General features: G+C 32.6%; 1 protein-coding gene across 1 annotated transcript; it reads right to left on the reverse strand.

Annotated features, from left to right (window-relative positions):
* Nucleotides 1–5,810: 5,810 nt before the first annotated feature.
* On the reverse strand, nt 5,811–59,869 carry LOC137924166 (calcium/calmodulin-dependent protein kinase kinase 2). Its single transcript, XM_068767516.1, has 11 exons — nt 59,626–59,869; nt 17,007–17,087; nt 15,674–15,854; nt 14,280–14,333; nt 13,549–13,719; nt 12,851–12,998; nt 12,591–12,781; nt 11,193–11,408; nt 9,664–9,831; nt 6,812–6,966; nt 5,811–6,179 (listed from the first exon to the last, which is right to left on the reverse strand). Exons 1-11 carry the CDS (start codon nt 59,679–59,681, stop codon nt 6,074–6,076), a joined length of 1,527 nt encoding a protein of 508 aa, XP_068623617.1. The 5' UTR covers nt 59,682–59,869; the 3' UTR covers nt 5,811–6,073.
* Nucleotides 59,870–144,179: the final 84,310 nt, after the last annotated feature.

The following is a 144,179-nucleotide window of genomic DNA, read 5'->3' on the forward strand; positions in this document are numbered from 1 at the left end:
AGGGCAGCAAATTTGCTAAACATGCATCCCTTTTAAGATTGTAATTCCCTGTGTATAAATATTTATATTATGAGTAAATGGCACATAAATGTTGACAAAAATTCATGTTAAAACGTTTAGAAGAATATTTCCACTATTCTAGGTCAGGGAGTTGACGTAAAAAATCTTATGTAATTTACGTTTCGTTGTAGAAGTCTTTTTAATCACACGGTTTGCCGATCAAAGGGAAGACAAGTTTGCTATTCATTATCCTACAGAAATACGTTTGTGAAGCTCTCGTCAAATGTATTTTAAGACGGACTACGTCTGAAATATCATAATTTTATTCCCAAGCGACTCTTGAGGAAATATTTTCTACCCTTATCTTTCAATTATAATCCTTAACGTATGTTAAAAAGGAAAGGTAAGTTCCCGGGAAATTACGAATATCTAAGTGTTTTATATGACGTGACATTTAAATTTTTTTTACGAACCTATTTCTCTCCAGGCGCATTCTTTAAAATCATTCAACTATAATATAACAAACGTAAGAATTATCTGAGCTTTTGTCGTTGTCTTGTTAAAGTCGTTGATAGACGCAATATGCAGGCGGCTTCTCCAGTCTCATTGGAAATCTACGTGGCCTGTGTCCAGCTGTGGATGACCCACGGCGAAAATAAGGAACAAAAAGTATCTTAACAAATGAAAATGACTATAACAAAGATTTTCCATCATTTTGTGGCAAATTTAAAAAATGAATCAAATAACCAAACGAATAAAAATTTTTAATATTCGAATTATGAAATACGATCAAATAAAAAAAAATTACAATGCTCATTCATTTGAAATTTTCACTGGATGCTGGCACCCCAAGATTGGTCATTGTGATGATCTTAGTGGGAGGCCCATGCCTCGCAGTGGGCTTCTTTCGGCTGACATGGTGATAATGAGGTATTGTCTAATTCTTTCTAACTGGAGATATGAAATGAAACTCTAAAACCCTTTTAAAGCGAATGAAATTTGAAACACTTTTATGTTGACATAAAAAAGATAAAAATTATTTTACTCGAGAGATGTTAGTATAAAACTATGTAAATCTGTAATGCTTTGTATGATTTGTCAATTTGTATGCTTCGGTTCAAAAGAATATTTACATGCCATGTCATATCGTTGTTAAAAATACTTTTAGTTACGTTTTTTTTGACTTAAAAAATGAAATGTAGCTGTCGCTTTTAAAACCACACATCGCTCCATCCAAAGAATATTATGAAAGCTGCTAAAGCCGAAATGTCCAGAAAAAAAAACTATTATATGTCTAATAGTTCCTTTGATGCCATTCCGAAGGACTCGGGAATATAAGTTAATTTTATTCGCAATTATATAAGTTATTTTCCGTGGAAAGCTAATCGACAAAAATCACACCTAAAATGTTTGACAATGATAAAATTATTTTTATACTATTCTAGTAAAATAACGTGAGACAGTGTATGCTTATTCTCGATTAGAATGTTATTAAGGGTATTCTTTTTTTAAAATATCCAGGGGCTCAGTAAAAGATTATTCCTTTACAGAACGTAGAACGAAAAGTTTTCTAAATTTTAAGAAATTTTATTATCGAGTTCAAATTAAAATTTTATTGGATCAATCATCAAAAAGCATCGTGAAATTTGTAGTAATCTAATTTATATATAAAATTGGAAAGATGAATGTTACCATTAATTTTTAAACCAACAAGTAATTGTAGAAATTTTCGACCGGAGCATTTCACCTTTATCATATCAGCTGATAGACACCCTTCGCAAGAAATAGGCTTTATCTAAAGATTGCCACAATGACCGACCTTGGGTTGCTTGCACCTAGTGACTTTCCCAATCCTAGATATGTCGTCGGCCTGTTTCGTGGGAGGCATACCCACGCTGCGTCTACTTCTCCCATTGGAGACTAGCAATTCTTCGAGTTATGTCGGTCACCTTCGTTCTTACACGGATCTCCTCTATCTGATTCGATCTATCTCTTATATCTCTCTTCATTGGTCTCTTGGTGACTTTGACAACACTTTTAAATTTTAAATATATGAAATCCTATCCGAAGGAATTAATTTTTTTACCAAATGTAAGTGAAGCAGTTACAAAAGAAATACGTGTCGTTATTTTTCTATTTTAAATCTAAATAATCTTTCTTTTAATAGGGAATATATCTTTTGAATCAGTTCTAAAAAACTCATTAAAGTAAATGTAATATAACATAAAATGAATTAAATGTTTTAATATATTCTTTGAGAGCAGTCGTGTCGAAAAATTTTAATATCAAAATTCTGGAACATGTTTCATAACGCTACGAAATTATTTGGTTTCTGTAGGAGAAAAATGTTCAAATTTACCCTGAAGTATTTTAATATAATGAGAACATACTTTTTACAATGACATAATTTTATATATTCTGTTACAGAATTTCTTTTAATTTACGTTTTGCGTCTGAAAAGTTTTTATGCTCTGTGGGATAAAGGAAAAGAAAACCAAAGTTTTTTATATTGTACATCTTTATTATTCTGTTTTGATTGAATTAATAAATAAATGTTATTTTACAATACCAATACCATTATTACTACATATTTTTTGTCGTTTTTCTTTAAAGTATAATGGCAAAATAATCCCTCCTTTGACACGGTAGACTATTTCCGCGTTATAGGAAAACTTAATAGTTTAAACAGTCTATACGAGTATTCTCGTATAACGCGTTGAAATGACCCCATGTATTTATCAATTGATTTTGGTTACAATTTGTATAATGGCAGTTCTACTAGTAAGCGCCACTCATATAACGCGGTAATTTTTCACGTTTTCTTGTTTAAAGGAGTTATAAGAACACAATTGATGCAGTCTGCAGATGTTCGTAATTATGCACTGAACAAATCATAATAAATTTACTCTACATAAATTTAGAGCGGGAAATCCCCTCGCAGATTGTAAACACTTGTTATAAAAGAAACAAGATATCGCACTATATGATTATACGTTTTAAAAGTACCGTGTTATAAGAGGGATTACTTTATACAAAAACAAATTTGGTCGAAAATAAAAGTTATAGAATTATTCAAGGTTCAAAATTGTGAACCTGAATTTAAGTGCCGATATAATCTACTTTGAAATGTAATTAATATAGTATGTCGTTCAACCTATGTATAACCATGGAAACATATACCTACAATATAAATTTATAAAAATAATCAACATATTTAACGAAATCTGTCACCGAGTGCTAAAAGGGGCAAAAGTGGTTAATGTGAACACTGCTTTCTTACTTAATTGGTCAAAGTGCGTGGCCAAGATACAACGATGATTTGTTATTTTTAACGCGAATGGACAAGAGGCTACTATTGCTATTAATCGATAATGATATATAAGTCACAAATCATATTTTACTTATTTTTGACTTATAGAAAAATTGATTTTTCGTCGTGCTGTCTTCCGCTCGCTTCGCGAAATTAGTTATGTATGTGTGTATATATATATATATATATATATACATATATATATAAGTCAGTTAGAACTAGCTGTAATTATTTATTATTCCCTTGTTGATAAACCAATACTATGTAAAGTATTAGCCCTTTTAGCACCGGGACTTCGAAGTAAGAAAAGACATTTTTCGATAATGTTACAACTAAAATATAAGTCATTATAAGCGTCCAAAACGTTTATCACTTATGACAAATATTACGTAAACCGTAAAATAAATGTAACTGAAGATTAATTAAATTTCATTTGTTCAAATATCGAAGTAAAAATAAACAACGTAAATTATAAGTACTGTGTTAATTTTGTTCATAATATATGATTTAAGTATCTTGAATCGTCTGTATTTCTATGAATTATTTAAGAGTGAATTGTTAAAAATATTCAATTCTATTTGATAAATGAAAATACATTTATTGTACATAGACTTAAAACGCGACTTCAAATCTATCTAAATTTAATTTTTTAATTTTATTTAAATTTTATTACGTAAATATAATAATAGATTTTTCAAATTTATAAGCATTTGTAACCTAATCTTCTATCACAACATTTAAAGGCAATAATATTTTTGGACCATTCGCTTGGCAAGGATGAAAGAATGCATAATTTAGAATACGGATTAAATAAATGATTTTAGAGAGAAATTTTAGCTTATGCTAGCGTTTCGTTAATTTGCGTAATATATATTTTTAATTACTTTAGAGAATTTTACAAATTGCTTAACTTGTATCTGATGGTAAATTAAAAAGCCCGCGAAAGATATCGCGGCGCCATTTTTTTAAAATAAAATGTAGCATTAAAAATTAAAACACATAGGTTATATGTCAAAAAATATTAGGATACTATTTTTAAAAATTGAATTATGTTCTAAGGTGTGGTATATATGAAGAGTGAAATTCTGTGCGTATATTAATATTAAGCTCCTTTAAAATCCGTTAATATTAATGTGGCAAGTGACAGATAAAATTGAATTGTACCTCTATATATTTATTATCTATTGTGTAGAAAAATTAATCTCAAGTGCGTTTCCATAATGTTTACATGTCAATAAGTATCTTCTAAAAATTAGTTTATGATCCTTCCTACAAAACTAATAAGTACTGGTCAAAAATATTCACAATTTGGGATTGGGCAGTGCCTTTTTTCGTTGTGGCTAGAATTACAATGATTATGCCAGTTTCATAAATATAGTTTATGAGGCAAAAAAATATTTATTTTTGTTTTTAATTTAATGCGAGATTCGATTTATAAAATTCCGATTCTTTTTCTCTTCTTTTCTTTTCATCAAATAGACACCTACTGCAAGGCCTTTCCCAAAAAAGATCTTGCGCAGCCTTTATCCCACTTTATTACGTCGCCGGTTTCCCTAGTGGGGGGCGTACCCACGCCGCATCTGCCGGCTCAATTCAAATCACTCAAACATAATTTCATAACATCTCTATTAAGTAGTTAATTACATAAAATTAAAATAATAAGTATTTAAAATCATTATTTTCTTAGATAGTATAACTTATTTATAATTATGCGTAAAAAGTACATATTCTTGGAATAGGAATCACCAAAGCTAATAAAAATTGTAGAAAATTACTCTACTATATAACATTACCTTTTAATTAAGTGAAAGATATAAAAAAGGTGCTTTTTCTTAATCTATAAAGTTGAAAAGGGCAGATATAATGCTATTTACATTTACGCTACATATTTGGACTAGTCGAATAATGAAGTTTTACGCCTAACAATTGAATCACATAACCTTCCTAAGATTAATTAAAAGTAATATAAAAATATCACTTCGATATATCTTCATCTAGTCAAAGTACATAACATTTAACATAAGAGGTGTTTTGGCTTAGAAAATATATATATAAAAAAATCAACGAAATCCAATTTCTTAAGGAATCATTTTTAAACACGTCATTTTTCACAGTACATAGTCTTTCATAAATAAAACTACGCTTAATCAGGATGACGGAATACGCTAGCCGCAGAAGATAAAAAAATGGAATGTCAAGTATTTTTAAATTATTGACATTTGAAATAGTGAATTAATTTTGTGTACTCTGTGTTCATTTTCACATTAACATGATTTCAAATGTTAATTTGCTTTATTTTTTTTACAATAAATATATTCAACTTAATGTTACAATAAATAATGCATGTAAATCATAGACAAAAAATGCATGCAAAATAGCATTTATCATTCTATGTTCTCAAAATTATAACTTTACGTAAATGTCAATAATTAAAAAAATACGCGGTTGAGTTTTTTTTTTGTTAAAATTCTTCGTGTAGAGACTTTATCATCGTTTTTGACATAGGATTTTGACGTTGATTTTTTTGACGTGCTTTATGTAAATATATAATAACAAAAATTTATATCAAAAAGTATTTCATTCTGGAAATGTCAATATATTTTTTCTTATAATCGTTTTTATTATAAAATATCGACATTTGTTAAGTCGCTCAAAGTATAGAGATTGTGTAGGTAAATAGATTAAGCTATGTGATATTATTATTATAGTAAAATCTATGAAAGTAATTGTCTTGAAAACCTAGCGCGTAGCGCACGCACAACATCACCGCCTTGGCTCTAATTTTCCATTCTCCTTGATCGGAGTTTCGACTGGACGTTCCTTGGTTTCCTGGACTGCCTCTAAGCCTATATCGAATGATGCTTGACGACTGAAATTGAAATTATTAGTTACTTATAGTGATTAGGCATATGTTGAAATTCTTTAAAGGGGTGAATTTATATCTTATTTCATCATAGAACCCCACTGCGTGGTATAAAGTCCACTGTCCGCATCTCGCGACCTTAACTGCATGTGCGTTGTCGATTCACGTAGTGGGAGGCTTACCCATGTCGCTTTCAGCCCCAATGCCTGTGGGTTCTATGAGCTCTTTACATAGAATATATATATCAATTATTGCATGGCACACGTCAAAAATCAATGGATACTAATTTAATAACATAGAGATAATATTGTAAGAAAAAGTGTTTTAAAAATTTCTATGACTACATATTAAAATTAAATATTGTATATCATCTGTTTCTGCAAACTTTGTTTTGCCAGAAATTGTTTGCCAGTTGCATTTTATAGATATTTTTTCAGAGTAATCATAGTGATACGTCGATTTGAAATAGATGTAAAAATTGTATTTTGTTACACATAATCTCATTATATCGTCAGGTTATTGATTTATGTAATCAATGTCTGTTAAAAGTTAAAATAAATTGATCTCTCAAAAGGCAGAAATTTATTACTGAAGTTTTAAGAGAAATCTTTCAGTCAATATTAATTTGTTAGCTTTACCTTTCGGCGAGGTAGTTCCCCGGTGCGGATAGCGAGCGTCCGGATTTCGAGAGAGCACTTCGTCGTACTGATTGCTTATGCGTCTCACTTTCGACGGATTCGCCGACGTTCGACTCCCTACGGGCGCTACCTTCCCGACTACGCAGAAACGGATTCTAAAAAGGATTTTTTTTAATTATTTACAAAGGAAATGATACCTTTCAGCCACTTATGTCACTAATCCAAAAACATTAAAAATTAACAATGAAAACCGTTTAACCATTTTAGGCACTTTTAGGTAGTTTAAAAAGATATTTCAAAATAATATTAAATGTTTTTTAATATCTGTGTCAAAATTCACCAAATTTACACAACGGTACCAGCTCTTTTGTGGAGTTTTGTACCTACCGCTTGGTTGAGTCGTAACCTTTATGTTTATTCCATGATAAGATTAATTTAATAATTAATTATTCACTATGATAATGTGCCTTTTTACTTGGATTGTTAAAAACTGGCCACTTACATAATGTCAGTTTTGTGTCAGATATTAAAAAAAATATGTTATCATCAAAAATAACATTTTTATATTTATATTAATTATAAATTACTTATTTATATATTAATTAAAATTAATCAATAGAGTATTTAATAAATTAATTACATCCTTTTTTAATTTATGCATGTTTTATGTACATAGCATTATGATTAAGATAGTCTATGTTTACCTTAGTAATACACTATAGTAATAAGGATTTGGGTGGTAATTTCTATTAAATACAAGTGGTATAAAAATAGAATTATTTCTCTATCTAAAGCAGGGATTTCCAAAGTAGTACCGATCCCAAAGAGTTGAAATCGATTTCCCAAGGTGGACATAAAGAAAAACTGATATTGGGCGTCCACAGTTTATCAAAAAATACCGATGTATTCTCAAGTTTCTTTTTTTCGAAAATTTCATTTTTAAAAGTAGACGTAAATTTCAAAATTTCGAAATTTTGATGAAATCGATATTAGTTATATTTCAATAAATATGATTTATTATTAGCATCCAATGGGTTTGTCGATATTATATCTATATTTGAACAAAAATCGCCTAAATTTGTTGCGTGGCTCAAAACTATGCGACACGTTGACCAGTTCCGCAAATTTGAGCAAGAAAATAAATTCATCACTAATACTTTTTATTAATTTAATACGACAGGCTAGTTATTTTAGATAGTACAAAGTATTTTGAGCAACTAACATAAAGGATGATTTGTTATAAGTGTAAAATTTTTTAAGAAGGGAATGTATTGCTCATTTGTTGGCAATTAATGTATGGCACACCCTATCTAAGATTAGAAACAATAAATATCGTTATGATAACATAAAAAGATAAAGCGTTTTCGAAATTCTAGTTAATATAATCTAAGTTAATATAATCTAAGTTAATATAATAAAATTAATATTTGTATATTTTTTGTGCCTGGAGACTTTGTACTGTAAATGTTTTGGCGTGTCGCATTTCAACAGAGAAAAGTAGTTAAAATAATATTTTTCAGAATGATGACTTTATACAGGATGATTGGAAATATGTGTAAACTTTTTAAAGCATTTTGGTGACATATTATCAATAATTTCACCCTTTTAATGCTTTTATATCTATAACCTATCACCCTGTACAGTAAAATAAATAAACAGAATTTACAAAACTACCTTACAATGCTCCCTTTGTTGTAAAACAACTCATACAGACAGAATTGAGTTTACAATTCCGATATATTCGGTTCAAACTGTCAATTTACTGTCGCAAAGAAACTGCTCACGTAGAACATTTTCACAAACATTCTTTTGTTCGATTTCGCGAGCGTTCAATAAAAAAGTTTTGAACGATTGTCACGTTTTTGGATGTCGGATTTACATTACCCTATTTATTCTTTTCATAACCATATTTACATATCAAATATTACAATCCAGACACGTCACTGACATTTATTATTTGCGATAATTTACATATAACTTGCATAAAGCATACAAATGCGTAGATATAATCCCTTGTTATTTTTAGTAAGTTTATTTATAACCTAACGATGATATTTCATTTATTTTATTTTAGTTCTCTTAGACTTCATCATCATCAACATTTAAACTGTAGTCCCTGAACATAGGCCTCGCTCATATATTTATAAAAGACCGGTTGGAAGCGGCTTGCATTATGTCTTCATTCTTGACCTTAAGGTCTCTGTCCACTGAGTTTTAATTTTAAATTAATTTCTAAAAATTAATTCTAATAATAATATTTATCCAATTAAAATCTTTTGTAACTTAATATTTCTCGTTTAATATTTTTTTCGCGGTTCTGTCTGCCAGTCGACAATGGCGTACTCCAACTGCTTTCATTCCATTTTGTTTTGAACCACTCTGTTTCAGGTCACAGATTAATTACAGATTATCTTTTCTGTGTTGTATTATTTTTATCACAAATTTGATTCAGAGCGGGAGTGAATTATAAATATTTACTACGTGAAATAATCTATTAATAAGTTTTTAAGCTGTTATATATTCAATGTGATTTATTTCGAATTGTGGAGTAAAAATCGTGTTGTTTCATTCATTGTTCCTCGCAGACGATCCATGATTAAATAAAAAAGAAATTTTTTTGATCATGTTATTTTTTTACGCTTTTTTTGTCCTCGTTTGGCCGCCAATTTGCTTGATGGAAAGCAACAATGTGATCTAAGATGAAGCATGCAGACTCAGAAGGCCAACTCACTCTAACTTTGCAGAGACACGGGTTATAAATCTCGGGAAATAAAGAAGCCCGCAGATTGTTCCTTACTTCTGCCTGTATTACCACAAATAAAATAATAAAATAAAATGTTTTGCACAATTACCTGAAAGCTGTGTTTTTTAAGCATCGTTTTAATAAGTATTAAGGTGGAAAGATTAGGAATAGATGTAACGACTTGTGCCATGTCCTCATCTGTCACTTCGACCAGTCGACAATTTTCCTGTTCGGATGGAAGTGGTTCTTTTCCTCCATTTGTTACCCATTCATGATCCTGTGAATTTATGTTAACAACGAAAAATATTTTAAAACTACGATCTTCAACTACGAAGATAGTTGAAATTTATTATTTTCTTTATTTACTCTATGATATCTTTTTTATTTGTTTTTGTTGAATACTTTAATTAAGTCTATCCTAGTTTAACAAGATTATTATTATTTTATAATGATAATATGTTACAACAACAACTACATAACATAAAAATATCATCAAGAACTGGGTAAAAAGATTAATGAGGATAGATAGTATCGACTCATTAATTAACGTTGATAAAGACAGGCCGAAATTCCTCAAATGCTGCTGGGAAATAATTGAGGAAATAATTAAAAGAAACAAAACCGATAAATGAAACTAACGTCGGGTAAGTAATTAAATAAATAAGAGGTAATCAAACCAAAAACTAATATAAATCACAAACCAAATTGATCCAACAAAACTGGTCACAAACAAAACCTGTATTAACACTAGAAAGACGGGAGTTTAGTATTTACCTATATTGCCTGAAAGCAGTCAAAATGACTGCATTGTGAAAAAAGAACTAATGCGCAAAGAAATTTCTTTAAAAGTACCTTTTAATATATTTTACAACCTACAGCAATATAACAATTTATTAAAAAGTATAAACAATAAAAAATGTATTTCAGTTCAAAAAAATAATTTATACATTATCTGGACATTTCGAGCAAGTGACAGTGAAAATCTTTATTCTTATCAATTTGAAGTAAGTATAAGAAATAAATATACAAAATAGTATAGCATAAAAATAAAGCTTATAGCGAAAAAATGTGATAATTGAGGAACGAGGTGAAAGGAAGATAGGTGATTCATGAAAGGAAATTAGTATGTAGAGGAATGCTAGAGAATTAAAGAATGAAAGAAGAGGAAAGTTAGATCAAATGACCAATAAAGAAGAATAAAGAAGTAAAAAAGTATGTGAAAAAATTTATTAGAAAAAAAACGTTAATGTCCTGTCCAAAAATCAGGTAGAGAAATACCATAGGTCCCCAATAACGAAGGCCACAAGAAAAAAAAAAACATTAAAAAAATTTACGTTGTTTTCTTTCAAATTACGTTGTCTATCTTGACAAATTATGATGAAAGAAGGGTTATAAATTGTTATAACAACTTGGCCATTTAATTAGCATTTTGACAAGGAATAATTGATAATTTATTACATAATCAAAAGCTTTTAACAAAGTACAGTATAACAGTAATAATGATGACGAAATCTGTTGTAGGAAGGTGCTGTATGCAGCTTTTTACGTGGCTTTATTGGAAATCTATGGGAGAGACATAGCAGAGGAGGCCTTACGGCTAAAATAACGATGAGATGCAATACAGTATGACTAACTTACTTTAATTTCCTGCATCGTAGCTCTTGTATTTGGATTTTTATCCAACATTCGTGCCAACAGTCGTCGAAGCTGTCGAGACAACATCGGTTTGGAGGGAAAAGAAAGAGGATCTGACAGTACACGTTTTTGCAGCTCAATCGTGTTATCACCACACCAAGGCACTTTGCCTGTTACCATAGCGTATAAGGTTACACCCAACGACCAGATATCTGCAGCCTGTCAACAAAAAAATAGATCAAGTTAAGTTAAAAGGAATACACAAGAATTAAAGTCCATTCCAAAACCTTAAGGCACAAGGATATCTATTCTGCACGCTATGTGATCTGCTAATCTTTTTGCTAAGTAAGAAAAGGACCAATATTTAGCCACTTCCGCATATGCAGTGGTAGTCATGCAACAAAGTGCACCGCCCGCCAGCCCGCTGATAAATGCGTATGCGGCAAACACAGAAACTCTGTGTTTGGCACTATTCGGTGTAAGATAACTCCTGAAGATGCCCCGTGGAGGGGTGAAACACGTGTTGAGTGATTTGGCGGTGGCGGTTGTGTGATTCGCATTGTTTGTTTATAAATACCACTGCATGTGCGGAAGTGGCTAAAAATTGGTCCTTTTCTGACTTAGGATGGACTTCCGCGAGGTAACGCCTGATTTTTTTAAATACTGCCTTTTGCTATTTCGACTTGCCTATTCCCTGTACTATGTTTGGTTACTTCCGTTGTATCTCCTCGTTCCTAAATAGATAACGTAGATAAATATAGCCCTCTCTGTGTCTTTATGAGCGACTAAGAGCTTGCGTTTGAAGCTGAGAGTGAGAAACGTTAATTAAGTGTAGACTTTAGTCTAGAGACTACGGACCGGCAAGAGCTACGTAGTAAGTACACCCACAAGAAGGGCAGACGAACTTGTTAAAGTCCTGTTGGAAATTTAAAATTACCTCCATCGACTAGTGGACGTTCTAGGATTGAAAAAATGACAAAAAAGCTTACTATTCGTTTTGCAAACCTGAAAGAATTTAGATTAATTGAACTTAATAATTTCCGGAAACCAAATGTTAATTAATGCACATGTGCTATTAGAGCATCACGATTGAATTCATTAAACAAAACAGCAGGACGATAATGTGTAGAAAATGTTTATAATAAGATAGCTATTTCACAATAAAACTCGCGGTTCACAGGCCAAGGTTGATTGGCAACCTGGGGCCGCCAGATATCAGGATGTCTTTCTCAACAACCGTTACTCAACATATATACGTCTAAGAATTATCACTTTCCTACAGAAGTTAAATAATCCTTCTTCTAACAAAATATAATATCTTACGAGATTAGAACACGATCGTAAGTAATGTTATCTCTGGATAAGTTAAGTGTAATAAAATTTAAATATTTCTCCTCTTACTTCTCCGATATATTTGTCTGCTGGTGCAAAAGCTTCAGGTGCACGAAATGCTGGTGTTCCAACACCACCAGACAGTTTCCCTGCACCAGCGAGTTCACCGCATGCTCCAAGATCTGCCACTTGAACTCGACCCTCGCCAAGAAGTAAATTCGCTGGTTTTATATCACGGTGTGCTATTCGTTGAAAATGTACTGAAAATTAAATCCTCATATATCTCTTGCAACAATAGACGAATTTTAAAATAAATGTCGGATACTTACAATATTCCACACCTAGTAATGAATCTCTAAAATATTTTCTTGCTACGTTTTCATCTAAAGGATTTTCAGTCGGAATATCTATCACAGGACCGCCTTCTAACAGTTGGAACACTAAGTACAATTGGTCTTCAGCTGGGTCGTCTAAGACCTTGAGAGAAAACATAACAATTTAATTTCCATATTACCATATTGGTACAAACATAAATTATTTATCTTAAACACAACATTAATTATTTTTATGTACATTGTTGATTAGGTGCAGGTGTTAAAGGCTTAAAGGGGTGAAATTTTTACTGATATGCTAACAAAACGCTTTAAGGCTTTAGTTAGCATATAAGTTATACACCTCTTTCCGATCACCATGTTATAAATGATCACTTTCAAATTTTTAGCAGTAAACGATAAACAATTTTAATAAGTTAGAATTTTAAATTCGCAATTTTAATTTAATTTTCATTATATTATATTTGAATAGGGTTTACTATACATTGATTGACAGCAAATGATCTTTACCATTACCTCTTCAAAGCTTTTGCATCTACACTGATCAATCTGTATATTATTTTATTTTGATAGTTTGCCTATGAATAATTGTATTTGTGGTCAAAAGCACAGTAGTGGTTTCAAATGTAAATATCAAAAAGTTATTTTAAAAATGTCTTAATGTTTTCCGAAATCAGAATATTAATATACTTTACCTCAACTAATTTAACTACATTAGGATGATCTAATTTTTTGAGCACTGCTATTTCCCTGTAGACCCTTTGAAGGGGATCGGGTGGGGGGCCAGGGCCTGGTCTTCTAGGAGGTGTTCTACCGAACAGTCCAGCTCTTCTCATAAGCTTCCGTTTTGAAAGAATTTTCATTGCCTGTGAAAATTATTGACTAAGTTTTCATTTTTGTATACTCTAGACGTATTAACTACAGTGTTAGAGTTTTAATGTATTTTAACATTCCTATCGTTTTACTGTTAGTAATAGTCAAGATTATAATACTGCCTTTATGTACTTCTAGATGACTATCAAAATTTGTTACTTGAACGCGAGAATAATATAATAATTCCTTATAATTTTTCATATTTCTAGTCGACAATGTCCTTGTGGTATCAATAACTTTCACGGTAATTGTTTTGTTAGATTAATCTTCAGTTTCTTCACGATTTTTTTTGGATTTGATTTCAACTTGACTGTAATTTATATTTCATTTTATAAATATACTTATATATATAGATTTTAACCTTAATTGACTTTTACGTTCAAGTGTTACGACTCTGTTGATACCGTGGGAAGGTACTGGATGCCAGTCGCTTTACACCGGTCTTATTGCCAATTTGTAGAGGAGGTCTATATCCAACAGTAGATGCCCCAAGGATAAGATGTTGATAAGGATATGCGAATTAGAGCTTTATAATTAACATAACTATACTTACATAATGCGTATCATCTTCTTCATTGTAAGCTAACTTGACAATGCCGTAGGAACCCTGTAAATGTAATGGTAATGTATCTATACCATTAAACAGAGGTAGATTTATAATAAAGTGTTCCTTTTAAAGATTTGAGATTATTACCAGAAGGATTAATGTTTTGTGCGGATTTGTCTGTGATTTCAGTAAGGCTTAGTACAGATTTTTATTTCGCTCCTTCAGAAAAGATTGGACATTTATCTAAGGGATTAGAGGAATACTAAGTAGCTTTTTATTACTGACAATTTGTCTCTACGTTTTCTACTGTTGTTCTGTCGCAGTTCAATAGAGACAATAAATTAATATAACATATTTCAGAGCGATCGTTTTATTTGTTGATCAACTGTGAAATAAATAATTAAATTTTGAAATTTGACCAATGCAACTGCTTTTAGTAAACTATTTAGTGCGCAGTTTCAATAATTATTACATTTTGAGATTTTTTAAGTTTTGCGCATTCTTTTACTTTTTTATAAAAATCTTCAATGCAGAGTTTAAAAATAATAAAAAGGTAAACTAAATCATTAAACACGTTTTAAATTTTTATGCTATCTATCCCATGTCCGCGTAGTGAACTTAAAATGGATATTTTTTTTAAGTATAGATTCGGAAAATTTAGAAAGGACTTACTGTATAGCGATTTTTAAAACTGCTAAATTAATAGTGTAATTATTTTCCTTAATCTGTACTTTGAATATAACTTAAAAATATAACATCACAACAGTGTACGTGTACCAGATTTATAAATAAAAAATATCAAAGAACAAATTTTTACAAGCAATAAAAAGTCAATGCATTTCTGTTTTATCGCAGTCATCGTTTCTAATTCAAGATTCACTTAAATTTAAATTATTATTTTGTTTTCTTTCTTATTATGATAATTTACTCGTATTTATATTCATTTGATATAGTCAAAGTCACGGGAAGTCGTGGCAATTTTTGCCACTGCAAGGAATGTGCCTCTCTGTATTCTTTGCAGTGGATGATATAAATGAATGAATATACATGAGCATAGGAACTTTATGAACGACTAAGTTGTCACAGCTCCTTTCTTCTTCTTCCTCCTTTTCTAATCGGTGGGAGGTAACTGTTTAAGGTTTAGCCCAACAAGTTAAATTCTTTTTGGTGTCTGTGTATTGTAAAAGAAATTTAACCGGCAATATTGTGTAAAAATCACTATTGCTAAAATTATATTTTGGACCGATTTTTATTACTTCTATCCGAGTGGCATTTGTACATTCCGCCGGTTCGAGGTGGCATGGCACAATAGGCACCTAGTTTAAGACATTTTTAGTTTAAGCGCTCCTGAGGTCAGCAGGTATTAAATTAAAACCAAAAAAATATATATTCAGGATTACCTGTCCGATTGGTTCAAGTAGCCGGTATTGGTTGAGTTGGACGTAGCCCGACGCTTGTGCGAGAGATACACGACGGGACTCCCTCGGGGCCCGGCGAGGTCTGGGGGAGCTCTGACCACTGCACTCCGCAGACTTCGTGGTGTGAGAACGGAAGAGAGTGGATCTCTCACATGTTGATAATCTAGACGTAGACAGTAGAATCAAGACTTTATGACGTAATACATATTTTAATTATAGGTTATATGCAAAGATTTTGACCTCTGTCTTGCCCGATGTTAGGCGGTGAGGAGGTCTAAGCTTGTACATGCTTGTCTAGATATCTATAAACTCTTGATATGACTTGAAGACTCCTAAGCAATTTTTATTATAGTGTAAGCACGCCACCAGGTGGACCTATGACATAATCGAGGTTTCTTTAGTCCCTTTTTGGTGGCACTTAATTTCCCTGTCTTAAATCTATGTCAGGGTCTTTCATTTCAAATAATTTTCAGTAAAACATAGTCAAGGTTGCGGGGAGTCGCTGGATACGGGCAGCCCATGATCGGTGATCACAGAGATCTTTAAAGGGGGCCGACGTCTTGCAGTGGGAGCTTATCGGCTGACATAATGATAACGATTGATGAAGTAATTGGAAATATAAAATAGGCCAAAGTATTACAAGTATTTTATACAATATAGGGTGATTGAATATAGCTGTGAAAGCTTTAAACATTAACAGTTTATTTATCAAAAAAACTTTAAAGCTTTTATATCTATTTTAAACAATCTGTATTATGTGATCATTCTGAAATATGTCACAATAAATTATTTTTTAAAATTCGAATGTGATAGGACCATAACGAATAGTAGTATAGCGATAGTTACCCAGCAGAGGATTGAGTACATTTGTAGTGAGCGGGCCACATGGTACATAGAAAAGATAACCGCTAGGCCCAATTCGTTATATTTATTATGGGTCTAGAATAGAAACCATGAACCAGCTAGCGCAGCATGGAACGTCCATCATCTAAGACGACAGAAATCTTTGTTGTCGTCATCGGAGGACGGGATACAAGCCTCGCACTGGTCCTATAGAGCCCTGTGCCTATCAGTGGACATGTTACGGTTGAAATATTGATAATGATTAAATAATTCACGTAAAGTTGACGCTTGTTGATTATAGTAAACTGTTGATCGCAAGTTGTAAGTATTTTCTCAACTGTTTTAAAATTAAATTCAGCTGTAGCATTTTTAAATTATATTGCTATATTAGCGGCTTCAGCAGAATTAGAAAAATTAGTTGTTATAAATGTTTTATGAAAATTTAATTGTAAATAAATGTAAAGGAGCTTACCTGTCCACTTCTGGCTGTTGCCACCTTTTGTCAAGGTCATGCTTCCTGTTCGTTTCAGCGCTGACGTCCACTGCAGAGTGCCTAAAACAAAACCATTACTATATCATTCAATTCGTATGATATGTTTACCATAATAACAGAGACATTTTAATATTATATTCAGCTAGTATGGCATCTAAGAAATCTCTTGATTTAACGGCGACGTAAGTAGACTAGGTAAACCGAAGACATAGCCAAGGTCGCAGAAAGTCGCTGGTTGCGGGTGCCACAAGACAGGTCATAGTGGCGATCCTTAGTGGAGGCCTATGCTATCCAGTGATGGTTAATACTTGTAACCGCAAATGGCTGTCAATAAATAAATAAATAGTAATAATTTTTGATAAATCAACCGAATACGAATAATAGATCTGTTATAATAAAATTGACTAGTCTATCATATGGTTTATGATTCCGCGGCGTCCAGATTTAAAGTACATGTCTAGGTTACATCCATACATCATTCCATACATGTGCAGTGCATGTGCATGTGCAGTGCATGTGCATGTGCAGTGCATGTGCATGTGCAGTGCATGTGCAGTGCATGTGCATGTGCAGTGCATTCAGTGCATGTCCATACTATAGGAATCTGTGGAATAAATCAGCAAAGTATCAGCTGGAAACTTTGGACTCCATAAAAACTTGAGCCAAATGACTGATTGGTAACGATGCTTTGGTAAGTGCTAATCTTCAAAGCTTGAGGCTTCGGCAATAAGTTGTCAGTTCATCGTAATTCTATAGACTGGATTTTGAGAGAGTGTACCTGAATTACACGAAATAATTCCTCCATCTCCTATCTTTCATCAGGCAACAAGAAGCACAGTTTCATGAAACCCGTACGAGGTTGAAATCCTTCCACCCGCGCTAAGCGTTCGCTACTACTTTGTAGTGCGAGTAGTCAAGGAACAACGTGCTGGCCTCATTGTTTCAGGCAACTATAAACAAGCAGTCTTCAAGACAAGAGCGAATTGGTTTCTTCTACGCAAGCATGTACCATTTTAGACCTCGTCATCGCTTAACATCAGGCGAAACAGAGGTCAAATATTTAGACATGAACGACTAAAAACATAAAATGATACACAATTAAAATTAACCATTTCATACTATATTTCTTAACAAATACTGCAAAATATAGTGTCGATGATTAAAGAACACTAAATATATCTGTAAATAATGCTGTCACGAATTTTAAATAACTTATTTAGCTAAGTAATCAGTTAAGTTAGTGGTAAGTCATGAATTACTTAGCGATGATCGTTTTCGTACCGCGTTGTTAATTGTAAAGTACATAGAATCAATTTGTCCTCTAACTATGAGCGTGTAATATGATCAGGCTTGTTATATTTTGTCACTGAGGTATCGAAGTTAAAGAACATTATAGAAACAATAAAATTTTATAATATATATTGTTACATCCTCTTTTACCCATTTTAAACACCGCTAAACATACAAGCTCATGTTGAACATGTGTGAACATGAACTTGTATGTTCCACATGAGCATGAACATGCGCGTGTGGGTTTGTTGTACGTATGTATATATATATATATATATATATATATATATATATATATATATATATATATATATATATAAATATGTTTAATCATGTAGGATAAATTAGGGACTCCTTTTGTGAAGGCGGTAAGAAAGGTAACCTGTACGTGACTGGCAGTCTGACTCGGTAACGCGTTCCGCGACCATTCTTCTTCTTCTGTTTATTTTCAGCTTAAAGACATCCTCTGCAAGTCATGTCCCTCCTGTAAAGATCGCCTCGAGAACCTTTTGACCCCAAAAGGTTAACGGTTGCGCCCGCCCACAGCCATCTTGGTTCTTTACCCCCAAGGTTACCAAGGTTTAATTGCACCATTATAAGTTTTGTTTATATTAGTAAAAATGGAATCACGAACCACGAAATATAGTGTCGTCTCTATTCTTTAAAGTCAACTGAGGAAATCTACAAAGTTTTATTTGGTATTACTTTGTTCTTAAAAAAAACTATTTTATGTCAAAAGAGATTACAGATGGCCAGTTATAATTATCTATAATAAGCTTGTCTTTCAATATTCCATATTTGAAATTAGGCATTATCATATTCGTTTTCGTAATTCGAAATGTTGGCCTTTGTATAATATAGATGACTTTGATTTTATAGTCCATCAAAATCAATTTAACTAGAGATTATTCTGTTTTGATTACTTCAGTCAACGGTTCAGAGAGAGGAATATTTTGTGATATAATGATCTAATTTACATTTGCTCTAAAAAACTTCTATATTTGAATATTCTTTGTCATTATTTTTGTCTTATTAACTTCATGTTGGAATAACTAACGTGTGTTATGTTTGTGGTTGTTATTTTTAAATTGAAAACACAATAACTTTGATAAATATACCTTTTCCCAGGCTTATAATTAATCAAAGCTTTTGTGGTTATCTGTGTATGGTATTACAAAACACTCCTTTGTAATATCTCTTAATTATCTTGTAACAAACTTAAGAAGATCATTAAAAATATCGTATTATTATTTAAAAAAAATCGTATTATATTATAACTTGAAGCATTTATTACGTAATATTAAATCTTGGAAATGTTGAAATGTTACTATTGTATATTGTAAGAGTGATCACATTTAAAACCTGTCTGAGTTTGGAACTAGGGTGCGTTTCGAACTTTCGTGCCTTTAATTTGTAGAATTCCATGATATGGGAGTTCAATCCTATTTTATCTTTTGTATGTAACAAATTCTGCTCTTCTGGAGTTCTCATCTCGTAAAAATAGGCTCTATAAATGAACCTATGAAGATATTAATATGAATAATCGTTACGTATGCCTTATAATACGAATAAAAAAAATCGTTTAGTCGTTTCAGCCTATAGATGCCTACTGCAAGTCAATATGCCTCCCCCAAAGATGTATATGGAGGGATATACCATAATCACTGCGCTTGTTAGATCTGTTGGCAATCACTGTGGTACGAGGGTCAAACTGAAAGTTCTTAGAAAATCAAAAACTAAGCATTCTAGCAAGTTATTAGTTTTATTATAACTTTTCAAAATAGCGTCCATTTACATCAATACATCGCTGCATTCGATTGAACCATTGAGAAAAGCACCTTGCCCACTCGGCCTTAGGGGTCTCTTCGACGGCGTTTTGAAACGCAGCCACTGCTTCTTCGGCGTCCATAAAATGTTTTCCTCGAAGTTTTTCTTTTATTTTCGGGAATAAATAAAAATCGCAGGGTGCGAGGTCGGGGCTATACGGCGGGTGACCCAGTAATTCCACGTCTGAGGTCGCCAAATAGTCGATCGTTTGCCTGGCGGTGTGCGACGAGGCATTGTCGTGATGAAGGAGGATCCTGCTGCGAGGTCGTTTCTCTCGAACTTTTTCCAAGACAAGTGGCAAACAGTTGTTAGTGTACCACTCTGCATTAACCGTTTTCTGATCCTCTAAGACAACTGTCGCGTAATGACCTGTCTTTCCGAAGAACGAGGCCACCATCTTTTTTCCAACACTTCGACCTCTTTTCACTTTAGTTGGCAACTCTTCGGAAGGAAACACCCACTGAGCAGACTGTCTTTTGGTTTCCGGATCATAACAGTAAATCCAGCTTTCGTCACCCGTTAGTATGTCGAACACAGCATTTGAGTCACCTCCGTTAAATTTTTGGATCATTTCTCGGCACCAATCAACACGGCGGAGTTTTTGAGCCTCGGTCAAATTATGCGGTATCCAGCGGGCACAAAGCTTCCTGACCGCTAAATGTTCATGGAGGATTTTGTGCACTTGACTCATACCTATGCCTAGACTTGTCCGAATCTGCTGATAGGTCACTCTTTTGTCAGTCTCTATCATACGCCGCACAACACTGATATTGTCTTCAGTCGTCTCTGTAGAAGGCCGTCCCCCACGCAAATCATCGGTGAGATTAGTTCGACCACGTTTGAATTCATTAAACCAGTTGTAAACTGTGGCACGAGATGGGGCTTCATCGTGAAAAGCCAATCGAAGTCTATCATAACGTTCTTGTTGACTTATATGACATCGAAAGTCATAAAAAATCATTGCACGAAAAATTTCTCGGCTTAAATTCATTCTGACGTGCACAGACAATTTTCAATTTGCCGCCAAATCGTAAAACAAATGACAAATGAATGAAATGTATACTCAATATTATTGGTAAAGAGTTCTATTTTCAAAATTTAAACTTATTTTTTTAATATAATGCTTTTAAGTTGCCAGTTCTAAAAACTTTCAGTTTGGCCCTCGTATTATGGTATTTTATAAAATTAGTTGTCACTAATAATTACAAAAAATACACTTTTTAAAGTCTTCATCGTTTTTGCCTACTGCACGTCATAGGTCATCTCCAAAGACATCTATCAGGGATACACCAAAATCGCCATGCTTAAAAGGCGGGTTGGCGATTGCAGTGTCATAGTATAGTACGCAGAAGACGCTGCTGCCATCCTCTGAGAACTTATTTGTGAACAGTGGCAATTCTTTATAATTATACATAAAGTGTGAATTATAACTTTGTATCCCGGATATCGAAACCGCGAAATACAATCGCAGTATTCGCATTAAAGTTTCAGTTCTATACCGCTGGACTATCACTACTCGTAAATATTATACATATACTACATAATCTGTATTTTTTGTAGTACATGTAAACCTCATGTATTTGTTATATCCTATTCAAGTTAGTATTTATTATTATTTGTACATAGATAACAATATATTTAACATCTCAATATAGCATATAATATAATGTAATTAAATATTTTTTTTAGAAATATTCACATACTCGTCTATTTATTATCTTTACCACATTGAGTTGATTGATAGAGATTACTTATACGGCATGAAATCCGCCATTACACATTCTGTCAATAAAGTGTTTATTCGCTAAATAAATAATAGTAAACATTCGCTTTGTCACTTTATTAAATTATTAATAATCTTAAATAAATAAAATATTAATGTCATGCAATAATGTTATATATATATGTGCCAATTCTATCCTAACTTTAAAAAATGCACTTTGACATTATAAGCTTTAAACACAAGCAATATTTACGATGGTTATTGGAATTTTACCTTGTGACAACCCTGACCGCTGAATAGAAGTTTAATTTAAATAATCCGCGTGGGAAGGCATTATTAAATTCTTTGGATACGATGTGACGTGTATCGGTAAGCAATAAATAGTATGCACCTGTTATATTCTAATGGCAGTGAATTTTTAAAATAATGGAATATGTTTGTACATTACAATACATTTCTTTATTAAACTTGGAAGAGTATTTTGTCCTTTTTTAGCTTCCTCAATATATTTCAAATAAGAAAGGAAGGGGTCAGTGTCAGGCATATTTAAACGACCTTAATGAAGAGGTTCCTTCTTGTGGGACTCCTCCTACTCCAGACCTCATGTCACATGCCTAGTAAAAGTATTAATGAAAAAGAAAACGAAAATAGAATGTTATGAATCTTTTAATATATATTGAAATATGGAAATACCTATGTTTACCAGTGTACGTCTTACGGTTGAAACAAATGAGCATTACATTTGTCAGTGATTTTCTCAAATTTGCGCCGACCAAAAATACACGTATTGGTCTTCTCAAGGCATACGAGTAAATTTTTAACCAAGACGAAAATGTAAATAAACTTATATATTGTTATATAACTATTTAAAAATAACACAAACTAAACAATGATAGGTGGCTGTTAAAATAACAATGTCCGCGGTACGTGGAAATCAGACAATTATTCGCGAGCACGTATGGGCCTTTCTATACGACGCCCACGTTTGACCCTTAAATAAAAGAGTCCCACATCTATTAAATTTAAAAACGTCACGCGTTTATATGAAAAATTTTGTTGCCAAAGAAGCGATATCTGTGTTTGAAAAATATGGAATCGATCCCTGAAGAGATTTTATTGAAAGTTGCGATGCATTGCTTTTTTATGACCCCGTTGTATGGACAAGGTCTTTATTTACATAATATCTTTTATTTTATTTTAATTTTCATAGTTATCTTCCATCCTTTTCGATCTTTCATTTTACATATACATCGACATATATACATCGACTGACTTCCTTTGTCTTCCCTCCAGAGTTGTACAATTTAATGTTTATTATTTTCATGACTTTTTTAACAATTTATTTCCTTCCTACGTTGCACTCAATTTACATATTTTTAAAAGCTTTTTTATCACTCTTATGATGCATAATATATATACTCTTAAGGAGAAAGGAAAAGAAAAGGAGAAAGAAGGATAGTATTTTGAGACTATTATTCATACACTTTTAAAATATAGATAACATAAGTGTCCTTAAATAACTAGTGTTATGCAGTAAGCAATATTGTGTCACGAGAGAACTGGGGCCTATGAAATAAGCCAGGCCTAGTTCAATTGCTGATGCTTTAACTAAAATAGTAATTTTTTTTAAGTTTGTTATTAACAGAAGTATGCTCAGACTATTGTATTGCGAATTAACAGTCTCTTTATAATGGAGTTAGGTAGATTTTTTTTATTGAAGTAATAATATTTTAAATTAATACCGGTCAAAAGATTGTCAAAATAAATCTATTTAATTTTCATTTTCGGTTTAATTTTAGGAATTTTTATAAATTTCATTGTCACATCTCGTTTGAACCGTGATCAATTATTTTAGCCGTAAAGCATCGTCAGCTGGGCATTGGTCTTACGCTACGTGGTTTCTACTCTACAACCTTAAGGCTGCAGCGGCCACCTGTTCTCCGCACGATGTGACCGTACTCCTACAACTTACCAATCCGTTAGACTGTGTTAGAGCTAGAGTATAGATAGGTAGAGTCTTATTAGTTACATACATTTAAAACATGAATACGATATTCATAACGAAGTTGAATCAAGAACGTGAATCAGTACTTTTGCAGAAACGTAAAAACAAGCTCACTGTTTACATAATATCTGCCAATGGCACGCCGATGACACGACCGTGTTGTTATAATGAAGAATGTTTTAAAATTTACTTACGCTTACGTGTCTTTTAATGATTAAGAAGATTTATTGTTTTTAAACATAGGTAAACTTTTGGCAATGGATTAAGGCTTTTAAAGTTAATGTTATTAATATGTTTGTTCCATTTCTAGAAGCCTCTCCTAAAGATTTCCAATAGAACCAGTTGGCCACTTTTTTGGCAAACAACCTTCGTTGCGCTAGCTGGTACGTGGTCTCAACTATAGAACCTTAAGGCCTATGTAGCCATCTGCTATTGCCACTTCAAATTGCCAATTAACTGAGCTATGTTGGTTGCTTTCGTTTATCTAAGCATCGTCCCATTTCTAATTCGAAATCTCTATTATAATCTTCTCCATGTAACTCCTGAAACTATATGTTAGATGAATGCTGAGTGACGCCTTTAGAAGAGGTTTACAGGCGTCTGGTCATTCCATGAAACTAAGAGACGCAACCTCACAATCTGGTGAAATAAATCAAGCTGCAACTTCAATCAAGAGTTTTAGATTAACCTGACCAGACCTAGACACTTTGACTTCTGCGTTTTAACATCCTAACCCCGGTGAAGTTATAAAAGCTAAGCATCTTATGTCTGTATGTATAACGATGATGGGAGAACTTCCACTTGTTAAGGCGAGTAGAAGAGTGCTATTGAAACTGTAGTACTACGTAGTACCGCGCCTAAGAAAAAGGCGGCGAGGTGGGGGCAGAGGAAAACGAGCTGATACTCTCTCGGTGTGAGTAGAACAATGCATGACATTTTCCACAAGTGAAAAAAAGAAGATATATTTAATTAAAAAAGAATATATGAGTTATTTAAATCTCTGATATAATTTCAGTGCAATAAATACACTGGCCATTTACTCCGTTACAATATCAGATATCTTTGTCACCGTGCATGACATAATCGTTTTATTGTTTTAATGAATCGATGACTTTTAAATGAAATTGTTTATTTTCGTTTGCGTTATAAATCATTTATAATGTTTCTGAGCTATAATTTTAGGTCTACGACAAGTTCCGATCGAATTATACAGGGTTATAGATGTTTAAACTTTAAAATAGTGTAGTGTAAAGTTCATCTGATTTTAATTACTTCGTTCTTATGTACCCTCTATAATACAAGTTATCAAAAAATCAACGATTCAAATTCAATAATAAATTACGTAATGATAATGTTATAAGAAAAGCGTTTTCAAAATTCTGCCCTTGCAAATTTTGTACTGTTTGAAGTTATTAACCTATCGTATTCTAATGTAAAAATAAATTGATGAGACTTATTTTAGAGTGATACTTTATAAATAATGATTGGAAATAGATATAAAGCTTTTTGCTGACTAATGCTATACATTAACCGCGTTTAAAACTTTAACATTCTATAACCAATGATACTGTATAAAATTAACATTATAGCATAATTGTACACGCGTAAGAACTTGTCTCCTGTCTTATATCTCCTCATGGTTTAAGAAATTGCCTCGAGTGATGAAACCGCCAAATATACTTTATTTATGCTGAATTAATTATACGTTTTTTGTTTGGTGTATGCATCTGTATAATAAAAATAATAAAATAAATTAAAAAACTTTAATAACGTACTGAAAACAATTAATGAGAATTATATGTTTAATTCAACGTTGGTTTATTACACAAGGTCAAAAGGTGCAGTGTTTAATATAATTACGTACGAGCTATAATAATACATACTCAGGTAGTTTTTGTTGAATTAAGATTTAAGTGATTATACAAGAAAATAAAAATTATTATCTTTTCTGCGTTGTATTATACATCATTTAATTTTTAGTTGGTTTAATAGATACAACAAGAAAAGGCACTATTTGACTATATTTAAATAGAAAATTTCGTTGCTATTTTAGCCCATATATGCTCACTGTATGGCATAGGCCTTCCCAAAATACATCTATGGGGGGATATACCATAATCACCACGCCATGTATAATACCATACTGCGATCGCCATGGCGATCAGCGAGCACGCAGCTGGATGCTGCTACCCATCCTCTGGAAACTTTTGAGCAGTGGCAATCCGATATACTTAACGCACAAATAAATTATATAGGATTGTATCCCGGGAATCGAACCCGTGAGCTACGATCAGAAGTCTCAGTCTTCAAGGCTGGGTTACCCCTGCTCTGTAATTATTTATGTATTTATTTATTCATTATTCATTATTTATTCATTATAATCAACATAGTATGATATACAGTGACCACTTTTATAAGTAATTAAATGAATGATAGAAGAAAATATACCAGACTGAGCACCCGTAAAATGGTATACTCCAACTTAAAGGTACGAGGGTTCCAAAAGCGCCCTGTTCATCTGAACTAACTTCAGATTTCAGTACGGTAGCAGAGGAATTAATTTCCAAGCTGTACTATCACTTAAAAATCCTTCATAGGTGGATCAGAAAGTTATGTCGTTTTCTTAAGTTAAATTCACACAACTACATTTTTAATAACTTTTTATTTCTAATCAACAATATATTCACCTTCGTTATCAACAACCTTTTTCCATCTAGTGTACAAATTTTCAATGCCGGAGCGGTAAAAATCTATCGGTTTTTTTTGTAAAATTTGACAACAGAAACGACATTACTTTCCGGTCCTTCTAATAAGTTTTTCCTAGGTGTTTAATGTATTTTTTAGATGATAATAATTTCATATTACATGATCATTCAGAGATATTATTTGGAAGTGTATAAATTTTAGTGAGTCGTACGTGATTTTGACAAATTCGTGACCCCGACGTGACTTCGCTAAATGTATTTTTATATATATATTAGCTGTATGTCGAGCGGCAGCTGAAAATCGTGTGTCGATTGCTTTTTATTTTTTTATATTTTGCTACGATTTTTTAGGTGATCTTTTATTTTTAAATTTACCGAAAGGATCCATAGGGGAATTGTGTAGACTGTGTGGCTGCATGTAAAATGGTTCACAGTTGCATACAAAAGAGATTATTAATTTATTTAGAACAAGGTGTAGATCATTTTTATTTATAGTACTAATCCTATGTAAATTTATTTAAAAAACTAAATTAAATAAAGAAAACATTTATATAAAAAACCTAATTATAGTTATTTTTTGATAAATGAAATTAATTTACTTTACTTATCTTTCAATAAATACATACATGTTCGTTGTTAGACTTCAAGGGTCTACTTTATAGAACCTCCTAGGTAAAAAACTTTATAGATTAATCTTAATTATGTATTAATATTTAATTAAATGAGTGTTAGACAAATGGATACTACGATGACAGTGATTAATTAATTTGAACGCTTAATTAATTATTGAATGTAATTGAAAGGGAAGCAATAAACGAAATTGCCTCCTCAATTTACCGCAGAAACCGCCGGTATGCGGATCGAAAATGATTACGTGGTGTAATAATAATTAGTATTAGCTGTTTCACATTTGTTTCTAATTAAGTTGGGCCGTGATTTGACTGTCTTTTTTTTTTAAAAAATCCAAATTCAAAATATTTTAAATCAAGAAGGCATTATAAGTAGTAAGCTGCCATCGACTCGAAACCCATCTGTAGAGAAGAGCCGACCAGAAACTAAACTGTAGCAATTTTAAGTGAAATTTAAAAATCTCTATACATAATATCAAAGAGTGCCATACATAAGGTTCAACTAAAACCGCGTGAATATTTATTTAATTTTAGATCTAAAATTAAGAAACGGAAGGTGTAAGATATCTTGTGTGAACTTTTATGACCTAGATACATGATGGATTTGTTAACTTTTCAAAGATGAAATTTAGGTGTTACGAGTTTATTTTTATTTCTTGTATTTATCATCTGCCTGTCTAATAAAATGTCTGATAAAATTTATTCTTGCTGATTTTCAACAAGCCATAATTCTTATCTTTAAGCATTATAGTTTCATAGATGTCGTTATGATTTGGTACATAGGAAGAAATCTCATGTACAAGATGAATGTTTACAAGATGTAAAATATACGGATGAATGTATAACTCGTTTCTATTAATTAATTTATCTTCGCTTCAGGTCATAGACATCCGCAGCAAGACATAGACCTCCACGAAAGATATCTATGAGAAATATACCACAATGGCCACGTTAGGCAGTTGGGTTGGAAATCGCAGTATGATAGTATGGTATGTACATCAAGCTGCTGCTCAACTTCTGGAAACTTCTTCGCAGGCAGTGGCAACCCTATATAATTGTAGATTGTATCTCGCGAATCGAACCTGCGAATTATGATCGCAAGGCTCAGTCTTCTACCGCTGGGCTACTACTGCTCACTTACAATAAAATTTAATTAACGTGTGGTACACCTAAAATTCAATAGTTAAGAAATAATGATAGGTTTAAACAAATGTCTGATCAATTACAAGGTGATAGGTTTTTGAAGTAAAACCTTTGAAAGGGTGAATGTATGGCTCATTTATTGTCAATAAATGTAAGATATAATTAAAAAACTTTTCAAAAATCAATGGTTTCAGAAGAAATAACAAATAACGTAATTACAAATTACAATCTAAAGTTTTAATTCATATTAAATTTAATTATTGTTCACTCGCTTTCTTCAAATAGAAAAAAAATGTAAACTATATATATATATATATATATATATATATATATATATATATATCACTTTATATTGATTGGAAATGGGTGCACAAGCTATAAAGTTTTCTGTTGACAAATGAGCTATACATATATAACTAATCTCTAAATAGATAGATGTAACAATATAGATATAGATAGATATAAACATAGCGAGTAGAGTTTAATAATAAACTTTAATGAAAAACGTGTTTATAAAATCATCTCTTTATAAATATTAAGGGGACCGGAAAGTAATTTCGCTTTCTTAAGTTAAATTCACACGACTACATTTTTATCAAGTTTGTATTTCTAATGAACAATATATTTACCTTCATTATCAACAACCTTTTGCCATCTAGTATCCAAATCTTTAATTGCGGAGCGGTAAATATCAATTGTTTTTTGTGAAAAATATGTCGACAGAAACGACATTACTTACCGGTTCCCCTAATATATTATATATTTATAGTAATATTAAAAATATAATGCCATTAAAATTGTGTTTTCAATACTAAGATGTCTGAGTTATTTTAATGAACACATTTATCATTAAAGTTCTTGCGCAGCCTTGACTTTGAATGTAACCAGTTATTCGACCTTGAGACTTGTTAAGACGTAGTCAACGTGTTAGTAATGCACAAAATGTAAAACAAACATTTACTTCGTATCGTTGTCGTTAAATATGATTTAATAATGATATTATATTCATGCGTGGGATGGTTAAATTAAAAGTTATGCGCGGTGTGAAGATATTTATAATGTAACAGTTTATTTTTATATTCAACACAATTTTTTTTTCTATATATAACTAGCTTCTTTGACAGACTTCGTATAAACTTATCATTCTAAAATGTGTTATATTATTTTTTTTTTTGATCACGACAAGCCAATAACTTCTAGTAGTACAAAGTCTAGAGGTATAAATAGCCAAAAATAATAAATTTTAATACATAGTATTCCGAATTTTGTAAACGATTTTTATAACGAACTAAATATTCACAAAGCTACGTAAAACGTATATACCCAATCAGCCTTTATACATACTTATTAGAACTTTAATTTAAGGAAGCGGAATCGACTTTAAATGTGGGCGTAAGTTTGCCTCCAATATTAAAAAAATAAATCATCCGAGAGTTTAACAAAAGCGGAAACGGTGGACGCTCGATTTAATTTCCGGACAGGAGATAATCTGAGATTAATTTAGATTCTAGGCACATTAAGTAAATATATTAAATAAATTGGTTAATAGATCATGTTATTGTAACTTTTACTTTATTATTATTGAATATTCGAAGACATCAGCCTCGGTGTTACGACTGGAATAATACGACTTTTAATAACACATTTGACGATTCTATTTTATTTTATTTTTATTTGTAAGGTTCCGGAGTGAACATCAATATATTATTTTAATAAAAAACATGGTTTTAGTTTTTGTAATAACAGAGGAAATTAATTGGGTAACTAAATAAGGAGATCTATAGATATAAGTGTTCATCGGTATAAAAAAAATTTCGCCTGCGACTGCGTTTACTTTATAATTTTGTAACCGCACTGTCTTTTATCATTGTACTGCTTCGTTTCTTTTTTTTAAATAATTAATTAGTTGATAATGGTGCTACCTTTGTAGTTTTAAAAAATTTTTACTGTTGTTATTAACCTAATTTACATATACAATTAATTAGTTAATTACCATAGATAAAAAAAAAAAAACATAAGTAACTGACAGCTCAGAGGAACGAAAGTTACCAACTTTAAGGCTATGTAGCGCGTAGATTGGATGGATACGGCCTTAAGGTTCTTGAATGGAGACCACGCACAAGCGTAGCCTTGTTATTAGAGGATTGATACTGACCGCTTCAAACCAGTTCTGCTGAAAATCTATAGTAGGTTTGCTGCAGTCGTCTTACGACTGATATAATAATGATTATTATATTAGTCGTAAGATTAAGAGAGAGATCGTGAAATGATGTGATTTGTTAGACAGATAAAATAAAATCATTAGTGATATTTATAATAAAACTAGCTGATCCCGCAAACGTTGTTTTGCAAAAAAAAAATTAAAGTTTTTAATTAACAAATGTAAGATAAGGGTTGATCGTAGAGGGGTGAAAATTTAGGTTTGTATGTATTTTTGTATGCTGTATCATAATAAAATAAAACCAAAAAAATTGTCTAAAAAATTAAAAATAAAATTTAGGGGTGGACCACGCTTATCACTTAGGGGTATGAAAAATAGATAGTAACCGATTCTCAGACATACTGAATACGGATGTAAAATTTGGTAAAAATCGGTCAAGCCGTTTCGGAGGAGTTCAAGTTCGAACACCGTGACACGAGAATTTTATATATTAGATAACTTAAACCTTGCTCAGATTGTAACAAAGAATTTTAATTAAAAATATGTGCCTATAACTAATAAGTATGTAGTATTTCGATTTACAAAAATGTATAAACCAAAACCTATTACATATTATGAAGTACATGTTCAGATTTAATTTCCAAACAAAAACAATAACTCAACCGACAAATACTAACAGTTGTGGTTAAGTTTCATATTTATTTAGTTTCGAAATAGCTTCGGAGCATTCGTCGTTGTTCCACGCCGACTAATGTTCGGTTCTGAGTTTTAATTGAAAGTCGTTTGTGGTAACATCTGAAACTGTATGCAGCTTCAACTATGTAACCTGTTTAAAGTTTTATTTCTAAATAAAATGTACGTATCCATATAAAAATTTAAAACTATTTCCTATTCATTTGTAAGTTTCCTCGCACTTTGTTTGAGGTTCTTATAGAAAAACTGCGATTTAAAAAAAGTAAGGTTTCAGCAAAGGTAGTAGTATGCGGCATCGATCTTGAAAATACCTAATTTTCACACGGATAGTTTAATGTATCCTTATCGCTAGTTTGATAAAGCAACTTCTTCTTTTCAGCCAATCGACGCCTTCTGCAAGACATAGGCCTCTCCAAAAGATCTTCACGATGACCGGTCTTATGCTGTCTGTATCCAGCGACTTCCTGACCTGATCTATGTGCTCGATTCTCCTAGTGGGGAACCTACGCACGCTGCGTCCATCAGCTCGTGACGCCACTATAGAACCTTTCGGACCCATCGGTAGCATGGGCGAAGTTCCCACTGCTACTTCACACTATGCTTCTTTTATTAATTAACACAAGTCTGCCTTTGATGTTTAAATGATCATATCGCTTTGTTTTAGTTTAATATTTCAAACAATCTGATATCTCTCTTGTTGTATAATTAAGAAGGCGTTGATCATGTTATACATTATAATAATGAAGAGTGTAGTGATTTCATCGCGTCACGGTAATTCTCGTAATTAATTGTACAGAATACTAAACTTGCTAGTATATTATTTTGTTGATTTCTATCTTATTTTCGATACAATTGTTGTATGATAGCCTGTCTGGCCAAAGAATGGAAGCAATATTTTCTTTAATTTCTCTCTTGTTAGCAATTATTCTAACAATATATACAAGTTTCGTCATCTGTGACAATGTTAAATATAGCATTTGTGGTAACGCCATCGAGTCTAAATATCATTTCATGGCACCGGATGACGTTTACGAACTTTTTAAAAGCAAGGTGTAACAATTTAACAAAGATTTCCATTGTCTGAATGATATTGCTAAATATTTTAAATCCCAAATTTGCTTTACAGATTTTGTCCAAGTTGGCCAAAAGTTAGTTCTCATGATAACAATCATATGTCGCACAATGTAATGGAAATATTATTGTTGCTGTTGGAAAACGTTTGGAAAGACAGCAAAACAAATAAGTCTATTGTGATGTCATCGATTGTAATTGCAACGAATATCGAAAAAAATACAATAAAATTTTTCATTTGTTAAATCCATAATGATGCGATTTCCATTTTTAAATTGACGTCAATTTGTGAAAACTAATAATGATGTAAATAATTCTATTTTTGAATCTTAATTTTAGTAACTTTTTTTTTCAACTTATCAGTCTCTAAAACTTAAAAAAAGTATCGAGTTTATTTACGACGTAATCATTCAATGCCGTGAATAGGCTAAATTATATTTACATGGTATTCGCATCACTCGGAAATTGAACCCCGACTTGATAAGTAAATAATGTTTTACAACGAAATGGAATTGGAATTTATGAATGGACTATAAATTGCATTTATGCAAGACTGTACCCACATTTTAACGATCATTCTTATCGAGATGGTGTAGCGACTGTATTAGTCATACTTGATCAAGTGTAATGTATTAATTTCACTTCGTTCCCAGACTGCGACCCGATATGAATCTAATGTTGGTTGATTCAATGATAATTGAATGCGGGCAAGTGTGTATGGATCTATCATTATACTTGGTTAACTATATTACATGTAATGATAGGTTAAGAATATTTTAAGCTTGAATTGATTATACAAGTAAAAACTTTAGAGAGGTGAATGTATAACTCCTTTGCTGTATACATTTTTCAAAAATCAATGTCAACATATATATAATAATCAACATAGTATGAAAAGGCGTTTTAAAATTTCGAATTACTACCTATGAAAATTATGGTATTAAATGTAATAGCTTTAAGAAGTGTATAGATCCTTTACTGTTAATTGATGTATAGTACACGCTTTTTAAAAATTAAGAGTTTTTGAAAATATTTAGTAATGTAATATTAATAACGTAAGAAAAACGCTTTTGAAATTCGAATTATTACAGACTTTATACTGCCAGAAGTTATTGCTCATGTCATTGTCATTGTCGTATTTAAATAGAAAACACTTTGTACAGTGTAATTAGAAATAGATGTACCAGTTTTAAACCTTTTAAACAAAATACTTTGATTCAATTGTGATGAATTGTACGTGTTAGTGAAGTGTAACATTAAAAATTAATATTTATTGTTCATGATTTTTTAAAACCTTTTCTTGTAGTATTATCTGAGTTCAGTTTCATAAGAGTTATCTTCTGCTTTGTTTTGAATACAAAGAAAATAGAAAAATTGTTTTTAAATTTATTATAATATATGTAAATTATTTCTATTGTACTATTCATACGATGTATTGTTAAGAAATTGTTTATAATTATTATTAATATTGAAATAAACTCTATGAACATTATACTTATAATAAAAACAATATCATTTAATATCAATTTAACGTATTACTTATGCAATTTTCATATTTCTATTGTAAAAATTAATACCGTTATCCATAATTTTAGAATATCTTTACGAATTTCATACATTGATTCAACAGGTCAAAATATATCACAAGCTTGGTCGTTTAGTGATAGTGTGTTTAATCCCTAAAAATCCATATTTTCAACGTGGACAATTATCAAACCGCTCCGCTTCCGAAGACGGCCGCTCGCCCCCGCCTTCGTGTAAAACAAGAGCAATCCAAAATAGCATCCGTATCCCACCTACATTTACTACACTCTATGTCTACACTATTCTACCCTAGTTTTCTAGCATACGATCGCTAAATTTTGTTAAGTTAGCAGACCATTTAGTTCTGCCAACTTATTTCGTGAAGCTGTAAAAGTCCGCGGGGGGTAACAGGAACTGCATCACCAGAAACAATGCAAATGGTCATTTGTGTATCTCTAGTTTCCGTGTTCGAAAATGGTCAACGTTGTTTATTTCAGCGCTACAGAACAAAAATCTAGTAAGCTTGTTTTACTTTGATTTGAAAAACAAAGTTCTTATTGAAAAGCTTTATACCTTAATGAACGAAACACCTTGGTTTGCTTTCGACATATTTCGAATATTAAAATACTTAGCTTATAAAGTACATATAAGTTATGTGTACCGGGAAGCAGTTTGAATCAATATTTACGCAACAGTTTCGATACAGTGACCACGCTGTTATGTAATAAAACAGGAAACGGGAATAATAGATGTGCTGCATTGGGTTATTTCAGTGCCACGCCGGTATTAATGTTTGACATGTTAGTTATAAACGAACGAACTAAACAATGAGGTAAATATATCTTCTTAAAATAGTGCGCTATTTTGAAAATATTAATTACACGATAATTACGTTAGAATTACTGTTTTTTCAAAGACATTTAGTTCTCTGCTGCTCGGATACGAGTGTTCAAAAAACTTCTTAAAAGTAATATAGACAATTTAATATTGGTGGAAAATGAAGGTGGCAAATAATTAAAAGATCAATTCTAGTACGGGAATACAGAAACATGGTTTAGGCGAATTAATTTGGTTTCCTAATAAAATAAAATTTTAGAATACCGCATCCAAAATTAAAAGGTATAAACATATCAAATTACTAAAGTAAAAGTTTAAATTCAGTAGCGAAAGATTAATTCAAAAACTGCTGCACTAATGTTTTCTATGGTTACAAATGCGATATTTTAAAAATAATCAATAAAATAAATCATAAAGTTAGTCTGATAGATTCTTAGATGATCATGGTAAATTTAAAATATAAAAAGGTGAGTATATTAGATCATTGCGTATTAGGGAAAGGGAATATAGTGGATAACGTAAAAAAGTGTAACGAAGGTTTATGGAGGTCTTGCAATGCATTGGCGTTCAACTTTACAGATCAGTCTCCTCTACCCACCTAACCAAACTGAATGATCTTATTAAGAGTGCTTACATTCCGGAAATAAGCTGATGTTCGCTCTTGTAAAGCTTAAATTGTTATTTAGGTTATAGAGAGACATTGCATTATCATTATCATTTCAGTAACGTCTACTGGTAGACATAGGCCACCCTATAGATTATAGATATTATAAAATACTGTAAAAAATGGAGTGACCAACCTGCGGCTCGCAAAACTAAATGCGAATCTTCGAAAGATTTTTTTGGCTCTTTGTAAATGTATCCGCTTTGGTTTTAATTATATATGTTGTTATACAGGGTAGATCATTAAGATTTTTTTTTTAAAAAATCGCGTAAAAGATAACAAACTCAAAGAAAGATTTTTTATTTGTAATAGAGGATATATAAAGGAATTTTATTTTTAATTAATATGTTCATCGAGGGTTGTGCCATATAATTGCACAAACACCTCGAACCTAGACCGCTAATTTGTGAAAATTCGTTGGCATATTGCTCGTGTAATGGCGGACATTTCTTCGTGAATGTTGTATTTGAACTGGACAATTTTCGGTTTATTGGCACTTTAATTGAAATTCGCATTTTTCTGGTCTATCTTGTATTTTAATAAAATTAACGCCGTGCGTTATGTGTTTAAAAATGTCTTTTAAGTTATGAAGAATTAAAATAAATTAGTGTAATTTCTAATATGTAAATTCAATGCACATATTTTGTACTTATATTTTATTAGATTTCAATACATATAATTTTATAAAAATATGTCAACTTATTTTTTTTAAATACATTTCCAATTGCGGTTTGCGAAAAGTTTCAAAATTTGAAAAATAGCCCGGATTATCAAGGAGCTTTTCCACCTCCGCTATATAATCTAATATATAAAATTCTCGTGTCACGGTGTTCGAACTTGAACTCCTCTGAAACGGCTTGACCGATTTTTACCAAATTTTACATGCGTTTTAGTAGGTCTGAGAATCGGCTACTATCTATTTTTCATACCCCTAAGTGATAAGGGTTGTTGACCCTTAAAATTTTTTTTTTATATTTTTGACGAAATTTTTTTTTATTTTTTATGATACAACATACAAAAATACATACAACCCTAAATTTTCACTCCTCTACGATCAACCCTTATTTTTAAATTGAAAATTAAAAAATTTTTTTTGCAAAACAACGTTTGCGGGATCAGCTAGTATACATATATTATTATTATTATTATAGTCTCTTCATTTTCATGGTGAATAATTTATTAAACAAATATATCATATAATTAATTATTACTTACCACGTGCATGCATTAAAAATAAAATATTACTATTAATAATCATTAAATTTAAATTCATTATAAATAATTTTAATGTATATAAATTTTAAATTATAAATAAATTAAAAAGAATCAAAATGAAAATTAATTTTTATAAATCATAAATCATTATAGAACTCTACGGGTAAAGGCCTCCTCCATTTTGCACCACATCTGTCTATCTTTTGCTTTGGTGATCTACTTTTCACCAATTTTATTTCATTTCATCAATCTATTTTTCCTTGTTTATGCGGGAAATACACACACACACACGTGTGTGTGTGTGTTTTAAATTTGCATTTTATAACAGAAATACTCAATTCAAAGATTGTTTCCAACTTGCAATTTTAAGAATTTTTTATACATGGAATACGACGATAAGTATGATGGACAAATATGCCTTCTTTATAAAGTAAACTTGCTTAGAATGGCTGAATAAAGATATGTCTTTGCCTTTGTGTTATTGCAATGAACTTAAAATTACATTGTCATGTATGAATGACCAAGCGATGAGACGGAGATAAGACCTCTGCTAATGAGGGGTTCTCTGGCTTACGTAGGTATCTTCGATCGTTTACTTTATTTGACTTAAATACCATATTGACCTTAAGGGTTAAAGACTTGAACTTTTTAATATATTCGGATTATCTTACTTGAATTCGTATATTTTTATTTCATTTAAGCGTCTTGATATATTTGTCAAAGCTTTAATAAAATGTCTAAAAATTTGTGCGTAATTGCTTTTAATTTATTATTATTAATAAATATAGTAATTAATTAATAATTAGGTCCAAAATACTAAACAAATGCACAATGTCATAGACATACACTCTTATAACTTCAGTAATTTATTTGTTACTTATGTTTAAAGTTATAACTGTATTTGCAGCCTAGATTAAAGGTTCTCTTATATATTTAATCATAAACTTTAAGATAACGATAAACTTCATTTAAAATTGTAACTTTTAGCATAACTTTTTTAAAATAGCTTTAATTTTTTTTTATTTGTTTCACATTTGACTCTATTCTTCTTCGAAAGGTGTTAGTTGTGCAGAAGAACCAGGAAGAAACAACCCATCTTTTAATAGTTTTAAAACACAGATTGATACCCATACACTTTATGAGTATATAATCTTAATGAGATTAAAATTATCAAGCGACTTCACTGCCATATATTGTTGTCATTTAATTTTTTGTTTTTTGCTTTGAATTTTGCAATAGTCCAATAACGTTTTGCGAAATCTTATTAAGAAATCGAATTCCGGTTATTAGAAATGAATTATGGACTTTTGTAATAATTTCTTTTCTTCTTTCTTCATTCTTACGAATATTGTTTTTTTTTTAACCGTTTTCAAAGGGAGGCATTAATCTATATGACATAATGCTGTGGAAATAAATAAAATACACTACACAAAAGGACACACCAAAAGTTGGTGAAATAAATAATTTAATATTTATTTTTTAATGTCAGTGAGCAGGTCATAATGTGAAGAACAGATAGTCGTTGTGGCCTTAAGGTCCTGAAGCGGAAACCATGCGCTGGTGACCACAAAGAAGAACATCCATTCATAAGGTGAATCTATGACCTTGATCGTCGGAAGACGCTGAGTGCATGCCGCTTTCAACCGGCTCTTTTATTAGAGCTGAAAAAATCTGGAAAGGTATATAGTTCATAATGTTGAGTGTAAAATGGCTAGAGGACTGTTACCAAATTGTTGGATTGAGTCAAATTGTAAAGGATGAGAGAGGGAAGGTGAAAGTAGGAGGGTGTATATCCCTGCCCCTGAAAACAAGATGGCAGAAAGAGTGTAAAAAAAATTGTTGGACGGACTCAGTTTCATAAGCGTGCAACACCACCGGAAATGTCTCTATAAAGCTTCGCGAAAACAGAAAAGCCTGGAGTTAAAATAGTAGCGAAGACACTAACATGATTTGTCGTGACCCTCAGTTATGAGGAAAGAACTGAGAAGAAAAACAGGCCTTTGTAGAGCAGTGACGTCACACAGCTGAAATGAGGATGATGATAAAATACATAAATATATATCATAAACAATTATTTATTATCTGTTGTATTTACGCTAAGCCAAACTTCAAACGTATTTTCGAAGTTTACCGTTAATTTCAGATTGTAAGCCGGGATCGAATAAACACCTGATCCAAATTAATTTAACTGCGTATTGTTGCGTATGTAACTTGGAGTGACAACAATCCGAAATAGACTTAAAGTGAATACGTTTCAATTTTAAGCTGAAGTCACATTGCAGTGCATTAAGATAATATATTTTACAGGTCTACAAGTTTTTTTTTTTAACTTTATGTATTCATATTAATATTCAGTGCTGTCATTTAATTTTGATAGCACTGAATAAAAGCTTCATCGAACACAGGTTCTCATTCGAAGCCTGGGAACGAGGCCCTCAGATGAAGTTATATCCCTTTTTTATCTCGTAGGGAAATCCTACTTAAGTTACGGATACAAAGAAAGAGATATGTCGAACTCCTACTAACTAAGACTCCAAGTCTAAACTACGGAAACGTTTTCACATACTACCATAGCCGTACCGTAGAACTGTAGCATAGTGCCTCAAGGTGTTAGGATGGAGATGGAGCTAATACGGGGCTAGGACATAGATATGCGGATAAACACGAATCCACTACCAAGGTTTTGTTACGAGAGTTAGAGGATGATGTGATATAAACTTGACTTCGAGGTCTTTGGTATCCTAAGTAGACTTTTCAGGGAGAAAAAAAAGGAAGCCTAAGAAGGAAACTATTAACCAATCTACCACTGTTGAAGTGTGGTCGATGTCGATTGACAAACTAGACCTGCTGACAATTTCCACATGAAAAGGATACTCTGGGCAAAAACTGCTCTGAAATTCAGGTACAAACAGATGATCACAATAATCTTTATGGCAATTGTTGGGAGTACGGTGTAGTGTATGACAAGCCTTACTTCACAGGTACTGTTTATTGGGCATCATGCCAAAAGCGATATATATTTTAACAACAACAGTTGGCTTTACATTTTAAAAAGCCTTATAGAATAAGGTTTTGGTGTCTATACAGGGTGATTGGTTATAGATGTAAAAGCTTTTTAGGAGTGAATGTATAGCTCATTTGCTGTCATAAAACTGTATACCCTATCTCAAATGGTTTCAGAGATAATAAATATCGTAATCACAATAAAGTTTGAAAAAGCTTTTTTTATCTAATTGATATAAATACAAGTTAAAATTATTAATTTTATACTATCTATACCTGCACAATTACTGCCTTAAGTTTTTGACCTGTCGCATTTCAATAGAAACCAATTTTTTCTTCAGAGTGAATACTTTAAACATAGACATTGGAAATAGGTGTAAACGCATTAAAGCTCTTTCTTATCAAACAAGCTATACATTCATATTTTAACTCTATTCTCCTCTAACCAATTACTCGGTATAAAATACATTCAAAAAGGAATATAGTTTTTTTTTTAATCTTCGTAAAAGTAGCTGTCGTTCAGAAATAACCTTTCCTTATACATGTCATTATGGCAAAACGATAAAACAATTTAAATGGTTATACTTCATTGGGAGCTTTGACCTCGACCCGATACATTCAGAAATCGAAATAGCCTCGTCGGGTCGGGTCCGGCTTCGCTGTCTCATCCGCCAATTAATTTTGTTTCCTTTAGAAAGTACCTTTGTTTGTACTTTAGACTCCTTTGTTTTCTTTCATCTTACAGGGAAGAAAACAATGAGACAGACAACTATGTGTTTATTTATTTGCAACCTATTATAAACTCTTATATCAATTGTATAATCAATATATATATTTTTAAAAGAAGCTTCAAAGTATAAGGAAGTTTATAAAAGAAAGATGTATGAAATCGGTAAATTAATTCTTAAGTTATAGCGTGTCCAAGGGACATAGGGTTTAACTATAGTATTAAAAAAATGGTATATTTGAACTTGTAATACAATCTTTTGTCATCATTACTTATATCTTTAGTTAAATGTAAATAAACTATAAATTTGTATATAAAATAGAAGAATCATTTTATCTTACGTATATTTAGACAGATTAAATAATCAAGTGGTATCTCTTACGCTAGGCTACACTGTATATAAATTTAACATGGGTTATGTTAATATAGAACTCAAGTTCGATATGCTATGAACCATATTAATTCTATTTGCTGAGCCTTCGGCGATGAAATATGATTACGGTGATATTGACTTCTGCATGTTCTCAAATGTTCCGAAACCATCTCTTTCGACAAATTCTATACCTATTGGTAATTGCTTTTATCATGTTTTGTTTATAAACCAACGGCATTTAAAATTTCCAGCTTTTTAAATAATATTGAGACGTTCTAATACGCAAACACACTCTTTGACGCGAACATGCTGCATTTTTATGGGAAAATTATGTTTTCAAAATCATAATATTTTTTATTTGATTAGAGTACTTTAGAGTCGTCAATGAACGTAAAATGTAGGCATTGTTGTCCCTACAGGAAGCTACCACCGGTGAAAATCTTGACAGTTGCTCTTTACAAATATAGTTTTATAAAGCGCTTGACAAAAATTAGCTTCCCGAGTGAGCATAAACAACATTTAATTCCACGCATCAACGTTAGAATAATATTCTCGGATAGAATAATTTACTTTTTTCCATAATATTTTCTTAATATTGGTTTTAAATCTCTTCAGTGGCAGATCTGAAATTGATTATGGTTTTTTTTTGTACATAAGTAGATCTTTTGCCATAAACGATTTATATAATTTTTGATGACGAAAACAAGTCAGAACTTATTTATATTCCTTGTATTAACACCGTGTTTATGACTGATTTTCAAATAATTTTGGATGTTTTGCGGACAAAAACATCATTATAAATATACAGCCACGCATTGGTTTTATAAAATTAAGTGTATAATATAAAACTAATTGAATTGTAACCACTCTGATCTCTGCGACACGGGCCTGACGGAAAGATCAACTGTAATTTAATTTGATGATGTATTCTTTATGATTGATAAATATAATACAGCTAATATAATATATCCTTGTATATATAATATACAAGGCTATACATATAATAAATAAGGCTCCTACTACTAGACTACTAGAGGTCCCCCGCCTAGTTTGACTTGGCCTGCACCGCCTTTTGTACTTGTAATTTCTTAAATTTCGCTCTGATTAATTTTTAAAATAATATTTTGAACTAGTTCTATATATGTAAGAACTATAATTTTAAAATAATCATTTTTACAGAAACTCCTTTGATGGGTAGAATTTCGTAAAATCCGTTCTTAGCTGTCCTCTACTAAACAAATAGGATGTTTGTTATAAATTTCAAGTCTGTAAACCTTATGGTTTCAAATACATCGTGATGAGTATATTTCAGTTACGTACTGAACATAGCTGAAATGTCCTTTATAAATATACACATACATAATAACAGGTAAAAAACTCTTTTTACCTCGTGTTTATTTTAAATCCTTTTTCCTCTCTATGATATAAGACGAAGAAGTTGTAGAGCTACGGTTATTATCCAAAGTACATACAGACGAACTACGCAGTTTTCTGTTTAATATGCAGCCGGTGTCGTAACGGAATAAACATTTAAATATTTATTATTCATTAGGCGATATCATCTCTGAGATATTGGAAATTTTACCTGATGATGATTTAATTGACTTGGTAATATTTTTCAAATTAGTGTGTCGATATCGAAACACAATATCGATTAGTAATCGTGTTAAAATGGATGACGTGGTAATAGATTTAAGATTAAATTTATAAAACGTAATATTTTTATGCCATGGTATGTTCAATCCTACACCACTTCTACTTAAGGAGGTACTAACAACGTCTTGGTTCTTTAGCATTGATATACAAGTAAAAACATTTTCTCAAATTTGTTTGTTCGCATTACACATTGCATAAAAATATCATCTTTCTATTATCGTTATTTATACAACGCTTTACTTTATTATTTTAGTTTTATATATGAAGAAACTAATTGCGTGTAGTTATCAAAAAGTGGCTTCACTAATTTTCGGGCCGTAGTGTGGAGAAATGGTCATAGATGGCGCTGTGTGAAGTGTGCGATAAGTATGCAACACGATTATTTAGTGCATTAAATATTATTCTTAAGAATATTCTGACATTTTCCAGTGGGGAGCTTGATACATAAGTTTGTTTTTATTACTTTTTATGTCATTTTATTAGTGTAGGTTTAATAAATTCCAAGTTGATAAGACATTTTTATGATTTATTGTTTAATTTTCACGTATTTAACTGGTTCAGAACATTTTGAATATGTTTTATATGTTTAAAAGTATTTATATTTGTTCAATGTATGTAGGAGTTTGTCTTTTGAATTACAAAATCATCACCATCATTATATCAGCCGATAGACGCCTACTGCAAGGCATAGGTCTCACACAAAGATCGCTACGATGACCTGTTACGCTGTACCTTCCGCAACTTGAACTATGTCATGAGTCCATCTAGTGGGTGGCCTATTCAAGCCGCGTCTACCTTCTCGTGGTCGCGACAGAACCTTTTAAGCTCATATATGATATTTTAAACTATCTCGTACATTATACACGCCGACCCCGCTACTAGTCCCTTTTGTTTTTATAAGTTGTCTGTAAAAATCGTCTTTAGTGATAAGAACGTCCATTATAATTTTTTGTTATAATAACTCTTTGTTTTACTTTCTGTTTTAATGTGTATGTAGGAACTTCTGGAAAATATGACAACAATTTTAGAAATTCAAGATAGCAAGGCGTATTTAAGATCATCCGGAGGGCTGTTAGTGTATTGGTCTTCTGAAAATATATTTATTATAATATTTCTAATCGAAGTTTAATATTAAAAGTAATGCATAATTGTTCCTCCTCAGTTAGATAGAGCTAAGAATAGTAAACTAGGCAGTAAAGCTATAATCTATGAAAAAGTTATTTTATAATATAAATAAATAATAATTTCTATTAACTTGTATATTTCTGGCATTTAAGAAATATGTCAGAAAATTTGCCTTAAATATTTAAGGAGAAATATAAATTGAAAAAATAGTATAAGGTTGTTATAACTTGTTTTGTATTTATTCAATACTGGAATAAATCGCTTCTAACCCGATCGATTTTTGCAAAGATTTCGCACGCAAATAGACGTTTAAATAAACGAGCAAAGCCACAGTAAGGCTAATGTTGATGTTAGAAGTGTAAACAGCTGCGAATGATTACTCAGCGGTACATAGAAACGTCTTTGTACAGAGAACATACGTCAGGGGTTATCAATAGGTTATCGGCTCCGATGTAAGGCGTCTTACGAATGTTATTTTCGTTTTATGCCACAAATAATAACGAGTGTTTCGCATGCGTATCTCTTTTGTTAATGTACACGTCCGATGAAATAGCGTTTTCGAAAATTTTTAACATATTTGCCGAATTGGGATGTTTAACATTAAGTGTTGGATTTTAATAATTCTTGAATACAACCATATGTTATACAGGATGTATGATTATGTGTCTGAAATTTTTAAAGAGGTTAATAAGGTTAAAGAGGTTAATGTATAGCACATTTAATATCAATTAAAATATGTTGTTATGTTTAGTTTAGTTATCTTTTCCCACTAACTACTGCTAGATGGATTTGTTCTGTTACATTGCAATAGAAAAAATAAGTTAATATAACATATTTCAGAGTGGTTACTTTGTACAGACTAATTAAAAATATGTTTTTAAGCTCTTTGATAACAATTTAACTATTGATTTCCTGTTTAAAAGCTTTTACGTCTATAACCAATGACTCTGTTTGTATCAACTTAACTTTATTTATATACTAGTTGTTTATTACAAACTCAACGTCCACGAATCATTGAACATCAGAACTGTTAAGAAGTTAAAACAAGTAGGGAATTAATAAACGGAGATTAAAAAATCACCCGAACGACTTAGTTACTGTATTAGTAGCTATCAGCTATACTAAATGGCTGGATCGCCTCGTTATACTAAAACTTGGTGACAGAGAAGCGCCTTCAAAGTGATAAAAGGCAAGGAACAATACTTTTTATACTCTTAGACAGATTGCAAAAAATATATATTATCTGTATCAATGGACTTTGTCTTGTCAAAAATGTTTTTGCAAAAATGATAATATAAAACAGATATGCGTTACGTCTACAATAATATTGTAAATATAAATTCATTGTAATACTTTATGGTAATGGATATTTTTTGTTTGATTATATCATAATACTATATTTAGTTTTAATTGACGTCATCAGACAGCTTATATTTGATTTAACAGGTGATTAAATTTAAAATACAAATTACGTGTCGTATATATATTACCAGAAACTCAAAAGTTGCTCCTTTAAATAAATTTTAGCCATTTTTCATCTGTACATTATAATATTAATGATGTAAATGGGTCAACAAACCAAGTTTCTCACATTTCAATCAACAGTATGCGTTTAATCTTAGATTTAAAACTAAAATAAAGAAGGTTGAAGATACCTTTCGATTTGTTTTGTATCGGAAAAGTGAAATGTTGTTTTAAGTATTTACTTGATATTTTTATAAACATATGTATTTTTGCAACTGTTATATATATGTTCTCTTGTGTCTAATTGCAAATTTTCAAAGGCCGAAGTTTTTACTCTTTTTAATAGATACCTATCTTCTTTTTGTTTATATAAGCTTAACAACAAAATTACACGTAATATCTATGCTAATGTATTTTATCCTTATAACTTCACTACAAAAATTTTCCAATACGCATACTATCGTCGTTGTTATTTATTATTTATATTATACAGGTGAATAGACACAAAGTACAGACGAAAAGATATCAAAGGCGAGTTACTTTGTGAAAGTTTCCTTTCTGCAAACTCATTAGACAACATGAAAGGAAATTGCAAAATAAAACATCATACGTACGTTATTACTTATAAATATATATTCACATAAACACACACACACACATACATACATATATAAATATATATATATATATATGTGTATATATATATGTATATATATGTATATCACATACACACACACATAATTATAATACACACATAAAACAAAATAAATTGATTACGTAATAATAATGTTTTTACTTTTATCAAATTTGCGATAAATATATAAATAGCAATTCTTTAAAAAACAAACCTGATGTATGTGTATTACTTTCGGTTACGCATAAAAACAATTAAAAATTTTGATGCACATGTTTATTGAAGTTGTTTGCAACATTCACCATGTCATAACATTATAAGTAGAGAATAAACGTTTTGTGACATACAATGGAAAAGAAATAATTGTATATACTAAAAAATATAACTAAAACGTTACCAAGCGCCATTATAAATAAACTTTTTTAATAAAATATAAAAATAACATAACATACAGCATTGTCCAATATGATTATTCTGTTATAGAATATTCCTCAAAACTCAAATTACAATAAGAAGAACAAAGTTACTGGGGAAATTCACGGAATTATTAGTTTTATTAAAAAATGTGTTTATTTGAAAATACCAGAGTATGTCTTTGCAAAATAAATGTTCTTAAAATAAAATTTATTTTCAGACAATTACATTTCATTTATTACGAAAATATACTTTTATATATCTATATTTCAACGAGACAGAGGCTTATTTACTAAATAATTATTTCTTATTCTATAATACGATAAATGCCAATAGAATTGTTGACATATATCTATAAACTAATTAAACTTTCTTACTCACTCTATAAACACTATTAATTTTATTTAGTCCTTTGTAGCTTTCAGACCAATCACCCTGTATAAACAGCACTGCCTAATTGGTACGTACCAGGGAGAATTTGAAACTATCTCCGATATTTGTAAACAGATCCCATTACATCTAAAAGTGATATCATTAAAGGAGGTCAAAATTCCGGATACTAACAAAAGCTTCGTATCTTTTAGGATCTGATAACAAAGATAACAAAAGATTTTCACATGATATCTACGTGTACGGGATGTTTATAGATACAAAAGCTTTAAAGGAGTGAATGTATAGCTTAAATGTTACCAGAATAAAGCTAATTTCCAATTATTATGAATAAAATTATCGCCGTGAAATTTATGTATCTCTTATGATTATTTTTTTTGCCCAAAAGCGATAGGTCAATAACTTATGGCTATCTCCTAGAACATTCTGTAGAGACAGAAAGTAAACAATGATTAATTTATATGTAGTGATCTAAATTTTGTGTGTGTGTGTGTGTGTGCCATATATAAGTTATACCTATGTATTCAAGCTTTTATGTTTTATAATAAATAGACTTTTATAAACAACTACTTAAAATAAACAGTTATAAATAGTAAGATACCTTGGTTTATAGAACGTGTTTTAATACAATTACAAACCTCACGGCCTGTCTTTGCTATAAGAGACACTTTGAACTAACAAAGGTGAAACAATACATTTACGGAAACAATCGCCAAGGGATGTAACTTAATACTGTTTGCGAAGGAAATTGACAACTGCTGTATTCGGGAAAGCGTTTTAGATTATTTTTAGGTTACGAGAAAAGATTGAAAATAATTATTCATGTAGAATATAAACGATCCATTTTTAAATGTTACTTATTTAATAACAGAGTTAGTGCATTACCCGGCCAATTTCTAAAACGCGATGAACTCGGCACCCGCATGGTGAATTTATATATTACCATGAAGGTCTCTATTGAAAGATACGATAAGTAACTTCTGGGTCAATAATTATCACAACATAAAACTGTCTTAAGACACTCTATCCTTACTCGATAGTATCAGCGCTTTTCGAGCCTAATTCGCTAGCTTTGTTGTTCAACGAGTTACAGAGAGCTATATTCGGGATTTCTTCGATCAATACATAGTCCAACGGATTTGAAATTTGTAGTCGCAGTTGCTTGTAGTCACTCAGAGAGCTATAGAGAGGGCTGTGTTCGGAGTTTCGCTGCAAGATCGAATCAATTAATAGATCCAGATCCGCAGAAAACCCAAGGTCCCTGGCGTAGATCTAAAATTGTATCTGTAGTGGGAGTGAGCAAAGCATGTCGTTCATGCAACCGATGGCCGTTAGAGACGAAAGGTTTTCGAGTAGAGACTAGATTAGATATTTAATGGAATCAGGCGCTACCTTGCAGAAGTCCATCCTAAGTAAGAAAAGGACCAATATTTAGCCACTTCCGCACATGCAGTATTAGTCGTGTAACAAAGTGCACCGCCCGCCAGCCCGCTGATAAATGCGTAGAGTGATTTTGTGTTTGGCACTAATCGGTGTAACATAACTCCTGAAGATGCCTCGTGGAAGGGTGAAACACGTGTTGAGTGATTTGGCGGTGGTAGTTGTGTGATTCGCATTGTTTGCCGCATACGCATTTATCAGCGGGCTGGCGGGCGGTGCACTTTATTGTACGACTACTACTGCATGTGCGGAAGTGGCTAAATATTGGTCCTTTTCTTACTTAGATTAGATGCGGCACGGGTAGGCCCTCCAATAGGTGACAACGACATAATTAAGGTTGCGGTAATTCCCTGGATGTGGGAAGCGGCGCAGTCTGTGACTTGTTATGGGCGTCCATCGGTTGAAAATAAGAAGCCGTAGTCTGCTGTCCACATAACACGTGGAACAGATGACCGCAGGGTCTTCTAGATTCAGGAGTGAAGACTACGGACTGGTAAGCTATATATATAGGATATAGGATAGGATATCCACTTACAAGGTGGACAGACAACCGTGCAAAGGTCGTCGGTAGAACCTGGATAGACGCATATTCTAACCATTCTTATCCGAAATCTACCGGAGCAGCTATGTCCAATAGTAGATGTCATTCAGCTATAATGATGACGATAATGATATATCAAATAGAAGGAAAGAACATACGAAAAGAAAGATTTTGAAAATCGATTCTATCTACTATCGCAACAAAAGAGTTGTTTTTTTTTTAATTAAAATAAATGTTAAGACAAACGGTTGAAAATGTTTTATATTTCAACCATAAAATGCGAATATTACATGAAAAAAATTTTCGGTGTTTAATATAAAATGAACTTGAGGTTCGTTCTAAAAAACTCGTGAGCAAAACTTTCATGTTCTCGGGTTTCGTGACTTCGCACATAAAAGCCTTCTGAAATTCACGCAGTCGCGGGCCTTGTTTCCTTCAGAACTAATTGAAAGAGGGCTTCGACCCCGCGGGGCGGAGTATAGCCTTGTCGGGTTGTTTAACAAGTTATTTTACTTATTTTCTTCATTTGTCCGAAACACGCAATGTCTGCGAATGATAAGAATCGTTATAGAGCGATTGTTGATTTCAGAGTTCACTAAGGCGTCTTTATGAGTGGGCACTTAAAGGGGTGGCACGTAATTTCGTTCATAATGTCAAAAATTATTATTAATAAATTTAATTTGTACATTAACAAAGAAGTACAAAAGACGGTTTTATAACAAAACGAATGAATCGCTTTCAGACGGACTAAAGTAACTGAACTCCCACTAGATGGACCGACGACACATTTAAGGTTGCAGACCGGCCATCGTGACGATCTTTGGAAAAGCCTCTACCTTGCAATGGGCGTACTTTGGTTTAAAAGAAAAAGTAAGTGTCTGACATAGATCAGCGAATTAGCAAGTTGAAATGGCAATAGGCAGGTTGCTGTGCCTTAAAATTCGGGAGTAGATGCCACGGATTAGTAAGCACAAAATCGTCGGAACACTCTTGATGCAGGCAGCTTTATACAGGTCCTATTGGAAATATCTGGAGGAGACCATGTCCAGCAGTGAACGCGGTACAGCTGAAATGGTTGACGATGATAATCATCTGAGGACATCTGATATCTGATAGGACGTTTGCCCACAAGGTGAAATAAAGCATAGGCTACGCCACGCATTACCGAACCAAGACACGTCGATCCCGAAAGGGATCAAAAGACGCCTCCCAAAAAAGCTAGGGAGTCCACCCAAATAAGTTACGTACAAAGTGACTCGACACGCCAAAGCTAGAGGATCCACCGTGATGAAGCCATCAAGAAGCTGAAGAACACTGGAACAGGTAGCGGCGAGCACGGCGGAGACTGCGGCAACGCACCAGAAGGCAATTAGTTCCTTATTTAAATTTATAATTAGGGTCTAAGTTTGTTAGCTCTCGGGTTTTCGACCGTATTCGATGTTTACCGCGAGCCCTGGGTTCGATGTAATTGTAACAGCGACTCTGAATAAAGAGATGCATGCCGCTTCCCGTTATATGGGAGTCATATGTTCAGCTATCTAGGCTGATGATGGAAGTAGGACAGAGATATCGTTTTTTTCTTCTTTTTTGTATTTATTGCACCTATGTGCCACAGATATCAATGTCCGTGCCTTTAATTTTACAATAACATTTAATATTTCTCTTTCTTCTTTTTTGCTCATGTTCCTGCATGACAGTGTTTACTAATCTTAGCTACTTAAATCTACACTTGAAATATTTCCTAACTTAGATTTCAATCTATTTGTAAAGAAATTTAACTAAACTAAACTGTTATTTTTTGTATTTTTAAGTCTTTTTATATTTTGTTTTTCGCTATTATTTTATATGTACGTATCGTAAATTTTATAAATAATATAACAGTGTTTATTGTGGCGTAAACCATTTTAGTGCAGTTTAATCGGGTACAGGTGTTTTCTGCGTATAAATTACTATCGGTTCTCGATTTAAAAACGTTCCGCTGCTCATTAATTTCATATAATCGCTGTTGCGATATTTCTAACCGGTTATGCGCCAAGATCGACTACGAAATTATGTATCGTTGGAGTAACTAATACGCGTGTCCAAATTGTGATACAGTTTAAACATCGGGGTCAATGATCGGAGTCATCGAGTCATTAACTGTTGTGTTATTGTTGTTTTATAAGTGACAAAGTATTTGCCTTTGCTGTGAAATTTTAGTGATAAAAATATTAATTATTATCATCATTTTAGCCTCAAGATTTCAACTGTTGAATAAATGCCGTTTATAATAATTTCTTATTTATGATATCTTATCTACATATATATGTAAGTATTTTTGTATGTTTGTATGTGTCTATAGTAATGTATATATTAGGGAGATGGGAAAGTAATGTCGCTTCTGTCGACATGTTTTACATAAAAACCGATTGATTTTTACCGCTCCGGCATTGAAAATTAGTATACTAGATGGCAAAAGGTTGTTGATAACGAAGGTGAATATATTGTTGATTAGAAATAAAAACTTGTTAAAGATGTAGTCGTGTGAATTTAACTTAAGAAAACGACATTATTTTCCGGTCCACCTTCTAATATGTATGTAAGTACAAATATTAGAGGGACCGGGAAGTAAAGTTCTAAACTACAATCTTCTTCATGTCTCTCCTGTATCCAAAGTTTGTCTGGTAGAAATCTCCTCGAGCGATACCACCTTTTGCACCTATATATGATTTTTTTAACTTTTTTTTTTCTAGTTATTGTACGGTGTACAAAAAAGTGTTAATAAATAAATAAAAAATAATAAATTTAATTTATGGATTCATTTTAGTTTATAAACATAGATCTTAACTTTTAAACTTAACTGTAAACTTAGCCTGTACAAATAGATTTCGCAACGTGAACATTTGAATAAATATCATTTTGTGTAAAAGCTTTATGTTTGTAGTGACTCGTCTGGTATTATATTCAAGGTAAATTAAGTTGAACATATTACTAATGTAATTGAATATTAAAATAGTTTTGGTGGCATAATTTTAATAATGTCTGACACCTACTAAAAGCCCTAGTAAGAATGAAAAGCGTGACGTCATAGTGCATCCACCAAAGATCGTCACAATGATCTTGCACTGCTACCATCCAGCGACTTCCTTTGATCTCAATTATGTCGTCGTTTCAGTTAGTGAGGGGCCTACCCACGCTGCATCTACGGGCTTGTGGAGGATCGCTTGAGAACTTTTCGGCGCCGTATGGACATCGCTTGCACGAGCAATTCTTCGACATACGTGAGCTCAGTGCTTTTGCGGATTTTTCAATTACTGATTCGATCTTGCAGCGTAGACCCGAGCATAGCTTTTTCATTGATCTCTAAGTGACTATGTCTTCAGAATATTTTAGGAGCCATTGTACCGGTCGTATTACGGAGTATCAGCGAACTAGGACCTCAGTGTTCCAGTTAAACATACTTTTAACGGCCTAAGACGAAGGCCCTGTGAAAGTTTCCGAAAATAAGGTTTTTAGGCTCATCGCCCTCAGCATCTTGCCGGATAAAATTGAAAAAAAAAACAGTGGATTTACGAGAGATTGAAAATTAGAAGTTTATCAAATATACATTTTTATAAGTCAATATAAATTCTATATGACATTCGACCCGACCTTCACGGGTGTAATTAAGAAATTCTACTTATTATGAAACACTATGTCAACATAATTAATATGCTTATAAATTCCTTGTGTTTAAATTTTTAATAGCTATCAGTTGTAAGGTCAACTGGTTGACCAATTATAGAGATATTTTTTAGTGTGAGGTAATCGATTTCGTCGCTTGCATATACATACATGTTTTGTAATTTATGCGTGACCGTTATGTGAGATAAGCAATAAATAAATAGATTAATAATTCTTTTGTGGTATTCCTTATATTATATCCTTGTTTATAATTCTACTGTTTTCTATTAAACTAATAACAGAGTAAATAATTATGTACACCACGTACTCATCTTCATAATTATAATTTCAGACATTAAATTTCACTGTTGGACATAGACTTCCTCCATAGGTAACTGCCATAGACCAGCAGATTAAGTAAAAGTGGAAGTTGGCAAGTAACATAACCCGTAGAGCAGATGAGAATACTAGGGCCTTAGGTTCTTGAAGTAGAGACCAGAGACCAACAAGTGCGTCCAAAGACGTCCCCTTACAAGGTAGACAGCAGACTTTTGTCCAGGATGCCCGAAGACGAGATACAAGCCATTTTCAATAGGTCTTTAGATTTATTAGAGAGAAGTGAGATCGTCGTGCAATATGATGTGAATCGTGCATTCAGGGCTTTCACACAATAACAAGAACATCTGTCTACATTGTGGATGTATGTCCTATGTCACGTATTCATCTCATTATATTCATATTCTGATATTTTGACAATTGACACCGACTGCAAGGCATATGTCTCTTCCAAATATTACCACGCAACCGTGTTAATCTAAAAATGCATTTTAAATAAAATATGCATTTGAATGATGCCATTCCACCATTTTACAGGAAAAGCGATTTTGTTAAAAAAATCCTGGGTGCGATATTAAATATTATTAAAAGCAGTTTGTTTTTTAAAAAATCCTCGCATGCACTTAACCAAACTTTGATAAACATCGTTATAAGTTTGAAAAAGAAGAAATGTTAATTGATTAAGTAGCTGACTAAATCAATAAAAATTGACAATTTTGACTTTAAAACAAACTGTCAAATATGCAAATATTCAATACTCGTATATACATATTGGATGCTCAATGGAAAAACACTCGAATTTACTTATAACTTATAACAGAACTAACTTTTAATACAACTACTTAAAAGTCCTTCTCCTAACTACACAACAACCGTCATCTTTTCATGACAATCTTTCCATCTTTCTATCCCAATGTTGCTATTTTTCTTCTACATGCATTTTTAGTTTCTTCCTTTTCTTAGTTTTAAATCTAAAATTATTTTTCTTTTCAGCGATGCACACACTGTATAGGTTTTCCACAAATACCGTCATGTTGACCGGTTTTGCATTGCCCGTATTCAGCGACTTCTGGCGAACTTAACAATGTCGTCGGTCCATCTAGTGAGGAGCATACCTTTCTACCAGCTCGAGGTCGCCACTCGAGAAATTTCAGCCCCGACGGTCATCGATTGCACGAGCGATTTACTATGACAACTACCACTATAGACGAGCTCTTCTTCAACTAATGTCAGTAACCATGGTGTTTTTAAAATTATAATTATGTTTAAAAGCATATTATTATATAAATCTTATCATAGAATATAAAGATTGTAATAGAACTTATTTGTTAACTTATTTACCCGGTTGATATTATAATGTGCACATTGTAAAAGTTCATTTAAAAAGAACAACTGTGGAGTTTCTGGTCGGGTTTTCTCAGCGGATTACCATTCCGAGACGGTAGTTTCTTACTATTTGTAATGTTAAAACATTTGATGGTACAAAAGTACGTGTAAATGCCTTTACTTTTATTTTTTTTACGTTTCTAAAGTGAGCAGAATGGGGAAATGTATATTAAAAAGATAAATAGTACAGTAGAGTCGGTAATGGTAGAGAAATTTAATTTTTATAAGACTATGACAATTGTTTTTAATTATTACATTACAAATGTATATAATACTAACCAAAAAGGTTAAGTTTTCTTTAACATAAATTTATATTTTCATTTTATTTATTACAATTTAAAAAGTAAAAATATAGAAAATGGATAATTCTTTAATTTTTACGTAAGATATTTTCTACTTTTTGACTCGAGAACCGTAGAGTTTCCAGTAGATTCCTTATCGGAAAATAAGCGTTGACCTTTTGCAGCTTTTCCGTTGCATTTTTGTAGGAATACTCGGAAAACGCTAGTGCGGTTTCTGAGGTTTAAAGGAAAATTTTATTTACTGAATTTTTATAGAGTTCCTTTTTTAAGTGACTGGTTTGAATAAATATATTTTAATATATTAGTTCAATGTGTTTATATACATTCATATTATTCGTTTTATATAAGAGATTTCCATTTATGAACAGACTCATCACGATGTCTCTGGAATCATAAGGCTCAGAGATTTGATATTTAGTAAGAATATTCCTTTCGCCAAGGACAGGTCAGTTAAGAACGAATTTTACTTAATCTCATCCGCAAAGGGGTTAAGTGGGCGAATAATTAGGCATATAGATAACGAAATTGCAGGCAGGAGATAGCTAGTTATCTGAAACGAATCGAAATTGTACCAGACGTATGTGGTTTTCAGAAACATAAAAAACGAACGTAATATCTTCTTTAGATCAGTAATAATCAAAATTACTTAATTAGTAGTGATAGATTTATATGGAGAAAATTCTATCTAGGTAAGTATTTTTCTACCTCTTTTGTTTCATGTCCGATCTTAGCCTTTCTAGAATTCTTATGCCCCCTATGTAACGAACATAATTTTTATATTAAGGTAAAATAGAGTTCAATTTGGATTGGCCCCTTAATAGTTCAATTGTCCGCCTGTGGGACGTGGGCTCCACGTTGGGAAACACTGACCTAGGTAAATATTACCACGGTGTTTAATTCTGCTATTTAACTCTAAACTGTATATATAAGTGCAATCAGGTTTTAACGGTGTTATAGATATGTTACCGAAGTTTTTAAGACGAGGATTCACGAAAGGTATAAGTTTAAAACAACATAATTTAACTTGACTCATCTAAATATGTTGATTGATGTTGGTTTGGTAATATTAAATACATGCGATGCGATATACATGCGAGTGTATGACATATAATTAATTTAAACTTGTAGTCTAGCTTTGTACTTAATACTAATATGAGAACTTTGCATTCATAGAAATAGGAGTAAAAATAAGAGAAATAGCGATGTGTGTATAATTAATACTAGGAATAAAGACAAGTCTATAACAACTTTGTTTAGGCTCTATAAAACTAGTAATTTCTACGTAGGTAAATAGGTAGACGTCTACAATGTCCTTTTTAATTTAATTGGTTCAAACTAGTCGATTACACCTGCTATAAATAAAGTATATATGTAAAAAATAAACCACATGTACGACTCTCTGACAGTGAATACTACATAAAGGATAATAACTCAATTTTATATTTTTTTACATTAAAAATATATATTTCATTAATCATGTTATTATAAAATTTTCACATGCGTCATATTACGGATTACTACATATTAAAATTAATTATTGTTTACTGTCGGTCGAGGTTTCATAAATCTGAGTTCTCTTTTAAAAATATACAGGAATATATATACATACATACATATATATATATATATTTATATATATATATATATATAGGACTCTGTGAGTCTGACGTAGTATTCAGGTGAACAGCGATTCCCCCGGAGCCTAACCCAGAACTGACGCTATTACCATCCTATGTCCTCGGATGTTTACATAATTGCAGCTTATTATACGAAGGGAAGTCTTGGAAAGGAATATCATTTCTTGCCTAGCTTGTGTATTCTGCAATAAGTCGTCTGCTGTTTTTATAACTGTCTGTCCGTGTAGACAATAAGCTATCGGAAGGATTTGACCTGCCGCATTTCAAGAGAAAAAATAATTTAATGTACACATATTTTAATGTTATTACTTTATGTAGGATGATTATAATTAGCCGTGAAAGATTTAAAAATTTATGCTGATAAATAGGCAATACATTCAAAATAGAGATTAAGTTACACTGTAGTCATTAATCGAAGATAACCTTGTATCCTTATCTAAGGTATTTTAAGATTTGACATATCTATTCTTTAACCATATCATAATAAAATTTACACATGATTTGTCAATCATCAAGTCAAAAGTCACCCTGTTCAGACGCCTATAGGAACGAGGATTTGTTATATACGAGAGGAAATTTCTTGCAATGAACTTTAATTACTGTTTTAATAAATTAATATTAATCGTTTCAGTGCATAGACATTCACAATTGTAATTGGTGGTGGGACCTTTTCAATATTTCAATAAATAGTTACTGCACTAATCCTTGACGAAAGACACATTGTGCTTGCTGGTAGAGCGATCACTCAAAATGCGTTTCATTTATTATTTTCTTTTTGACTGCGACAGTATTATCTTTTAACTCATACATATGTTCATCGTATCAGCTCATAAACATCCACTGCAAGGGACAGTCCTCCCTCAAACATCTATGGGGTGATACACCATAATCGCCAAGGTTGGCAGACGGGTTGGTGAATGTAGTGTGGTATTATGGGTACGCAGAAGACGTTGCTGCTCATCCTCTGTAAACTTGTTCATAAGCAGTGGCAATCCCATATAATTATTACACACAGTGTTAAACATATAAGATTGTATCTCGATAATCGAATCTTCGACCTATGATAGCAAGTTTGAGTCCTCTACCGCTTGGCTACCACTGCTTATGACATATCCGGATTAGAATCAGTGATCTATAACAATAAGTCACAGTACATCATCACAAAGCCAACGAGTGTTCGTATAAGATTAATTGACAATTTAATAACTTAGTTTAAATGCAAAATACCGTCTGTAAACTTGCTAGATTGTTTTGCTAGTATCTGATAACATAACGAGTCACAGCGCCATTGTGTATTTATCTAAAGAACACATACGAATGGAATTTATGAACAATACTTGATTAATGAATTTTTTGTGTGCAAGTCAAGGCGAGACGGGACCGGTTTTAATGGATTTTTACTAATATCTATTAGAATTGAATATTTCATCGATTAGATGTTTATTATTATTTTATTTATAATGTATTTCAATGTATTTATTATTAACAATTCATATGTTAGTGATATTGATATATTCTCGTGCTCTCTCGTATCTTTTAAAAAACAATTTCGTTCGAAATTATTGAGTACATACGATATAATTTAAACCATAATATAAAAATATAAACAAACATAATAAAAATATATAAACCATAGTCTTTGATCCCTGTTTGACTATAAATCATTATATGTTCTCAGTGAGATAGTAATAAGGTAACAAATGTAACTAATTTTACATTTCTAATCTTTTAAGTTTGTACTTTCTTACTGCCTTTTGTTACTGTTTATCAAATACCAATAAAATAAATAAAGTAAATAAATAAACACATACATAGGGTGATTGGTTGAAGGTGTAAAATCTTTTAAGTAGTGAAGTAGTCATTTACTGTCAACTAATGAACGACAAACCAACGGTTTCAGAAATAATAAAAAACATAAAATAAAAATAAACATAGGATGGTAATAAAAGCAGTTTTGAAATTCGAATTCCTACATTTTAAAATTAATTACTGTTTACTATCTGTCCATGCAGAATTTATACTGACATAAAGATTTAGCCTGTCGATTTTCAATAGAAAAAATAAATTAATGATGTGATATTTTAGTGATAACTTTTTACAGGATGGTTAGGATTAAGTGTAAAAAAAGATAATTCTTCGCTGACAAATGTTATATTTATATATATTCACCTTCCTAAAACTCTTGTATATTTATTATATTCGAAATTATTTATTACTATATACATGTCAACTGTCAATAACTTATATTCTTCAGTTTCTATAATAAGAGTGTATGTAAGAAATTGCCTATAGTAATAAGATCACCCATTGTACTTTTTGTTTACATTACGAATGTCCGCGGATTAAATATAAAATATTCTTATTAAAAACAGTATGATACAAAAAGTCACAATTTCAAAAAGCAAAAAAAAATGGTTGATAATTTAAATTAAATAGTCGATTATCTGCAAATTATGGGAAGAATTATCTACTACAAGTTAAAAGCCAATTATGTATCTAAAATTATATGTAAAGTTTAATACACATTTTTATTTTTAAAGACCGCGTATTTTGCTTCAACTTTTTATATTATACTTCCTATATATAAAAATAAACGTTTGTCTGTATGTCCTTTATAGAATCGTAAACTATGCATTTGATTATGTGACGATCTTATGCAAAGTTGTTGTGCATGAGACCGTGAAGGTTTCCAAGGTGTTAGTTTTTGTTAATCAATCAAATGATTCAAAATTTGTTGAAAAATTATTTAACATTTGGGTAATGTCTTTCCTTCAATTTTATTTTAGTTAGTGGCGTAGCAACGTTGACGTCCACGGCTGGACATAGGCCACATATATTTCCAATAGCAGTAGTTGGAAGCGGCCTGCATCCAACATCTTCAGTAGACGTTAACAAAGTTATGTGCCTTATGAGCGAACGTCCTGCGCTGCCTTTTGCTGCTCGTGGCCTCCACTTTAGAACCATAAGGTCTTATCGATCATCTGTTCTGCGCGCTATGTGCTCATTGCCACTTCGACTCCCCAAATCGCCGGGAATCCCTCTATTTATTCATTATTTTTATAATCTTTGTAAAGGTAGAATTAATGTCATGAAAACTAATCGACACGTGACCAATTATATAAAATTTATTTGATTTTACGAACATGTGGTATTTATATTAACACTATACTTACCGTAACTATTATGTTAATGTAAGGGAAATATAGTATAGTTATTCTTAACTTGTAATTGGCCATCATTATGTGAGTTATTCGCCTCCAATGTAATTCTTTACATTTCATGCTTTTTTTCACGAACCATAAATTGTGGAGGCATTCTCGCAGTCCGATCAAAATAAGCAATTTAAATTAAACTCTCTGGTCATATTTATAAGGCTGCAAATATAGTGTTCAGTCATTCGTTAGGTTTTGATATTTTTTTTACGTAGACACAAAACAGATGTCAAAGTTTTTTATCATGCTCTATGTTCGTGTAATATATTACGATTAAACGTAACGAGTAAGTGTTTAATTTTTGATATACGTAACTGAATTAATAAAAACGACTGTTTTTTTTTTAAATAGGATTATTAAAAGTACTGTAAATAACATCTTTTAGGTTTTTTATTTCTGGCTAGTGTTAAAAAAAAACATAACGTATTTTCTTGTTTCGCTGTAGGCACATTTTTTTAAAATACCGTTTATGTACTTCATTGCAAGTCACGATGAATAATAAATTAATAAAAATACGTATATTACGAAATAAAATTTAAAATACCTCGAGAGTATTATATTTAAAAAGATAATTTCATCTTAAAGTTTTTGACACTTATATAAAGAGATTAGAAATAGTGTAAAAGCTGTAAACGGGTAAATATATAATACATTTGTTTTCAATTAATGTATGGTACACACTATCCAAAAGTCAATGGTTCAGAAATAATAATTAAAGTATATAAGGAAAAATGTTTTCATATCCACATTAATACACATAAAAGGTTTATTTTTGGGACTTTGTCTTTGTAAACTTTTATGATATATATGTTATATATCACTGACTCACCTTTCATCACATGCCGACTCTTCCACTCCGCCTGTATCTACGACAACACCATTCATAGTTTTAAACTTTCCCAACAACTATTAAAAACTATCTTTATCACTCAATACGACATCCATAAGGCATGTACAGCACCAGATTTAAATATATACTTCGATATGGACGTATTGTATCACGGTGTGAAATCGAAAATAAAGTGAAAGATAAATAAATAAAAGTATAAAAATACAACGGACGTCCACTTGGTCAAGACTCCATGCGTTTATGTTTTCTGCCGCCACGCTCGTAGTGTACCGCATGGAGCTCGTGGCGCGAGTGGCCAAAGACTAGCGAATGCAGATTCGACACCATCATTTTATACGCATTTTATTATTTTGATGCTCCTGTAAATAATTATTTTTATCTATTATATTTACATAATTTTTTACTTTATTATGGATTTAATATGTGTATGTTTTATGTTTATGGTGTCAATAAAGATAATTTTTCGTTGTATCTCATTTGAATGAAGCCGTACTGCGCATCAATCATTAGCGTATGAACTAGTTTTAAGATTTATTATAATATTTTTATATATGTTTGTGTTTGCGTTTTTGATTTAACATGTACACGGACAACCTTTGGATGGATTTCAACTGGGATTTAATATGGTGTGGGCATATACAAAAAAAAAGAATAATTATGTGATTTATTATGAAATAATAAGTAAAAACTTATGCTAAGTTGACTGATAATATATAAAATTATTAAAAATCAAATACAAATACAATACACATATATTTAGAGAACTTAATAATACACATTATTTAAATACTATTGTACGGTAAATAAATGGAATACAAAATATTGAAAATTCCAAAGCAGAGACAAATGATACACGTTTACGAGTTCTAAAAGTCCAAAATGTTTCTGCTCTTGTTGACACAAATTTCACAGACAGTAAATGACTTGCTGAGGAAAACAGTGTAAGGATTCAAGTATTGCACCTAAGGGGTATAGGAGGCCATTTGAGTTTTAACACTCTGCGACATGACTGACCGAACATAAAAGTTCGTAAATCCCAAAAGTTTTGGGAATTTTTTTTAATAAATTTATTACAAAATATTTTTGACCGTAAAGTTTAATCTCAACAACAGGCGAGGTGGACATTAATCAGCTCATACGCTTGGTTTTTTTTTCATATCTAAGAAAAAGTTATACTATTATTTTTACATAGGTTTAGTTTTAGTTTCGTATAAACAACACCTTTTTATTACATAACCATTTATGTTTATTTTATTTATTTGTTTGATAACACACATTTATAATCTACAAGGTGGTTAATATTATTAATGTGTAAATTATATTATTAAATTAAAAGAAAAGTAACGAAAAATACAGGATATCTAACGTAAAGACGGTTCGAATCTTTGCCGCCATTCAAAAATCGCTGGATTAGTACCGTGATCCGTAGTTTAATGCCCACTGGCACCGCTGGTGCGTTAATATTTAATATTCAATGAATAACCAGTTGCTCCGCGAGGCGCGCGCAAACACAACACAAAAGCAGCGCCTACAGGCGGACCTGCAAATTGGATGAGGTTTACCGCATTAAACTGAGAATATTTTAATCTAACTAATATTCTCTCTCTTCTTATCTGCACTTTTTTTGAAAATGAATAAATATTACAAATGGCTAAAATAATTTTCTTCTTTATCTTCACCTTTTTCGAGATCACATATGGTTTGAAATAAGTTATAAAATCATTCATTGTCTTGTTTCGAAAATTAATGAATGGTTACAAATAGTCTAGTCCAGTGATTCCCAAAGTGGTCTATATTTAGGTGTCTATGGCAACCTGCAGGGGGTTAACGTGAGAGAAAAAAAATTTGGCGGTCCATGAAATGAAAATGGGTGTCCACGATAGTAGAACGACGACAAGATCAACACATACACTGATAGTACCTATTTAGTTACATCATACTATCTTATAATATCAAAACATTTACATTATTTATAAAAGTACTTATGAAGTAAAAAAAAAATATATTTGTTTATAAAATGGTGTAAGTTGTAGGATGTTGGTGGTCGCAATACATTTTGAACTTGTAAAAACCTGAGAGTCGCAGTCTCCCGTCTCATCATACCTCGCGGAAAGGGCGTTCAGCGCTGTTACCAATCTCCTAACGAAAAAAAGAAACAGACTGGACATCATTAGCCGAGGAGATTTAAGATTAACCCTTACAAAATTGACGCCAAATGTTTATAATTTATTATTAAAGTATCAGGTTCATCCTTCTCACCAAAAATATTGACTTATTGCTTATTTTATTTTATTTATAGTTTATTTTATGTTTATTTAATGTTACGTATATTTTACATAACAGATACAAAATTTTATTTTGAGTAGTTTAAATTTAAATTCAATTAATAAATGTATAAATTAACATGTGTTTTTACTTTAGGTTTTTACCACTAAACTTCACTACAGTTAGAAATTTACAGGAAATCTATATCAGGTAAATAGGGGGTCTACCCAACACGGAAAAACATGGCAAGGGGTCTACGACACAAAAAAGTTTGGGGAACTCTGGTTTAGTCCAACTAATTTTCTCTCTTCAATTTTTCACCTTTTGAAATGTTTAAATCTCATAAGGCTTAGAACCGATAATTTCAACTAATTTTCTAACTTTTTCTCGTCACCTTATTAAAGAAAACAGTATATTACATTTAAATTCATGATTCCAAATAATATTCTCTCCTTCCTTATTTCAAAATACGTAAATAGTATCACAAGAATCTGGAAATATATTGTTCTAACTCATTAAACTAAGAAAATTAGTAAACAGTATCATGTTAAAATACATAATTCAAACTAATTCTCTGTTCCTGTTTATTTATACCTTTTTCGAAAATAAAGAAATTGTATCGCATTGTATTATATCAGGGGTGGCCAATCTCCATGAAAGCCCGAGCTACTTTTCAAAATTTAAAATGTTTCACGAGTTGGAATTTAATACGTAATTAAATAGAAAGCAAAAAATAATATTACTATTTTACAGAAATTATATATATTGAAAACATAAATAAAGGTGAAAAAATATGTTTATTGAATTTACAACGTTGCGCTTAGTGTTTATTATATTAATCATATTTGTCGTCTGTAATTTAAAAGTCATTTTAAAACATATACGAAACGATTATAATTTTTTTTAATAATAAAAAAAAATAAAGGTGTATTTATTGAGAGTCGCAAATAATCCTTCAAGGAGCCACAGGTTGGCGACCCCTGTAATGTACTATTATTCTCTCCTTCTTTTTTTTTCAGAAATGATTGAATAGTACTTCATAAGGACTGAAAGCTTGAGCAGTGGTAGCTCTGCGGTTGGGAATTGACGCTTATAAATCGTGAGTTCGATTCCCAGCGTACAATCTTATATAATTCACATTTTGTGCATTAATTATATATTTTTTACCATTGCTTACAAGTTTCTATAGGATGGGCAGCAGCGTTCTCTGCATACCATAATACTACACTGCAATTGCCAACCCGCCTGCCAGGCGTGGCGATTATGGTTTGGATTATGATCTCTTCATAGACATCTTCGGGAGAGAACTATGCCTTGCAGTGCGTGTCTATGGGCTGAAAAGTGGGAAAGAGAAAGCTTTAAATATGTTATTTCAACTAATATTCTCTCTCTTTATATATGACTTAGGAAGACGAACGAAAAAGGGAATCGTTATTGGTAGAGCTTATCTTTTCCTGTCTTTTTACACCATTATCAAACACTATCCGTTACGCTTATATTATTGCTTTTATTTTCCATTATTAAGGTTAACATTTATTTTAGTTTTAAAATAGATATTTTTAAAATTCGCCAAGAATTAGCCCACGGGTTAAAGAGAACGTACTTTTCGCTACAAAAATCAGTTTTATTATTGCACTGTACTAGAAAAGAATATGACGTTTGCAACTATTGTACAAACACTCGCGAGCTCGGTGTTTGGCACTGGTCGGTGTAACATCTCCTGAGGATACCCCGTGGAGGGACGAAACACGAGTAGAGTAAATTAATGGTGGTAGTTGTGTTTCGCATTGTTTACCGCACCCGCATGTATCAGCGGGTTGGCGGGCGGTGTACTTCATTGCACGACTATTGCTGCATAGCGGAAGTAGCTACATATTAGTTTCTCTCTTAGTTCCCACAAAGATATCAACGATGACCGGTCTCACCAAGTTCAGCGATTACTCGCGATTTTGACTACATCGTCAGTCCACTTAGCGAGCGACTTATATACTAACTTAAACTAAGTTATATACTACTACGGTAAATAGATAAGCTTCACAAAAAATAAGAAGTACAAATACATATCTTATACCTAATGTTGCATTAAACCTCATAGGCACCTATAAATTTTACACGAGTATCCTTTGCTGAAATGCATGCATGATTTTTATAAAACGCTAGGAAAAATGTCAAAACTTAAAAATATATAAATGAATATTTCATCTTTAAACTTAACTAAAACGCATCCGCACTTTCTGTCAGTCTTACTTCAATTGTTCAGTGTGAACACGGCTTTCTAATTAGTAAATTTATTACGAAGTTGAAACATAACTATTTTGATTTTAGATTTATAAATAAATTTAGTTCCCACATTTATAGGATAGTCAACTATAGCTCTACCGGAATCGCGAGGTAGCGGTTATATATCATACATACTTTACATAATAGACGCAGCGTGGAAAACCCCACACTAGATGGACTGATGATATAGTTAAAGTTGCAGGAAGTGCATGACTTTTGGGGAAGGCTTAAGGTTTGTAATTGGCATCAATTAGCCAATATGATGATGATTGGTGACTAATTCGTAACAAATCACTTTTATTTTTTATTAAAATAAATTTTATTTCTAAACAAATTATTAATTTGCTTTTGTGTGTTTCGCATTTTATATTTTTATCATCTTATACTTCTTAAAATTCTTTATGTGTAACTGTTTGCTTATTCTTCAAATAAATAAATAATTGATTAGGAGGCGTGGCACAGTTCAGACAGCAAGAATTTTCTTAACACAAATAATACGGCTTCGTATTTTTATTTCTATTTCTTTAAACATTGTAACACATAAAGACGTCTACGTAAATATAAAATCGCTTATAAAGCTCACCGTAAGCTCTTTTATCCCATAAAAGCGATAGCAGTTAAAGCTAATAATAGCAGTAAGCATGCCGTATTTTGTTAGACGATTATGAACTTTATGCCTATTAAGATAGAATTTAAATCTAATAGTTAAGTCTAATAAATAGTTTTTTTTTGTTACGAGTTTTGTGGTTTACATTCTGTTTGCGCTAAGAATGCAGTGAGTCATTATTACCAAGGATAGACGACCTTGTTAGTCTTCAGATAACGTTGGGTTTAGGCTGCCCACTGCCCCAGCAGTGGACTTCTAACGGCTGATGATGATAAGGGCATAATCGTAATATCATTTGTACAATATATTTAGACTGCAGACATTAAGCAAGAAATACACAAATAAAACCGGTCAATTTTTTGGTATTCGTAGTATTCAGCTACGGGTCAGAAAAAGCACGATCTGACCTCGAAAAAGCTCGGTAGATATCACATAAATGCTTTTGTGATGCTACTAGAGGAAGTTGCAGCAAATTTCCTGAACAGCATTTCACATTGACGACTCTCTACGATCTCAAAATGAAAACCTGGTTTTCGACCACCGACGACCTCAACGTGGTCGTCTGTCTATCCTGTGGGCGGAAGTCCTATGCTGCTCTTGCAGGTTCCTGGACTCATCTCTAGAATCTTTAGGCCACTAAACATTGTATAATTTCGGACTTAATACTTTACAACCATATTGTACCAGACAACCCAAAGTAATGTATATAACAAATAGACAGCTCTGTAAATGTTATAGAAATAATAATTGATAATATAGTCCTATATATTTTATATATAACAATAAAAACTACAACTTCAACTTAATTACTAATATACTTAAATAGGAGGATAATGCACAACTCATCATCATAATTAATTCCTATATTCTCAAGATGAGGCAGAGGGCGTCCACAGTACGTCGCCATCTCGAGCGGTCTTAAGCCTCGCGCTTTACTTCGCTCCACGTCATTCCAACTGCTTTCACTTCTGCAGTGATCGTCCGCCGCCAGGTTTGCTTTGGGTGGCCACGTCTTCGCTTTCCTTGAGAATTTCATTCTATGGCTTACCTCGGTATGTGATCAGGGTCCCTTCGACACGTGTGGCCTATCCAGTTCCACTTGCGGTGTTTGATCTGCTGGTCTATCGGCATCTCACCGCAGCTTTTCCTGAGGTCTACGTTGGAGACTATCAGGCCAGTATGTACCGAGAATAAGTCGAACACAGTTGTTAACGAAGACTTGGAACCGACGCGTGATATCTTTGGTAACCTTCCACGTCTTGCATCCATATAGCAACACAGTTTTCACATTGGACGGGAATATTTTGAGCTTAACTCTCCTAATCAGCTTCCGTGATTGCTATACAGAATGGAGCTGTGCGAAGGCTGCCTTTCCCTTGGAGATTTTCGAAGCGGTGTCCTCTTCGGTCCCTTCTGATTCTGATACTACGCTACCGAGGTAAGAGAATGTGTGGACTCTGTCCACTCCCTCTGTGCCAATAAGCAACGGCAAAGAACCTGTTGCTGCGCACCTTATTTTTTGGGTCTTCCAGATTGATTATAAGTTAAATCATTATTTAAATTAATTTTATTTAATTATTGAAGTCAGTTGATTTTAAGTCCCGTCTGCAAAGCCTCTCGTCGTAGATCGTCCAGTTCGGCTTGCATGTCGGCATGTGTGTGGCTCAATGGGCATAGGTCATCGGCATAGTTCAAATCTTCCAAGACATTGGATAGTTCCCACTCTATGCCACTGCGCTTGCCGTTATTGGTGGTGTTCACTATGCCAAACGACAAGAAAAAGAAGAGGTGAGAGGAGGCACTCCTGTCGCACACCTGCATGGACCCTTATATCTTCCGAGACAAGGCCGTCATGAGTCACTCTGCAAGAATATTTCCTGTTGATGTCACATAATGCGGAAGCGTACGGTATTTATAATGCACAACTAATAATTCGTAATCATTCATAAATAGAAAAAAGTTACAACGATCCTTCCGTTAATAGTTCTCGAACCTTCTTAAGCATAGACGGTTTGCTTACACTCTCATTACTAAGAGAAGTTTATTCCAAAGCAAGACGCTTTGGACAGAAAAACAAGAATGTTTTAATTTAGATTTGTGAGAAGGACAATTTAGTAAAAGAAACACCTTTTTTCTAGCTATATGTTGTCAGCCATGTGTTGTCACTACAAAGCGTAGGTTTCCCCCCAATATATCTTTGGAGATTGACGATCACAGTGTGATATTATAATACGCAATGGACGCTGTTGACCATTCTTTGGAAACTTGTTTTTTATCAATGGAAGTCCTGTATAATTAATGTGAACTATATAAAATTTTATGCCGGGAATGGAATCTGCGACTTGCGATCGCAAATCTCAGTTCTCTACCGCTGAGCTGCCATTGCTTAACAAGCTATATGTAGTAGATAATAAATCGCTTGTTATCAATGTCCAAGTACATTATATTAATTACAGATATACAATTACTGCAGACGCAGTATTGCGTAATTTATCAAACAATGAACGCTAAAAAACAATTAATAATTATTATTCTTAAATACATTATTCTTAGTGTTATTTGATAAGAATATAATAACGATTGTAATTTCAGTGGCAGCCTGTAATATGACTGTTGTTAAATCTTAAACCGCAGTTTTAAATCCGAAAATAATAAGCAGACGATGAAGGAAAATGTCGTAAGTAACCGGGTTTATACGTGCTTTGAGTCCGTGGGAAAACACATCTGCATTTCTTTCTGGGGAAATAGAATCAGTAATGATGTTTACTTTGCACATAGTAACACTCTCTGTTAACTATGTAGTATGTGACACTGACATTACGTCAGCGGCAATCTATCTGCCATCGTAAGAATTCAAATGGGTGTTCGAAATTTAATTTAATAAAGGAAATATGTAATATAATTAAAAAGATGGCAAAAGTGGCTAGTCAGTGTAAAACTATTAAAAAACTACTATATATATATATCATAATTTTCGATAAGATCGATTAGAAGTTGCCTGAATTCGTCGTATTCCGAGTAACTTACAGTAATTGACGATAAATATTGCACATCGACCTTTGGAAAGAGACAATCGGCTAATTTCCGCTTCGTAAGGCACTATCTCTGTCCCACACTACCTATGTGACGTTTTGTTAGTCGTTGTATTTCGTGCGACAGAGATAACGCTCTACGAAGCCGAAATTAACCGATTGTTTCTTTTCTAAGGTCGATGTGCAATATTTATCGCCCGGTACTGTAGTAAGGTCGTCTTTTAACTTTGTGGATTTCCCACGCTGCGTTTGCTGGTCTAAGGTATCCAGTCTAGAAACTTCTGTTGCCCAATATATAGCCTTCACACAGACATTTAAACTTGGTAATCCGCAGGGCTACTTAGATTACTTATGTTCGTTTATAGATCTCCTCATATCTTCTTCGATTTAGTAGAGAAATCCCGAGCACGTAACTCTTTTTGTTTGTTAATGGAGCCTGAATATGACAAATAGCATAAAAAGTATTTACATACAAAACGGAAGAGCAATCCTTTCGGAGCTAGGATTCCATTTTTTACAACGCTTGCGTAATGTATAAAGGACAGAAAATTTTAAAAAAGAGCAGATTTAAGACATCCATTTGGATTGCATAAAAAGTACCACGCATTATATTCCAAGATTACGGTAATTTGCCGGTGTTTGTATTTTTATTGTCTGTACTTTTGTTATGTTTATTAAAGATTCTCAGTAAAATTGACAATATTACAAACAATAAAAAATTAAAGAGTAATTGTAATTTAGATGACAGGCTACCATAACATGCGCTAGTAAAAATAATTTTTTTTAAAAATAAAACTCAGTTCAAATTTTAATTTATAAACCAATATATCTAATGTAAACAGATAGTAATCAATAATTATTTTTTAATTTACTGTATGTTTATCATAACTTTTAAAGAGACACTGGATGCAGAACGCTTTCATCCGGCAATTGGAAATCTTTTAAGAAAACCTATATCCAGTGTACATCTTATGACTGAAATGATAATGACGATGATGTACATATACAACGATAACACAACGCCACGATTCCTGGCAGCATATAAAACCCGAGACAGAAAAAATTTTTTTGCAATAAATGGTTAAGTAAGAAAAGGACCAATATTTAGCCACTTCCGCACATGCAGTGGTAGTCGTGCAACAAAGTGCACCGCCCGCGAGACCGCTGATAAATGCGTATGCGGCAAACAATGCGAATTACACAACTACCACCGTCAAATCACTCAACACGTGTTTCGCCCCTCCATGGAGCATCTTCAGGAGTTATGTTACACCGATTAGTGCCTAACACAGAAACTCTGTGTTTGGCACTTAGGATGGACTTTCGCAAGGTAACGCCTGATTCCATTGAATATATGGTTAAGGCTTATGTCCAAAATTGGATGTCTTATGCTTGAATTGTCGATGATGATAAATTATTTAATTACATAGATTACCTAAATGTTAAAGATTAAAACGATAAATAAATAAAAAAATAATCGGATGAAATAAAAAAAAGTTTAGCCACTCAGGAGAGAAAAGTTTATTTTTAATTTGCGAAGTTGCTTTCAAAACATCGGCAGCATCGGGTCTTCTTGACTAATATATGTACTCCCGTTGATTTAGGGTACCGTAAAACACGAATGCAAACGGAATACTCGATCGGGTTGCTGTTAAATTTATAAACGCGGGCATCTACTGTGGACTAATAGATTCACGGAAGTGAATCGATTCGTGTTTCTAGGTTTCAGGTACTGTAAACGCTAATGTGTTTATATTTTATATGTTATATACACAAACAGTGCAATACAGACTTTTCTGACGGCAGATTAATCTTTGATTAGCTAGCATTTATAGGCTACCCAACATAAATTGATATTCTCGTGACAATTAAAATCTCAGGGAGTGTAACAAAATTATTACATGCGATGTAGCATTACCCATAACGATACATTTAATAGTTAAACTGTACAAATGTAAATTTGTTTTAAATTAATTATTTTATATACGTATAGGCAGCGGAAGCTGAGCTGTTAAGGTTAGTCCTGAGATTTGCGATCGTGGTTCGATTCCCGAGATACAACCTTATATAACTCACACTCTCTGCAATAATTATATAGGATTGCCACTGTTCACAAATAAGTTCCCAGATAATGGGGTAGCAGCGTTCTCTGCGTACTATAATACCACACTGAAATAACCAACCTGCCTGTCAAGTATGGCGATTATAGTATATCCTCTATCTATCTTAGAGGAAAGCTTATGACTTGCAGTGGGCCTCTATGGTCTGAAATAACGATTTAAGTTTAATTTTTACGAAGATTTCTCGTAACATATGAACCTTACTTCCAAGTCCCAGCGACCAGCTATTCTAAACGAAAACTTATTGTATTTTATTTATTCTTAATAAAAAAAATTATTAATTTATTTTCCAGTGGCCAGTTATTCTAAACGAAGACTTATTGTATTTTATTTATTCTTAATAAATAAAATTTATTAATTTATTTTTATGTAGTTATATATTGTCTAGAAAAATCCTTAACAATTATATGCAATTTAATTTATTATTACGAATTTAATTACTGATATGCATTTTAGTATCAAATACAAACCAATTAAATTTATTTGATTTGTAAGAGAAAGTTTTTGACATTCTAATCCAGTGTCTCCAGACGGCATTATTATAGGACATATAATCATTTAAGAAGGGGACTAATATATAGCTACTTCCGCTATGTAGCAGTAGTCTTTTCTTACTTAGGATGGACTTCCGCAAAGTAACGCCTGAATCTATTAGATATATAATCATTTATAATCGTCGGCTTAAGATTAAGTTTAAGTTAGTAACACGCTTCCTATTCAGAAGAACTATTAAGAAACTTAATGAGATTTGTATTTTTTGATGATTGTATTAACTATTTTTTTTAAATATTGGATTTATTAATTTTCAAAAATCTGTATCGCAGAAATAGTACGAAATAGAGTTATATGCCTTTTGATAGAGCCCATGCTTAATAAATATCATGAATTTACAAAGACATAAATTTATCGCGTAATTTTGTAGTTTGTAACAAATTCTTATACATTGACCTACGAATGAGTCAGACACTACATGCTTAGTAGCGGGTAGAGCAAGTATATTTTTATTTCTTAGATTACGTTGATATATATCACTGTTTATCTTTATTTACATTGATTCTCATGCACATACATTAAGTTATCTTAAATATATTGTGAGTTTAGTGTGAGAATGTTAGTGTCTTTAAATTTATTTACAAATGTTCGTCCACGTTGTGGTCGTCTAACACCGTATTTGCTTGTCCATGGTCTCTGGAATTTTACTTAGTTCTATTTTCTCCTTATGCAACAAATAGGATTTTCAGTTACAAAAAGGGGGGGGGGGGGGGCGAGAAGAAAAGAACATCGCATCGCTTATGATCAAGGAGAATCGAGGGAACTTTCTAGCACTGCAGAAGGATAATAGGAGATAACATTAAACAAAATAAGCAGACAAAAGAAATAAAAGTGTATAAGACTAGTCAAAATAAATTCTTAAATCTGTGATAAATTTATGGAGAAAATAAGAAAGTAAAAATTAAATTATTAATGAATGTAATTGTAACAATAAAGGAAATAAAACAGAACAAAAAGAGGGCAACATGCATACTCTTAGTATTCTGGTAGAAAGGCAACGAAAGTGAGGTGATGAATGAAAGGATTAAGAAAAAATTGAAAGGAATTAAAAAATTGTAGATATTAAAAGATGAATGAATAAATAAGATTAAAAATGAAAAAAGATTGAACTCAAAAAAAATGATGAAGAAAAATTGTTAATATAGTCCTTATGTACCCTAGACACGGAAAGTACGAGAGGCGATTAAGAAAAACCAATAGGATTTAATAATACAATCTTAACTCACTAGATTTTACACGCAAGCCAAATTAGTCATGTTTTTGCATGAAAAATTACCACAGATGTTATAACGTTTTATAAGCAAAACCGTATCTAATTCTGCTGAGTAGTTTTAACGCATTCTTCAATTACGTAATGTTTACTGTTTTTGACTAATTTAGTGAAGACAAAAAAGAAAACATAGTTACAATTATTTCCTTAAATTTGTTAAGATGAAGGCGAAGAAGTTTTATTTTGGATGAACTTTATCGATCCATACATTAGTTGAAATAGAATATAAATCTATCAGAACTCCTTACAAAGTCACGCAATTATAGTTACAGGTAAGAATTTCCATTTTATTTATTTTATGTCATATTCACTTTTTGCATTGCACGTACGTGTATCACTTCTGCCCGTAGTCGGAAACAATTTTTATATTCATTTTAAATGAACAATTAATCAATGTCGTAAGATGTGCTTTACAGAAAAAAAGCAATATCGTAGAAAGGCTGTCATCACAGGCATGGCTTTTTATTTTAATGAATCCTTCACTACGGTTAGATATTACCGGAAAACTTAATTAAGCTCGGTCAAAACTTCCCCCAAGGAATCCCACTTGGAGCGTTGTAATTAAGCTTTGATTATGAACACAAAGTTGTACATGTTGTTTAAAGCTCACAGGGCATAAGTTATTAAAGATTGGTTCACAATCTTAGTATAGTTTAGTATACTGACGAACACAGTTTAATCTATTTGATATATAGGATGATAGAGAAAACTTTTTAAAAGCCTTTTTTATTTATAAGTTCGATTATAAAGGAGTATGAAGTAAATTAGTGTCAATTACACCTAAATTAGTACAGTCAGTATTCGACTTAAGACGGGGTTCGGTTCCACAACTTCGAACGTAAGTCGAATTTCATACAAAAATAAATAATAGAATAAACAATATAATATGGTAGACATATATGTATATATTGTACAAGAAGCAAATATTTTGCCACACTCATGCTGTTTTATTAATTTTATTTTCATCTCTAAGTCTATTGCCTTTCTTTTTCTTTCATTGGTCTTATCAACCATTTTGGTGACAAAAAATTTAAAAAAAATTTACACATTTTTGAGAATAATTTTTTAATTTTTTTTTTGTCGTAAGGTCGTAAGTCGAGGTGGTCGTAACTCGAGAACTGACTGCATTACTTTCGGTTGGCTCAAAGGATGTCTGGTAGAGATCGCTTTGAGCGATAATCACCGCCTCTTGTATCAAATGAATTATTTATTTTTTTCCTCTATTTATTATATATGGCGTACAAAATGTGTTAATGAATAAATAAATAAATTCTTTTGACAGTTACTAGTCAATATTTCGTCATGTTTTAGTTTAGTTCGCATTATATATAATTCGATAGTATGGAAAGAACTTGTTATAGATTCTGTAAAAGAAATTATCAGAAATGAAAAGACAACTGAGCAGATATGTATTGGTCTGTATATTATTGCGGTGTTAGGTTAATATTTATATCTTTCTCTATCTATCCCAAATGAACGTATACAATGAAAATTCTATTGATAATTATTTCAACATAAAAACATTGCAGAAATAAAATCAATCTTTTATTAAAAAAAAACATATAAAGAGAATATTATATCAACCTTAACCTCATTGCAGCAATTGTTATAGGAAAACTTAGGAAACGTATTGGTCAGAAAATCCAAGAACAATGTGTATTACCATTATGTTACGACACTGAAACTACGTCTCTCTACTTCTTTTTAAACTCACAGAGGCTCAACGATCTATGCAGAGAGCTATGGGCGGGACTTCTCTACGAAATTGAATCAGGTATATAGTACTGGAAATGTATGAAAGTAACCAATATAGTCTAGCGGATTGGCAAGCAAGAGCGCAGGTGATCAGGCTTTAAGATTCTTAAATAGCGACCACGGGTCGATAAGCGTGTTATCTATATTCGATTGGTGCTGGACGCTTTTAGCTGTTTGGGTTTTTACAGCGGGTTTTTAGCTGTTTAGACTTAGGGCTCGCGGATCTGAAATCCGAGTTAGTAAATTAGAAAAAAAAATTACGTCAAATGCGTCGCCTGACGCATTGTTTTTTTTTATGGCCCCCGCTATTGGAGGCCTCTCGTACTCCTATCTTTGGTGGGACAGGGACTTTACGGGCAATTTATTTTTTCACATAGTTATTTATTATTTCCATTCTCTCCTTTCAATTCAGTTCTTCACATATTCTTTCAATCTATTCTTTCATGCCACATTTCTGCTACCTTTCCCTTTTACTCTGTGACCTTTCATTCCTCCCTCATTACATGACGCCTGTCGCATTGTATTGCACAGTATCAGTCAAGGTAAGACGTCTAAACTGAGGTAAAGCGACGATCTTGCTAGAGTTAAAAGACGCTGGGTAGGGCATAGTTAACAGTAAACATTTACGGTTGAAACAAAAATGATGTTATATGACTGCGTCATGTGGTTAGGTTTTATAAATTGACCTCAAGTAACTAATAATTATGGTTAGCTGGAAAAATAAAACCAGATTTCAGGAGAAAGTCTTCATAACTACAGAGAATGTGTAGAGATTGATGCCGAAGTGTAATGATAAAAGGTAATCAAGGTTTTATTGACGGTTGGCATGATTTCAAATAGAATTGATAAAATACTTTTATACTTAGTAACATTAGTTACGGTTTCTGGTTTTAATTACATCTTATGAAAATTAAAAATAAAACTGCTTAAGTTATTTTAAAAGGGTACTAAATGCGCAACACAAAATGGCGGCGTCATGACATTGAAAATTGGATATATTCGTTCTATCGTTCAAGTAATATTTTTGAAAATAATCTTCCATTCCATCATAACAATGATATACCTATTATTGTTTGTTCCTCACGGGAATAGAGACCACGTTTTATACGAGTATATACCGGGTTATTCATACCTCCTGATTCTGGGTTAGTAAATAAACTACTGTATTGTATTTGTTGAGCACCGGCAGCCCAGTGGTTGAGGCTTGAGACGTGTCGCGGATTCGATTCCTGGGATACACTCGCTATTCACACTTTGTTATTTATATAGGATGGCCACTTTTCACTAACAAGTTTTCAGAGGACGTGCAGCGTCTTCTGTATACCATAACACCATAGTGCGATCGCCAAGCCACCTACAAAGCGTGGCGATTATGATATATCTCCTATATCTGTATATATTGTTGGGTGACCTAAGCCTTGCTGTGTGCGTTTATCAACTAAAACGACGACAAACACGATTGTATTCGTTTAGTACTTATACAATTATGTATAATAACTATTATATAAGTACTTATATAAAAGCAGACATTTATATAAGTACTTATATAATCATTATTAAATAATAAATATATAAATATATAATTCATTAATTAATTTATTAGTACCTTATTTGTTTTTAGTATCATATCAATTTTAAAGTCTAGATACTGGCCGGTACGGTAGATTTTGTACTGCCAAAAATCATTGGCCTGACATTTTCCAAAAAGAAAAAAAATTAATGTAAAAAAAGTTTGTGATAGTTTGTAATATCAAAGTGTATGTAAAAAGTTTGTAATAGCAAAGTGATAGGTTTGTTTATCACTTAAAGTTTGTGGACTAATACTGACCGATCTACTTATTGTACTACAACAAAAATTAACAGCGTTTTTTTTTTAAAAAAAAAACAGTTAAACGCGCGAAGTTCAATGCTAAATGTCAATTGCTATAAGACTCAATAAAGTTTCTAATTCTTTTTAAGTTTCAGCGCAGTTTTCCGTTTACTTACGATCTTATTATTGTTAGGAAACTCATGAAAAAATATGATGATGAATTCAGTAAAGCCGTTTTCAAGTTGTGGCATTTCCAAGTGAAATTGATACTAATCTTTGTGTATTTCTTTTACTATCATAGTTTTCATCTAAATTTATTAAAATGTTTATTGGGAGAATGCGACTTTGTACTTTAATGAGTATAAAATAAATAAATAAAGTGTCTTTGGCAAAATCTATATACTACAACAACATTACAATAGAGTTATTTTCATGCTAGTATACAGGAAAAGCGCTTATAACAACCTATCTGGTTTACAAGAATATATTACACGAAGCTTTGTCATACGATAATCTAGCTCAGGAAACGTCTGTCCTTATCTCTTTGAGAAGGAAATATTAATATTGAAAAATACTTTTCTATTAAATAATACAGTTAACGGTAAAAATAAATTACTATTTTAAACTACAGATATGAGTTTTAAAGAATCCATATAATGCCTGACCCGAAAATCGTGAAGAGGTATGTTATTGAAAAATTAATACGATTTGTTATATCTGATGTCTAAACGTTCTGTGAGATCATAGACTCCCACAGCAAGGTATAGGCCTTCCTCAAAGATATCAATTATGGATATATCATAATCGCCACGCTATTGACGGGGTTGACGATCACAGTGTGGTGGTATAATACACCGAGGACGCTGTTGCAGATCCTCAAGTAACTTGTTTGTGAGCAGTGACAATCCTATATAATTAAAGTACAAAGTGTGAACTATTTAAGATTATATCACGGTAATCGAATTCTAGACCTATGATCGCAAGTGTCAGTTCTTTACCGCTGCGCTACCACTGCTCTGAAAGTCTCTCACTAGGGGTATTCTGCTTTTGGCTAAAGCTATATATCAGGAGAAATAGCTTCGATATTAGTTTTTGGTGATAATTTCGTAAATAAAAAAAAATTATTTCGGTGATTAAAACACATATCCAAGGCAACAACAGTTTCGTAGAATCATTTTGTTTAACTAACACTGTGACAATGTTCTAAGAGTTACGAACGCTCCAGAATTCTTTTTTTAGGACCCGTTTTTGAAGTCTTTCGTTCAAAACCTATCATGGGTGGAGAGGGTGTTAGTTTACTTGATATTTTGTTGTTTTTTTTTTCATATTAATCTTTCGTCCTTTTCATTGTCTTTAATTTTTTCCTCTAATTTTCTTAACAATAGCTCTCATTCCTTTTTATACCTTCCTTCCATACATTGCCTCACTTCTTTCGCCTTCCCTGCAGTGTTCTGCAATTTAACTTTTTGTTCTCTTTATCATTAGTTTAACAATTTATTAATTCTTATTTATTTTATTACTATCAATACTCTCTATCTATCTCACTTACACTTCACTATTTTATCACTCCGTTCATTATTTTCATTATTCTTGTCCTATTTTCCAAGCGATAACTAAGGCTTTGTGTCGTGAGTGGGACTTTCTTTATATCCACAACAAGTATCTGTATTATTATTGAATTAGGAAGAAGGATGTTAGGTAAAGTAACCTTACATGAATAGACTATCGTTTGACTTGTACATTAGAAATTTAAATACATTACAAAAATGATATGATTTTAGAATGATAAGCGATTGTACAGACGTCACTTTTAAGAATTTTTGTTACCATTCATTTCTTTGCCGTGATTGTACTATAAAATATTCCAAGTGGCGTGAAAGAAGTTTGTTTGCGCACCATTGACTCGTCGCTAAAGGCAAACTAAGGCACTTCAGAATTGGAGATGCAAGCTAGTTTGAAAAATTATAACGAGGCGTCTGAAGTTGGACGGGAACATTTGCGTAGCGACTGGTGCACTGTTCGCAACTTATTTGCAAGTAAAGTGCTGAATGGAAAGTATGTAAATTGGCATAGAATTGCTTCTATATACAAATTTAGATTTTTTTGGCATCTCAAGTAAATTATCAAGTTACTATATACATACCTATTAAACCACGGAGGCTTAAATTAAAAGTTGACAACAGTTTACGGTCTATAATAATAAATATTTAGTATTATCAACTGCTAATGTTCCTTTATCGTAGCCAAATTTACCGAGAACTGGCTGACACAGAGTTTTTTAAAATGGACGGGACCACGAGGTACCAGAGCTGATGTGGCTACGGCACGTCACGGGTGGTTCCAAGTTGTCAGGGATAAAGTAAAATGGAAAGCCTTGAAGGAGGCTTTTACCCTGAGGACCCCCACGCAAATTAAATATAAAATAATCAAACTATCAATTGAATTTACTAATTTTTTAGTCATTTGTATGGAATGAAATAAAGCTTTATTATTATAATCAATTGAAATTTTAAAAATAAGCTTTTTGATACACATTGGTTATATTTGGTATAAAAAGCCAGTTGTATGCTACTGCCCGCGTATATGCAATACTTAATAGCATAACTTTAAAATTTTAAATTCGTAACGTTACAACTTGTTAGTAGTGTTAAGTTATTTTTAATTAAATTCTCGTTTAATCACGCTTGCTGAAAGGATTGAGTTTAAATAAATTAATAAAAATTTTAGAGTACTTGAAAAAAGATGAAATAATGTCATCATAAAAGGTTATTTACATCGTTTAAAATGAAAATTAATTCATAGAAATATTATTTTTAAAGAAAAAAGAGGTTTGAAAGTGGTTCTATGTGAAATGAAAAAGTGTCAAAAAATTTTAAAAGGTGTCACTTTTAAATAGACTGGATAATCCTACTTATAAATCAGAATTATATATGTAAATATATATCTACACACACACACACATATATATATATATATATATATAGACAAATTTATATGTATATATATATATACATATATTTGCAATAATAAAGCAATTTGGATAGTATTTTTTTTAAATATTTCTTTACGATGTATATAGTAGTGCTACCGAAAACGTATTGCGCCATAGGGAAGCGAAGCGAGTTGGGTTATCTATATCACGACGAATAAATGATGAATAACTTTAATTTCATAGCTGTATTTTAATTATTTTCATTAGTAGGAAAACTCTTTACTTGTAACACACTTAAATTAAACACGACTTACTGTCATACCATAGCATGAAAACAGCTGTACGAATTTCGTTCAATTATTTATAGCTTTCCTTTGTAAATAGTTTTAATAGTAAAATAATTGCAAGTTTTCGGATACGTATTTACTGTGTGCTGCGCAAATTTGCAATGTCGATAAATAAACCGCAATAGCAATCGAACGTTTACAGAAAATTTATGTTTTTCACATGGCCAATCGTTTGTCGTATATTCTCGTTTTGGAAAGGCATCAACATTATTTATCTACGCATCATAAAATAGAGCCTTAAATTTCGTGTACAAAAAGCATAAAAATTATAACACAACGTTAACTCTGTAGTTTTAAAATAACCTCTTTCGAAAATCGAATTTAATATTTACGACTAAGAACTGATGAAAAGCCGTCTGTCGGGTTTGTATAAGATAAATTAGTGTTCATTTTAAAAAAATATATTCGTGAAAGCCACGCGCTTAAAAAAAGGTTGAAAACCTCAGAACGAGAGCATGAGGATCGTTATACAAGTCAGATTCACAATCTTCTTTTTTGCTTTAACCTAAAAATGACTGGTAAAAGCGGAATAAATAAAAATTCACCGCAATTACTCACTTTCGCGTTCAAAGTGGAAGCTTTTTAAATAAGCGGGTTTATTGAAAGGGTATTCGGGATTGAATAAACGTTTAAAATGTTTTCTAGAACATGAAATAGGAATATGGAATGGAAGCGCTTGGGGGATAGTACGGCGTCATTGGTTTAATTCCCTTCTAGCTCTACTAATACTATATCAGGAACCTAGCACAATATATACTGTGGAAGACTTATATCAGTAAAATATGCTCTCAGGCTAATTTGCAGTTGCTCAACGAGCTATAGAGATGGCTATGAGATTGAACCAGGGATGAGGAGTTTCGTAGAGAAATTAAAGTTGACTAGTTGAAATAAGCACTCAATACTGCGTATAGAACAGATTATCGATATCTACTTAAGAGTTTAGACTTCAAACCACCAACTGGCAAGCATAGCTTAGAATGTGTCTCTGACGCGGGATACAAGTGGCAGACAGCAGCTAGTGCTGATTGGCCAAAACAAGGTAAAGTGACAAGAAATAAATGAGACCTTCACTAAATATTAAAGCTTGTCTGGTAGAGATCGCCTCGAGTGATAAGACCGCCTTTTGTGCCATGTGAATTGTTTCTTTTTTTCACCTATTTACCGTTAATAAATGTTTAATTAGTAAATATTTATTTCGAAAAGCCTGAAAAAACATTTGTACCTTTAATGTTAAAATGGTTTTTTTTTATTTCATAGTAGTACAGGCTATTGTAGATATATTTACACTACTTTTATACATCTTACTTAAATATTATAAAGCTTTAATTACTTAATCTGAAATATACTGAAGTAATTTACTTAAGATGCGGTGTTGACAGATAACAAATAAAATTTTGAATTTGGAGTTCTTTTTTTATGGTTATCGTGTTCGATCTAGTTACGCTAGTTTCTTGAGGATTTATAAAATCAAATGTAGGAAAATGAAATTCTAAGTACAGAATGATGTAAAAACCAGTAACGATAGTTTTATTATTTTGTATTAATCAAAAAAAATTTAATAGGGTTATTTACACGATTAAACACAAGAGACATTTAATTCTTTATTTGTGATTCTCTCTATTTGTCCGAATCGAAAGTTAGAAAAATATCAGAGCAATTAGGCGAATGAAACGGGGCGTTTACTCTTGTTTACACAGCCGTCGATTCTCTTGAATAAAATCCGGCAGTTAAACAATCCGGCGTAATTCGAAATTCAGGGATGTAAGAAAAGGACATATATTTAGCCACTTCCGCACATGCAGTGGTAGTCGTGCAACAAAGTGCACCGCCCGCCAGCCCGCTGATAAATGCGTATGCGGCAAACAATGCGAATTACACAATTGCCACCGTCAAACTTCTCAACACGTGTTTCACCCCTCCACGGGACATCTGCAGGAGTTATGTTACACTGATTAGTGCCAAACACAGAGTCCTGTGTTTCAGTCTGCGGGCGGTGCACTTTGTTGCACGACTACCACTGCATGTGCGAAAGTGGCTAAATATTGGTCCTTTTTTTACTTAGGATGGACTTCTGCAAGGTAACGCCTGATTCCATTAAATATTCACGGATGTGTTTGTGGCTATTCGTACCCCTCAAATAAGACGTTAAAATTATGGTTCTATATGGACAAACTCTTTGAAATTCTCCTCGGATATTTTTAACTCTCTGGTTCATTATTTACTGCAGAGAGTCGGGGCTTTTCTGACTACGTGAACGAAATTTCGCCATTGTATGTTCTTTTGTTTGATGCCAAAATCTTCCACATTATTTCACAACATTTAAATACACGATGTTTATGGCTAAAATGTTGTTAAATATATGACGGGAGTGAATGTTTAGCTCATTTATCAGCAAAAAGCTGTTAATCACTTACACTTCTTTTCAATCACCTATATATAGGGATAGCTCTGTAATATGTATTTTTTTCTATTCTAACGCTACAGGTCTAAAACATTCAATAGCATAGTCTACAGGTAGAGATAGTAAATAATAATTAATTTTAATATCTGAATTTGCAAATCGTTTTTATTACTATATTATCACTTCATTTATTATTTCAGATTTTTTTTATATTTGGATAGGGTGTACCATATCTTAATAGATGGCGAATGAACTAAATATTTAAGGCTGTAAAACAAATAATAAATCACCCTGTACTTAATTGTAATTTTTACTTCTATATTCTTCTGTAGCTCCTTAGTAATGCACTGTGAAACTAATAAAGTATATAAAAATATATAAATATAAACTAAACGCTATGTCATTTAATAATTCTATTGCAACGATGTCATAAACAAAACGGTTTAATTGAAATAGGTCATCGGGAAATTCTATAAGCGTTCATACATGCTGAAACAAGCTGTGGTGTTAATTGGACGTCAGAGCCCAAGCGATTTAGGCAGCTTGAGCGCAACGATCCGATTTGGCATTTAGTTTGTAATGGCCTATTCCAATATTCATGAAGATTTATTACGCGACTTACATTGGCGAATTTGTAAAACATGTAAATATTGAAAGAAATTTATGACCAAAGATCGAATAACAAGGTATATATTTGCTTCAACTTATGCTAAAAAAAACTATATAGGTTATAATTTGATCATTATCGTCCTCATAATTTACGTCGTGAGAATTCTGGCTATTGACCACGCCCATAGATTTCAAACTGTTAGAAGTAGTACCCAGGGTCTTCTTATAACATGGTCGTCTGTCCATATGCAGGATGTTCTTCGCTGGTCTTGCCTTTCCGTGATGTACATTCCAAAACCTTTTCGACTACAATGAGAACTATTATGCCATGTATATGTCATTAGAAAAATGTGAGTTTAATATAAACCAGGCCAGCCCACTGTCTTGCATTCGGAGGACTCCGAGTCGACTCCGAATGCTGCTTAGGCACGACGATCTACGATGATACTATAGCCTCGCTAATAAATGATGAAGAGAAAAGACCAAGATTCCTTAAATTTTGCAGGGAAATAGCGGCAAAAGTAATATATAGAAACAAAGTTGAAATATAAAAATAAATGTAAATAGTAAAATAGCAAATAAGGTTAAATAAAAAGAAATGTAAAGTAGAACAAAATGTGAAACAAAAAACAATAAAAGATAAAGAAATATAAAATTGAGGGACGAGGTGAGGAATGAAAAGATCTAATAAAAGGTAAAGGTGGAATAGTAGTAAGTAAAGCGTCGGGTAAAACCACAAGAATGTAAAGAGTAGAACAGAATTAAAATTGAACCAAAAGCTAGTTATATAATATAGTAAAAAATGAGACAAAAGAATATATAATTGTGATAAGTTAAACTATGAGAGATACAGGGGATGGTTAAGAACATGATTATAATGCTAAAGCAGTTTTAATTATTTTTATGATGGATAAACGGTTGGAAAAAGCACGAAGGAAAATGTGTAGAAAAACTGTATATAAAACTAAAACTGAAAAAATTATTGCCTGAAAATGTAATATCCCTGTCTCTCCCATGATAGAGGTGAATGAGTGGTACCCAACAACGGAGGATAAAAAAATATAAACTGGAATCAAATAAAGCTCTCCTTTAATAGCATCCTTCAACTTAAATCAAATGGGATTTTAAAGGTTTCCTATTCTGAGAGGCCATAACAAACATACATGTTTTTTATGTCACTTACCGCTACCTACGACCGCAAGTCTGTCCTCTACCAGCACGCTACCACTGCTCAATGCTTATGAATATAGACCAGATTATTATACATGTATCAATTTGATAATATTTACTACTAAACTTTTCTTTAACACGTTCACTGCGGCTTGAGGTCGATTCAGCCTCATGGTAAACTTTGCACTGGTGCGGCGCGTAAAACTCGTGTTTTCTCTCTAGTGCGGCGGCTGTTTACACTCAACCTTATGAGGTATGACAAAGACAAATATAGCTTAATGTTCATCAATATTGTAAAAAATATTGATGAACATGAGGCAGAAAAGGCCTCAACCGCACCACTAGGAAGTTCAGCTTGAGGCTGATTCGACCTCAGCCGCACCAGCTGAAAGTTCTTCAAAATTGGGCCCGCAGTGAACGTGTTAAGAGTCTCTAGCTCTCATATACGTTGTTAAAAAACAGTTATCTTTTGAAGAACAAAAATATAAATATAAGTAGCCTAAAGGTTTCACGTTTAATTAAACAACCTTCCAACTTGCCAATGCATATAACTGCATGGAAATATGTGCCTTTTACAAAGTAATATCTGTTTGCAGTAGAAGCTTTCCAACGTCGAAATATAACACTACACTCAATATAAATAAATTAAATTAAGTTCGTCTGCCCACTGCGCGTTCGTTATATTTCGCGGTAATCCAATTAGAGTTCGTGCATAACGATTTCAAGCAACATTCAATTTTCCGTTCGCCTGCAAACAAGTGGGAGTTTAATGTAAATATACATATTGCAAAAGTTTCGACCGCTCGTTATAATTTCGACTACAACTTAGTTGGCCCCCAAATTACTTCATCTTTTAAATAATCGGTATCGGGAATATATGTGCTTATTGTAAAATTTATAATTTATGCACTTTGCGTCTATTATGCCAATCATAAATCGTTTGTATAACTACAAGTTCATATAACTGGCCAAAGCAAAAATATAATAAATAATTAAATTAAAAAATAGAACTTGCTAATATTTATGTAACATTACTCTATCATTTATTTTTACAGTTTAGAGGCAATTTAAAAAATACATTTAATTACATGAATTTAACACGAGCTAATTTTCGATTTACTGTTTATTTTACGATTTAATTTTAGGATCTAAGAAGAAGAAAGTCACTATAACTTTCGGTTAGTCTTTAGTGATTAAAGTCCATCTAAAACTTTGAACTTAACACCAAAAGTAGTGCCGCGCATGATAGAGTCTGAATAAAGATTTACCAGCATATACGAAGCAAACTTGAAGACATAAAGTCTAGACCTATTATATATGCCAGTTTATATTCAATATTTTCCCTAACCATGTGTAATTAATATCAATGCTACAAAATTCATACATAATTTTCCAAATGAGAATCAAACTTACGACCTACGTTTAGAGCTCCGCACTTCCAAAAAGCAATTTCTCGCTGACAAAAAAATAATAGTAAAAATTAATACATTTAAAAAACTTTTAAGTTAAACGTTTTTTTGATACCCATATTGTGGTGGTTGGGGAAAAATATGTACCTAGTCCGCCATATTGGAACGGCGTCCATCTTGAATTTTAAATTTTGACATAATCATCCTGTTTTACTAGTGTAGCCCTTTGCCTCATTTGAGACCCATATTGAGGCGGTTAAAGAAACATATGTAATCCGCCATTTTGTATTGGCGGCCATCTCATATTTATAATGTTATTGATTTTATTAAATTATATTGTATTGTCATCTAAAATAAATGTGTGTACCAAATTTCAGATCAATCTGACAACGGGAAGGTGCTTAAATTTCAATTTCTAATTTTGACCCAAATAAATAAACAAATTCCGTACGGGTCGATATAAATAAAACCGTTTAATGAGGAGATTCGTGGATGAACGAAATTAACCGACAGAGCCCGAAGATAAGTCTAAGTGGCAGTAAACAATTCACGTAGCGTAGAACAGACGATGTCGAGCCTTGATGTTCTGGAATGGTGATCACGGGCTGGTGTAGGCGTAGAAATTCCACCCACAATATGGACAAATAAGCAAAGTGTGATCATGAATTATTAATAAATAAAAATGATGTAAGCTATTGAGATTTTGTTTAATGATAGCCTAAAATACTACTCTGGGTGAACATATGTCCTTGTTTAGTCTAACTAGTGTTATTGGAGATATATGGGAACATCTGTATACGCGATTAGCGGGCGAAGCTGAGTTACCGCCTGAGCATGTATGTGATCTTACTTTGATATAATATATGCGATTAACAAAGGAAGTGATTTATCCCTCCATCAGGTTGACGAGGAAAATGATAGTCAAGATTGATCGAGATGCTCTGTTCACATATGTAGAAAGATTATTTACAATTGACATTATTTTTTTTACTCGTTGGGAAATCATGCATGGGATACCCCTCCGCTGCGGACGAAAGGTTTATGCCGGACTCTTACTGCCTAAAACCCCACGGTCTTTTGGAACGCCTTTTGTTGAAACTACAGTAACGTTTTCGCATACTACCCTAGTTTCTTTCAATGGCGGTGGCCTAGTGACTCGACTCCTAACTCGCGGCAGATCACCCTGAATCCGTCGCCAAGGCAATGCCATGGGTTGGAGAAAAGTGCGGAATAACATCCTCCGACATCCAGGTCTCCGATGGATGGGGATTTCAGATGTTCTTTCTCTCTCTTTCTCAGCAGCCTTCTTCTACAACATCACTTTTTTGCAGAAGGTTACACCAGCGCTCCGTGACTGCTTGTTCTGTACCATCGCCTTAACAAAGCCTGCTAACGAGAGACCATTCCCCACAGAATTTACACTAACTTAACGCGACGACAGCGACCACATCACTGACGGCGTTCGAATTTCAAACGTCAAAGAATGAAAGTAGTGAAGTATTTTAGTCGTAGTGGCCAGTAATATGCAGCATAAACGCTATATCTATATATGTATTTGTTGCTTTATATATATTTTGATTTCAAAGCATAAATATCTATGGTCTCATGTGAAGTTTTTGCTGTTAGCCTTGCAGCTTTTACAGCTTCATCGGAAACGAGTTCACGGAACGGAGGGGTCCGTGAACTATATAAATTTCAGGATTCGAGTTTCCGAACCCGTATCAGTACTCGGCGGGGAGAAGAGGAAGTCTCAAAGATAGTGGCCGCGAGACAGTAGCAGCGGGGCTCACCCACCCAGCCCTCGAGCACACAAACCCAGCGCGACCCAGTTGGCCGGCAGAACTCGCGGCTAGCGCGCATGTCTGGTCAGTGTTACTGAAGTGTACTGAATGTGGAGTTAAGTGTGAACGGCAGCGTGGACCACTTGGCAATCTAAGGAAGGATACTGATTCTACCTCGGATCGCCCACGCTGTGTATAAATAGAATAACGGTAGTTATATATACGGTTGAATTCTTCGTGACCAACAATGTAACTAGATATCAACGTCCTAGCTAAGAAAAATTAAAAAAAAAAACATAATTATACTAAAATGTTCGAAATCCGCTGACTCGTAACCGAGACAGCTGACAGCAAAATTTATCAACGCTAAGCTGTTTATCCCTGTATATAAGCCGAGGCTTGCTTATTTTTTATAAGATATTAGTACTTAGTAAGTTATTATATATGTATATTATATCAATTCACAAAATAATAAATAAGTCCTCGGTGTTTTATTACGCAGAATTTTAAATCATAATATCAGCGCGTAAGATGACAAATGTCGATGAATGTAAATGTAGACATCCACAAATTTTGCATCGCACAATAACAGAATACTTTCAAAATAGTTTAATATATAAGAAAGTAAAAAAATTGAAAAAAAAAAGAACATTAAGCCTCGGGCAAGAAGCAAGTTTTAAATTTAAAACGTATAAATAAATAAATATACCTTTTCATATAAAACTAATTTACAAAGTACGAAACGTGATTATTCAGCGAACGCTAATTCCACAGGTTATGTAAATCTTAACGTTAAATGTAATATATTTGCGGTATAACAGTCAGTATATACACTAGTATGTGCACATCTGTCTGGTCACTGCACCCGTACGGATTTTGGTCGAGCAACGTTTTGTTTACATAACTTATGTCAATACCGCACATAAATGTGTTGTGGATACCAGACTAACACTATGTGTATTTTATCATTTGTTCTTATTTAAAATACCTTTTCAATGTATATGATAACTGGGTATCTATGTAAAAATTTTAAATTAGTGAATGTTTATTCATTTGTTAATAAAAAAGATTTCAAACCAGTTATAGAATCAGCAGAACGCTTATTGCAAAATAATGCGTAAGCTAAGGACTACCTTTTGACGAATAAGCTGTTTGCAAGACCATGTACACATCTGGCGTCCTTTTCAGGAATCAAAATAACGTGAGGGACATTGGATGTTAATAGTGACAGTTTTGGGTTAGGCTCCGAAGTAATCGCTGCTTACCACCGTACTTGCTCAAACTCAGTGTACTTAAATCGACTCTCAATAAGTTGGAACATAGTAATATATTATCGTATAACTTCTTAAAAAAGGAAGTCACACATTAATTAAACTTGACTTGCTTTTACATTTATTTCCAAACAAACTGTAAGAAGTGACCGTTCTTATATATTTTATTTTACATAAATTAATTTTCGATTGGAATGCGACAGACAGATTGAGAAACAATAACTAAGTGTAATACGCAGTGATCTGTATTTTGAAAAAGTTTTTACTTATTATATTATCTTTATTTATCTTTTTGGATCGGATGCACGGTATATTAATTCAGAGCAAGTGATTATAATTTTTTCCCTTTATAAATTGACAACTATTTCCTATCACCTGTATAACACAAGCGCAAATAAATGCCATGTTAATAATGCCATTTAATATGATATAAAGCTCTCAATTAGCAGACTACACACTTTCGAGCATCGTCGTCAAGTTGCCAGCTTATCGGTTTTTTATAGGATACACTTAGGAGAGTGATCGAAGGCTCTTTTCGAACTGATTGAACCATCTCCATTCCTTTATCGGAATACTGGGCGCAGGCAAAAGTTTCATCCATACGTTGTTGACATACCCAAAAGTCGAACTAAACGATTTGACAGCTCGTTTTAGGTAAGAGACGCCAAGATTTGGCATTCCAAATGCCTGGGTCATTTATTCCCGATAAGTTGAAGTTGAACAGGTTTCTTTTGGATGAGCGTGTACCATCTTCGTATCCATCTACACTTTCCATCAGGTGAGAAGGAAGACAAATGCCTATTCCATTACAACTATATATAAAAAAAAACCAGTAATTTAGTCGGATTCCTTTTATGGGGGCGTGCTTACTGCTATTTACATAGTAAATAATAAATGGATGTTACACACATTTGAAAATGGAAAATGAAAATTAATAAACCAGTTAAGGCTAAGGTAACCAGGCTATTCTAAAAAACTGTTATATGTTTAGGAATTCGAGTATGGAATGAGAAAACCCGAAGATGAACGAAAGTAACCGATGTTGATAAACGGATTGCTCCGTAAGGCAGGTAGTGCAAATAGCAAAGGGTAGACTAAATTGATCGCAGAACAGGTGATCTTTGTTGCTACAAGGTTTTTGAGTGTGGTCCAGGACCAACAAGCGCAGCGTGGAACCACCAATCATTATATAGTCAGATGATGTCAATTACTTATTCTCAGTTGAAGTTAGCCGTTAGCCCGAGAGCTTTTATAGCTTCATCGGACCCTAGTCCACAAAGCGGAAAGGTCTGTGAACTTAAACATGTTGTTCTAAGTTGAATGAAGCAGATCACTTCTCATTTGAATTCCTACTGATCCAAGTGGATATTTAAGAGGAAGGCCTATCCAGCAATGGATGCTCCTACAGCTGGAGTAATGATGATAAAGAAATGATTTAACCTTATTTATGTAATGAGATAATTATTCCTCATTCCTGTTTATAAGAAGACTCATACATGATAGAATTTTTTACCTTAATTTAAATCTAAATAGATAATTTGAAGCTAATTATTTCGTAAACACGAAAGGACGACTTCGCGCCTTATAAATTGAATCATAATTCTTGCCTTTTTATTTCTATTCCGGAAATCAGCACTTCGGCGTGTTCAAAGGTGAATTGACTTAATTTTTATATTAACACAATTTGGTTTGCTATTGATTTAAAAAAAAGACAGAATTCTAATACTTCTTCACTGTAACGAAGTTATTAAATCGGGATAAAGTAAACTAATGTATTGCTGTCGGCGTGCGTTGTAAATAAAAGATGTATTTTTCATTACAATATAGAAATTTGTAATATGTATATGGAATTATGAGAATTTTGTTAATTCGTACAGTTTAATTTTTACGAATAACCATACAAGTCTATATTTTACGGTATTTCGTGTATATTGTTGTATAATTCTTGAATAATAGCGCCCAGCACTAATAATATATTGTCCACAATAAACTTTAACAATATTTAGTACGAATTTGATGTGTAGGAGATTCGTTGTGTCAGTACGTGGGGCGGGTCAGATTGACGATTGTCAATGTACGGTTTGAATCTTCTTTTTCGCACGACCATTATAGAAAATTTAACCTAGACTTCTGTTCCCCGTAGTGTTCGACACACGGAAATATCGTTGGAGGATATTACTCATGCATCTATATTCTTTACAATAGCGTCCTATGGAATGAAAGTAAATCTTCACCATCATGACTTCCGTAAGACGTTTACGTCTCCCACATAGGTTCCCAAAAGATCCTATTTGTCTGTATTATTTGCAGTATATTTCGGCAACCTAATAGTCATAGATCATAAAAATAATCCTTGTTTTCCTAAATTAATACTGAAATGTCTTAATGGTTGTAAATGATACAATTTTTAAATTTAATTTTCTCGTAGAGATATGAAGAAAAACAGGCGATTTTTTTTAAGTCGCCTTTTTTTAAATGCGTATGTGGCAAACAATGCGAATCACACAACCGCCACCGCCAAATTACTCAACACGTCTTTCACCCCTCCACGGGGCATCTTCAGGAATTATGTTACACCGATTAGTGCCAGACACAGAGTCTGTTTGACTCGACGTGTGGCTAAATATTGGTCCTTTTCTTACTTAGGATGGACTTCCGCAAGGTAACGCCTGATTTCATTTAATATGTAAAATATGGAAAAAAATTGTTAAAAAATGCTGATTGACTGCTGGAGATTAGTCTACCTCATAGATTTTTAAATGGATCGATTGAAAGCGGCTTGCATCCAACGTCTTCCGACAACCTAAAGTGGGTCGATTATCGATCTTGGTCGTAGATATCCTTTGCTTGGTCCGTGAAATCAAGTCCAGAAACATAAGGCGCCAGTGGCAGTCTGGTCTACGCACTATGTGGCCAGCTTTAACATTAACTTAAAAATACTTTTGTGATTATTAAGTTGATATTTAAATTCAGTTAACTTGCCTGGGTATATCTGCAAGTCGTGGAGCTCTGGGCCTTCGCACAGAGCCCGTGTGGGGCAACGCACCAATCTGGAACAAAAAAAAAAACATTTATATTATGAAAAATAATATAAATTGGTCCATAATATATATCTATTTTTGTGTAGTATTGTAGGCACGGTAACTTTTTGTGTGATGAAAATGGTATCTCACTTCTATAAAAATACGTTGCTATTTACATGCACTTATGTATCGTCAATTATCACAACATTGCAAGTACTGGCTACCACCAACGCTGATCTGCTGAAATCATCTCGCTAGAAACAACAATCATTTTTTTAATGAAATTATAACAATATATATACATTAGAAAGAAGTAAATAAGTCATCAAATCAAAGTTCTACACTTTAAGATCAACAATTGACTCTTGAATGCTGTAATATGATTTATCGAAAAAAGTATTTTATTTTAGATTTAAAACTAAGTAAAGGATAAGGTAGATTCGGAACTTTATTATATGATACACTCAGACCCGTGAAGGATCGTTAAATTTTTTATGACGTAATTTAAGCATTAAGAATACATTTTCAATTCTCGTATTTATAATGCGTCTGTCATTATTTTTACATGAGAATTTTATTTTGGCGTGGGTAATATATAATTAAATATTTGTATATGTTATAATATCAATGTATTTAAAAACACCTGCCATGGAATCTCTAACTTCGAAATTATAATCAATTCTTTTTTTTCAAGCGAAGAACGCTCTCTGCAAAGCATAGGCCTACTGCAAAGATCGCTATGATGACCGGCCTTCGCTGTTCACATCCAACGACTTCCTGCGACCCTATATGGACGGTCCCCCTAGTGGGGGGCCTGCCCAAGCAGCGTCTACCGGCTCATGGTCGCCATTCCAGAACTTTTCGGCCTCAATGACCATCTACCGCACGAGCGATATGCCCCGCTGCCACTTCAGACAGCAATCCTTCATGGTAGTATAATCGAATAAAATGTGCCTAAACTAGTGCAGAAATCTACCTAGATAAAAATAGAAAAGTTAGAGATATGTGAGACGTGACTCACAATAAAACAGATATATGTGAGTTAATTTTATTACACCGTAAAGATGAAACTGGAGATATCGTATCTATATTTGTCCATAAATAAGAACTGGGTCAATAGTAACGATGTCTTTATTGATATGAAAACAATGTATTACTGTCTGGTATGGTGACGCCACTATAAAGAGAAAATTATTGTAGGTGGTCTCTAAATTGGTATAGCAAATTGAACTGCTATAAAGTCTAGTTGATGTAGATAACAACTTCTGAACGTAGGTAGCAGATCAGTGAACTATATAGCATTGTGACAGTTACAAAAGGAAAGGTTACAAAATAAAAAAAAAATATTTAGGTTTATATGAATAACCCAAAGCAAGCCTTTTTATTGGCTCAACGTTAAACTTGTTAACGAAATTAATGTTCGGATTATATTTACTGTTGTTAACTAAATTGTTACCCGATGGTAGAGGAAAGAAAATAAAAATTTAGGCAGACGAAGTCGCGAATCGCGTCTAGTATTTCATAAATTCCGATCATAACGATAAGTACGATCATAAACATTTGATTCAAATGTAACAGGAATGTAGGCTAAATAACATAAACAAAAAGAGAAAAAATAAATTCTGCTTCCATTTCTTCGAGCATTTGGCGTCAGTCCAAAAGCAAGAAGAAATAGTAAAACATTTTTTTTTCACCGGCGTACTAAATAACAGCAACGAAATTGATGCGTATATTGTTGAAAGCTCTAGACAGTACATTCGTAGCATCTGTTTTAGAAAGGTAGGTATAAGTCATCGAGGAAGCTATTGCGACAATTAACTGTTAACAAAAACAATTTATTTCTTTTATTCATTTATTTATTTAATTTTGCTTATTATTTACAATAGGAGTGTTAGATGTCTTAAAACGTTGAGTCGGTTTATAAAGATATTAAGTTATTCTTTATTAGTTGTGCCTGTTATGGTATACCGGTCTGCTCCGACCTGGTTAATATTACAAAGAGGCTCCAGTCTATGTCATGATTATCAGTAAAACTAATTCACAGCACAGTAAATTCTTCTATTCCACTTTTAATACTCTTATAGGCCAACTAGCATAGTTACCACTAGACAAATCACTTCGACGGTTATCGAACGAGTGATCGAGCTCCCGACTCAATAATTAAAACGCTGTTTCAACCCCACCATTCTCAATCCTTTTACGGGAAGTTGTCACAAAAGTCACGGGGTCCAGTAGCGTTGCTGTTTAAGAAAAATAAAACTACCTTTTATAAAATTATTACATGATATACAGGAAGGAATTTTTACGTCACCCGGAGGGAAACATTATACACGTTATTTATTCATTAAAATGACGAAGAATTATTTGGATAAAAAGATTGCATTTTGCACGTGTTTGTAATGCTGGTTGGACACAACATTTAAATAGGGAATCTTTTATATATATGTATTTTTTCGGATTTTACGCGTTTCAAAATTCTGTGAATGCAGTTCTATTTTCAAACAGTCTTTTTAAAAATAAAAGAAAGTTTCCTTTGAGTAAAATTGTCCAATCTCCAGTATCTACAGTACTTTCCCTCCAGGTGGCGTTAAAAAATTCCACCTAGTATACATATATACCTTAAATTTACATACTTGTGTGTGGGACTGCTTAAGTTTAGCAGTAGCGTTTAATTTAATTTAAGCAGGACATGTTAAGCTGTTATATCAATTAAAGTTTGAGAAATAAATTCGAGTGTTTTCCCATTGAGTACTAATCATTTATACGTAAATATACACACACATAGATATATATATATACACTAATAACTTCTTTTTTTTCTTTTCAGCCGATAGACGCTCACTGCAAGGCAAATGCCTACCCCAAAGATAACTTCAATGGTCGGTATTGCGCTGCCCTTATCCAGCGACTCCAACTATTTTGTTGGTCCACCTAGTGGGGTAGACGAGCGTATGCCACCCACGCCTCGTCTACCGACTCATAGTCGCCATTCGAGAACCTTTCGGTCCCAATGGCGAACATTTGCACGAGCATATGCCTCCCCCTAACTTCAGACGAGCAATTCTTCGAGCTGCATCGGTGATCGTAGTTGTTTTGTAGATTTCCTAATTTTTTAGATCTAGCAGTGTAACGATCATAGCCCTCTTCATTGCTCTCTTGGTGACCATGATTCTTCTGATCCATATATCCTCACAGGCAATTACTTATACCTGTTGTTGCATATTCAAGAAATGTATTTAGAATACACGTTTTAATGTCAACATTCTATTAAAACATTCATTCATTCAAGTCTTTCTGAAACTACAAAATCTTCATATTCGAAATTTCAATGTTTGCCAAAATTAATAACGAAATTTTTTTATTATTATAGCTATAACGCATTGTTTTTAATACCATAGCGGTTAACATATAGAATAACGCTACATTTCGTTTAAATTCGATTTCATACAACTGTAATGCGGTTTACTGCGGCTATATTTTAAATGGTTACCAGTGGCCGTAAAACCTGATTTTTAGTACTTGATGCTTGTAGTATGAAGTCATTTAGAAGAAAGTATCTAATTATAAACTTTAGTTAATAAACAAACGTATTTTTTATCGGTAGGTCGTCATCGTTATCATTTCAGCTGTAGGATAGTTTAGATGTTTTTATTTATTATTGTATTATATTTATAATATGTATTAAACCTTTTTTATTATAAGTATATATGTTATATACGTATGTATGTATGTTTAAGTATGTATGTCTATGTATATCTATGTATATTTATGTTCATTTGTTTGTTAATATATATTTTCTCGTACATGTGAACTACCCTTTATAAGTACTTTTATCTTTTACTTACTATGGTTGTTTGTAAGAGATTGCCTTGTATGATAAGACCACCCATTGTACTTTTCTGTATATTATTGTATCTATATATTATGTATCTTATCGTGTACAATAAAGAATATTAAATAAAATAAATAGATCCTACGAGATATAGCCTTCTTGTTTTATTACCAATAAGGCTCATTCGAAGCTACCTGCATCCCAGTGCTTTCCGATGATGACAAAATCATTTGTCTACCACGTGAGTCAACGTTGTATACTGCGCTTGCCCATCCCATGTTTATACTTCAGAACATTAACACTTAAATGCATAAAAATGAAAAACTGCAACATACCTCTTAAACGTAAAATGAGTACTAGAAAAACATAAAAATATGATATATGTATATTTGTACTTATCTGCAATGCACACACACGCACACACACATATATATACATACATTTAAAGTAATTATATATATATATATATATATACTAGTCTTCGAAATGACAAAAGATACGAAACGTTAGTTTATATATATATATATAGGTGTGTGTGTGTGTGTGTGTGTAAAAGTAATGCATTTATGGGTTAAGTCCCCATTGATATCCGTTCTGTGTGCAATGTGGCCTGTCTTCTGCAACTACAACTTGCCTATCTGCTGCGATATTTCGGTTACTTTTGTTCGTCTACAAATCTCCTCGTTCATTATCGGCATTTACAAATGCATTTACAGAAGCGGATTAGCATTTATCCAATTTTACGTAAATTAGCTCTAGAACTATATAGAGAACCTCAGCTTGGGTCATTACATCACATGTAATATTACACGATTGGGTATCTATCACCCATTAATTTATAACTTCAAATTTCCGGATTTCTTTTTTCAAACTTCTTCATATTGGGGGTCTTTGTTAATAACATATATAATGGACAGAATGTTCTATTAAAATACAAACTTCAATTATCATTATTTAAGTAGTTTACATGTACATATAAATTGTCGATTATTTTACAATATATAATAAGTAGTAAGATTCCACCGGCTGGGAATGTTAGTTTGCTGAGAAATGCCGACCAGAACTAAACAGTTGCATTTTTGAATGAAATTTAATAATATTTGATATAGTTTACTAATAAGCTAAATTTCACACAATAATTATTATTTAATATCACACTTTTGATTTAAGATTTAAAACTAAGAAAAAGGAGTTCTAAGATATCCTGTGGAATTTTATTATATATGCGTACAGTCAGTCCCATGAAGATTTGTTAACTTTTTATCTATCAAGTTCAAGTGTCAAGATGTTTCTAAAGTTGTTTATAAAGCATATACATAAAATATTATATACCACAGTCTTTTGATAAGACAGGTAAAAAGAGTGCCTCACCACATTATTCCTTTTATAAGAACAACTATTTTTATTTAATGGAGGTTCGTGCTCCGGTGAGGGTATGTCAATAGGAAAGCCGATTACGTGTCTTGCTTACTTGAAAATGAGGACGCTTACTATTTTTCTACTCGTTATTTTTACCTCAAATAACTATTAAAAGAGATTTTTCTTTCACTGCACAGTATGATTTTTTATAGCTGGAAAAACTTGAAAAGGATGAATGTATAGTATATTTACTGTCAATTAATGTTTGGCACTTTCCATTCAAAAATCAATCGTTCAAGAAATAGTAAATAACTTAATAATAATATATCAACAAAAAAACGTTTTGTAAATTCGTAGTATCAAATACATATTAAATTTAATTATTGTTTGCTATCAGTTCCTGCAAAAAGTAGGGCCTATCGCATACCATTCGTCATAACTTCAAGGCGAAAGCTTCTTACAAAGATATCATTAGGGGATTTACTATAATCGCCACGTTTGTTGGGTGGGTTGGGGATCGTAGTGTGACTCTCGGAACTTGTTTGTGAACAGTAGCAATCCTAATCAATGCACAAAGTGTGAATAAGATTGTATCCCTGGAATCGAACTCGCGACCTGGGATACCACTGCCCGAATTCCAATAGAAATAATAAATTAATGTAACATATTTCAGTGTAACCAGGTGTCATTTTCACAGGATGAGCGGAAATTGGTGTAAATATAAACATTTGCTGAAACATCTAATCGTTCACCACTTTGAATGTTCCACAATTATAATTAACCTGTATAAAGTAAATTAATATAAATATTTAATAATATATTAACTGCTTGTTATACCAATATAAAGATTAAGTGGTTTTATATCCTTACAACGTAATCAGAACTTGATTTATGATTTAAATAATATAAAATTTACAGTCTTTTCTCGTATCGTGTTAAAAACTTAGAAGAGTCCTTACTTATAAGAGTTCCTTTAAGTTGAAGGATGCCATTACAGGGAAGCTCTAGTTACTATCGATTTGTGCTCTTTCCGCATTCTTCTCATGTCCTACTAAAGTGAACACTTTAAATGGTTCCCAGTGGAAAATAATAATAATAAATTAAAATGATTAAAATGTATAAAAACCATAATCAAAAATAGCAACAAATTAAAATTAGTATTTTTTTTATTTTACATGTACGTTAATCATAATGAAATTACAAACTGCGATACGAGACTGCAATAACGGTTCTCGGGGCTGACGCTCCGTGCAGCAGGTTAAAGGATAAAACTCCACTCACACGCAATAATTTGAATTGATTCCGAAAATGCTGCTTCAGAAGCCGGTTCGCTTTTGGTGGGATTAAATTTTTTAGCTGTTTATTAGAGAGAGTTTTCTTTGTTCAGTTGTAGTTGTTTTTTCTTTGTTGTGAGAATTTATATCTAGTTATTTCGTTTTCTACATTATATATGTTTGCCTTAACTGCGCTCGACGATATCAAAGAGGTGGTGGCAGCTGGTGGCATAGCATATTGAAGACGAAAATCACCCCGTGTAGCACACAGGTCACAGGGGATAACGACATCCTTTAGAACGTAATACGATGAGGACGTTAGAATCAAATCATAACTTTTTAGCAGTTCACATTGAACGACTTGTTGATTAAACTTGATTAAAAAAAGTTTCCTAATCGATGAAGATAAATTACGGATCGATCTACACAAAAATGCTAAATTCAGTTAAGTTTTTTTCCAATATGTACCTGTATACTACCGAATGTCTGTTCATGATTTTCTCTTACTACATGATTCACAAACTGTTTTTCAACAAAAAAAATTAAAATTTGAACATGATTTACAAATGCATCTTTGTATTTTTTGTGTCTAAACTGAGGTTTTTTTTATTTATTTAAAAATCGACTTAAAAGAGGTAGAAAAATTTTGGATTGTGGACTAAAATATCTTCATCATAGTTTCAACCGTAAGACGTCCATTGCACGGATTTAGGCCTCTCTCTTTCCTGATAAAACTGGTTAAAATGCCCGCACCCAATGTCTTGGTAAAAAAATATATCATCGAATAAAATGTTAAATTGTGCTTTAATTATGCTTATAATATATATACCAAAGTACAGTGTAATACTCGTAAATAATGTTCAGTATCGATATATAAATATTTCTATAAGAATTAAATCGATGTTTGCATTCTACACAACAGTAAAAATGTTTTCTTTTTTATTTAGTTGGCAATAAACAAAATCTGTAACAGCTTGTATATTCGAGAGAACATCCTAACCCGGTTTTTATACTTCATCGCGTGCCAAGCGTATAATTCATTCGACGATATATAAATATTCCAATACTGAACAGATCTCTCATAGAATATAAAACAAGTTGCATTAAATATTTTAGATTATTGAAAGTAACGTGGCCTATACAGTTAGTTTCTAAGTAAAATAACACAAAAAAAACAACAAAGTGATAGTTTAAGTCATTTATTTGCACGTAGTGGTTAATTAAGACCTTCAGATTTTAGGTGATCAAGTATATACCTTGCGAATGCCCAAGTCACTAAGAAACTAAAATCAGTAGATATCTAGTTAAAATGCTAAAAATCATAATTTAATTTCTGTTTGTATATTTATTTAGAAGTCTGGATTTATTGATAAACAGATTTTTTTATGTTCGCTGACAAATAATTGCATTTATACAGTTATACGCGTAAAGATTAGTTAGCAACAGAATGCGTATGCGTCTCTTCTTGATGGCTAAAAAAGAGAGGCAAGAGTGATTAGAGAATACTTTTAATTTTGACCCAAATCATTTTGACCCAAACCATTTTGCCATTGTGGCTGCGACTATATTACTGACGATGACGATTAAACAACCACCACGTGCAAATAAATGATTTAAACAATCACTATGTTTATTTTTTGTGTTATTTTACTTCACAGGCCACGTTATTTTCAATAATCTAAAAAATTTTATACAAGTTGTTTTTAACGTTTTTAACGAAGTTTTTTCCTAATTTCCTAACCACTCCTTGGAGCATCTCCCGAAGCGATCTAAGAGCTCTTTGGTCTTACAATTCAGTAAAATAGTAGTACATACATAGCACCCCCAGCCGAGGCTCCCCTTAGAGCCTTCCAGGTTCGCTACCTTAAAAGAGATTATAGGTTAGGCGCTTTCTGTATCATGCCGCCTCGAATACACGGAACCTGCAAATGCCATTTGAACAGAAGTGACTGTTCGATCCAAAAACTTAACTCTGTAGCTCAACAAAACATTTTGTTTCAATAAATAAATCTCGTACCGTTATCTGCGTAGTGTGATGTACATATTTACATCCTTTACCTACTTTTTGGCGCACGTAAATGTTTAATATCACGTTACGTATAAAAACGCACATCAAACACAATATTATCTTAGTAAGGGAACGCGAAATGTATAATAAAAACTCCCTCTACGTCACGAAACAAATATTGACCGACAAGGTCGTTGGTTACGGCCGAGAAATTCTTTTTATTGTTACTCCATTGTACAAATATTTATAGCACTTTTTAAGGGGAGATGTACTGACATGTTTTGGGTTTAAGATTTTATCTGTGCTGTATAAAAAATAATTTAGAACCTAATATTACAATGCGTTTGTTGGTAGGTGACATTTCTATTTGATAACATGCTGACGACGTAAATATTAAAAGTGAGATTTGATAAATATGTAAATTCGACCAGTGGTAAACAAGTTTATATAGGATGGGCAGCAACATCCTCTGTATACCATACCACGCTGCGATCACCAACTTGCCTGTATATGTGGCAATTAAGGTACAAGCTCCCATAGATATCTTTCAGGCAGGCCTATTTCTTGCAGTTGATCTCTAAAAACTGAAACGACAATGTTATGTAAAACAATTGTCTTGAATGTATATTTAAATTTACATTACAGTATAGTTTTGTTTTATCAATTAGAAATTTTGCTTTACAGCTTTTTGTTACTTCTTACGCAATAATTATGGATTACATAAGTGCTTAATTTAACCAACAAAAATATGACATTTTCCATTATTTTGTATTGTAAAATTCTGATCAACATTACACTACTGGTCAATGTTATGATCGTTATGAACAAAAAAATAGCGTTTAGCTGTCGTACATATCTATACCTTGTTTAAGCGTTTGGCTGCATTTAAACACGACTACCTAGTTTTCGCTGCGAAGAGAATTCGTTGCTATAAAATACTTCCTTTACATTTTTATTAATATGAATAAATAGAATTTAAAACTTTTTTTGATATTCTATAAGCGTTCAAATTTACTACTGGCCATGAACTATCCGAGATTCTGATCTCACGGACATCCACGAATTTATTATATTCTGCATAACTTGTAAATAAATAACTAAATAAATTAATAAATAAACAAATAAATAAATGAACCCAGTAAGCAACTTTTTAATTAAGTCTGCTCTAGCTAGAATAAACGACCTATTTTAGGTGGACGGAATACACCTAGATACAGACCTCTTCCAACCACCTTTGAAATCAACAGGAAAGGCCTGTGTCTAGGAAAAGAGAACCTATGATTGAGATTATGATAACAAATTTCTGAAGCGGTTCAACATATCGTGATATTTTATCAATTATTAGTTCGATATATTTATTTAAATAAACAAATTTCTATTTATATTATTCCAGAAATAAGATTTTATAACGTCTTTATAGGTATCGAAATACACAACTAGTGAAGATTATTGTGATATTCAAATTCAAACGGTTGGAATCCTTTGAAAAGGAAATCGTTCTCGCTTGAATTTTATACGTGGAAAATGATGTGGGAGTTATTCGATAGGGTTAAAATGAAATTCCTTTAAGAGTGTATTTGTGTTTCATTCTTTATTTATTTATTTATATTATTATATATTATTCACCGGACACAATTTGTTTAAAATTGCATTCATCAACTTTAAATTCATAACCCACATAGGTTTCAAACCTATTTTGATCTGAAAAGAGTTAACAGAAACTCGTTGTATCATCTCTTGTTTTCTGTTAAATGTTAGCGCTTTTAGCCTTGTGGGGCTGTTATAGCTTCGTTGGGTCATAGAGCTAAAATTCAAATATCTCCCTACTAGTTCTGCCTGTTCTCATCTGCCACCTGGATGATAGCGTGATTATGTACACTGTTTCTACGTCCTTCCGGGTGGTGTTAGGGGGTGCAGTCCTTATTCCATAGCTGATGTCATTTTAGCTGCTTTCGGTGTTGATGTTTCCTTTTTTCTTGAGTTTTTTTTCCCTTGTATAGACGTGTTTAGTCTATATGGTGAATCATAGGTGTTGGTGCATTGAGGAGTGGTAAAACTTTCGCTTTATTTTAGGAGGGTATGCATTTTGCCGTTGCGATAACTGGTTTGTTAAGGTTAGTTGATGCCTTTCTGAAAAATTCCTATGTTATCAGGAGCTTTAAATCGATTTGGATATCGATATTTCTCTAGTACGACTCCACGGCGGTTGCTTTACGGGCGAAGCGATATAAATTTGTTCTTTAAATAAATATTCACAAAAATTTAAACTTATTGATACATACTTAAAAATTAAGATAGCGAAATATCGAAGCAAATACTGTTCAAAATTCAAATTTAAATTTGCCAGTAATGTCAAGATAAGTTTTTTTACAAACATTATATTCTAAAAATTAGTCTTACCTTTGAGATAATCATTATTGAGAAATTTTAAGTAAATATTGTTTTTAATTTAGAATTTTAACTTTTTTTAAATTAAATCTAACCTATTTTTATATCGACATTAGTTTTTGTTTTTTGTTTTTCTACCATACACAATTGAAAGTGGGATACATTTTTTTATTCCAACGCTTTAATTCAAAGTAAGTGTATATATATAATATAATATAGTTTACATTTTCTATAAAATAACGTATGATAGACCTAATAGAAAAATTAATGATTGCCAAAACAATTAAAAACTTAATAATAATATAGTAAGAAAAAGCGAAATGACAAATTTATGTGACATTTCAGATCGATCGCTTTATAATGCAGAATATGATTGAATAGCATATTCTTCAGCAAATGAGCTATACAAACCTTCAAAGCTTTTACCATAGATTTCTAATCACGCTGTATATTCTCTCTTTAATTTATAGAAACTCTCTCGCAGGGTTTTTTTTATAAAGGTAATGATATACACCTCTTAAAATGACATAATTGCTTCTTATTGCCTGCCTGATTTCCTTAATATTTACATAGATGTAGATATCCTTTTGGTATATCTCCTTCTCTCTCTACTTAGTTAGTATTACCTGCCAGGCACTCAAAGTTACAGTGATGGATAATATAATATGATTTGCTATTGAAGCAATTTCCTTAACATTATTAGACGGCTAATGAAGTTACATGTTACATTATCTAAACGACCCGGTATGTTAGGCATGACTTTCATTAACGTTTGGTTTTAGTGTTAAAATTAAAATTTTTTGATATATATAAATATATAAACGTACAACTTTTGGATCAGTTTTTATTATCAAAATATTGTCTTCGCAAGTGTGTTAATTTATTCAATATTGTGTCTTTTAACGGGACTGTGATCGATTGTCCTTTATTTACTTTACTTTGATTCTAATCTGCTTTGAAAGGATATATTTGTGTTGGTATATTAGTATTATAAAAATCCTAACGTTTTGTATCTTTTGTCATTTCGAAGACTAGTATATATATATATATACACCTATCCCCCGATTTACACGGTAGATACGTTCCTGAAAAAAACGTGTAAATCGAAAATTAAAAAAATTCAAGTCAAAACCGTGTAAATCGAAAAACTTGCAGAAAATGCATAATTTTGCTATTTAACAGTTGTGATTTTTTTCAATATTTTTAGGTGTACAAAATAAAAATAAAATGCATTGACAAGTTAAAATATTTAATATATTATGTAAACACTGTTTTTATTTAATTACAATACATTAAACAGAAGAACAAAAAAAAAAACCAAAGGTGTTTTATTATCCTGTATCACTGTTAGAAATTACTCTTTCTTTTTTTTAGGTTCGAAGGTTCGAAGTCATTTCATCACTCGTAAGATATTTGTACCGATTCGATCTTTGAAGCAGAAATATTTACATTATGAGAGACGGTAATAAAATCGGTTATTAAAACTAAAAAAAAACTTATTTGGAAAACCGTGTAAAAGCGAAAACGTGTAAAACAAGTACCGTGTAAATCGGGGGATAGGTGTATATATAAATACTGTAACCACGAGGATCTACTACGGATAGGTATCACCAGTATCCCAAAACGATATTTATATTTCATGTCACGTGAACGCAAATAAATCGAATATCGCGATTGTATGCCAACAAATAGTTTCGCTCTTATGATAATATAACATTGTTTTATTTACATTTGAGATTATTTATGAAATGTGTTTTGATAATAGACGTTGGACATTTTAGATCAGAGATTTCTCAGCATTGAAGACTGCAGGTTGCGAAGGGTAGGATGCTGAGGGCGTTAAGCCTAAAATCTCTTTGAAGGTGACGAAGTTAGGTGTCTCCCTGAAAAACCTCGGTTCGGCCGCTACTTAATACAATTTCACCGGAATGAAAGGCCGCTGCGTTTCAGGGCACGCTCCTCTACTAGCTCTGCATATAATTAATAATAATATAAAATCTGGAATGTTGACTCTTACTACCAATAGATGGCGCTTTAAGGACTTACAAGACAACCAAACCGTGATTGTTTTATTTAAATTAAAATTTACTTTTCTTGTACCAGTTTTTCTTCGAGCATTGCCAACAAACAAATGCTTTTGATGAATAACTAAGATTCCAGCGGTTACTTTTCATTTAAACTCCACTTTGAAGGGGCAATTGTAATAATTTACGAATAAAATTCAAATGAGTCTTATTTTAAAACGTTCTTTATTTAAATTTAATATTTAAAAGCGCTTCATTCAAAGTGACTGGCAGGGCTTACGCGACAACTTAATTTCGTTGGAGTGCAGTTTTAGTTATTTGTACAAAAGGTGATATCATAAAGCCTTGTGTACATGTGAACACACATTTTTTACATATTGTATACTAGTTTCTTTTTCTTCAAAATATTTTAGGGTTGGTTTATTTTTAGTTAGGGGAATATAGAAAATAAGTATTGGGTTTATTTATTTCATTTTATTATGACAGCGCTCATATAAAGAATGTTTTGTAGATTGCGAAGATTAGGGAAGTAATTGAGCCGTAATGTCGGTATTATCAATCAGTGAAAGCCTAAGTTAAGGTCCCCTCATGGAGGCTTTAGCCTAGTAGCTCGGCTGGCGGTTCAAACGGAGTCTCCTTAGGAAGTCCTTGAGTTTCCTAAAAAACAAAGGCGCCTAACCTCCGTGAACCCATAGAATCTGTGAAAGTCACCTGGGCAGCAGTGTAAGCCAGCCGAACTGTCTAAGATTCTGTACTAAAATTAGTATTTCTGGTCTTTATATAGCTAGGCGTTCAAAAATTTGGTAAAAATATTTTAAATATTTAATGGAATCAGGCGTTACTTTGCGGAAGTCCATCCTAAGACCAATGTTTAGCCACTTCCGCACATGCAGTGGTAGTCGTGTAACAAAGTGCACCGCCCTCCAGCCTGCTGATTAATGCGTATGCGGCAAACAATGCGATTTACACAACCGCAACCGCCAAATTACTCAACACGTGTTTCACCTCTCCGCGGGGCGTCTTGAGGAGTTATGTTACACCGATTAGTGCCAAACACAGAGTCCATTACATCGAACTGAAAATTTTTGAAATAGAATACTCAATTTTTGAATTGATTAAAATAAAGTAGAATTCGACAAAGAAGCAATCATTAAAATATATATTCAAGACGACAGCCGTAAAAAAAGCTTTTCAATTAAAACTTTGCAGGAAACGGGGTCGAAAGAATTGATGATATTTCACCTTCTTTATTTGCTTCCTGTCAGTTGAGCTTTGTTGGAAGATTGGGTTTTGCTAAATGACAGTTCTTTTATTCAGTTCAATGCTTACGAGATAATTCCGCTCAACGTAAATAGATTGCAAACTTGATAAATAATTGTTAAAAAATATTAACCAATAGTATGTATTAAACTTAATTAAGTTCTTTTAAGTTTTATGTATTATTTTAATTAGCTTGCTTAATACCAACGTGGTTATCGGAAGACCTAGATACAGTCTGTTTCCGACCAATCCTATTGGAAATCTACGAGAGAGGCCTATGTCAAACTGTGCAGGTAAATTATGCTTAGTATTAACTAAATTCATGTAACCAGCGAGAAAAAAACATGCTGTATCTGACCTGTTATTCTGTGTTCATTTTTCTCTAATTAAATTGTCAGAAAACTGACGTGATTTCAAACAAAGAACGAAATTAAATTCGAATTTCGAATCAAGTTTTTTTTGCTGTGTATATTTGAAAAAAAATAATCGCAAAGGTGTTTTAATTAATACTCCGTTAATAATAAATGAGAAAATAATTTTGTATTACCGTAACGAAATGTCTAATAAAACTGGCAATACAGTTTTATCAAACAACCGCCGTGACACTAAGCGATTGCCCAGAGGCAATCCGTTACTCTGAGCTTTATATTTGTTTGCACGAGCGAGTAACTTTGTTACCTAATATATACTTAACTTATAGTCTCAAAGCTTTCGTAAATCTCTTTTAAAGTAATTTTTAATACATTCTTTGCTTACAACTTTTATTTTACTCTACCAACCTCTGAAAGAAATGTGAAAATTTTACCCTGTGTTTTTCTCTCTCAAATTATTTGATTTATGGTTGAGGCTTATGTCCAGCTTACAATAGAAGACAATTACGGATAATTAAAAATTTTAATGCTATCTATAATCGCAAAAAGGACTTCGAGATTGGAGAGTAAATTCGGACGGCACCAATCATTGGCTGACAGTCGATTACCTCACGATATCGTGAACACTTAGTCAAATACGCAGCTTGGTTGAATCAGCATGTTTTCTAAAGAGCTAGTAATGGAAATAGCAATCAATTAAATTGAAGTTCAACACTCTCGGTGACTCTTGAGTGCAGTTAAAGCCTACGTCTTCTTTCAGGGCTTTCAGCGGTTGGTCACCCCATGGAGCGTCTGCCGAAGCAAGTCTGAGCAGGGAGGCAATCCAATACGTTAATCTAGAAGGAAGTAGGAACTGAAATGAAAAACTCTCAAGCTTTTCTATTTATTAAAAATAATTAGACAAACAAATCTGCATTCTGTCTTTTAGAACCCATGAAAATCGTAAAAATATCATCAATACAGCGAGTACAATAAAAAAATTGTCGGCAAATAAGGCTAAACCAGCTATACGTGAAATTAGTGAAAGCTCAAGCCAAGGTTTCCTTTGGGCGCCCATGTGATAAGAAAGCTCAGTGGTCTGCCAATCTGATAGTAATTCAATGTAATGGTTCGAATAGAGTCTCCTAAGTTTTTCTAGCTTAGATAATAAAAATGAGGTTTAGCCTCCACCCTGCCTTCCCATATCTGTATAATCTATTCAAGGAAAAAAAGCAATAGTTACGTCAGAAAAACTCAAACAAATCATAAAGAATATACGATAGATGTCTTGAACAATTTTCGTGAATTATTTACTCTTTTTTACATATCTCACTGTGTTTAAAATAAAAAAATCGTGTTTTATTTGGTTTAAGGTATGCTGTAATTATTTAAAGAGTGCTTTAATATAGGTTTTCCTGTTTTATTTATTTATTAAAACCAAATAAAAAGTAGATTATGGTCAGGGCTGTATATATATATGTTACTTATGTACTGTGTATATTGTACGTAACTACTGTAAACTTGTTTTATGTTCTGCTATCGGATTGCCTATAAAATACATATAAAAGAATCAAAGAAGACATTTGAATAATATTCACTTTGTAAATACAAAGTCTTGGCTTTATCTCGGAGAAACATTTGTCCAAAGACAAGATTCAGTTATAAAACTTGTAATATTTCAATGGAAAAGTTTCAATTGAAGTCGGTGAAATCGTTATGTTGCAAGACGGCGAACAAATGGAAACGCTAAGTCCAATAAACGGCAAAATTGAAAAGATCAGTTAGCAATCTCGTTTTGTGTTGAGTTAAATTGTGAAAGGTTTAATTAAATCTGCAATATCGGATAAATCTTTAGTTTAAAGGAGACGGGTTTGTTCTGTAATTAGATTTATTTAATTATTTATCTAACTGCTTTGACAGGCTTCTTTCTTTTAAAATCCTTTAATCTGTCGCAGTCCAACGTGGGATACACGATTTACGATAACTAAACTGATGCAATATTTTACTATTCTATGCAAAGAATCCCTAGATAATAAGAGAGTGTGGTTATCAACAGACATACAAACTCTTAAACATCGGTTATTTATAAAAAAAGCAACATAAAACAGTTTAAGATTTTCATTCCTATGATTATGGTAAACAACATTTATGATTACATTTTACCATGATTTATTTTTCTATACTAAGCCTCTTTATTTATTAATTATAATTTGTATCGCTAGTGTTTTTTTTACAATATTTATTTTTCGCTTTAACTAAAAGCAGACAGTTGGAAGAGGGTTGCCGCTATTTGATACGGATCTTTCTTCTCCCAGCTGCGAGGCACGACAGCTTTATATAATTTTTTACAATTTTTCTTACACAATTTTCTCTTACGGGTAAATACAGCTAAATTTATACATATTAACAATACAATTTGGCATACTCAGTTATGTATTAGTTGCTACGTTATTTTATTTCAAGTCGCTGCCAAAGCGCTACAGACCGTTAAATACCTTGAGATTTATGACAAAGTGCCGGGCCAGCTCATCAAAAGATTCTGCTGTAGATTTTTTCCTGAGAAGGTCCGGTAAGTTGAACGGAGGTATATTAAGGAACTAAGCCTCTTTTTCTTATTTTCGTTGAAAGGAAGGGAGTTCTCGCATACTGTCTTAGATGGATTTATCAACTAAAGAAAATCCCCTCTAAGAATTATTATTGACATGTACTGTAAAAAAATCTATGTTACCCTAGTATTGTCGGGGCAATCAGGTATTTAGCTTGTGAAAAATTCAATAATAGAAAATTAAAAAAATCCTTACTCAAAAGCACAGCTGGTGCCTGAACCCAGAAACACACCAATTTTAAATAATCTTTAGTACGAGTGACTATGAACGTCTATTAATGATTTAAGACTATAAATAATAAAGACGATATAAAAAATAAAATAAGGGTTTGCCCAGGATGTTCCTCTATCATCAATATAAGTAACGTAAGTCTCTCGAAAATAGTATTTCATCACTGATTTTTATGGGAAATATACAATAATCACCACGCTTGGTAGGCGAGTTGACAATAGTAGTGTTATATTATGGTATGCAGAGGATGCTGCTGCACATCCTTTGGAAATTTGTTTATGAGTAGTGGAAATTCTATATAATTAATGCCCAAAGTGTGAATTATATATAAGACCGTACCCTGGGGATCGAACTCGCGACCTACTATCGCAAGTCTCTACCACTTGGCTACACTTGGCACTGCTCATGCAGATAGCTTAAAAAGCTCTTACTTAGTTATTAATGACCCCTAGATAAGTTTTAAGCTTTTCTAATCTTTTAAGCCGCAAATAATAGTTTACTTGTACTGGCCTTTTTGGTACATACATATACGCACTCTTATATAAATATATATATATATATATAGATATAGATATAGATATATATATGTATATATACATACATATATATGTATGTGTGTATATATGTATATGTACATGTATATATATATAGTATTTCTTTTCTTATTCTTATATACTCGGTTAGTATAGTAGTATAATATAATATAATCGAGCGGTGTCTAAATATATATTTAGATCACAATTTATAATTTATTATAGACGAAGAAGAACTGTGTCTCTCAACACAAGTATTGTTATACATTAAAGTAGCCACCAAAACCCATGAAGTAACTATTTAAATCAGGGGACAGCAACCTTTTTAATCAATGACCCAACTTAATTTTTAAAATTTTTTAGCGGGCCGCATATTAAGTAACATTTATTAATAGTTTACAAAACTTAAACATTGCAAAATAAAAAAATAAAGGTTGACTTCATAAATTATGAAGCAAAATGAAAACAAACAACAAAAGAATTGTAAAACTAAATAACTTGAAATTCTTTATTTTTTCTTGCGAATCAATATCATCCCCTTAAAAGTAATCCTCGTCGATAAAAGGCATTTTTGCCAACGATTATTCCAGTTTGAGAAATATTCGGAAAAGTCTTTTTCCGGTACAGCCTTCAAGACCTTCGATTCAGTTTATATCTCCTTAGTCGCGACAAAACGGCTTTCCTGCATTAGCCTCTTTGCCGAATAGCCAGAAATTACACGGAGCCAAATCAGGTGCCTACGGTGGTTGCGGGACGATATGGGTCGAGCTTTTGACTCTTCTTTTTCCTAAGAATTTGGGCGGTTTTCGTACTAAAGTCCATGCGTTGGAGACACAGAACATCCATCAAGATTTTTTGGGCTAAGCCAAATGATATTCCGGCTTTTGCCTAACCGATGCTTGGTACATGTTATAGACCAGTATTTTCAAAGTTTTTTTTGTGACCTTTCCCAATATTATATACATAATTTTTATATTAAAGCGAAATAGCTTACTGTCGAGTTTATTTTCGAATTGCCTCAGCGGGGCGCGGGACTTGCGTTGGGAAATCCTGCTAAAAAAATACCTGCCTTGCTAATGCTTGGGAGTTATAAATTACAATTTCAGCTTACTTTTTTAATTACGTAGTATATTATGAATTACAAAAACAACAGTTTACAAGACAAAAAGTTTCAGCACCTGTGATTTTTTGATCAAAAAAGTATGCAACGATTTTTAAAACGCATATTTCGTATGAATTACGCTTTGAGTTCTATCCGCCGGGGAGCGATAAATCAGAATTGAGTTACTTTGTTTTTTTGTTGACTCTGATATACGTTCGGATGGAAAAACGTTACGTTGCAACGTACATTAAATAAGCATCCGAGATGCGCATATGGTAAACAAAATTTACTTTAAAATTTCCTAAACGTAGATATTAACATACTGTACGCAAAATAAGATCTTATTGTTGGAGATTTATAAAAATAATACATACATTTATAGTCTACAAGGATAAATATTCAACAGGACCATTTACAACCTGCCTGTATCCAACGTTTTCCGATAACTTTAACAAGATCGTCTATCCACGGTGAATAGACATCCTGCGCTACGCTAGCCTGTTTGTCGTGAGTAGTTTAGAACCTTAATGTACCAGCGGTTATTGGTTCTGCGCTCTATGTGGCCACTGTAACTTCAACATGCCAATCCGCATATAACTGCATGGAAATACCCTCCCGTTACTAACTAGCCTCTATTAGCAATCCGTTGAGCTATGACGTTTTTTTTTGTATAAACTTGACAATAACATTGTAAAATACAAAAGTAGAAAAATTGATATTATTAAACCAAATCTTGTTGCCTTTTAAAACAAATTAACAAAAATTTAATACTCTTTAACGTTATTAAATAATGCTATGTAGAACTAATGATTTGTCGCATATTTTTTTAACACGCTGTATATATATATATATATATATATATATATGTATATATATATATATATGTATATATATATATATATATATATATATATATATATATACTACGATAGTTAAGAATGTACCTAAGACTCATCAGTTGTTGTTTTCTGTCACACATCACTGGTGCACTTTGACTATATAATGTACACATTATAAAAGGTGATTGGTTAGTATCAAAGTTTTAAATATACGGTTCATTTGTCAGCAAAAATATTTAAACCTCTTACATCTTTTTCCAATCCTTCTGTATAGTGTTAACTCTGGAAAATGTTAATTTATTTATATTATTTTTTATAAAATGTTAAATATAATAAAATAAATAAATTATAAAATGTTAATTTATTTATTTTATTTTTAAAGCGAAAGGTCTGAAACTTCTGGTAGTACATACTGCAGGGACATATACATGGTAAACAATGATTAATTTTAATATGCAATTAAAGGATCATACATTTTGAAAACGCTTTTCCTTACTATATTATTACGTTGTTTACTATTTCTGAAACCGTTAATTTTAGGATAGGATGTATCTTACATTATTAAGGGCTATACGTCTGAACGAAACTGTCATGTCTGTCTGAATGAAACTATACGTCCTCATTTTCAAAGCATTTACACCTATAAACAATTATCCTGTATATAATTAAAAACTTGTCAGCATTTTTCGCGTCATTAGAATCCGTTGGCGTTAGAAATATTTGTATTCTCACGGGCAGGGTCGGCTTAACCTATAGTGCAGGGTATGCAATGCACACGGGCGCTTCGCTCCCACAGCTAAGAGCATCGAGTTGGAATCTATCGCGGTTCGCCGCTTAGTTTCGCAACAGAGATGTGCTACAGGCATAAAAACAATGAGTGTTATTCTGCCGTCATAAGAAGAAAGGCCATAACTAATACCATACTGTAAGCTATACCTAGTTATAAAATAGCTTGTTGGAATATGAAAAAACTTTCTTGTTATGACGGTAAGTTAATATAGCCGCGGGGGGAGGCGGTCAGGCCTAGGTTGTGCCAGAGTTTCATTGAACACGGGCGCTATATGAGCTAGAGCCGCCCTTGCTCACGGGTGTAGATCGTATTATAAAATATGATAGTCAAGTATTTTAAATATAGAAATTCAATATGATTATAGAAATATTAAACGCGTTTCAAACGGAAGTGTCTAATAAATTGTAAAATATTAAACAAAGGATCACGCTAAGCGAGGCAACACTTTATTGCGAAGTGTAACACGTGCGCGAGACGGAATTTAATAAAGTATTCCGTTGAGTATTACGTTACTACGTATTGTAATGTAATCCAGCTACGTGACGCCCGCTGAGCCGTAAATGTGTCAATTATATAACGTGAGGCAAAAGCCTTATTTAAAGTTTTCAATTTTGTTTACGCTTTAAACAAGTTTTTCAACTGTAAATATATATTTTTTTAATTAATCATTGAACGTAACTTCAAGTTCACTGACATAGTTCGACAAATTGCTTTGACGCCGTGGCTGACAGCCGTTGTGGTCAAAAGGTTCTCGAATAGCAACCACAAGACAATCGCGACGTGGGTATCCCCTCTCTAAGTCAACTGATGGCTTAGTCAAGATCTAATGGAATCAGGCGTTATTTTGCGGAAATCCATCCTATGTAAGAAAGGGAGCAATATATAGCATAGCACGACTACGACTGCATGTGCGGAAGTGGCTACATATTGGTCGTTTTCTTACTTAGTCAAGATCAATGAAGTCGCTGGAGGCGGTCTGCATAAGACCAGTCATCATGGCTATCTTTGGGGAAGTCCTAAGTGGGCGTCTGTCGGATTTATTTGTGTCAATAAAGTTTGATGATGAATCGCTGAACTGTGTTAGAGATATTGTTAAAGTGATCACAAAAGGAAGCCGACAGAGTTTATTGTAGTCACTTTCCTGATCAAGGCGCGTTTGGAACCTTCATAACTAGTGTAAAGTGTAAAGATGCCATTCTAGAGAAGTTCAATATGATTGTAATTTTTATAAAATAAACTCTTTTAATATCAAATCTATCTTTGGGGAGGTTTTGACATGATAGTGATGATACTATTACGTGGTTGTCCTTTGGAAAGTAACGCAAGTATTGAACGTAAAGTAAGATTAAAAAAGGACCTAATAATGAGCCTTGTGGCACGCCTATTTTAATCAGTGATCTTAGTATTTGCTTCGGCAGTATACTAAAAATTTTAATGAATACTAAGAATGTTTTCACCTCTACCGTTTAGATAAGTACTTAATAACGTTGTAGCTACATTTTTAATTAGTTATGTCTAGTTCTGAACCACAATAAAAAACACGTAAAGTTTTGGTTACGTTTTTGATGCCTTACTGCTCTTTGATAACAGTAATGTCCGATTATAAATAAAGTCTATACCGGGCGTTGTTTTTTATGTCAAAATTTAACAAATATATAATAAAGATTTTATATTTAATAGACCTATTTGTATGTACATTTTTTAGTCGTCTTATTATAAACGAAAATACAGGAAAATGTTTAATACACTATCATTAGTTATATAGTGATTTCGTGTTTAAATACTAATTTCGTAATACTAATTTCGTAAAATCGTAATACAAGACTGTGTAAGACGTTGAAAAAGGTTTTGTTTTAACTATTGAAACATAAATAACCTCTTTTATTTACCAGCTGGTTCTGTGTATAGTGAGCAGTAGTAGCCCAATTGTAGGTCACGCGTTCGATTCCTGGGTTACAATGCTATATAATTCACACTCTCTGCATTAATTACACTGGATTGCCAAAACACACATAGAAGTTTCGAGAAGATGGGCAGCAGCGCAGTCTGTGTACCATAATACCGCTCTGCAATCGATAACCCATCTATAGATAGCGTAGCGATTATGGTATATTCCCCCATAGATATCTTTAAGGTTATATATAATAGGTAAACTACAATTAGAATTTTCAGAACCGCATGTTGCAACCGCAATGACTTGTTTATCACTCTGAAAGAAACATGTTTCTTATTGTATTCGTTTTGGCTGAATTCCAATATCAATATTCACGGATAGGAAGAATAGTTTGTAAAACAACGAAAACGGAAAAGGTTATCGTAGGTAAATGAAATGTTTCCGAGTCACCGACATCTCAACGGTTCGTGAACTCGGGGTCGGCAACACGATCGCGAAACTTTATTTTTACGTTTTCCTCGGAGAACTAACACATGATATAATAACTATGTATATGTAAACACATATTCTTTAATATGAATAAATTTATATAACATGCTACTTATTCTACTTTGTTTTATATACTTATACAGGCAGATTAGAAATAGGCATTAGAGTGTAAAAATATTTATTTAAAAATACAATGTATGAAGTTATCACTCTGAAATATAAATAAATACATTAAAAAAACTTTTAAGTTAAACGGTTTTTTGATACCCATATTATGGTGGCCGTGGAAAAATATGTACCTAGTCCGCCATATTGGAACGGTGTCCATCTTGAATTTTAAATTTTGACATAATCTTCGTGTTTTACTAGTGTATCCCTTTCATTTGATACCCATATTGAGGGGGTTAAGGAAAAATATGTAATCCGCCATTTTGTATCGGCGGCCGTCTAAGATTTTAATGTTATTAATTTTATTATATTGTAATTTCAGATCAATCTGACAACGGAAACGTGTTTAAATTTCAATTTCTAATTTTGACCAAAATAAATAAACAAATAAATTCCGTACGGGTCGAACTAAATAAAACCGTTTAATATTAATTTTTTTTGGAATACAACAAGCTAATATATTCTGGAAGTAAAAAGTCTGCAGGGACAGTCAATTATAACTGATTTTTATAATTAATAATCTCAATTTTGAAAACGTTTTTTTTTCTATTTTATCGTTACGTTTTTTTTCTAAAATCGTTAACTTTTATATCGTCGTTTCAGTCTGCATACTCCAGGCATATGCCTACACTAAAGGTATCTATGAAGGAATATAACATAATTGCCACGCTTGGCAGACGAGTTGCCGATGCTGTCCAACCTCTGGAATATTTTTTGTGTACAGTCTCAATCATTAATGAATAAAAACTTATTTAATTTCTTAGAAAACATTCATATAACCACAATCGTCTAATATTAAAGATTACTAAAGCTTTGCAACGTGAAAATCAAAGTGCGGAAAATAGGAACAGATAAGACCTAAATGTACACTTTTCTTCGAGTCAATTATAAACGTAAATACTTTTCCTTTTCGAAAAGTGGAAATTCCGTTATAGTAATTTTCTCTATTTATTTTTCGTGTTTTCTTTTATTACAGGTTAGATCTTAAAGAGATCTTCCGAGATATAATCCGCTTTATACAGTATTTACCGTATTTAATAAAATACAACAAACTTTTCAAATCACTTTTTAAATTACACATATTAACTTGAACATAATGTTGCAAACAACGCTTTAACTTATTCGTTTGTAAAATAATAAACAAATAACTTTACACGACACGCTCAAAAAGGTTTAAAAATATAATATAATAATATACATAAAAATAATAAGTTGTTGGAAATTAAAGCTTATTTTTATAATAATTAGGGTCCATTTAAAAATAAATCTTTACATAAAATCTTATTTTCAAAGCACTGTACCACCTCTTTGTTCCCTGCGGATCGATTTCTTTTAACGGACGTTTAGCTCTGGCCCGATGTTTTGTATACAACTAGTCTGTGAAAGAATTTGTCTGATTGATCTTCGATACTATTCTGAAAGCCTTCATCTTATAGAAGAAGAACCATAGAATCTCTTTCATTCGGTCACAGTTTTCTAGAAAATATCCAGTCTTCCATGATCGGGGATCCCACCGCGGACTTTCAGCGCACCGGTGGAGTTTTTTTTTTCATATTTCCCATCCTCTCAGATAAGATTTTATCACATTTTTAATTCGTAGTCTCTGCAATACTTTCTATGTATATTCTGCAATACTTTCTATGTATATTCTGCAATACTTTTAAATAGTCTGGCGAGTTCTGCGATTCTTTTATTAAAATATGAAAAAATTTAATTGTTTCAAATTTAAATTTTTCTCAATTTTTTAGTACCAATAACCTAGTTCCACTAGGGTGTTTCATATAAATATAGGTGTGCTATTTATGTATATTTTTTAACATTATCAAGACCCACTTGTAATCTGGTGAATTGTCAAGATTTTATAAATAAAGGCGTTTTGTACTGTGTATTTTTGGTATAATGAACTTAAGCACGGTTGTTTAAATTTTAAGGATGAAAAAATACGTGGTCGTCCTTTGTTAGGAAATTAAAATTTTTAATTGTAAAAAGCCCGCAAATCATGTGGGAAGGGAAATCGTGCATAATTAGCCAATTGGTTGGCGTATTGTATGGACCATATTATCTAGAAAGTCCCACGTCTTAATTGCAAAGTGAACCTCAACGCACCCGTTATTGACTGTAGAGAGATACTCTTCTATTATTACTATGATTATTTCGCGATTATCTATCGTAATACAAAAGATGCTTATGTATTATATCATGTACAGTTCCCAAACCAATAAATGTATTGTAGTGAATTTTCTCGCATGCGATTTGTGGGTTTTGTTTAATCATAATTTTTACTTGTGCCTCATTTTCTTTCATAATATCTTTGTTAATCCATCAAATTTAAGCGACAATACTTAAACTTACTAAGAATACGCATTTTATTTGGAAGGAGTATTATTCATAAAATTTAATTGAAGTCAATTAAAAGTTTCACCAGATTTCATATTGAAGTCGTAAAAATTGTTGTACGCAAATGTTTAAGAATTAGATCAATGTTTTTGCATAAGACCAAAGTTTAAAAATAAAAGTTATTTAAATTTGGAACAAATGAAATTTTGACCTTTAAACTATCTGTCAGCAGTCAATAATTTTTTTTATTCGCATAACTTTTCAGTGACCGTGTATGTATTCTTAACTAAAATTAATAGTAGTCTTATGTTTCATATTTCGTCAATTACATTTTATGATGTCGTGTTAAATATCACAATTTTGCAGATCTTTTTTAATCCGTGTTGAATGTTTAAATATTAAAAAGTTATAGTTACACACGACATAATCTTTTACATCAGTTCCGTAATATATTACAGCGATAATGCCAAAAATAAAACAGCGTATGTTACAAAATAAATTCGTAAACAACAACATATTTAACTACAGTCCACCGGAACTAGCTGCCCGCCCAAGGTCGAGGGCGGCGCCCTACTTCATGAACAGTACGAAGGCACAAATAGTCAGCTTAAGCGATTACTTACTGATAAGTTTACTTATAATATTAAAAAAATATTTTTTACATAAAGTTTAATATTAGATAAGAGATTTTCAACAAATACTTCCAATAATTAATTCATATTATTATTAGATTCCCAGTTTTTATTAAAGTATAATAATATTATTAATTTGGTAGACGCGGCGTCGAAAAATCTTCCACTAGGAGGACCAACGACTAGCGAGTAGCTCGCGGTCATTAATTAAGTTCAACCGTAAAAAGTTTTCTAGGAAGGAGGTTTGTAGTCGCATAATATCTTATTTTTAAACGGTTTTATTTAGTTCGACCCGTACGGAATTTATTTGTTTGGGTCAAAATTAGAAATTGAAATTTAAGCATCTTCCCGTTGTCAGATTGATCTGAAATTTGATACACACATTTAATTTAGATGACAATGCAATATAATAAAATCAATAACATTATAAATCTAAGATGGCCGCCGATACAAAATGGCGGATTACATATTTTTCCTCAATATGGGTATCAAATGAAAGGGCTACATTAGTAAAACATGATGATTATGTCAAAATTTAAAATTCAAGATGGACGCCGTTCCAATATGGCGGACTAGGTACATATTTTTCCACAACCACCACAATATGGGTATCAAAAAACCGTTTAACTTAAAAGTTTTTTAAATATATTTATTATAAGTAATGATTGAAGTAAACTCCAAACTACGATTCTAGCTCACACTAGACTTTTTACAACCGTCTATAAAAATACCGGAAAGAATTTTATGTGAAAAATAAAACCTGTAAAAGGGATATCAAATGCTCCTAAATGTAACTTGCATGTATGTTATTTATGTAACAAAAAACCTTATAAAATTATATGTAACATGAATCAAATGCAAAATGTTAGATAGAAACTTTATAACCCAATTCTACAGTTTTATCCATAGCGATAAACGAATATATAGTCTTCGTATTAACATAGTTACAAAGAAAGCCACGTGCTCTGTATTAAAAAAAAATACTAGAGTTGAAAATACATAAGTATATTCGCTTAAACTGCTTTTTAAAAATATCGTCCACATTCGGAAACCGTTAGGTTTAAATTCTCAAGAGAAAGGAAATCGGTTGACATGTCTCCCGCATCTTTCGGATTTATTTCTTTCATGGAGTCAACTAAATAAAAGTAAACTTTCTTTTGAGATACACTGTTACTATCTATTTGGTTATGTAATATGTTTCGTGAATTAAATGTTGTGTATGCTCACTTAGGAAGCTAATTATTGTCAAGTACTCTTTATAAAACTTTATTTGTGTAGCAGAAAAGCCTTCCGAGCCATTGGTAGGTTCCTATAGGGACAACAATGCCAACATTTAACATTGATTAGAAAGTGCTTGTTAGAAACTATTCGAATAAAGAATATTTTCATTTTGATTTTATTCATACAAAATTGTAAATAAACGATATTGTAAGAGGTATGCTATTGTTAAGGATAACATATGTACTGTAATTCAGACAGTATTGTACTAAGAACAGATGTCCTAGTAATTGCTCCTGTAATAGTAATTCCTTAGAGTCACATCGCATTCGCCCGATTGTCAGTCTGTGAACCGTATATCATATATAGAAATAAACACGCATCAGTCTAGTATGTGTCCATTGTGAAAAAACGTCATCAAAATAATCACAGAATACTGAAAACTGTCACTTTGAGAGGGAAGTGTAATTGTCCAAATAAACCAAGGGACATTATAGTTATATCATTCTATTTTATATGGCAGGTGTAGTCATAAAGTTTTGTAATAAGTATAGAAGGCCACCCACTGGGAAGAAAACATTGTTAAAGTCATCGGAAGAAGCTGGATACAGGTCGCTTTTAACCGGTCTAATATTTTTATGTTTTACGCAACGTTGTTTTACGCAGTTCAAGTTTTTCGGGTCGTAATTTTTTTCTACGTTATCCTATCTTCCTTTACAATGTCTTTTTCTTTTAATGGAATCAGGCGTTACCTCGCGGAAGTCCATCCTAAGTAAGAAAGGACCAATATTTAGCCACTTCCGCACATGCAGTGGTAGTCGTGCAACAAAGTGCACCGCCCGCCAGCCTGCTCAACAACTAACCGCTAACAACTTCAAAGCATGTCTATTCTTATTTTAGTCTCTGTGTTTGGCACTAATCTGTGTAACATAACTCCTGAAGTTGCCCCGTGGAGGGGTGAAACACGTGTTGAGTAATTTGGCGGTGGCGGTTGTGTGATTCGCATTGTTTGCAGCATACGCATTTATCAGCGGGCTGGCGGGCGATGCACTTTGTTGCACGACTACCACTTCATGCGCGGAAGTGGCTAAATATTGGTCCTTTTCTTACTTAACTGTCTTTTACATCCTGATGTTATATTTCACATGATCTATCTTTTCTCACTTGCCTAATATCTTCGTTGCATTACCTTTCTTTCCTCGTTTATATTCCCAGATCACAGTTTCCACAGAATATTTGGTTCATTTTATTTATTAACATTTTGTTGCTCATTAACAATTTTGTAGTAAACACTTTACCTAATCTCTAAATTTAATTTTAAATTCCTTTCCCAATAGTAGCAGTTTCCAGTAGTATTTAGTGGAAGTATAACGAAGAAGCTAATAATTGATAATCTGTCGATGATGATATATCGCCGTGAGCTTATGATTTAGGCCAATTTATTTCTCATGCTCCACACAGGTTGACAGTTATCAAGAACACGGGCGGTCGTTGTGTGCGTTAGATTAGATAAGGTCCGCTAACGGAAGCCGTAAGCGGCTCGTGCGGGATTACGTCGCATTAGATCTTACGCTATTGTTATTTTCACTTTGCGAAGGTAAATCTCGTTTTTTTTTATAGAATAAGATGACGCGCTTTAGTTGTCTTGGATATCAAAAACAATCATAACAATATACTTCAAAGTTTGTTTAAATATTTTTATTTTAGTATTACTCTACACGTAAATATGAACATATTTACTTGTTCCACTAACTTGAGTGAACAGAGCGCGTAAAGCGTTTACCCTAAATCTGATTTTCGAAGGCTCCGTCGGCTTCCAGCTCGGGCCCTTGCCTCACATGCATTTTTACCGGATTTGGAAACCATCAAACTCGTTACAGTGACTGGACTAAAACTTGTGTGTTACTTGTTAAATGTTACAATTATACAAGAGGAACAACACAACAGTACATTTGACGGTCTAGTATATTACATTCTACGATTTTCTTCCGGGGGTGGCTTTCCGTCCCGCCATCCAAGAACAGTGTGAGCGATCCAACATAGGATCTTCATTTTTTTTAGATTACCAAGTGATACACAGTGCCATCTTTAACCACGGGACCATTACACTATACACTTACAAATGTTGAGCAACTTTCTTCATGCGAACATCACCGTGCTACTAGAACACGTCTGTCCAGTATTTTTTCTTGGTAAGTTTACGGATCCTCACGTTCCGTAAATTCAATTTTGAAAAAATACCTCAGGGCTAACAGGAGAGATATCTTCAGAAGTAATAGTCCACGATTTCTTACAATGCACCTCTGGATCTATTGGAAAAGATGTGGAATTTACTTTGAGGAATGTTGACTGATATGCAAAAAACAGAAATATATATATATATATATATATATATATATATATATATATATATATATATATATATATAGAAAGAATGACTAATGTATAATATCATCGTCATCATATCAGCTGCTACTGGACATAGGCCTCCCCGGTAGAATTCCAATAAGACCGATTGGAAAAGGTCTGGTCTTTATTTCTGGACCTTATTTTTTAATGTATAGGCATATTATTAAATTTTAAACACAACATACATGCAATATAAAAATGCATAATAAAATACATACATTAAATATTATATTTAATTCAAAATTTTGATCGTAGGTCGCGGGTTAGTTTCCCGAGCTAAAGCCATACAATTCATACTTTGTGCGTAAGTTATTTAGCGCTGCTACTACTAACAAAAAGTTTCCAGAGGTTTGTCAACAGCTTCTGCGTACTATAATACCACAATGCGATCGCTAACCCGTCTGTCAAGCTTAGCGATTATGGTATATGTCTCCATAGACATTTTTAGGAGAGGCTTACGCCGATATGATAGTAAATATTAAATTACATAAAACAGATACACACGATACCAAAAGTACAAACAACTTAAACCGAAAAAACAATTACAAGTAACAAAACAGAACATAAATAGCAAATAAATTAATTCAAAAACAGATTAAAATTAAAATCTATCTCTCCATAATCTATTACCTACGAATCCTTTACAACTTGAGTAACTTTATAATTACTTCACTGGACAGTTTGGTTTACAGTAACAAAAATTAACAGAGCAAGAAATTCTCCTTCCGCTTTATTTTGCCTAGATGTTGTTTCAGTGACTAATGAAGAATTTAACAGGATAGTAGGCAGCAAGTGTTACGCAGGGGATGTCCGAGGCCACAACCACCCATGCTGGTAAGAACTTGATGAAAATATGCAGTAGACACGAACACGTGGATCTCCGACAAATCTTCCGTAGTATAGAAGCGTTATGTTTCTAGATATAGCAGGCTATAGCAGACTGAGACTCGGCCATTAATTTTGCTCGCTATGTGCTACTTCAACTTTGCAATCCGCTGAGCTATGTAGATATATAAGTATATTAGATATATTTAAAAATTTAAATAAGGAAAGAAATTTATAACTTTTCTTCAGCTCATAAATAAAAAAGAGTTAACAAAGCTTTATAAATACAAAAAAATATATATAAGAAAAGAAATGTATTTCTGTTTTTCCATTTGTAGTACAGGGTAAAAATCTACATCGCAATCGACTCAGCAGACGCCGGCGGAGCGGAGTATAAAGGGATTAATTTATTACCCTTCCGACGTTCTTCACTTTGTAAGCAATTGTTCTGTATTTACACCATGCATTTTAAATTAAATTGTCTTAAATAAAATTACTTTTTCTTTGATTGCCACTTCAATGTGGACGCTTGAGTTTTTTTTCTAACTTTTCTCTTTTCATATATTAATCATTTCAACCTTAAATATTTAATGGAATCAGGCGTTACCTTGCGGAAGTCCATCCTAAGTAAGAAAAGGACCAATATTTAGCCACTTCCGCACATGCAGTAGTAGTCGTGAAAAAATGCACCGCCGATTAGTGCCAAACACAGAGTTTGGCACTAATCGGTGTAACATAACTCCTGAAGATGCCCCGTGGAGTGGTAAAACACGTGTTGAGTGTGAGAGAGAAAAGCATATGTTTTAGCAGAGTCGTTATATTCAAACAAAGATAGGTAAGAAAGTTTATTTTATTATTTATAGGTTAAAAATTTAACCTATGTCTTGCTTGTTGTTAAACAATGACGAGGTAGAAGATACCTTTATATTTAGTTAATCTTTAACATTTTACAATATCATAGAAGAACTGAATCTGTATGAATTTCTTCTTAATATTTCGTTAGCGTGCTCTTTAAGAAAAACGATACAAGAATGCGCAGATATCATTTATTCCGTACACGGTCTGTTGTATTTTTCATTCGGCTACAGATCTTCTTTGTCTAACCTGAGTTTTTAGCTCGCTCGACGGAGACAAAGAAAACATCTAGAAATATTAAAATTCCCTCATGTTTTTTTTAATTAACGTCTAGTTTTTTTTTTTTTGGTAAAATAACTATAGTTATTAAATATACTACATAAGATGCCATAAATACTGATTGTTCTTGAATATTGTTCTGAATATTTTGAACCACAGGTTAAAATTATAACTGTAATGTTAAAAGCATTAATACGTAACGCATTAATATATAAAAGAGAAATCGCAAAACCCTTTTCTTGTCAGCGTCAAATTGTCGTCCAGTTTTAAAACATTTTAGCAAAATACCTTTGGAAGTGACGCGTCGCTTTTAAAATTGTGAGGGATGCGTAAGCCCACTAGTGGACATTAAACCACAGCGCTAATCGGCTCTTGTTTGTTACTAATGACTGGTTATTCAACATACACTATCGGATTTGGCACAGTATTCCGATTCCAGTATTGCCTGCGGTTAAATCATGCCCTCACTTAGGCTAACTTATTGAACATCAACTTAATGACGTTTTAACTAATTATGATGTAAGTTATCATTATATTTATGTTTTTTTTGGTAGTTGCATTGAAAAAATCAATGTTTTATTGATATACAAACACATATCATTGGAGTCGCCTGGATAAAGGTATGAAAGACGTATGATACCAACAAGCTTTGGAAGTGGTCACAACGTTTATTTGATGATTATAGAAAGGTAATAAAAGATAGAGATAAAGTTAATTTATTTAACATTAAAACTTTTACCAGGGCATAATTGATCGTCAATTATTTTAAAAATAATCAAGCTGCATCATTGCCAAGGATTCTTGTCATTTAAATATTCGGTTTTTGAAAAATATGCTCTATTTTGTTAATTTATTTTTAATACGTGTTATAAATTTTATTAATTGTAGTTTAATAATGTTTAGCGGAATTTTATTTCTTTATAGCCAGTTCTTCAAGGTATCTTGTACATACACTGTTAACGTCACCTACTGTATTTGAATTAATCATAATTATAGTAAAAGTAAATGAAAATGTGAAAAAATAATAAATCAATTTGCCCAGTGATAAACAAATAATAAGCCCTGTGTGTGCCTCATACCCGACTCGATGGGTAATCGCGGCGGTTTCTGATTTGGCACAAGAGTTGTTTAATTGTACCTATTATTGATTACTTTTACTAATTTCTCATAATTATCACTATTAAATTATCACTATCACAAATTTATACCAGCAACACTTTTAAAGATATATAGTAACGTATTTTTAGGGTCAGTAAATTACAACTTAATAAGATTCTTAAAAAGATAAAGGTTTTCATGGGTTGTATTTAATATAAAGATAGCTGGACTAATTTCTCACGAGACCCTCGAACTCAACTCGGTTATAATAGATGAGATATTTTTTTATCGCGGTAGTTGCCTGTTATGTCGAATGCAGGTGTGAAGTGATATACGATCTTTAGCACACTGAAGTTTATCACACAATGTATGCCTTACATAACTGAAAAGATTTTTTTTTCGTAGGGAATGCTTTTGAATACGCCCATACTGTGACATGGTAATGTGGGACTTCAATCTATCAATCATTTCGTAGACCTATACAGATTCCCAAAAAAACCGATTGAAAGTGACATCTATCCAGTGTCTTCAGCGACTGCTGCTCTTGTCGGCAACATTAAGGTTTCAGCAGCCATCAGTTCTGCAATATATGGCCAATTGCCATTTCAACTTGCCAACTTACAGCATAGATATTGGAATAGGGATGACGAAGTGGTCGCACGAAGCGTAATGTTAAAAACTTTACATGGTACGTGCGGTGAGAAAAACAAACAACACTCTAATGTTTAAAAAATAATGATTATTGTAATTAGTTTACTTCAATTTAGTTTAAAAAAGTTACAGGTTTAGGCTAGAAAATATAAATTCAAACAATATTAAAAAAATTAAAAAAAAAAAACTTGCCAAACCATTTGGCTATGTCCGTCTACGGATCCCCTCATTTCTTTCTACAATCTTGAGGATATCGAGCTTGGTTCTCTTCATGGCTAGATAAGCGACTTTGAACTCGTCAGTTAGGCCACAAGTGAGAGACCACGTTTTATTATCATAAGTTGTCACTAGTAACACATGTGTATATAATGTTATTATATACGTGCATGTGTGTATAATGTTATTATATACACATGTGTTCTAGTATAAATTAAAAAAAGTATACATAATCGCTTATTTTTTATTGTAGTGTCATATGTAAACACGTATTTATGGTCGCAGTTGGTGGTTTAGTAGAAAGTGAGAGAGAAAAGTTGCCGAAAAATGTCGACGAAAGCAAAAACTAAAACCTATGTCTTGTTTCGAAAAAAATTGTGAAATAAATTTTGTTTTCGCCAATAAACGTAAAGGTTTTACACCATTGTTCCGAATAAGTGTTTCGTAAATAATCTAAATTCAATAAAACCATCGTTTGATCTTGTATCAATTTTCATAAGACCGAGCGAAGTGGAATTTTATCAACGTAGTATAAGATTTTACAGGCAATTGATTAATATCAAAGACGTAGTGTAATGAAATTTTCGCACAATTTGCTTTACATTTACGCAAAAGTTAACAGAGGCCACAAATAAATCTTTATAAAGCGAGCATTGAAACACGTTGTTTGGCGCGGCTTACGCATCAATTTGTCCCGGAGCCACTGCCATGCCTGAAACAAATTGACACTGCGACGGACTTTGAGTGAGGTCGTGAAATTATAGTCGTGGCTTTAGCAGCTTCTACTGTCGTGTACGTACATGACATTTGAAATAGCTTAAATAGAATTAAATTCGAATTTTTATTTTATTTTACTCATAATACATATCTAACTGGCCAGTTAGTAAACACGCTTTTATTTTTTAATATTGTATTTTCTGCTTCGTATAAATTTACTAATTATTTGAGTACTCCGTGAGAACGATTCTGAAAGAGTCCAATTTGATAGAAACTAAAATGAAATTCAACTCCCCTAATAAGCATTCTTCAATTTAAAATAAAGCTTCGTGAGGTTCTTTGTGACCACTTTTATAAATGTCTTGAATACAGTACTAATATATTGGAGTAGTGGTAGCCCAGGGGTAGAGAACTGCGATCGTATATTCCGAGTTCGATTCACGGGATACACTCTTAAAGAATTCATACTTTGTGCACTAACTATAGCAATGCCACTGCTCACAAACCAGTTTCCAGAGAATTGGCAGCAGCGACTCTCTTGTACCATGATAACTTGATTTAGGTCTATGCCCATAGACTTCAGGAGAGCCTTAATTATATATATATATATATATATATATATATATATATATATATTTGCAGTGGGCGTCTATTGGCTGAAACGACGACGACGATAGTGATTAGAGATTAAACCTTCAATGTGGTCCTACTTCAAGCTCTATAAGTAAAGTTTTATACTTAATTTATTTAATTTTGGTGTTAAAGTTTTAATATCAATATAATAAACAGCTTTGCAAACTTTATTATAAATGCTAACTTCTTGGTAAATAAGTATGCACCTTGAGAAACATGTTCGGATAGCGGATACTGCATGAAAATGATAGGTAATTGGTAAATAAGGTTAAAGAGGTGAATTAGTATAGGTCATTGGTTGTTAATTAATGCATGGTACATTCTGTCAAAAATTAATAATTTCAGAAATAATAAATAACGTTATGATAACATAGCAAACAAAGCCTTTTTAAATTCGGATTAGTACATATCAAATTCAATTATTGTTTACTATCGATCCCTACAGGCTTCGTACTAAAAATTAAAAAATGAATGTAACATATTTCAAAATGACCACTACATACAGAGTGATTGGAGATAGGTGTGAAAGCTTTTTGCTTACAAATGAGTTGTATATTCTCATCCCTTCTATATGTGTATATATAAATGTGTGTGCGTGTGTGCGCGCGCGTGTGTGTGCGCGCGTGTTGTGCGTGTGCCTGCGTGTGCGTGCGTGTGTGTTTGCGTGTATGCGCGTGTGTGTGCGCGTGTACGCGCGCGTATGCGTGCGTGTGTGTGTGCGCGTGTGTGTATGTGTGTGTGTATGTGTGTTTACGTTTGTTTTTATATATATATGATTTAGCACTCCGCTTCCTTAGTGCAGTGCAGGCTATTGGATTTTTAATACGTTTCTTATTATTCGATCATTAATATAAAAGCCAGTTTCATTATGATGTTTTCCCTTAATAAAATTGTACAATCTCAGTGTTTATAAACACTAGACCATAACTGTTCCTCATGTTTATTTATACAGATTTGTATACGAAAAACACGACCAGATTAAAAATGTATACTTTGTGTACATAAAACGCGCTTAAATTAAATATCTCGACAATTTAGGCTAATTACGTTAAATTAATTTAATAAAATACCGTAAATAAGTGAGGGCGAGTATTTATTTTATAAGTGTGCGTAATTATAAATAAAACACATTAAACTTAAATTAATTAAAGTTAACAGCTTTATAAACTTACTTGTGACCTACTAACCTATCCAGGCTTCCCAGGCTATTTTTACACCGGGTTGAAACGACCTTTAGCGTTTAGAATTATTTACGTTTTATTTGATTTCTAATAAACTTAATATTATAACAGGCTATAGATTAGTTAAATTAATAAAATAAGAAAAAAAAAAGACGATTGTATTTCAAATCTAAAAGCATCTTTATATAAATAAGAGTTTTCTTTATATTTTAACTTATTCGTTTGTTAATATGAATATATGTTTGGAATCATTTACAATGACTATACATGTCTTACATGAGAATAACGTCATAAGAGCTCATTTTGATAAATACAAGGATCAAATTAAGCTTCGCTTTAAAGGCGTTCTTCAACTTAAAGTTAATAATTTGCGAAGAACGCACTACAAACTCATAATATCTTGTGTGTGTTGTGATCACTTTAGCAATATCTTATATGAAGAATACCAGATCCCCTTAGTTTAAGGCTTTGATATCCTTCTTCTTCCTTATCTTTTCAGCCAAAGGACGCACTTAATATGCCTCCTTGACCGGTCCTGTGCTACCTGCATGAGTGGAGGGCTTAACCTTTGATATTAAAAGAGCTTAATTTGATAGAAATTACAATCAGATTGAACTCCTCTAGAATGGCATTCTTATACTTAGAGCTACGAGGGTTCTAAACGCGCCCTGATCAGGAACGTGCCTACAAAAAACTCTGTTGTTTTCTTTTTATGATCACTTTAACAATATTCTTAACATATTTCATCAATTCATTAACAAGCTTTATTGACAGTGGTAAAGCCTCATTTTTTAATAAACTTATTTATAGTTTTTTACAATTCGGAGTCTTCACATACAAATATATTGTTGTAACGCAAAAAAATATTGAAGAAAAGTTGTCAAGGAGGTTATAAAGTAAAATATATATTTTATTAAATATAAGGTCGGATATATTAAGAAAAAAAAATATGAAGTAAAATATGAAACATAAAACTGGAATAAGGAAATTTAAATTGTAAACTAAAGCGTATCAAAGAATGTGCGAAGGAACAGGCGGTACGTGTAAGGATTGTAAATGAAAGGAAGAGAACAAAAGAATGAGAGAGGATGTAGTAATAAAAATTGTGGAGAATGAGAGAGGAAATCGAAAATAAAATGGTAACAGTGAAGAAATTAGGGTAAATGGCTACAGATCATTTGTCCACCTTGTTGATGGATATAACAATATCAATAATAAAGCGTAACAAAACGGTGTAACAAGAAATGTTGCGAAGGGTTGTAGGTGATGGGTGAACGTGATGTGAGTGAATGCTGTGAGAATGATAGAAAATATGAAGGAAGCGAGAAGAAAATTAGTTACGAATGAGGGAAAGATAAAAATTAAAAAATAAAATAGGGAAAGGGTATAATGAAAAAAATATATATCCAGCCAGCGAACTTGTCGATCCGTGGTGTCCACTCTAAAACCATCCACCACCACCTACTCTGCGCGTTGTGTGGCCAGCCGAATGCCATATCAACTTGCCATTCATTTCCACATGCCATCGAATCTCCTCATATTCTAACCGATCTCATAAAAAAAATCACTTGCAAAACTCTCTCAGTGGCTTGTTGAGCGAATGTGATGAATGACGTTGAGTGAATTGATTTCCATTTCGCTTGTAGGTGTTTGATCTTCACAACAGAATGTAGAAACGATAAGTTCATATTTACTTCCATTTTATTCAATTTATACATCACACAAATGCATTCACATACCCATACATATACACACTTTACTAATAATAGTAATTAATAGTAATTTTTTGTAAATTTCGTTTTCATTTTTGTACTCTTAACAAATTTGTGTTCCTAAATTTGCGAATATGTTTATATCAGATGAGTTTAGTTACACTAACTAATGTATTACGTATCTATTTGCACATGTAGTTCCTTGCTATACAAAGGTTATTAATATAAAAATTTAAAAATCGAAGCTTATTTTAAGACATCTATGTACCTTGAAATAAACTATTATTAAATAGTTAAGAGGAGTCAATAAATAACGGTCGATAGCAAGGCTAGCCCGTGGAGGTCAAGGTAACGTACGACTGAAATAAACGTGTGACATATATATAGATGAATCATTTATAATTTATTGGTGACATATTATTTTTATCAGAATATGACGTCACTAACAAGGATTTTATTTTATAGTAACAACTGTTACAACTCAGGGTTTTGAAAAACGAAATATTCACTATATTTAAACCCGCTGATTTTAGAAATGTATTATTAAATTTAGTTAGTAAAAAGTTTCGATTTCTTAGTTAAAATGAATTATTTAATAATTAAAAATCTACTATTGCCATGCATATATAATTTTTTTTTAATTTCGAACTAATGATCTCAAATTATTAGCAGTAACTTAGCGGTAGAGGATTGAGTCTTGAGATTTTACACTTTGTGCATTAATTAGGATTGCTACTGATCACAGACGACTTTCCACCGGGTTTTTTTTTTATTAATGACCCCCGCTATTGGGGGCCTCTCGTACCCCTATCTTGTGGTGGGACAGGGTCTTTTTTTGGCAATTTTTTTTTTCCGTTCTCTGCTTCCATTCTTCACATGATCTTTCATTCCATTCTTTTATACCACATTTCTTCTTTCTTACCCTTTTGCTCTGTTCGTCTATCATTCTTCCCTTTTTCTTTTTACATTTTTTTATTTATATTTTTATTTTACATTTTTTTTACAAATTATTACTTATTCTATAATTATTTCTATCACAGTTTCCACAGGTTGAGTATCAGCGTTCTCTGCGTACCAAATTGCCAAGCGTGGTGACGATAGTATATATCCTCCATAGATAACATTATGGAAGGTCTATGCCTTGAAGTGGGCATCGATGAACTGAGAAGAAAGATCTAAATCCAAATAATACGTTATATAACTGTTAGAATGTCCAATAATAATATTACAGTTCGAAAAAGATGTTCATAAATTTGGTTACATGGATAGAACTCGGTCAAATAAACAACTAAAACTTCCACTTTGCAATGTCAATATTTTCGCATGGAAACACAACGTCGATAAATGCTCTAACAAAATTCAATCCGCTTACGCATCGCACACAGTGTGGGTGGTCCGTTAAAGTATTTCAGACTAATCGTTCGTGTAATAAATCTTCGTAAATGTGTCGATTTTGGTAGAAATTAATAATATAAACTTTCGCTATCGCTATCTTTATTTATGAGCACTATGTAGCCTGTGATACTTTGAGGTTCAGTAGTGAAGGACTCGGGCTGGCAGGTAAAGCGTAGAAAATCACTCGCTGGTAGGTAAATGACTTTTGTAAGATCAGAATTAGTTGTATTTATACGAAATATAATGACTGACATATGATGAATGCAAGAAATAAAATTAAACTCGTTTAACCTAAATTTCGTCTCCAAAAAGTTAACAAATTGTTCATGGGTATGCGTGTACGCATATATAATAAAGTTCCATAAGATATCTTAGACCTTCCGTTTCTTAGTTTTAAATCTAAAATTGAATGTTTATTATTAAACAAATCTTATTGTAGCGTTCAAGAGTTTTTAGTTAATCAAAATGTGTGAAGTTCGGTTTGTTGAGTCATTTACATGATTGATACAATAATGTACAAGTGAAAAAAAAATTGTAGATTTATAAGATCAATCATTGAGTTTGTTGCCGGCTCTTAATAGATCAGCGTTCCGATCTTACTTTCTATGATGTTAAAATAATCGACAGTTCAAGAACACGTCAACACCTTTTCGAATAAAGTAATTTTGAATTTGAATTATTTTTTAATACAGATTGTATACATAAAAATGTAAATAATCAAAAAGGTTATATTAAAAATGTAATATTGTGAGAAACGTAGCGACGGTTAGAAGACGACGTATGAACAGAATGTAAATAAAACTTAGAAAGATATTGTGAAGGAATGAAGATGAGAGAATGCGATATTATGTGGAGGATGGATCAAAAAAAATTTAACAACATACTGAAAAAAATATTTCATAAGCAAAGTACCCATCATAGGTTGATAAAGGTGAAAGAGGGGGGAAAGAAAAAAGGGTGGCCGATAAAAAAACTAATCCTATTGTAAATTTATTGAGAAGACCTAGGTCCAGCAGTGGATGTCATACGACTAATAATGATGATGATGTTATAGTCCATAGAATAGATATATGAGTATATCTAATCTGATGTTTCCCTTGACGTTACTATTGATGATGAATTTGCACAGTGAAGAATGGTAAAAATTACAGACAGAAATTGTAAAACTGATGTAGTTGCAAATGTGAATATTTCAGTCGTAGGATGTAGCGCTACTAGATATAGGTATCCTCAATAGGTTTTCAATAAGGCTTGTCAGGAGTGATTCGCTTTGGGCGTTTTCCGATGATCTTAACGAGATCAGATGCCCAATTCGTACGCTGTACTTGCCGGACCGTCGTTTCCACTCCAGATCCTTAAGGCTTCAGGGGCTTACCTGTTTTGTGTACTTCGTGTCCTGCCACTTCAACCAATCCGCTGAATTACATCGGTTACTTTCACTAACTTTAACTTGTGTTTTTGTAAATCCAATATAAAAACATTTTATTACATCTACAATGTATAGTATAAAATAGGTCTAACAAATTTATTAAATCACCATTGTGTTGTTTTGTTTTCACCTTTGTAGTCGAATGTAAACGCTGTCATGGATGGTTTAACATTGTGTTCTAAACAAGAGCGCTTTTGGCGATAAATCATAATAATTATTCATGGTAATTTCTCGTCGGCAAAATTTAAGCAAACATATTATTTTGGTATGTACATTTGTAATTAATGTATTTAACTATATGATATAAAGATTATTTAATGTTGTATGGTTTTATATATACATCTATTTATATTATTTTATACTTCAGATTATTTATACAAATCACTTACATATCTAATCAAAATTTCATAAGAGATCAAATTGATAGAAACTAAAATCAAACTGTGGGTCTATAAAATGGAATGTTGTAACTTAAAATACATGGCATCAATTGTTCCAAACGCTGTTACCTGAGAAGAGCACATAAGAAACTTATTTTTGCTGTGTAGCAGTAGCAAACACCGAGTGTTACACTAATCGGTGTAATATTACTCTTGAGGATGCCCCATGGAGGGGTGAAACACGTGTCGAGTTATTTAACGGTGGTAGTGGTGTAATTAGTATTGTTTGCAGCATGCGCATTTATCATCGGGCTGGCGGGCGGTGCACTTTATTGCACGACTACTGCTACATAGCGGAAGTAGTTATGTATTAGTCCTTTTCTTACTTAAGATGGACTTCTGCAAAGTAACGCCTGAATCTATTATAAACTTATTTTTTTCGCAACCAATTTTAAAACAGAGTCGGTTTTATTTCATGATTCGATTTACAAAATTTAAAAAAAGCTATTAATTCCTAAGCTTTTTATATATAAATATAAATATTTATTCTTATTAAGCTGGTGTAAACACTATAACAGTATATAAAATAGTTTGAATATAAAAATGTTTTTATATTTATTGATAATTAGGATACAGTATGCACAAGATCCGCAGAAGAACTGAGATCATCGACATATTTCGAAGAATTGCTCATGTAAAGTGGCATTAGATGTGCCCCGTGCGGCCGAAAGGTTCTCGGACGTCGACAGATACGGCGGTAGTTACTAGGTTGACCGATGATACAGGCAGGATCGCCGGAAGGTGGATATGAGCAGAACTTACAATTTGATGATATTTGGGAGAAACCTATACCTTGGAGTACGCATTTATTGGCCGAGATAATGGTGATAATACAGGAATTTACTACTATTATAAAAGTATATATAGCTGTCTATAATTTTTTTAGATTTTCTTTTAGAATAAAAAATGATCAAAGTTTCAATTGAAGTTTATCATGTTAACCTTTGCGGTTTTTATAGCAACGGTTGCCTAAAATTATATCAAAACAAGTAAATTTTGTGTGGTTAAATTTAACAACCATCAAAAGTTATGATTAAACATGTTCCGTTTATACATTTGGTACAGTCAACTCCATTAACATTCGTACGAACTTCCGCACTTTAACAAGCCATTAATAGTTGTTAGATGCTTAATATAGTTCCATGTTATTGCGTATGACTGTACTGAGTAATTTAGCGACATTTGCCAATGTTGTTACGTTAAAATAGAGTTGATTTCATAATAGAAATCAGACATTCAACGTTCGTACATAGTCCTATTTTTACCTATTAATGATACTTGTATCAACTTAGAACACTCAAGGATACGACAGTGACGTCATCTAGACTGGAATTATATATATCGTTTCTAGGAATATTCATACTTGTAATACTCTCTGAACTTCCTGTTCCGTGAGAAACAAATACACCTAAAGCCTACTAAGGGAAATTAACAAAAGTGATTAAAAATCATTTTAAAAATGATACAAGCAAAAATATAAAAGTATTAAAAATGATACTTTTTAACTTTAATAATAAAACTACATATAAAATGTATTATATATAAAAATGAGTCATAAAAATCTTTTATTTATAATGTAAAATTGTAATCAGGGAATATAGATGAGGAAAGAAAAAAAAAACTGTTGTAAATGAAAGAAGGAGCATGTAAATAAAAATTTAAAAAGAAATTCAACAATTCACTTTACACGAAATGTAACGTGCGTGCGGCAAACAATGCGAATTATACAACCAACACAGAGTGAGCTCCCAACAACAGCTAGGAGAGTGTGCTCTCACCACACAGAAAGAGTGACTGTGTGGGGCACTAATCGGTGTAACATTACTCCTGAGGATGCCCCATGGAGGGGTGAACACGTGTTGAGTGATATAACGGTGTTGGTTGTGTAATTCGAATTGTTTGCCGCATACGCATTTATCAGCGGTCTGGCGAGCGGTGCACTTTATTACACGACTACTACTGCATTGGCGGAAGTAGCTATATATTGGTCCTTTTCTTATTTAGGATGAACTTCCGCAAAATAACACCTGAATCCATTAGATAAAATAAATTTGGTGAAGAATTTAACGACTGAAAGTGGATTAAACCTCTATCGATATTATTTGCATAAACACTTTGATATATCTTGAATTAAAAACAATTGTAAATTACTATAGAACGTTGGTAATTAATTTTGAACAAAACACAATCGCGCGCCTTTGTCCCTTTCTAACTACATACTTTACAGATATTAATCGCAGCCGTCCTTTTCTGAAGAAAGCGCAGAAAACAAAAGTCGACGAGTTGAAGAACGCATTGTTCCCGTTGACTGTCTAATTAGGGATAATTAATTCTATTTCAGCGACAAACCCTTGCGTAAATTGGAATCGCGTAATTAAAATACTTTTTATCGCTTAAAGCTAAGTTCCTATTAAATTCACAAACAGGGTGATTGGTTAAATTTAATGCATTTACACCTATTTATTATCACTCTGTATAACGTGATCATTTTGAAAAAAGTTATATGTATTTATTTTTTCTGTTAAAATAGAATAGATTAGGAATGAGCAAATGGTCGCACGAAACCTAATTTTCGATTATTAGGGTGTCGCTAAAATAGTTTAGGAGACTTAGTAAACACTAACATACAGAAACATGTGCAAAATATACCAGCCGCATCTTCAGAATATGTTTGACAACTTCTTTATAAGTACAATTCAGTACAAGTTACTTGATATCACGATCAATAGGAAACATGGTCAGCGTGTTTTTGAGGTATATAGAAAACCGACTAATACGGATCTGGTGATTCCATCCTTTTCCTGTCAATGTAACATAACTCCTGAAGATGCCCCGTGGAGGGGTGAAACACGTGTTAAGTGATCAGTGATTTCGTGGTGGCGGTTGTGTGATTTGCATTGTTTGCCGCATACGCTTTTATCGGCGGGCTGGCGGGCGGTGCATTTCGTTGCACGACTACCACTGCATGTGCGGAAGTGGCTAAATATTGGTCCTTTTCTTACTTAGGATGGACTTCCGCGAAGTAACGCCTGATTCCATTAAATATAATTCAATAAATATTTCTCTCAAATAACTACTTGTATAGATTCCAGATATAAGGCACTTAGTGTTGCGCGAATTAAAATAATAATCTAATCTAAAAAGATTCAGGCTACGTGCCTTCTGGTACCCTGGTGGGCTTGATTATTAAAGGGCCACCCGTCCCCCTGCCGGCACGCTCCGCGATGCACAATCTCGATAATCGCTAAGATTACGCACCACAAGCCTCTTGAAGTTCACTGCATAATAGGGCGTTTAACAGACATACTAGATACAAATCGCAAAATGTCTTCTTTTTATAATTATTACTACAAATAAATGTTTATTTTGTTTATTCACATATTTTTTCTTTATTATCCATTACCCCTCCGCTCATCTGTCGTTTCTTATTTCTGAAATTCGTGTCCGTCTTGAAACATGTCAAAATCGATAACGACCTCTTTACAAATAATTTTATTCTTAGGACAGTAGCAATGGAGAGTTAATTTATTTGATTTGACTTGATTAGACTAAGAATGGTTCTTGGGCGACGACCATGAGTCGATAAATGGTCCCTTTCTAGGTGACCTATAACATAGTCATGGTCAAAATTGATTTTGGTGGTCTTTGACATAATAATGATCGGACCAGCGAGTAGGTGATCACACACGTAGTCTTATACCATCTTATTTTACTACAAACAGTAGATTTTCAAAGTAATCTGGTAATTTGTAGCAATGTAGCAAAAATAACTTAGTACTCGTTAATTGCATATTGTTGAGAGCCTGGTAATGCTCCAAATAGAGCCAATCGAACGTGATCAACAGAAAATAGGTCCCGCTCGAAGACGCGACCTAACGGACGTTGCTTCTTCACATTAGTCGATTTCGTTCCGACTGTACCGTTAATTACTTTAAAAAATAAAATAGAGCGTTTATTAATTCATATCTGTAAGATACCTACAAAATCTTGATATGAATCGTGATAATTTCAAGAGGAATCTAATTCCCCGTATTATGCTATAATATTTGTTCGTTTGCCGAGTTCTCGTCAGTTGCTTATATCGTCTAGTTTCAAAGGAGCCAATCTATATTATTAGTATTTCTATTTACAGCATAAAGCTTCAGTGTATATTGACATTATCGAAATGCACAGAATGAAATGGGTCGACGGTTTCGCTTCATTGCGGCTAGCAATACCACTTAACTTTGTTTACGTTCATCGAACGCCACTCCGGACCAATTGGACACGACCGCTAATGACACCCATCCAACGCCTCGTTAGTTACGTCAGCGTTGCCACAAAGTAATACGGAGGAGTCAATCATTATAAAAGTTTGCACGGTTATCGTACTTTTCTATTTTATCTACAATGTATGAGAATTTTCTTTGTAAAATTTACTATACTTATTGTAATTGTAGGACAAAGTTCAAGCTATTAAATGTACATCTAATCTCATTTACCACTTATGATTATGAGGTAAGGATGCGTTTACATGGTGGCAAAATGTCAATTTGCATTTGTCGTTGGCATAGTCAGGGTGTGTTATGTGACTTTTAACTCAATATTCCTGTTTATCTTTCGACTACATGTATTTTTGGATCTATTTCTATTTAAACTATGATCATGGCTTTGATTCCTGTTTTACTTAAATAGTTTTTTAGAAATTATTAGCATTTTTTTAATCATGTCGCCGACGCTGTCAATTTTTACACTCGTACACTAGGATACTATTTATATATACATAGGTACTACACAACGAGCTTAGTTACTGATGTGGCGACATAATGGCAGCTACAAAACACTCGACTCCCACACAGACATTCTGACATTTCTCGTTCATACGTCATTGACACACACATTGATTCACACCTCAACTTTTCTCTGTTAGGACAACGTTGTCTCACATTCTGTATTTTATCTATTATTAACAAGGCAATCCTTCTATCTGATAATAACTAGTCAATAGTGGCATTGTGATTATGTAATTTAATTAAACATTGAAGTCAGATTAAACAGGAGGCTTCTATCCATATAACCTCTCAAACTGCCGTTAAGTTTAAGTCTAGAAGCTTTTAGCGCCCTACACTCTCAAATCCACGGAATCTGTACACGACTCAGTAACCATCTATCACAAAAGTCGACGGTTAATAAAGAAAAATCAACGATGACTTAAATGTAAAATAAATGATTATATTACTTTTGTAACTACAAATCCTTAGCTAACAGAGCTTTTGTCTTGTAATGAAAAGATTCTGTTTAAAAAAAAAAACACCAGTAATTGGTTGAGTTTCACTTGCAATTCGGACACTAACTGTCCACTCTAAATAAATATTTCGTACATTGATGATACTTTACTGATTTCTTGGACTTTTACTGGGTGATATGAAAGAAATAAACGTGTTAAGATTAATAAACGAAAAATTATTTTCAAGCAAAAAGAATTTCAAGTTTATTACGTAACAGTCATTCGCTCGTATATATGGGCACAAGGTCACACATTACACAAACAAGCCCTCAGCGAATGTCTTTCAAAAGAGTCATCTAAGCTAGAGTGTTCGCTAATTTTAATTAGCGCTGTAATAATTAATCGATATTTGTTCTATTTTTACACCAAAAATTACCATAATTATTTACATTATTTATGTATACAACAATGATGATTCTATTTTATGTTTACATAGTTAATTGTATATATATACATGATGATTGATTACGTGTATAAGTGTTAAAGGGTTGAATGTGTAAATCTTTTTTGTCAATTAATGTATCATACACTCTATCCAAAAATCAATGGTTTCGGAGACAAGAAATAACGATATAGTAAGAAAAAAGTTTTCAAAATTCGAATTATTACTGTTTAAAATTAAATATTTTTTACTATCTATTCTTGCTGACTATATATAATACTTCTGTACTGCCTGAAGTTTTTGAACTGTCGCATTCTTACATAAAAAAATTAATGTATCTTATTTCTTAGTGATAGCTCTATACAGGTTGATATAAAAAATAGATTTAAAAGCTTTTTTCTCACAAATGAGGTGTACTTTCGCTCCTATAATGCTTTTACATCTATAATTAATCATCCCGTATATATAACAAAGATGGGAAGCGGAAGCGGAAGTTAAGCTACCAACATTTTCATTTGATGTGATTGACTTTATACTACTAGCAGGATAAGGCTTTGTGCAGCTTTATCGAAATTGTGATCATGGAAACAGAATTCTGTGAGCTAAAAAACAACATATTACGACCGTTTTCTAGTTACATCGATGATGAGAGTTGGAAATGGGTAAGGTCCATCGTGCCCAAAAAACATTTATGGTTTTAGAAGATCATAGATTGGGAAACAGAGTAAGACGACCACACAAGATGTAAAGGCCACCTCAGTAAGGTCGCTGGAGGCAGGCCGCTTCCTACCGGTTTTATAAGTAACATAGGGTCCAGTATATCCAACAGTGGACACTCCACGGCCGAACTGATGATGAACTATCGACGGCAGGTAGTCGTTCAAGGATTCTGTCATAAAAAGTGCCGCTCGAGAGATAGATGATAATGATAGTGATGTTGAAATAAGTTAATCGCACAGTATGCATGGTAAGTGCCATATTATGGCTTTTATACACAAAATTCTACACGACATGTAATGTAGTATTTAGTAGTGTAGTGATGTACAATACAAAACAGTATTTTGTGACCTTTAATATCGACGAGCTATGGTTTAAAAATATATTTGACGTATATCGTTTTTCGTATTTTTGTTGTAAATGTGTACTAGACTGTAACATTCTAATTCCTATACGCTGCATGAGTCCTTCGACTTCGAGAAACATTTTGAAAAGAACCATTCACATGAGATGCTCGCTTCGAGATCGTTTAACATTTTCCAAAGCTCTTCGTAAATTTATTGAGTGCTTTCGAATATCGTCTTTCTGTACAACAGAGTAGATTGGAAATACATTAAAAGTTGCAAATCAATAATGGTATCTTATGTGTTCTTTTATAGGTAATACATTTAAAATTTACTATTTACAATATTATCTACAAATTGTATTAAATTCAAGTAAAAAAGTGATATTACGTAAGATGAAACATCTGGATTACGATTTTAAACAAAAACGTCTCTTAATGCGACAGTTTTTCCTCCAGTGCGCAATTTTCTTTAAGTAAAGTGCTTAAAAATACTCAATTAAAAATCAGTTATGAATACAGTGAAGTATCAAGATGGTTTGTAAATGCTCTATAAGTATTCTATATATAAGATATGCATTTTCGTGTAATAGATGATAAAGATGGTGATGATGAAACGTTAAAAGTAATTTTATGCCATATAGTAAATGACTCCCTTCCTCGGCTAATCTGATATAGAAAAGCTCTTATAAAATATATTCTAGTATATTTGTGCCTGCGTTCTTGTTACGCGCAAATTCGCACACTCACACACACACACAAACACACAGATACTTCCTACAGCGTACACATATACCTCTCATTATGTAATATTTTTAAATAACATATTTTTCCGGTAAAATTTTCAATGTTGATTAATTTTCATTGTGTATTTAAAAATTTTGCAACTGTATTACTGTCTAGGTGTGGTACATTACTATGTACAAGGTGGACTCTACTCACTATTGCAGTTAGCAACTATAGTCCCAATAAATGCTTTAGCACGAAATATATCGATAATTAATATTACTACCAAAGGTTCTCGAGTTGCGACCACGAACAGATAGACGCGGCGTGGGTAAGATCCCCTATAAGTGGACCAATGACATAGATAAGACCGCGGAGAGTCACTGCATACGGGTAGCACAGGAACAGTCATCGTCTGTATTCTGGATGTTGGATCCGTTGTTAGCCTTGTGGGGCTTTTACAACTTCGTCGGTTTCAGGGTCTTCGACCCGCGAGCTAATAAAAATTTCCTAAAGCTATACTATTCGCCTCCCGGCGCGTCGGTGCGCTGTGTGGGACTTGCTGTGTTGCTGCTGTCTTCTCTCTGCGTTTCTCCGTTGATGGTGTTGGTATTTAATGGAATCAGGCGTTACCTTGCGAAAGTCCAGCCTAAGTAAGAAAAGGACCAATATTTAGCCACTTCCGTGCATGCAGTGGTAGTTACTACCAGCCACTTCCGCACACGCAGTGGTAGTAACTACTACACTGCATGTGCGGAAGTGGCTAAATATTGGTCCTTTTCTTACTTAGGATGGTGTTGGTGTAGGCGTCGGTGTGATGTCTTCTTGTTTCTACCTCCTGGTAGCTACTAATCGGTGGGCCCTCTTGCTTGGGCGTGTCTTGTTCTTTATGGGGGCCCCCCTTGGTTTTTTTGGGGGGCGCCTTTTGATACTTTTCGGGGTCGGTGCGTCCTCGTCCGGTATTGCGTGGCGTGGCCTACGTTTTACTGTTATCGCGTTTTCTTCTGGTTCGTAACTGGCCGCGTGGGCCATCAGATGGTTCGGGTGGTGTACGTCTTGGAAGTATATCCTTGACGCCTCTCCGAAGAATTCCTTTATGGTTGGGAGGTTTAAGTCGCTGTGAATGTCGACGTTCCTCTGGTAGGGCTCTGCTCTGGTTACTTTTTGGGCGAAGCGGTTTTAGATCGCTTGCAGGCGATTCAGTTCTGGCTCACTGACGTGGGCGAAGATAACGCTCGCGTAGAACATTATTGGTCTTACGCAAGCCTTGTAGAGATGAGTTTTGTGCCTCAGAGCTAATTTGCTGGAGGCACAGAGTAGTGGGTGAAGTTTACCCAATACGAATGCGGCCTTGTTCCTCACGTTCATAATGTGAGGTGTGAAATGTGTTATATGGGAGTCCAGGGTGACTCCTATATATTTGACCGATTTTTTCGGACTCCCAATTTTTTCCATGGGATTGGACGGTCGAAGAGGGTGATGATCCCGAGTTTCCTATTCTCGGGTAGTCATCGTGGCGTTCTTTGGAAGAGGCCTATACCTTGAGGTGACCGTCCATTGGCTCACAAAAGAAGAATATTATTGCTATTAACTCCAGTACTCGGAGCAGGCAGATATTAGAATCCTTGATATGTATATGACTTTCATATCAGGTAGGATTCATTTATTTTCCTCCAGCACCACATCTCGAAAACGTTTTCCATCTATTTTGAAAGGCTTTAATGAATAGGCGCACTTTACTGATCGTATCTAAATATAAAGCAGACAGGAATTAATTGGTTTTATTTTGGTGTTTGTTGACATGTTGATGAATTACGCATCTGAAATGGCTTCTATAACCGCTGGCCGTTGATGCTGAAAGGCGACCACGAGTTGGTAGACGAAACGTGGATTGGTGCCACACTAGGAGGAAAATGGCGTCAGTACAGTCAAGGTAGCGGAAAGTCTCTAGATGCTGGCATCATCAGTATTTGAGTTGATCTTTGATGGAGTTTTTTGCCTCGAAGTATAGCTCTATCGGCTGAAATCATAATGATATTGATCTATTTCCATGTTTAGTGAGTTGTTCTTTGACCATGCGTCTACACCTCTTATTTCTTTTACACTAAATGAATTTTTGATGTTTTATGATTACCAAAGTTTGTTAGGTACTTTGAGTGTTGAATATATAATACCTGTTACGTAATTTTTTTTATTTTTTTGTATAACGGTCTTAGTCTCTATCAACGTCCATATTAATTAACCTACCTTCCCTCGGGACGACCCACGCGCTAACACATGCCCCAGATATCCATATGAACACAGCGATAACTTTTAAGCATAAAAACGTAGCTTATTTGTTTAAATATTTACTGTTATATTCACATGGTTAAGTATTTTGACTTTGTAAATATATGTGAAGAGGAATATTTACAAGAGAGTTTTTACAAAAAGTACATGGAAAGATTCGATGTATTTGAAAGTAATTCATGTAAGGTAAATCAATTATTATTTACTATCTGTCCTTGTGAACTATATAGTAAAACTAAAATCACTTTAAACAGAATTATTGAAAATACATAAAATATTTAAAGATTTTTGCTTACAAATACACTAAAATATCTATTACCAATCACCCAGTATACTTCGAATGTTGTAATATAATTGAGGAACCTGTATGAATAATATAAGTATACTCTTATATATTTTACACCCTACGATATAATTCTTCGCTATGTTCCATTCAAGCGAAATCGCATTTTTTTATTAATACAACTCCATTTACATTAAAAGAATTAGTATCTAGACGTAAATGTAACTTTTTCATTTCAACATTCGATTTTTTTAATTGTATCCTGTAGAATTTCGTATTAAATTTGGACAACTTTTTTTACCTAATGCATGCTGTGTTTCCTTAGACTCAAAATGTACATTGTATATGTTACTTTTTTGGTGTACTTAAAAATAAAAAGTAAATGATTACAGTCCTTATGGTCACGTGGACACGTTCGATGCGTTAAGAATTCTGACAAAAAACAAGAAATTAATAAGTTCAATATTCGAAATAAAATAATCACTTTCAATTGTATTTCGTTTGTACAATTTTAACGAAGATAAATATTCGTCGCCATTGTAGATTATTCGATGATTCCTTTCAAGGCATGCCTGGCACGAAACAATCAGAAATCCAATCTAAATCTACGTCCGTCTTGGACCTGATTTAAGCACTAAGGCTTTATACATGTTCTTCACACATATTTTTAATATATACAGCGTTGTTAGTTCTACTTGAATGAATATGTAGCTGATTTGCTGTCAATTGATGTGTTGTATACGCTATTCAAAAAACAATGGCTTCAGAAATAAAAAATAACGTCAATGATATAATCTTTAATTTTGGAATAAAAAGCGTTTTCAAGATAAAAGTTTATATATATATATGGAATAATATATATCTATATATATATATATATATATATACATAGATAAATATATGTATGTATATATATATATATATATATATATATATATATATTTATATTTATATATATATATATACATGTATTTATATATACATATAAAAAATCATTATTCTATCCCGTCCTTGAAAACTTAAAAGTTTCTGGCCAGTCACATTCCAATTAAAAAAATAAATCAATGTATCTCCTATAATAATTCCGGAGCATCACTGCGATTCGGTATCTGAATCTTTCTTTTTAAATAACTTTGATGATAAGGCTGTTAGTTTACACCCATGAAGTGACATTTCATGTGACGATGTAGATTCGGTTAATATTGAACCAAGTCTTTATCATTTTAGACGGAATAAACACGTTTGTGTTCATAAAAGATTTTCCAAGAAGTTCATAGGATATTCTAATCTTTGTTTAAAGGTCTTACAGGTCTTCTCAATTAGTAAGTAGACATTTGATATCTCCAAATATTCGTGGAGTTACGTTTTTTTTTAAACCATAGTACGTTTAGTATGGTTAACAGGGCTATGTTTTATCTAAATGTTTTAAAGATTACTTTTTAACTGCTAAATATTTTCCTTAAAGTTTGTGTATTATGTTACTTTTACATTTTTATTAAGTAGCTTTTCAATTTTAAATATGCAGTGTTGGTCTATGACTTCCCTTTTTAAAATAGATCTAAAATACAAGGTCAAGAAGGCCATTTATAGACCTTGTATTAACATTGCCCCTGAGACCCTCGATAGGTCACTGGGTCGAGTGCAGCTCTTCAGATTTCTAAGATGTTTTTTTTGTTATTCATAGCTAAACCTCAAGCGTTTTTAATATATTCAAATTGTTAAAATAAACTGAATCGGAAAAAGAATTGTGTCGAATAGAAATGGAGCGATTCGATTGTAGAAATCTTCCATTAAAATCTATTTCGATTTTATTACTACTAATCCAGTGCCGTCTTTTTTCTTTGGTTTACATCTGATGCTAATTAAGACTTTTTTAACAAATATAACGTAACTATTCTTAATTTTTATATTTATTACATTTATTTATTTATTCGTTTACTCAAAAATCTCCAAGAGGGGATAAATGAAATATATTCACTCATCTCATTTGATAGAAAAAAGATTAAAATCTTTTACACTTATTACCAATCAACCTGTATAAATATATCACTCTGAAAATCTATTGGAATGCAACAGACTAACAACTTCGGGTAATACAAAGTTTTCAGAGACATGTAGTAAATAATATTTTATATTTGTGGTTCCAGTCGATAGACGATGTATGGCTTAGGTCTTTCACAAAGACGTCTATGGAGGATATACCATCTTGGAATACAGCGTCCTGTTCGTATATACTCGGAGGACGCTGATTTCCAATCTCTAAAAACTTGTCTGTGAGCAATGTCAATCTTATATAATTAATCCACAAAGTGTAAATTATATAAAATTGTAAACCGGGAATCGAATGCGACCTACGATCGCAAATCTCAGTTCTCTACTGTTAAGCTACCACTGCTCATATTTAATATAGATATACATAGTATTCAGACGTTTTAAAATGGCTTTTTCTTTAATTATTATCATTATTTTTTTTCTGAAACTACTGAAGAGAAAATGAGCTATACATTGATTCATTTAAAACTTTTACACTTATAACTAATCACTCTATACATTAATAACTAGCTCTCCTCCGCATTCTTCGTGAATAATGAAAGCTCCTTAAAACCCCATTCTGATATAATTCCGTAAAACTACTTATTACTCACTCACTCGGCAAAAGGAATATTTTCACCAATTTTTTTAGTCTACTACTTACAGTTGCAGATATATAGCTAATGAT

This window comes from Battus philenor, unplaced genomic scaffold (genome assembly GCF_028537555.1).
Source record: "Battus philenor isolate CCGP_79_NKW_IND1 unplaced genomic scaffold, ilBatPhil1.0.hap1 SCAF_23, whole genome shotgun sequence".
NCBI classification, from domain to species: Eukaryota; Metazoa; Arthropoda; class Insecta; order Lepidoptera; family Papilionidae; genus Battus; species Battus philenor.

Coding starts and splice junctions, on each gene's coding strand:
- LOC137924166 (XM_068767516.1), bottom strand. CDS start 59,681: ATGAATGGTGTTGTCGTAGATACAGGCGGAGTGGAAGAGTCGGCATGT. Junction 13,720..14,279: donor AAGAAGATGATACGCATTAT/GTAAGTATAGTT, acceptor TAATTTTCACAG/GCAATGAAAATTCTTTCAAA. Junction 6,967..9,663: donor TTAAAAAACACAGCTTTCAG/GTAATTGTGCAA, acceptor AATCCTTTTTAG/AATCCGTTTCTGCGTAGTCG.